Source organism: Malania oleifera, chromosome 7 (genome assembly GCF_029873635.1).
Source record: "Malania oleifera isolate guangnan ecotype guangnan chromosome 7, ASM2987363v1, whole genome shotgun sequence".
NCBI classification, from domain to species: Eukaryota; Viridiplantae; Streptophyta; class Magnoliopsida; order Santalales; family Ximeniaceae; genus Malania; species Malania oleifera.
The window spans coordinates 2398844-2543022 of NC_080423.1; the positions used below are offsets into that span (position 1 = coordinate 2398844).

General features: G+C 35.8%; 2 protein-coding genes across 6 annotated transcripts; both read right to left on the minus strand.

Moving 5' to 3' along the window:
• Window positions 1-7828: 7828 nt before the first annotated feature.
• On the minus strand, window positions 7829-92978 carry LOC131160190 (protein HESO1-like). 5 transcript variants are annotated; one of them, XM_058115591.1, is made up of 11 exons: window positions 92818-92953; window positions 91694-91722; window positions 91548-91588; window positions 66766-66954; window positions 50084-50257; window positions 43683-43867; window positions 32095-32190; window positions 16684-16729; window positions 9495-9601; window positions 9224-9325; window positions 7829-9134 (listed from the first exon to the last, which is right to left on the minus strand). In XM_058115591.1, the coding sequence occupies exons 3-11, from the start codon at window positions 91576-91578 to the stop codon at window positions 8319-8321; spliced, it is 1746 nt and encodes a 581-aa protein (XP_057971574.1). In that variant the 5' UTR covers window positions 91579-91588; window positions 91694-91722; window positions 92818-92953; the 3' UTR covers window positions 7829-8318. The 5 variants fall into 5 exon arrangements, with proteins under 5 accessions (XP_057971574.1, XP_057971575.1, XP_057971576.1 ...); XM_058115592.1 differs by lacking the exon at window positions 91548-91588 and having other exon boundaries at window positions 92818-92978; XM_058115593.1 differs by lacking the exon at window positions 91548-91588 and having other exon boundaries at window positions 91703-91722.
• Window positions 92979-122709: 29731 nt separating this feature from the next.
• On the minus strand, window positions 122710-123526 carry LOC131159712 (auxin-induced protein 15A-like). The gene has a single exon (XM_058114828.1). The coding sequence runs from the start codon at window positions 123376-123378 to the stop codon at window positions 123052-123054; it is 327 nt and encodes a 108-aa protein (XP_057970811.1). The 5' UTR covers window positions 123379-123526; the 3' UTR covers window positions 122710-123051.
• Window positions 123527-144179: the final 20653 nt, after the last annotated feature.

Consider the following 144179-nt stretch of genomic DNA (forward strand, 5'->3'; position numbering starts at 1 on the left):
AACTCTTTTTCAAAAACTTTATTTCTTATTTAAACAATTTGTACGAATAGGATTGAAAATGGAATCGAAAACGAGAGAAATTCAACAAAAATTACAAAAAAAAAAACTTTTTCCTCTCTCTCTTAGTGTCAATATAAATGTTATTTTCTTGTATTATATTGTTGTAATATCAATAATTTGTCATTTATAATAATATTAGTAATAATTATATTTCTTAAAATTATTACGCATCTTCTAAAATATTACCATGATTGTATAAAAAATTTATTGACATAATTAAATTGTAGATAATTAACTAAGAATATTTTTTAAATATCAACACATTTATTATGTTCTTTGACTACATCTAACAACATGAGTAGATGAATAACTTGATTTTGATTTGTTGAAATGCCCAAGCACATAAATAGAAATTGATAACACATGATTTTCTTATAGTACATGTGTAATATAGAGAAGGTTTGAGAGTTCATAATAATAACCACCCTTGAACCACCTCATAATAGGATAGTAATGGAGGATGCGCATTGGATAGGGAGAATTAGAAGAGGGAAGGAGGAAGAAAAAAGTCAGAGCAATCAAAGTCTTCTGCATCAATTGAACTTCTTGTAGAAATACCGTTTGTAATAATCCCAAAAAGGGTTATAGAAAATTAGTGGATAGATTAAAAAAAAAATTAATTAATTAATTGGATTTAAAAATAATAATAAATAAGAAAAAAAATAATTAAAATTTATTTTTATTTTTATTAATAAAATATATTATTATTAATATTAATTAGTTATTATATATATATATATATATATATATATATATATATATATATATATCCACCCAGCTTCATGAAGCTTCAGGTGCTTTCACGCCCCCCTGTTTTTTTTCTTTCTTCTTCTTTCTTTTCTTTTCTTCTCTTGCTGCAGCGCAGCTCTGAACACTCTCTCTCTCCTCTCATTCTCTCTCCCTCTCTCCTCGATTTGGTGATAGATTTTCGACCAATCAAAAATCTGAAAATACCACTGGACTCCATTCGCCGCTACCATTATTTCTATCGGAGCGGATCAGTGGTAGGAGCGGCGTAGGCGTATTCCCTAGGGTAAGCCATTTTCTCCTTTTTCTTTAATTTCTCTCAAAATACAAGTTCAATTAACAAACAGACACTACCACGAGAATCTAGGGATGATTCTCTACAAGTCTAGTGGGATGGAATTCTCGTGGAGGTATCGGGCCAAAACCCCAAATTTGGGGTGCGGCGATTATTAAGGGGCTTATTTTTAATTAGTTAGCATTAATTTAGAAATGCTAAAATATTAAGCATTTAGAACTGAAATAGAATTTCTGAAATTTAGGGCCCGAGTGAGCGCCGCGGGTGTAATTTTGAGACCCGCAGGCAAAATTCAGAAAATTAAGTGGGGGTTTTAAATAATAGTTTAAATATTAATTTGAGGTATATGGGGCCTAAGGAAGGCTAGATGGGTATTATTTTGGACAAATAGATTAATTAATTTGGGGAAAATACAAATTGCAGGAGTTAAATTTCGGGAGCCAAGGGCGTGAAATTTTGGATTCTAGCGAGACTCTCAGTAAGCCAGGTAAGGGGAATAAATTATAGTAGTGTTTTTAGAATTATTATTTGAATGAATATGTGAAATTGAGCATATGATATTTTGTCTGAAAATTATTATGATATAAATATCAGATAAATTGTGTGGCATTTGAGTAATTGTAAATTGTGATATTTTGGAGTGTAAATTATAATAATGTGTAAATTTTGAGAAAATATTGAAATGAAAATTACTGATTTGATTAGTGAAAAATAATGTAATATGATATTATTATATGAGTAGAAATGTTTTACCTAGAAAATGGGATTTTGTGAATTATTGATAGTGGAAAATAATGAAATATGGTATTTATTTGTGAGTGAAAATTATTTGCATGAGAAATGAGTATTTTGGGAAAATGTGAAAAATACATGAAATGTGATATATGATATTACGAGATGATGAAATGTGCACATAAAATGATAAGAATATTTATATTGAACTGAATTGTGATATACTGGCATATAATTGATGAAATGCCAATATCGCATAATGATTGCGGGTATGTGGTGGTAAACCTTGTTGGATGGTTATGATATTCAGCACGGTACCGTTGCGAGTGGTGTTAGTGCAACCACACGGATTCTTAGAGCATGTGGCGTGACAGTCGACTGTGCCATTGTGTAGGGTTGTTGGGCCTCCTGAGTCCGGATCAGGGTATTAGGCCGGCCAGTCATACTACAGACGCGATATGTGATATGATATTTGATCTAACCGGGTCAGCCAACCGCGATTAGATCCAGCCTTCAAGCCACACAACCTTGACCATGGGGGGAAGCATGACGTGTATAAAAAGATCCTTAGGGTGGCCATGAGTTACAGACGCGATGTTGGTATTTGATACTGAGGATACTTATGAGCCGGAAAGTAAAGTGGAAATGAAAAGTGAAAGAATGATTAAATTGGCTAAAATGAGGAATGAAAGAAAGAATGGAAATTGAGAAATAAAGAATGATAAAATTGAGAAATGGAATAGTGTGAGTTAATAATATAAATAATTAAGGCGAAGTGAAACTCTCCGCCTGAGGGCTTACTGAGTAAGGTGAGTGCCCTGACGGGTATGAGATGTGGCCATACCCGACTGCATAACATGTTAGGGCAGAGGGAAGCTACCTGTATGGGCGGGTAACCTTCCCTATTCTTAGGAACTTCACGGGTAAACATGTGTTGGAAATAATTGAATTTGATAAATGATTTTAAAGCTTATAAAAGCTTGTGTTGTATATCTATATGATTATGTGTATGTGAATATCAGTGTATTTTCTCAGATGAAATGGTGATTTGAAAAGTAAAGTTTATTATAATTATACTCATTTGGCTACACATTATAAATAATTTATTCATTCTTACTGAAATGTGTCTTACCCAATTTATCTAAATTTTTCAAGGAACAGAGACCGGTCGGGTGATAGAGCTCCGTGATAGTAGGGAGCTGAGACCCTGATACACAGGGTGAGTTTTTGGACTAGGGGAGATGTAATTCCCTTAGAGTTGAATAGTAATTTTTAGTATGGGAAGGTAGTGTGAATATTTGTATGTATGTTGATACTCTGGGTATTGTATTCTGACTGATATGTGTATATTGTCTTCGCTATTAGGTTGAATATAATAAAATACTTTTTACCCGGTACCCAATGCGGGTCGGGTTGTATGAATGGTATTAGGATTGTTGACGTGGCCGATTTGTGGATGTTGTGGATTTATGACGTGATTATTTATTTATTATAAAAAAAATTATACGAAAATCGTGGCGTCACACCGTTTGACTCCAGCATTGAATGGTTTCATAAAGCACCAAATTCACCCACGTTGGTGTTTTGTAGTTGAAAGGATTGCAAAAGGCATCTTGCAAGAGGTCAATTCAGAAACTACTTTAACAATTGACATTATTTATTTGAACTCGAGCGAATAGTCATTGTTTATTCATGTTCTTGTCAAAATAATAAAGGGAAAGTGGTTTGAGAAAATATCCATAAACACCGCTTAGTATGCTTCATCAAGGAGAGCCCTTGAGGTAAGAGAAATTTATGTCTTGAGTGGCCTCGCGACTTGTTCTTCTTTTGCAGGATCAATTCACTACTATGCAAGTGTAAAATGTGGTTGTCAACACAATATGTTCAAACATTGTTAGAGCACGACACTCCAAGTAGGGAGAAAGTAGCTTTAAGATAGAAAATCTCCAACACCAACATGAAGATAAGGTGGAGCCTAGGGAAGATTGGTCCCTATTTAATGTGATAAGGAGTAAAGTATAGACAATACATGCCTAATCCCACTTGAGAGAAACAAGGTGATGAAGATATAGTAGCAAGGGTCATCCGTGTAATCTTTGGAGGACCTAGTAGGGGAGATTCAACTTCAACTTAGAGTTTGTTATACCCCAACACAAATAAGAAGGCAAAGTTGGATCTTCACAAATCTAACCATTTATATCATTCTCAAATGAAGACTTTAAAGGATTATAATGACCGCGTGACGATCATTGATGGTCACCCTAACTATTACAAATTATAAAGTTAAGAGAGTGCTTGTTGATCATCAATACTATTTCAATAAGACAAACTAATCTCGTTCCATACTTATAGATTAAATACATTCACTAACAAAAACACATGCTTTGTGTTTTCATGCCTACATCTAGTACATCTCTTTAAAAAATAGCACTTTTTCGGAGAAACGACCAGTTTAGTATCATTTATGTTTTTGTTTCTATATAATGAAAATACACAACATTGAAACAAGTTTGTTTGCATTGCCAATTTTTTGTTTTTATTGATGGTTTTCAACTGTTTGTGAAGAAAAATAAAAATTAGATTTTATGATTTTCAATTATTTTAGCAACTTGTTGCCAATCTAGAATTAATGTTTTTTTTGGATTGAAACATTCATTTTATCCATATTTTTCAATTAAAATGAAAATAAAATGTGAACTTCAAATATAATTAAAATAAAAAATGCCCATAAAATTTCAAGAAATTTAATAATAATGAAAACGATATACAAAATATTTTTACTATATTTCAATTGCTATATACAATAAGATTGTTCTTGTAAAGTGGATTTTAGAATATAATAATTGAGAAAAATAATAAATATTATAGTAAATTTAATTTATATCATTTTGTACTTTTATAATTTTAATAATATTTATAATTATTTTTTAATTCAAGGACAAAGATAACCATTTCTTTAATCATGCTTTTAATTTGTTTTAATTAATTATAGAAATATCAACCAAACAGGTTGTTGATTTTCAATTTTTAGTTTTTGTTTTTGGTTTTTAGTATTTACTTCTAGTTTTTATTTTCATAATTTTTGACAGTGATATTAATTGAAATATTAACGAGTGTGGCTTTCTTATAAGGACTTCTTTACTTTAAGATGTGATGGTTATTTTATTTTATTTTATTTTTTTATGTGTATGCATACACTTATTTTTATGAACATATTTCCTATTCAAAGTAAGCTCTTTATCTAGGGCTACCGTCACACTATTCATACAAGCCATCCAAGCATCATGCATTTCGACATCATTTCAACATAGTAATAAAATACCAAATAATTACCAATTTCTAGCTTGACCAACTGCCACATAAGTAGAAAATACTCTTCTGAGGTTTACGACTTTTCACCAACGAAGACATAATCTTTCCTCGCTCAAATTTCACAATGTCACAAGTACAAACATAGTGTTACATCACATTCGACAATTTCACATAATAGGATTCAATAAATGCACACACACGCAAACAAACACACACAAGGTTATGTCATAGCAACAAACAAATCTCTTCCTTTGAAGATCAATACCTATAGCAAATAAATTTCCAATCATTAAAACAATATATAGCTATAAAAACCAAGAAGAAAACTCCATGTTCTTTGTATTTGACATGAATTTTTCTCATTTTATTTCATCCAAGCCCCTCCCACCACATAATTTTAAATTTGGATATCTATTAACTTAAAGAATCACACTAATCTCTACTTAATAGTACACAATACAATCAACATATGTTTGTTAAATACACACACAAAAAGAAATGCAAACATCTCTGCAATTATAATATTAACTTCAATTTTCCTTGTACTAAAGTGTTGGTTATCACACTTTTCTTTTTAGAATAAAAATTATGGTAGATCACCTAAAACTAGTAAGAACTTCGTTGTTAGGCTTTACTAGAAACACTGTTCTATTCCAAAGAATAATCACCTTGTTGGTTTCCCTTTGGATCAATCCATACACGTACTGTTAGAACAATGGCATATTTTTTGGTAGTTAAAGCCTCATCAGCCTATTAATGTGAACTTAGTATGCTCATGCTTAAACTAGCTGAAAGCCATAACTTCAACCTATGACTAATGGTGAAACCCCAACCTTGAATGGAAAAGGAGAACAAGGCAATAAGGTAGTAGTAGAGATGTTATTTTACTGTCGTGAAAGGAAAAGCAAATGTGGAGGGATGAAATTTCCACCCCGAGGATATGAAATTTAACTGCAGAGACTCTTAAAAATAATTTCATCGATAGAGTTGCCCCTAACATAAAAGACCCGATTGAGGTTAATTGTCAACATGAAAATGAAGCAACAACTTGTGATCAATTTCCTAAAAAACAATGTATATGTTTTTGCTTAAGCCTTCAAGGCATGTTAAGTATTGACCATGAGGTCATCTCACATCACTTTGGAATAGGCTCAACATCTGAATTGTTGTGGTAGAAAAAGAATATGTTTTGCCTCAAAGAGGAACAAAGTGATCAAAAAGGAAGTATAGAAGCTCTTGACTAGAACATTCATTTGAGAGGTAAGTTATCCAGACTGTTATGTTAGTTAAAAACGTGAAAAGGAAATGGTGTATATTTAGACTTCATTGACCTCAATAAAGCATATACTCAAAGGATAGCTTCTCACTCCGTAAATAATAGATCAATTAGTTAACATGACTTAAAGGCATGATTTGTTAGTTTTATGGATGCATTCTCTAGTTGCAATAAAATTTGAATGACCCTTGAAGATGAGGAAAAAAACTTCATTAAAAGTAAAAAAAAAGATACATGTTATTACTAAGTGGCGCCCTTTGAACAAAAGAATGTTAGAGAAATTTTTTGAAAGTTAGTAAATTAAATATTTAAAGACCAGATAGGTCAAAATGTGGAAACCTAGGTTGATAGAGTAGAAGGTTCAATCATAAAATGACATGATACCTCAAGAATACTTAAATGAGCAATTTTGTATTATGAGTGTCCATTTAAACTTAAGTTCAATCATATTAAGAATCAAAATGAACACATTCTAATTAAAGAATTGGCCATTATGCGACCTTAATTTTTTTTTCAAAAAAAAAAAATTTATAATTTAACTAATTGTATTGCAATCTGTATAAATTCAAGACTTGAAGTCTAAACAAAATGTTAGTCATTTTTATTGGGTTAGTTAGATTTTACTTATTTATTTTTAAAGTTTCAAATCTATCTAGTGTATGATATGTAACAAGTTGAATTATCACAACTACATATAACCTAAGATGAATTACATCTGTGAATTGTCTTATTCAATCTAGTTTAAACAAAAAACTGGTATTAAATAAACTATTTTAGTTCCACACATTTTGAACCAAAGTGTACCAAGATCACTCTTGGAACCGAATTGAATCGAACTAAATTGGTTTTAGTTCTGTTTGGTATTTAGGTGAACTAAAGTTTGCATTATATAGAATTATAGGCAAAAGTTTGACCAATGGAAAACTTATTTGATTTTAACCTTATAATCAATTTATTACAAAACTCAAAAACATTACATTTCCGATAAAAACAACGAAAGAGATGTTTGTTGCATCATTCATCAAGATTTAATTTGCTTTAGATCACATTTGTTTTGAAGGCTTGACTAGGTTAAACTAGTCCTGAGCACTATCTAACTTTAGTGCAACACAAGCATAGGACAAGACTGCTCAAGAGGAAGGGCCTTAACTCGTTTACATGGTATGACTGATCGGACCTTTCCAACTTTCAGTGACAGTTCACATGGCCAAAATGAAATTTATAGCTATGAGATGGTCCAATGGGTCTCTTAGCCAGGGAATAGTAATCAAATGAGACTTGTAATCGCACTAAAATTTTGAATCTTTCCAATCTATCATCAATTCAGTTTGTAGATGGGCTTTCCCAACTCATGCCCAGGTGGAAATCCCATAGAAAATGAAATCACCCTATATTTGCTCTGAATATTTTCAGCAACAGATATCCTTCAGAATCAATTCATTTAAGAATTCTGGGAAGAACTACAACAGAATATCATTACTTACAGACAAGCATCTCATGACACAAATGGTAGCAAAACGATAATATTTTATTTGCTTATACTAGTTGAACAAGCAGAAAATGAAAAAAATTAAAAATAAAAAATAAAAGTACATTTTAATGCTACCATCTGATTCAGATTCACGTTGGGCCTCTCCATAATTACAAAAAATGAATATTCCTATACAAAAGGAGTACGGAAGGGCAATTACATCCATTCTTGCACTTGAATCTTGAGCACGATCTTTTGAGCGAATGACTCCTAATCAGTGTCAATTGAACAAGAGCTCATGAAAGGATTTGAAGACTAGCTCATGTGCTCATCTAACAAAATTTTATCCATGAGAGGCTAAGAGGATCGAGGCAAAGGACCTAGCCAATTCGGTAGAGATGGGAAGGTTGCCTATGTCCTGGGTTTCAGTTGAACCTAAGCTGTGCACGGCCTGGGTCCTGGTTGAAACTATGCCATGCATGTTGCACATCCATTGGTCCTAAATAAGGCATTGGAATTTCTGGGTTTAGACTATTAGATCTTTGAAAACCTAGGGGGTTCTGGGGAGGAACAGAAGGTGGCTGTAGCAGAGATCCAAATGACCCTTCAAAACCAGTTTGGTTCCAGGTAGGAACAGGAGGAATTTTTGGAGGTGCATAAGAAACTCCATCGCCTATTAAGATAGAAGGAAACAGAGTGACATTGCTTGGTGTTTTATTATACAGATGCTGTTCTCCACCCCAACCTTCTATAGTTGAGTGGTTTGGTCTTCTATAATACACCTGCTGTTCTCCACCCCAACCTGCCGGAGTTAAATTGCTCGGTGTTTTAGCATATGCCTGCTGCTCTCCACCCCAACTTGCCGGAGTTAAATTGCTTGGTGTTGCATATGCTTGCTGTTCTCCACCCCAACCCGATGGAGTTAAATTGTTTGGTGTTTTAGCAGATGCCTGTTTTTCTCCACCCCAACCTTCTGTAAGCCGCATTTTCTTGGTCGGGACAGAATCAGGAGTAGGCTGATCTGATGATTGGTTAGCAGAACGTTTAATATCTTTGCTCTCAAGAGAAGGTACAGTGTCCAGACCAAATAAGCATTTCCTTAATTTGGGTCCTTGGATTTGGCCATCTCTGTAGGCCATAAGGTGACTAAGAGAGCCGTGGATGCACTTATAGATCTGCCTTACTCCAGCAGTTCCTACGGCCCTCGCAACATTTTGAGATCGATCTGTGAAATCTTCAATCTGCAACAAATGAATAACTGGCATGATAAATTCTGCATGCAGCAATCAAAGGCAGAAATTCAATTTTGAACAAGGTTAGAGTATTTTACGCTTATACATCCAACACGAGAATTCCATGTTTTATATATCCATGATCCTTCATATGTGCTGACACATAGACCTTTTGGCCAAAGTGTTTCAGCCGATGCCAACTGCAATAATAATAAGTGCCACCAGAATTTACATTTCACACCAAACTATTAAATGGGTGCTTGAAAGAGCATGTGCAGCCTTGTGATCTTTAATTAGTAAATTGACAGATTTTAGGATATAGATTCCATTCTAATCAGTTTACTACACCAAAAAACCTTTCAAAATTACCTTGTTTAGCAAACTAACCAAAAGCTCAGCCAAAGTTTCTGTGTTCTTCTGTCCATAGTTCAAAAACTTTTGAACCATCTTCATGACAGATGCAGGTTCAGTCCCATCTGAAAATGCCAACCACTTAAGCATAGAGAAAAGAGGCAACATGATCAAGTAGGTGAGCCAGTCTCACCAAGTAGCAACTCCAGAACCAGAAGATCAAGATATGACAACAGTAATAAAATTGTGGCAAAGGACTCATGAGAAAATGATAATTATATGTGCAGGTCCTTACCTAGGCTAACAGATGGGGTAATAGCAAAGTCTCCCAAATTTAAGAAAGAAAATTAGTGAACACACACAAAAAGACTCTACAAGAAGTGCATAATGTTCAATTCTCAACATTATATTCTGATTGTTTGCTTTCAGGTATTTCCCCATATGAGCATATAAAAAAGTGAAAAGAGGTCAAATTCCTTGTATTCTAATTTTGAAAGATCTTCATTTCTAAGCATTCCATGCAATGCTGTTTGCTCATGGCATTTGTAGCACTCAATTTCAAGTGTTATTAAGTGGAAATATCCTTAATGCAATTAAGTGCCATCTCATGATTATGCAACCACAATTTGTTACCTACTCTTCTAAGAAATCAAGTTGCCACTGGTTGTGGATCTTTTTTTGTTGAAGGGGCTAACACAATCTGTATTTATGTATCCTTGAACCTGAGTATGACCCTGATCCTAACACAAGAGTCCCCTTTCAAGTGCACCTATGAGATGTCTCAGGATACCAACAACATCATCCCAATAACTAGTTTGAAGAGTAGCAATGAAGTGACTCACAACACTTGTTGCAAAAGAAATATTTGCCTGAATGACTAAAATATTTAACTGCCCAACAAATCTCTAGTATCTTCTAAGATAGGTGATCATTTTAAACCCTATCGGGCATTAGTTTACTATTAGCATCCATGGGTGTATTAGCAGGTATGAATCTCAAAAACCCAGTCTCATCCTGTAGATCAAAAGCATATTTCCTTTTCAACAAGTAGGATAAATCAAGCCATGCTGAGTCGAGCTTTATCATGTAGACTCATTCAATAAATGAGCTTCAAAACCAAGCTTGAGATTCAACTTTGTTCATGTTTTGCTCATTTATTAAACAGGCTAGAAACAAATCCTGTTCAAATTTCCATCATTTATTAATGGACTTTAACTTGAAATTGCTGTTAGTGTAAAAAAAAACAAATGACTTTGTTCATTTGCAACCCTAGGTGTAGCATTTTTCATTGCATTATGTTATGAAAAGATTTTACAACGACAACAACAAGACCAAGCCTTAGTCCTACTAGGTGGGGTCGGATATATGAATCCTTTTCCGCCAAATTATGCGACCATGGACCATTTCTTTTGATAGATTCAAGGGTATTAAATCCTTACTCACTATCTCCTCCCAAGTTATTTTAGGTTTACCCCTACCCCTTCTACTGCCCCCCACAGTAACTAAGTCACTCTTCCTCACAGGTGCACTATGTGGCCTACGTTGCAAGTGTCCATACCATCTAAGCCATCCCTCCCTTATCTTATCTTTTATAGGAGCTACATCTAACTTACCACGAATATGTTCATTTCTTAATTTATTTTTCAATGGTATACCACTCATCCATCTAAGCATTCTCATTTCGGCAACTTTTACTTTTTGGATATTATGTTTCTTCGTCGCCCAACATTCCGATCCATATCGCATAGCTGGTCTTATAGCCGTCCTATAAAACTTCCCTTTCAATTTTAAAGGTATTCTAGGATCACAGAGCACACTTGAAGCACTTCTCCATTTTACCCAACCTGCTTTAACTCTATGCGTTACATCATCTTCAATTTCTCTTTCAGCTTGCATAATGGATCCAAGGTATCGAAATCTACAAGTGTTATTTATTTCTTCATCATCAAGTTTAACTTTGTCTCCAATATTCCTCCTATCATTACTAAAATTACATTTCATATATTCTGTCTTATTTCTACTTACCCTAAAGCCTCTAGATTCCAAAGTTTCTCTCTATAATTCTAACTTAGCCTCTACTCCGTCTCTAGTTTCGTCAATTAATACAATATCATCTGCAAACAACATGCACCATAGAACCTCCTTTTGAATACTCTTAGTTAATTGGTTCATCACTAAAGCAAAAAGATAAGGACTCAAATGGGCCTGTTGATGAGCCAACAAATGAGTCAAAATTTGAGCCTAGATATGCACAAATTTAAGAGCTTAATGAGTTAGGTCAGGCCTGTTAAACAAGCCTATTGTTGAGCATATAAATGAGCCAACGTGCAGGCTAGTTAAAAGAGTCAGCTTGCAAGCTGAGTATCATCCATCTCAAGCTTGGTTTGTTCAGTTTGCAAGCTTAAATCTAAGGCCATGCTTGGTTTGTTTGGTTTGCAAGCTTAAAAGTTAAGCGCACGCTTGGCTCATTTATGTTAGTGACTAAGCTTGAATGACTAATTATCAAGTTGAGCACCGAGTACCTTGTGAACAATTTGGCTCACTTGCAGCCCTAGTGACAAAACAGTCCTCGAATGAGATCTAGACACATCAATTCTCAAGAAAATACTTCAATCCCAAATCCATAGTGTGTAATTCGGTCCACAAAAACAACTTTAAATGTCGTAAATCCAATTTTCATCGCCTCATTCACCTGCAATAATATATCATGCACATAAACTGCAGTAGAATACAGAATGATCTACTGCACGTCTGAAGAAGAAAGTCAATTACACTGCTGCAATAAATCCACCAACCATGCACTGCAAGGCTGATTCAAGCCATACAAAGACATAATTAGACAATATATCAACTATGACTCCCTTAAGCAATAAACTAGGGAGGTTGCTCCATGTAAACCTCCTCCATCATGCAAGAAGAAATTCTTTACATCCATGATCTAACTGGCGTAAAAGCCAATGAGATTTGCTTTTAAAGAGATAAACAGGTGCATTAAAGTGAGTTTGGCCATAGGAGAGAACATGTCTCAATAATCCTTTTAAGTGAGCAACAAAATCATCTGGGTTTACATTCGCAGTACAGACCCAATGGTCAACCACCACAGACTTATCACCAGAAAATTTTATAAGCTCCCCATAATCCCTTTAGCTTGCAGCGCATGCATATCTTCATCCATTGTAGCTCTTCAGTTAGACCGGAACAAAGCTTTAGACACAAACTTGGGAATGTTGATGGATGAAAAGGAACTAAAACAGCAATTGGAAGATGGCAAAGACACAGGGCACAAAGTTAGAAATAGGATATTAAGTACTGTTAAAGCTTGATATAAATTGTTGGCTTGCAACCTAATAGCCTTAAGCTTTTAGGTAAAGTGGTAATCTAACATAGTATCAGAGCTAGTTACCAGAAGGTCCTTGGCTTTAGTCTTGTTGCTTATGTTTACTATGTTGCATTTAAAAATTATTATATTCTTTGTAATGGGCATGGTCTTAAATTTCCACGAAATTGTCGAAATTTCCGATTTCCGTCACCCTCGAAATCGAAATGGTAGTCGATTTCCGTCTTGCATAATTTCCATCGAAATCTCAATGAATCATCTGAAATTTATCGAAATCTCAAAATTTTAGCGAAACTTGTCGAAATATTAACTATACAATGAATTTTGTCAGAATTTAATGAGAAATTTAGGAGTGAAGTGAAATTTCTATCTTAATTTATTTTATCGAAACGAAAGATTATTACAAGTGCTTATGAAATTATATGAAAAAATAAACTTACAGTAACATTTTATTAAAATATTCATGTCTATATTATCATTATTTGTACAATAATAAATATTTAAATGATTTATGAATTTCATTTGTATTAACTGAATATATTTAATGTACATTATCTTACAAATATGTTTAATACACATACTATTTTACAACTTTTCCACCTCATACAAAACATAGATGTATTTAATTTGTAAAATATTAGTTCTAAAACTTATATTATTATGTTTGTTAACCATTTCTAAATTTTCACAAAGAATTCCATGTTTTATTACAAATTTCCGTTATTTTTTAAAATTGAAATTGAAATCGAAATTTCCGTCGAAATTTCCATACTTTTGGAGCTTCGAAATTTGAGTCGAAATCAAAATTTAAGACCTTGGTAATGGGTGTCATCTATCTGTGTATCTCTCCACGTGTTGTCGGGCTGCATGTGCCAGGGAGTGTAAAAGCTTGATATGCATTGGTGAACCACAACATAACAGCTTAAGGTTCTAGGTAAAGTGGTATTCAAATGAGTACATGTGTTTAGGTTTTTGAATGACAATGGGAAAATCAATGTCACGGGAAACAAGTTCAGTGGATAAAGGAGCCGAAAGTATAGTACTAGAATCTGGAAGGGTCTCACCTACGTCTAGGATGATTTAGATGACAAAGACTCAATGGAGATGAAGGCTTGGAGAATGCGGATTAGACAAAGACAATAACTCCAAATTAGGAAGGGAAAGAAGGACAGCTAATAGAGAGGAATCCTCAAAGATTCGTAGTAGTATAAAGTAGAGTCAAAGAAAGCGACATTGATGGAGAAAAAGTTCCAGAGACAATTATTCTGTATTAGTAAGGGAAAGAAGGGCAGGTAATAGAGAGGAATCCTCAAAGATTCATAGCAATAGGAAGTAGACTCAAAGAAAGTGACGGTGAAGGAGAAAAAGAAATGATGCGAGGTAGGACAATAAAACCAATGCCCTTTTTGAGAATAAAAGTATCCCAGATAAATCACACTTGAAAGCATAAGGATCCAATTAATCAATCCTAAGAGTTAATTGATGAATGAAGGACAAACGACCAAATATGCGATGAGGTAAAGAAAGGAAAGGATAATAAGGAAACATAATGGAGTATGGAATTTTACCTCCAAGGATAAACAATAGCATCCTATTGATAAGAGAGCAAGCACTAAGAACTACATGACTTCATAATATTTTAGGCACATTCATTTGGTCTAATAGGGCACAAGTAACTTAAAAAATATTTATATTTTTGAATTAAAGCAGCCTCATTTTGTTGAAAAATCTCAGCAACAAGAGGATTGGTGAATCATTCCTGAGGAAGTCATCATATATAGTGAATTGGGTTGTGAAGTATTCTTTAGCATTGCCACTATGAAGAAAGCAGCCCCATTTTTTTGAGTGTCAACAACAAGAGGATTGGTGAATCATTCTTGATGTTGTTACATATGGTGAATTGGGTGTTAAAGTATTCTTTAGCATTGTCACTACGAAGAATCCAAAGAGGAACATAAAATTGAGTTTTAGTCTCATAACAACAGGAAAGAAAAACAATAAACAACTCTGAATGATCTTTCATCAAATAAATCCAAGTCATCCTTGAGTAATCAACCAAGGTAACAAAATACCCACCAGAGAATTCAACTAGGACCTTGCACATATGAACGGAGTAACACAAAAGGACTTGATCAGTCATTTACTGAAATGGGAAGCGAAAATGACATCATAATGTTTTCCAAAAGCTTTTGGCTTGCCTCATCAGGGGTAAATGCCTTGCCTTATGCCTTCACTGTTTTAAAACATCACCAGAGAGAATTGAACCATAATAGACCAAATTGGGGCAAAACAAAGCCCATGTACACTCCTAGATCCCTTAAAGCGCAGGCGGTTTTTAAGGGCTACTGTTTTCAAGAGGCCAACCAAGATTGGGTGGCTTTATTAAGTGGTTGTTAATTTTCTTCTTTATATTTTCTTGCGGAAGGTATTCTTGTTCTCCTTACTGTACCTGATTCTCATCGCTACTTTTAATAAAGCTTCTTTTTAATCCAAAAAAAAAAAAAAAAGCAAACGGATTTAAAAATAATTTCTCTAGAATACAAACCTTATAGAGCTTTAACAACACCACACTTATGGTTCTATCACAAGAGAAACATGACTCACCTCAGATTTGAAATTCATGGGTGGTAACACAACCCCTGATATAGTGTGTTCTTGTAATAAAGTTACAATCTTGTCGTCTCTTCTACCTTTTTAAATTTCAAATTACACAGAAGGGCAAGGCTACCGGTAGAAAAAGCTATGTCTTTGCTCACATCACTTAAAATAGGCCAAAGTTACACCTATTTTAGGAATTATAAATCAAACAGACAAGATTTACATCTATATATATATATATATATATATTTGTAAATCTTTGATTAACAAATTAAAGGGATCTTCAGTTTACATATACCTGATTTTTTATTTTCACCATTGTGGACATTACTTATTTGGTCCTTAATTCACAATTGTGGATTTCCTAATTTTGTGATTTTTGCTGTTTTCCAATAGATTACTAAGATCCACTTCAGCCAACATATACCATTTGAAGCCCAAGTTTGTCTAGAGCCTCAATTCTATTTATAAACTCGTTGCCTCACCCGATCTATCCTCTTGAGGAGAACTTTGGTTTCAGAGCCCAGTTCGAAATCCAAGTCAGGTTCTTCTCGTACTCGTATTGAATAGAGCATGCTGAGCCAAATCTTCTTCATGTAAAACCTGCTTGATTTTCTTAGTTCCATTATTAATTCCGGGGTTTCCCTGAATTTGAAAGTTCTCATTTATTAGGTTTCCATACCAAGGCTCAATCCAATTAAGTCTGTAGCATCTACCAATTTTGCCATATCCCCCTTTTGCTTGTTTTGAGATTAGGATCTCATTGTTTTAAAAATATTTTCTCAAAGTTTCTTCCATAATCTTTTCCCTTCTCTCTAATATATATTCAGCCGCTTCCACCAATAAAGACTACAATGCTCTTTATTGGTGGTAACTTTTCCATACTTTGCCACCAAATGACATAAAGAACAACACTTGCTTAACAAGGACAGCAGCACATGTTGTTTTCTATGCATTAAGCAACAATCACAAGCTATTGATCCATTCAAAACATTTTTACTTGCAAATGCGGTCATAATTTCTGGTTGTTCTATTAACAGCCATTATAAAATCCACTGCCATCACATGGAATACACAATTTAACAGTCAGAACCCAAATCAAAATCTAAATGGTGAACTGTAAATGATCAAGCTATTACCCTAAGGTGTAAGAACAAGGTAAGGCTGAAGGAAACACTCTCACGAAACAATGTAAGTATTTTAAGAGCTGTACAAGAGTTGAAACATTAGAGTTTGAGAAGTTCCCTCATATCTAGCATCCAGGATTATTACCTTTAAATATGGCAGAAAATGGTGGTAATATGGGAGGATCTCTAGTCTGCACAGCCAAAAGATCATATTAGGGAAAAAACCAAAACAAAAAGGGAAGAAAATTGTCTTTCAAATATGTGCAATCTGTAAAACACACTTTCACAATCGTATCAGTTGGAAATTTGTTAATAGTTAAGCAACAGCCCTCTGGATGATTATTGACTTTCTGCATAACCTTAATTTATCCGGACAAAATCATATTCCAGAACCAAAGAAAAAAAAAATCAAAATTAGGTTCAATGTATGTATAACCAAAAGCAGACCACAGCTTTGGAAATTTGTTAATAGTTAAGCAATAGACCTCTGGATGATTATTGACTTTCTGCATTACCTTAATTTATCCGGACAAAATCATATTCCAGAACCAAAGAAAAAAAAAATCAAAATTAGGTTCAATGTATGTATAACCAAAAACAGACCACAGCTTAAATTGGGTCAAGTTCTAATTGTTCAAGTTAATTCTGTAGTAATAAGATTAGCTAAGCCCTATTTAGCCACTCCAGGAGCAACTGTTCATGGCCATTATGGGGAAACCCTTTACAAAGGAGATACATTAATTACATTTAAATATGAAAAATTGAGATCTGGTGATATAACACAAGGCCTTCATAATTCATTGGTTGATTGTATCATTAACCATTTTTTTCATTTTTTTGTGTGAGGAATTTATCATGAATCCACTGATTTCTGCTGCTTCTGTTATTGCTGCTGGATTGGCCGTAGGGCCTTCTTCTATTGGTCCTAGAGTTGGTCAAGGTACTGCTGCAGGACAAGCTGAAGAGGGTATTGCAAGACAGCCAAAGTATTAATACTAGAAGCAACATAGAGTATATAATATTGTAAAGAGTGAATGGCACTATAATAACTGCAAACTCAGTTCATTAAAAGAACAAAGTGGAAGATGCAATCATGATAAATGCCCCTTCTCCCTGATTATTTCTAGTGGTCTGCCCCTTCCCCGGACCCCGCATACGCAGGAGCTTTGTGCACTGGGCTGCCCTTCTAGTAGGGGGAAGAGAACTTGAAGGATTTTTCCATTTTTCTTCTATAAATATAAAGAGAGGAGAAGAAATACTATTTATTTTTCTCTCTTGAAATATTCTTCTACTTCAATTCTCTGTCCCATGTCCTGTGTTGATTGTAACATGTTATCAAAGACTGATTACTTTATTCATTTCTATCTCTTGAAACCCTAATTACTTTATTCATTTCTATCTTTTTCTTCCCGCTTTTCACTTTTGTTCTTGATCTTTTCTATCCAAATCTTTGCAAATTGCCAATGCATCTTCACTAATGGACCGATGATGGCGCAGTAGGAAGGACTGAACATTGGGACAGCTAGCTGAGGAATGTGGCATTGTTTGCTGGACAGTCTGATGCCCTTTAGAAGGCAGTAGGATGACAGTTCTGAAAGAATATTACTCTGAGATATGCAATACTTTCGGCCTTTCAGGCATAAGAACATGCATGTAGAATGTATTTCCTTTGATGTCTCAAAAATTACTAAATAATTAGATTGCTTTAATATTGCCAGATTTTTATGGACCTGAATGAGTTTGAGCCTGTGCATGCCTGGATTCCTAGGAGTCCATGGCAGAGCAATGTGACAAGTACAGGGGTATTATAAACTTCTCTCTAAATTAATAATAAATAAAGAAATTCTTCTTTCTTGTACCTGTCTCCCACTAAACTTTGGGGGTATCAGAGCAAGCCAGCAAGGTTTCATTCTTTAATCAATAAAAGGACCTGACAGTAGATCATCTGATAACAACCAAGATAACAAAAGGTCACTGACCAGCAGTATGGCTCACACCAGCATTGTCACTGCTGATGTCCACATCACTACTGATGTCCACATTGCATCAACTGTGCATACAGGTGAATCGCTGATTCCTGAAGGCGTAGTGACAGGCGTCCGGACTAGCTGATTATGCCTACTGTAATTTGTTTGTGGGTTTGTAGCTTCTTCATTATGAAAGTTTTGATCTTTCAAGCTGTGAATGTAAGGCAATACTTCAAACTCTTCTGCACCATATGAGTGCTATCTAGGGGGTGTTTGGCTCAGGTAATCCTAAATGCCTCTTGGAATCATAGTTGTCAAATCGAGATTTGAGTCTTGAATTGAAATTCCAATTTCAGGAATCCATAATTGGGAATTGAGAATCAAGAATCAAATCAAATCGTAAGATTCTGTACAAATTTCAAGATCAATTCCAAATGACGACATGCATATACAGATGTATGTTCAACAAATACAACAACAATGAACCAAGCCTTAAATCCACTAGGTGCTACATGAATCAATTTTTGTCAATTTCACATGACTGTAATTTGTAGGCAATTTTTTCCGATAATTTCAGGGTTATTAAATTCATACTCACTACCTCATTCCAAGTTATTTTAGGTCTATCCATATCCCTTCAACTGCCCCTAATAGTAACTAGCTCACTCCTCCTTACTAGGCATTATGCACTATTTGGTATGCATTACAAATACCCAAACCATTTGAGTCGCCCATCCCTTATCAGAACCTATGCCTAAATTACCATGAATATGTTCATTCTTTAATTTATTTTTTAACATTGTACCACTCATTCACTTTAGTGTTCTCTTTTCAAAAAGTTGCCCAACGTTTTGATCCATATACCATAGCTGGTCATATAGCCATGGAATGAAACTTTTCTTTTAATTTTAAAGGTATTCTACAATCACACAATATGCTTAAAGCACTTCTCCGTTTTTACCTAAATTGCTTTGACTTTACGTATTACATCTTCTTCAATTTCTCCTTCAGCTTGCATCCAAGATACTGAAATGTACTAGTGCTATTAATATCTTGACCATCAAGTTTAATCTTTTCCCTAATATTGCCCCTACTTCGACCAAAACTACATTTCATATATTTTTTCTTATTTCTACTTATCCTAAAACCTCTAGATTCTAAAGCTTCTCTCCATAATTCTACCTTGGATTCTACTACACCCCTAATTATATCAATAACACAATATCATGTACAAACATCATACACTGTGGAACCTCATTTTGGAAACTTCAAGTATGTTCATCCATCACTCGTGGAACCTCTTTTGTTCTTTGAAGTCTTCATGAATATCCTTTCTTTTTCCTTGAGCTTGATCATTCTTTGAGCTTCATTTGCTTTAAATATCTTAGTCTCCTTGAGCTTCCACTTGATCACTTCGTAAATGTAGTATGACTTTAAGCACTTGGTGATCTTTGGTCATTCTTTCTTGATTTTTTGAACTAGTCATTTTAGAGTTCCTGAAATCTCATCACTTGAACACGAATTAGTTAAACCATCATTTATTTGTTACCATCAAAACAAGATGTGAAAGCCTTGTTAGGCCAACAATATAAAAGAGGTACAAATATTTTAACCCTCTGATCAGAAAAATTCATATCAATATAGATGTTGTTTTTATTGAAAACCAGCCCTTTTTTGGCCATAACCATCTTCAGGGGGAGAAAAAGGAAACTGAAAATGAGTTCTGACAAACTTCCTCTTCCAAATGTTTTCCTTGACATTGACATCCACTCTTTAAAAGGTCAGGAAATTGATACTTTAACTGGCGAAAATAATGGAAATCCTAATCTACCTATACAAGGCATACCTGATTCACAAACAGGGGGAGAAGTACTATCAAATATTCCCTCATCTGAGCTTCGTGTTTATACCAGAAGAAGAAATCATCATAATAATAGAGCTCTTTCTTCAAATCCAGAGCAAGGCCAATCATCATCACCTACACAAGTTGGTCCTCCTTCACATACTCTAGGTACTTTTTCTTCTTTAGATCATTGTTTTGATAATTCTTCTAATCTTGACTTGCCCATTGCCCTTGGGAAAGGAGTTAGAACCTGTACCACACATCCTATTTCCAACCATCTATCCTATCATAGACTCTCTAATTCACATAAGGCCTTTACTTCAAATGTTTCTCATCTGTTTATTCCAAGAACCATTCAGGAAGCACTAGATCACCCGGAATGGAGATTGGCTGTTCAAGAAGATATACACTAATTGCTAACGACACTTGGGAAATTGGTGACCTACTAAAGGGGAAGAAGATTGTTCGCTGTAAATGGGTATTTACAGTAAAATTCAAGGTTGGTGGGAGTATAGAAAGATACAAAGCAAGACTTGTGGCGAATGGGTTCACTCAAACATATGGAATTGACTACCAAGAAACATTTGCTCCTGTAGCCAAGATGAACTCAATCCGTGCGTTGCTCTCTTTAGCAGCTCACTCTAACTGGCCCTTATATCAACTAGATGTGAAGAATGCCTTCTTAAATGGAGACGTAGAGGAGGAAGTATTTATGGATCTACTGCCTGGATTTGAAGGGAAAGGTGGCAAAGGCAAGGTATGCAGATTGAGGAAATCATTGTATGGACTCAAGCAATCTCCTATAGCTTGGTTTGAATGCTTTGGGAAGGTAGTAAAGAGTCATGGCTACAGCCAAGGTCAAGCCAATCACTATGTTCTATAGACACACGAGTGAAGGTAAAATGGCTATCCTTATTGTCTATGTAGATGATATAATTCTGACAGGTGATGATAGCAGTGAGCTAGAGAGGTTAAAAAAGATCCTTGCTCTGGAATTTGAGATCAAAGACTTAGGAAACTTGAAGTATTTTCTTGGTATGGAATTTGCAAGGTCAAAGATTACTAATTCACTACCAATGAAACTGTATTGTGACAATAAAACTGCAATAGCTATTGCTCACAATCCAATTCTTCATGACAAAGCCAAACATATGGAGGTAAACAAGTATTTTATCAAGGAGAAAAGATGAGGGAGTAATCTGTCTGCCATATATCTCGACAACTAAGCAAGTAGCAGACATACTAACAAAGGGATTGCTGAAGAAACAATTTGAAAACTTCATTAGCAAGCTAGCCATGGAAGATATCTTCAAGCCAGCTTGAGGGGGAGTGTTGGAAAGTTTCAAATCTGTTTAGTCAACTTTCCTATTTGTCTAAAAGAATCTCGGCTGTAAATGTGTAAATATCCTAGAATATTTAGTTTCCATAGAAATTAGCATTTTTGTTTCTTTCCTTCCTGGTTCTTTCCTTGTATTCTTCCGCTGTACATCTATTTATAAAGACCTAAACCAATGTTATGATTAATGAGAATTATTTCCACAAGAAGCTATCTCATTCTAGAATAAGCCTTCGCTAAGTCCCTCTTCTTTTTTCTGAACTTTTTCATTAATCTCCTTAAAAGACATACAACTTCGACAGTAGATCTATTAGCCATAAAACCAAATTGAGTTTCTAAGACCCTCATTTCTAACCTTAATATTTATTCAATCACCCTTTTCATTTTATGACTCGTAAGTTGGATTCCGCAATAGTTATTACAATTTTGAATATCTCTATTTTTGTATGTATGTGTTAAAATACCACTTTACCTAAAAGCTTAAACTGTTAGGTTGTGGGCCAGCAATGTATATCAATCTTTAACACTCCCCCCACACATGCAGTCCGACAGCATGTGGAGGGATAAACACATGATAGGTAACACCCATTACAGGGAATACAATAATTTTTTAAACACTACACAATAAATGCGGACAACAAGACTAGAACCTAGGACCTAGGACCTCTTGGTGACTAGCTCTGATACCAAGTTAGATTACCATTTTAGGTTGTGGTCTAACAATGTATATCAAGCTTTAACAATATGTATTAAAGTGTTTTTCCTCCATTCATCTAGCATTTTCTTAGTTTTTATAATTGTGTTCAATAAATTAGCTAAACCATATAATTCTGTTATCATCTAGGCATTTCTAAACTTAGGATGTCATCGAGTCTTATAGCTTTTCCATTTTTCATTTTTTAAAATACAAACTTAACTTCATAAACTCTAATTTTGTTAATAAATCTCATAGTTTTAGCCTTTTCCTCATTTGTCAATTCTAAGTTTAGGCCTTCTACTTGGTTTCCATTAAATAGCTTGTTAAAGTAACTTTGCCATATTTCTTTTATAACTTCTTCCTTAATCAAGAAAATATCATCCTCATTTTTTATACGTTTTACATTATCTAAGTGCTTACTTTTTCTTTCTCTAACTTTAGCAAGTTTAAATGTCTTTATCCCTTTTTACTATCTAATCTAGCACATAAATTACCATATGATCTGTGTTTAGCTTCGCTAACAACCTTTTTTTGCAACTTTTATAACCTCTTTATTCTTTTCAAAGTTTTCCATGTTTCTACATTTTTACCATGTTTTATGCCAAATTTTTTGTCCTTAAGGATTTTTGAACATCTTGATCTCACCACCAACTTTCTTCACTATCTAATAATCTTTCTCTAGATTCAACTAAAATCTCTTTTGGTATTTTTTAATAGAGCTAGCAATCCCACTCCAAAGAGTGTTTGAGTCAACACAATCCCCTAGTGATCATTTTATCTTTAAATTTTATTATAGTTTCTCCTTTTAGGCTCCACCATCTAATTCTCTTACACTGGTTTAAATTAGCCTTTTTGTTCCATACTTTAATACATATATCTCAACTGAAACTTCATGTCATGTACTTAAGCTTTCACTTGGGATAACTTTACAATCCTTAGATGATAAACAATCTACCTGCTAGTTAAGAAATTTATTAGAATTTTATTTTGTCCACTCTTGAAGCTTATTGTGTTCTTTTCTCCTCTTAAAGCAAGTGCTCAATGTAATAAGATCATATGACATGGCGAAGTCTAAGATCATATCCCTAGAATCATTTTTATCTCCATATCCCATCATGTATCTTATCATAACCTTTTGTTTATCCTTTCTAATGTGTTCATTCAAATCAGGTCCTATGAATATTTTCTCAGTCCCTAATATACCTTTTGTAATACTATCCATATTTTCCCGAAATTGTCTTTTAAGGTTTTCTACCAAGCCTATTTGAGGAGCATGAGCACTAATTACATATATTGCCTCTTACCTACAACCATTTTGACTTTTATGATTCCCCCCTGCTCTTTTAACATCTACAACGCTATCTTTTAAGTCTTTGTCTACCAAAATTCCTAAACTATACTTATGTTTTTCTTTTTGTACCAAAGTTTGAATCCTAATTTTTGTCAATTTCTTTACCTTTCTCCACTACCCACTTAGTTTCTTGAATAATTTTTCTCTATGCATGTATGCATGTGTCCTTATATTCCAAGTTGATAATCTAATCTTAGTATTCTTAACCAACTTCTTTATTGCCCACATAAAAAATGATGCATGAACCTTTGCATATTTAACACCGTACATGGGTGCTGACAAGGTATATTGCTTCAGGGCGACGACCAACCTCATCCATTTTTCACCACATCCAGGTGGTATAAGTGGAAAACTTTGCTTGTAAGGAAGGCCATTTCGAATAATTAGTAACGATTCATATCATAGATATTTGACAAGTTTTATGCTAGCTACCTAATGCAACCCTCCTCCCTTACTAGTCTTGGGACCAGCTATGTGAAAATATTTAGGACATTGAATGATTCACATGTGAAGTTAGATACAACAAAAAAATGGTAAAGTACATTTAAATTTTAACAATTAAAAAAATATTTCATGTGTATACTTTCTCTAAACAATAAAAAGTAAGGGAAGGAATCAAGAAAAAGTAATTAAAAAGTTAACCTTTATGTTGTTTAAGGGAAGTAATTAAGAAAAAAATATATATAAATTGAAGTTTTTTTCTATTTATCAACAATAAAAAGAAAATCATATTTCCTCCATATGCTTCTCAAATTAAAAAGAAACAAAGAAAAAAAATCATAGAAATTGTCAAATAATTGAACAAACTACTAAAACCAATCTCTAAATCTTAACACCATGGCGAAGGGCAAAACGTGAGTACCACCTTCGCCTTTGCTGACTAGTGTTTTGCTTTCCTTTCAATGGCAGTACACTGTACCACTCCAAGGGTGAAGAATGGTTTTGTGAGGCAACAAAAGACCTAAAATTTCGTTTTCTCTTATTTTCAACATAGAATTGACGTAGTGAAGGAATGGAAGGCAATCGTGTAAAATAAAAAACCGTAAAAGATAAAGGTATTATTAATGTTTTAAACCGCTAGATTTTACTGGATCTGATAGGTTCATAATTATGTGAACCGATAAATTCATTAGATTTTGGGTGTGAATCAATAAATCCAGCTATGGGGGATGTAGTTTTGATATTGTACTCAAGGGAAGGGAAAGGCAATGCAATCAAAGGGGATGATAGGTAGAGAGCTGAAGGTATTTTGACCAGTGGGGGTGAAGAGGAGGCATCTGATTATTCTAATATGGAAGTTGCCTCGAGTAGTTTTTGTGAAATTTGAGAAGGAATTGTTGGTGGATCAGTTGAGAGCAAATTTAGATTTGTAGGAAGATGATGCCATGGCACAACTTAGAAAGGAAAGCTCCAAAGGTGAGGGAGTGGAAATCCTTGGAGCAGTGCGATGACCTCCCACAAAGTATACAACTGTTTGGAAAAGAGTGTGTTCACTTGTTCTCTAAAACTATGCAAGGGGTTACAAATGACATTAAACACAATTTATACCAGATGAAAGAATTGATTGACCAAGGGGCTTTGTCCACTATCCCTAAACCTAACTCCGTGATGGTGGACTTTGTTGATATTCCTTTAGTACATTTTTTTAAAAGGGGGCGGAGGGGGTATTGATGTAGAGGCTACTATTCCTATGGTCAGTCTGAATTCTCCAAATCTAAAAAATATATTCTTCCCCTTCCAATTCAATCTATTCTTTCTTCGGACGCTTTATGCCATAAGGAGGGTTAATCTATGGGCAACACTTTTGGTATTGGCCTAGGGGGTAGTGAGAAAGACATACCATATCCAAATAAAATCCTTGAGGACCTAGGTTTGAAATTAGTTAGTCCAGTAGGGGTTGAGGTGAAATTGATATAAGCCTTGAGAGAAAAAATAGTAGGTTCAAACAGAACTTAAGGACATAGTTTTCTCTATCAATTAAAGAGGAGGGAAGGAAGTCGGGAAAGGAGGGAAACGAGCGAAATTATGAAACTAATCAATTGGAATGCTATAGGGTTAGGAGACCTTAGAAAGAGGGGGTTAATTAAAGAGGTCCTTCTTAGATATTCTCCTGATTTCATTTTGATTCAGGAGACTAAACTTAATAATATTGATTTCCCGGGGGGGGAGGGGGGGGTTGGGTTGTTAGAGGGATTTGGGAAGGATGTAATAAAGATTGGGCCTTTGTACCTTCTCGAGAGTCAACAGGCAGTATTTTGGTGCTTTGAGACACTCATTCTATCATTAAAATGGGTAGTCTAGTGGGCTTTTTATCTCTTCTGTCTTGGTAGTAGTGAAAGGCCATGGTCAATGGTGGTTATTGTTGGTGTATAGTCTTTCTAGACCAACCTTTATAAGCTCTTTTTGGAATAGCTTTGTTATGTGTTTGGCCTTTGTGCTCCTAATTGGACTGTGGGAGGTGATTTTAATGCAGTGAGGTTCCTTTGAGAAAAGAAGGGGGTGATAGAGTTGTTGCTACTATGCTAAGCATTAACTATTTTATTAGGAAGTGCGGTTTAAGAAATCTTACCCTTGATAAATCTAATTTTTATGTGGTCGGTGGGAGGTACTGGAGTGGCGGTAAGTAGGCTTGATAGATTCCCTTTATATACAGAGTGAGAGTATGAGTTCCCTATTCTTTCTCAATTTATTTTACCTAGACCCATTTCTAATCACTTTCCCATCATGTTGGACTTGGAATTGAGGAATGTTGCTTGGGGTCTTACTCCTTATAGGTTAGAAAACATAGGGTTTGGTCATGAATCCTTTCAACCCATTAGTAAGGAACTCTTGGAACATGGATGTGGACAGGGGGTGGGAAGGTTTTAGATTTAAGAAAAAACTAAAAGGTTAAAAAAGAAGTTGAAAGATTGCAATCGGGAGGTGTTAAGAGATTTAAGGTTTAGAAAGGCTAATATTTTTGGAGAGGTGGCTGAGTTAGGAAGGAAGAAGATAGTTATTCTCTCAAGAGAGGAAGAGATGAGAAGAGTATATTTCAAGAATGACTTAGAGGAGGTCATTTTCAAGGAAATAAAGTGTTGGAGGCAGAAGATGAAGTTTAAATGGATCAGAGAAGGTGATTGTAATTCTACATTTTTTCATAGGACATCTAATGGGAAATGAAGATGAATTTGATTAGGAAGTTGGAAGTAGATTTTTTTTTTTTTGGGGGGGGGGGGGGGGGGGGGGGTTCATTATCTCGGATCAAAGTCAAATTGCTTTTGAAATCACTAAGTTTTATTCTAATTTGTACTCCGAGGAGGATGATAGTAGACCAATGGTTGAAGCATTAGATTGGGACCCTTTGTCTGGTGAGGAGGTCGTTAGGATGGAGAGATCTTTTGAGGAAGAGGAAGTGAGGGCCACGGGTTTTGGGATGGAGAGGGATAAACCTACAGGACTTGATGGTTTTAACACGGATTTCTTTCCAAGATTGTTGGGAGGTGGTTAAGCTAATTTGCTTAAGGTTTTCAATGAATTTTATGGGAATGAGATTTTAAGCAAGAGTATCAATTCCACTTTCATAACTCTTTCCAAAGAAGAATAAATCCATCAAGATATCAAACTATAGACTTATTAGCTTAGTTTCTAGTGTATATGAAATTATCACAAATGTTTTAGCTAATAGGTTGAGTATGGTGTTTGATAGGACTGCCTCTAAGGCTCAAAGTGTGTTTTGGGTGGGGGTGGGGGTGGGGGGGGGGGGGTGGAGGTAGGCAAATTATAAATGTCATTTTGGTTGCCAATGAGATTGCTGAAGATATTTAGAGAAGGAAGAAGGGAATCTTCTTTAAGTTGGAATTTTGTGAGGAAGGGGTTTGGTGAGAGATGGCAATGTTGGATTAGAGGCTGTTTGTATAATGTAAGCTACTTAGCTTTAGAGAATGGTGACTCTAAATCTTGGTTTAAGTCTACAAGAGGGATTAGTAAGGTGACCCTCTTTCCCCAATTTTGTTTGTCATAGTGGCTGATATTTTGAATAAAATGGTGGATAGGGTGGTGGTTGAGGTTTAGTGAAAGGTTTGAAGGTGTGGAAAGAGGGGGTTAGATTTAGTTTGCCAATCTTCTTTTTAGAGGATCATAGACCCTCCTTTATGAATATTTTGGGTCTCTTACATGTTTTCAAGAAGGTTTCTGGACTTAAGATTAATATAGCGAAGAACGGTATTGCGGCTATTAATTTTCCTATCGAGAATGTTAGGGAGTTATCTGAAGAGGTGGGTTGTAGTGTTTTGGATTGGCCGCTGTCCTATATTGGGGTTCCGTTGGTGGTTAACCATATATCCTTTATATTTTGCGATTGTATTGCGGATAGGGTTCCAAGAGATTGGATGGGTGGAAAGGATCTCTTTTTTCTCTTGGTCGTAGAATAATGCTAATCCAAGCTTATCTTTATAGTATCCCTTTATATTTTCTTTTTATTTTCAAGATTCTGACAGGGGTTGCTAGTAAGATTAGGAAGATAAGGAGAGACTTCTTGTGGTCGGGGGTAGGGGGTTTTAGGGATCATTTCGTTAGTTGGGGAGTGATGGGGATGTAATAACAGGAGAGTGGTTTGGGTATTGGAAATTTGGTGTCCAAAAACACAGGTCTTTCGGCTAAATGTGCTCGGCGATTTCCGCTAGAGAATTCTTGCCATTGGCATTTAGTTGTTTAAAGTATGGATTAAACAAGAATGGGTGGGATACTAATTTGAGCTTCAGATGTTCTTCAGAGAGTCCATAGAAAGCTATCTCTCAGAGTTATCCCCTCTTCATTCCCCATATTAAAATCTTGGTGGGTAGAGGTAGTAATATCCGTTTTCAAAAAGATCCTTGGCTGGGGAATGCAGTTTTGTCCACCTCTTTTCCATGTCTTTTTGGCTTAAGATCAGGACAAGATGATTCCATTTCTTCTTTTGTTGTTGATGCAGGTGGTCCATTGCCTTCTTGGGATTTCCACTTTCATAGATCGTTAAATGATAGGGAGATGGTAAAGCTATCTTCTTTGCTAGTTCTCTTCAATAGCTGTCATTTTTCTTTAGAGGAGGATAGAAGATAGTCGGCCTTGGTCTATGGACCCTTCAGGGGTCTACTATAGCAAATCTTTTGTGATTTTCTGAATAGGTCTAATTTATCTTTTCCTCTCTATAGATCCATTTGGAAGGCCAAATCCCCTTTAAAATCAAGGCTTTTATCTGGTTGGTCTTGCTAGAATTAATACCAATAACTTGCTGCAGGTTAGGAGACCTATGAAGGTTATATCTTCAGACATCTGTGTTCTTTCTTTTAATTGTTCAGAATCTGCTTTGCATTTGTTCATTCATTATGATTATGCTTGGAGGGTACGGAATAAGCTATTTGATATTTTGGGCGAATGTTGGGTCAGTTCAGGGGCAGTGGAGGATTTTCTGGCTGTTCCTTTTGCTGGTTTCCGCGGGGAAAAGGAAAGGGCAGCAGTCTGGAAATGTGTTTCTTTTTTTCTTTTTTGCAGTCTTTTTGGGATTGTGGATGGAGCGTAATGTGGGTATTTTTCTAGGGAAGAAGTCCTCTCATTTGCATGGTTTGGGAAAAGATACATTATTTAGCTTCTTTGGTGTGTGGGGCAGGGGAATTTTAAGGGGGTAGCTTTTCTGCTATTTAGCATGATTGGCATTATGTGCAGGAGTGTTAGTTTGTGTTGGTTTTTCTCACTCATCTATTTTAGATTTCAGGTTGTTTCATTGTGTTCTTTATCTGGATTTTCCAGACCATGTTAAGGAGATGTCTTTTTTCTCTTGGTAGTATATTTTTATTCTATTAATGAAATTCTTCTTTTACTATCAAAAATAATAATAATAATAATAATAAAAAAATTCCGCAATGATTCCTTTTTCTTTTTTTGATAATAAAAGAAGGTTTATTAGATTGAGAAAGAGAAGTTACAACCTAAGGGGACAAGAGATCCACCTGAAAAAAATAAAAAAACAGAAAAAAAACAAAAAATAATAATAAAGATGAAAATTAAATATTAACAAATAAAAAATAACTGAAAAGTACTCCTATCCAAGAAAACTCCTTTCCAATCCCTTTCCGTCATAATTCACTGAGCACTTTAAATTTGCAAGCTCCCTCCGACTCTTCTTCACCTTGTGCTTACCCCCCTCAAAGCGCACTTCAATTCCACCAGCATCACACATTTTTAAGTCCAATTTATCCATTATATCTTCTAAGTCCTTCTAGAAATCACCTCCACTGGTGTAGGTAAAATTCCATCATTGCACTGTTGTATACTATACAAACCATCATACTCAAAAATAGGAACCCCCTCCAATCCTTCCACTGGGGCAGGATGAACATATGCTAGATCCCAAGAACATCACAAGAATCAGAAACATAACCATATTGTTCCTGAATCTCATCAAACAGCAAACCACCACCACAGTCAAACTCGCTGATGTCATCACAATCGTCATTTGAACAATCTCCCCATTTCTTAGCCTCCTTTCCTTTGCTAACTCCCATTTGCTATATCCTTCATCTTAGCAAGTGTATGTTCTACAATGCTCAACTCTCCTTCAGAATCTGTCCTTATAGTCTTTGGCTTTATCGCACTGGAATGCTCTCTTTCTACTTCATATAATTTCTTCATTTCGGCACCCATCATTGCAGCCTTTCAATGAGCGTACACTTTAGGACCCTTAGATTTTTCAGAATTAAAACCTGAAACACTAGATGTCCTACCCAATCCAGCTTCTTCTTTTTTATGTAGACACCAACCCCTAATCCCTCTTGATTTCCTACTTCCATTGCCTGCTCTTTGATGTTACTGGAACACCCCTCCTCATGCCCGCCAAGGATGTTGTTTGAAGAGGAGCGCAGCTTAGGATTATCATCCTGTATCTTGTTCGAAAATGACAGCTGATCATCTTGCTTCTGCTCTGAAAATCTCTGAACTCCCGCAGCCTCTCCAGATTTGAGCTGGATGACTTACGGACTGCTCTTGGGCCTCCATCAACAAGCCGAGTGAAGAGTTTAAAAGAAGCTTATTATTCTCTAACAGCTGGGCCATATCTATATTAACTGTCAGACCAGGCCCAGCCTACTCAATCTTCGTCAACCCATCACCCCTGCAGAAAATCCTGGCCGCCTCTGATCTCGGCAGCTCGGCTGGAAGCGATATCCTTTCCAGTGTCGATTGGTTATGCGAAGCTGACGAAGTCAACTTCTCACTCATTCTTCCCCCACAGCAAGTGCAGACCCCCTCATGCATGCTCTTAGGAAACAAGTGATCTCCATCGTCACTTGCGCTGCCTGAGACAATTTGACACCACGAACGATTATTGTTCCTCTTGTTATCTGTTTTATTAGATCCAGACCGACAAGAACTCTCCAAAGCAACAAACGCATCCCTGAATCGAGACCATCCATCCCATTTAGCCTTTTAGGAACAAAAATGGAATACCTTTTACCCCTCCATCCATGCCTTTCCATGAACTTCCCTGCCCTAATCACATGAATCCCCATCCAATAATCAACACAACCCACTCAGACTCTTCGAAAACCCTTGCACAACCTACCTTCATGAGATGGGAACCCCTAAGAAAACCATGAAGCCGCATCTGAAGAGAGACGTACCGACCAATTGCACTTACGGTTCTTCACAAGGATAAACAAAGCCCCAACCTTCCCTATCTTATCCAATCTCAGATTGAAGGACTTCCCTTCAATCTGTATTGAACAAACCCCCACCATCAGTTCGTACAATCCCCATCAGTTCATCCCAAATAGAATTTTTTGGTGTCACTTTTTTGCATTCCACAGTTTAGAGCATATTCTGTATAAACATTCCACAGTTTAGAGCATATTCTGTATTGCAATCCTGTTACTGTGCCCATTCCACGAACCAGAATGTTTGTAACATTGTTCCATATGGATGAGATGGGGGTATAGGCCAGGACACAGAATCATCTGATAGTTCTGTTTCAACTCATATTAGCTATTGTTTTCAATCAATAGTATGCACAAAACAGAGAAATTTATAAAATCTATCATCAACTTTTTGACATCTGCACTAGTGCCCAGCAAGCATTCACTATAACATGACCCTTTAGAAAACAAAAAGAAAGGAAGAATTAATTAAAAGCAAGAAACAAAGAATGAGCATAGCTTTGAAAATCTCATAGCAGGATAACAAAAAAGTAATAGGCACATTTATCATCTCCTTATTGCGTATCATATAGAATTGGATACTTTTGGCAAAACACAAAGATATTTGTGCCTTGACTGGTAAGGTCTATGAGACAAGAACACCTATTTAATGAACATAATACAAAGATGCCACGAAAAAGGGGTAAAAATGATACCTGTAAATGAAATGCAACCAAGGATATTATGGATAGAGAGTTCAGCGTTCTATCTTTTGAACTGTTAATTTTATGAGCTTTTGCCCAATCTTTCATCTGCAATGAATAAATGATCGTGAGGGTGCATGTGCCATGAGCCCATAAGGCAGAAGGTTTAATCAAGTAAATACATGAATGCATGTTCTTGGAAATACAAACAAATACATATAGAGACAAATAAAAAAAAAATGAATAAATTGAGCATGTATGTGTGCAATTTCATGCTGTCAAGTGCTTTATTAACTTTATTCCTTGTTGAAAGCGACCTTTAATAAAACATAAAAAACATTTAAACAAAATTCTTTCCAATCCACTCTTATCTCTGTTTCATTGAGATGTAGGACAAGAATATAATTTTTGAACAGAAGATAAAAAGAAAGATAGGCAGAAGTGGAAGGAGAAGGGATTGGGGGCAGAGGACAATTCTCAATCCAAATCAATGAAGTCTAATTCTGAACTATAGGGTGCAGTTATATAGCCACTTAAAAAGTTAGGAATTACTCAAATAGAAAAGAGAGATTATATCCAAAAGTTCAAACCTCTAAAGCAAAATCACTAAAAATTCCCAAATATAATTATTAAAGATTTGCACATATATTGAATCTCAAATTCGCATAAGCCAAATCCCTTTCTCAGTTGCATCATCGTCCACACCACCACCACACCCCCCCCCCCCGGCCCCCACCCCACCCCAGCTCAAGGAAACATGGGGTTTGAGTTTTGAAGTTCTGCAGTAAGAAAAAACCTCCTTCCCAATTCTTGAATGGTTTGGCCTGAGGTGTAAAACTTTTATTTGGCACCAGCTTCTCTCCTTGGTTGTGGCAGCAATGATGCAGTGCAATTTTGTCTTCTATTGTAGCATTGAATTTGTACAGAATGATTAAGTAGATGGCAGCTTGCCAGGCTGTTTTGTCCACACTGAGCTAGTTTATATCCTGAGCAATGAACCTGGGTTTCCACAACCCTATTTATCTGTATCTCATACTTTGCCAACTCTACTTTCCAATTTGATTAAGATTTAACCTCTTTAACCCCTCCAACAGTGCTCCCATCACTTTTTGCTGGCTGTATGTGTTAGCCCCACTTGTGATGTTGTTGGACTTGCATACAGTCGCTAATTGCTCCTCTTCGTGACAAGATTGTTGCGCTGCATCTCCTCTGATGGAATTCCTCTGTTGATTGAAGCTATAATCTCCCCTTTTTTTGATTGAAAAATACGAGGAAATTTAATTGAATGGAAGCGAAAATACAAAAATCTGAAAAAAATCCACCTTAGAAGAGAAAAAAAAAATGAAAAGAAAAACCACATCAAAGCAGTACTGCCATCCAATCACGCTGAATATAAGAAAAAGATGACCTTTTAAAACAACTAGGAACGAATGTCGACAGCGATGCCATGTAGTAAATCCTATCCCAGAGCATACAGCAAGACATCCTCTTCCCTGAGAAAATGCAAGCATTCTTCTCCAACTAAATACCCCACAAGACAGCAAAAGACCAGCATCTCCAGTGTGCAGAACCATCTCTAGTAATAGTTAACAAATTCTCAACAGGCTCCTGAAGGACCCAACACTCTCCAAATACTCCTTAATAATTTGATCCAGACAATCCAAGAAAATGAACAATGAAGAAACAGGTGAGAAGCAGTTCAGAGCTTTCAAAACATAAGGAACAAACTTTACGATATAAAGCCTTAAAAGGACTCCTACTCTGCAATAGATTGTTAGTGTTAACTCTATTAAGAACATGGGTATCGCCCAACAAAGACAAATATAGTTAGCATCGCTAAAAATAGAATGCCCAGCTGACAGAAACGATCTTAGTGTCCCCCTGGTTCTGTCAAGTTATTGCCAAAGCATCTCCCCAGTTTCTTCAAGACAACCTCGGTCTTTTGCAAAGCAGCCCAATAGTTAGCATTTAAAGCTGAATGCACAGTTGACAGCAACCAATAACCATCATAAATATAGCAACCCGGCAGCAGCACAAGATAGGATCGAAGATGTAATGGCATCTCCTCCATCATTTTCTTCTCTCACTTCTAACAAAATATGATTCAGAATTTTTTTCCTTTTTTTGGGTAGGTTTGGAGGGAATGTGGGTGGATCAGCAACACAGACAGTGAATTTCACCATTTCACACATAGCAGTTGACAGCCAAGATACTGGTGGGGAGCATATTTGGAAAAGTAAAACAAGTATAAAATTGAAACTGACATTGAATGATTGAAGGACCATGCTTTGCACTAGCACCAAACTGGTCTAGGTTGGGAAAGAGAAAGAAAAAGAGAGAGAGAGGGAGACAACAACAACAACAAAACCAAGCCTTAGTCCCACTAAGTGGGGTCGGCTATATGAATCCTTTTCCGCCAATTTATGCGATCATGGACCATTTCTTTTGATAGATTTAAGGATATTAAATCCTGACTTACTATCTCCTCCCAAGTTATTTTAGGTCTACCCCTACCCCTTCTACTGCCCCCCACAGTAACTAAGTCACTCTTCCTCATAGGTGCACTATAAGACCTATGTTGCAAGTGTCCATACCATCTGAGTCGTCCCTCCCTTATCTGATCTTTTATAGGAGCTTACACCTAACTTACCACGAATATGTTCATTCCTTAATTTATCTTTCAATGTTATACCACGCATCCATCTAAGCATTCTCATCTCAACAACTTTTACTTTTTGGATATTATGTTTCTTCGTCGCCCAACATTCCGATTCATATAGCATAGCTGGTCTTACAGCTGTCCTATAAAACTTCCCTTTCAATTTTAAGGGTATTCTACGATCACATAACACACTTGAAGCACTTCTCCATTTTAACAATCCTACTTTAACTCTATGCATTACATCATCTTCAATTTCTCCTTCAACTTGCATAACAGATCCAAGGTATCGAAATCTACAAGTGCTATTTATTTCTTTATCATCAAGTTTAACTTTGTCTCAAATATTTCTCCTATCATTACTAAAATTACATTTCATATATTCTGTTTTATTTCTACTTATCTTAAAACCTCTAGATTCCAAAGTTTCTCTCCATAATTCTAACTCAGCCTCTACTCCGTCCCTAGTTTCGTCAATTAATACAATATCATCTGTAGACAATATACACCATGGAACCTCCTTTTGAATACTCTTAGTCAATTGGTCCATCACTAAAGCAAAAAGATAATGACTCAAAGCAGATCCTTGATGTACACCTATGGCAATTGGAAATTCTCTAGTTTCTCCATCTATAGTCCTTACACTAGTCATTACTCCATAGTACATATCCTTAATGACATCGGTATACCTACAACATACACCCTCTTTTTCTAAAACCCATCATAGAACTTCCCTAGGTATCCTATCATATGCTTTCTCAAGGTCAATAAATATCATATGCAAGTCCCTATTCTTTTCCCTAAACTTTTCCATTAATCTTCTTAAAAGATAAATAGCTTCTGTGGTAGATCTCCCAGGCATAAAACCAAATTGATTTTCTGAGATCTTCCTTTCTAACCTGAATCTTTGTTCAACTACCCTTTCCTATAGTTTCATCATATGACTCATAAGTTTAACTCCACGATAGTTATTACAATTTTGAATATCTCCTTTATTTTTGTATATAGGTATTAAAGTGTTTTTCCTCCATTCATCTGGCATTTTCCTAGTTTTTACAATTGAATTAAATAAATTAGTTAACCATATAATTCCGTTATCACCCAAGCATTTCCAAACTTCAATTGGGATGTTATCTGATCCCATAGCTTTCCCATTTTTCATTTTTTTAATGCAAACTTAACTTCGTTAACTCTAATTTTGCGAATAAATCTCATATTTTTAGTCTTTTCCTCTTTTGACAATTCTAAGTTTAATCCTTCTATTTGGTTTTCGTTAAACAACTTACTAAAGTAACTTCGTCATCTTTCTTTAATATCTTCATCCTTAACCAAGACAATATCATCCTCACTTTTTATACATTTTACATTTCCTAACTTTAGCAAGTTTAAATATATCTCTTTCTCCTTCTTTTGTACCTAATCTATCATACAAACTATTCAATGATCTATATTTAGCTTCACTAACGGCCCTTTTTGCATCTTTTCTTGCCTCCTTAAATTTTTCAAAGTTATCTCAATTTCTACATTTTTGCCACGTTTTATACCAAATTCTTTTTGTCTTTATGATTTTTTGTACATCTTTATCCCACCACCAACTCTCTTTTCTATTCGAGAATCTTCCCTATAAAGACTCGAAAAATTAAAATGATTAAAATAATTAAAAATAATAATAAATAAATAAAATAACAGATAAATAAATAAAATGAATGGCGTAGGAAAAAGAAAAAATAATAATAAATAATAATAACATTATAATAAAATAAAGAAATTAAATTAAATTAAGATAAATTAAATAATTAGTTGTTAAATTAAATATTTTTACATTGGATTTTAAAAAATAAAACTAATTGAAATAAGATATGTATATAGGTAAGTTATTATAATATATAAATAAATATATATATATAAAGTAAAAGTTAAAGAAAAAAAAAGAAAGAAGAAAGAAGAAAGAAGAAAGAAGAAAGAAGAAGAAGTCAGAGAAGGAAGACACGCCCCCCCCCCTCTGCAAATCTCTGCTGCGGCCATGCTCGCTCTGTCTCCTTCTCTCAATTTCTCGACGAGTTTGCGACGGATCGGGAAATGGAAGGTGCTGTTGGAATCCTGGTTCCACTGCCAACATTTCTACTGGAGCATATTTTTCATGGGAACGGCTTAGGTACTGTTACTGCAGAAAGGTAATTTTTCCTCATTTTCTCAATTTCGCTGTTAATATGCATTTAAATCGACGATCGGACACCACCACGGGGTCCTAGTCATCATCGTCGTCATTTTGGCGTAGGTAATTTTCCAATTAAGGTTGTCTAGGCTCTAATCCAAAGCGAGAGTGGGATTTAGGAAATTTAGCAATTTGGGTATATTTGCAGGTATTATTATTTATTTAGGAATTATGACCCTAGAAAATATTTAAATAATATTTTATTCATGAATAATTTATTAGAACTAGGAATTTAATTTCAAGGTCCGGGTGAGCGCCGCAGGTATTTTTCGGAGTCCCTGTTGGCGTAGTTCAAGAAACCAGGTAAGGGGAAAAATATATATTAAATCAAAATTTTTATGAATTTAATGGAAAAATAAATTGTGTTATATATACATGTATATGTTTCGGTATGGGTAAAATGTCAACTGTTAAAATTATATTTTTTCGAGTTTAGGATTGTTTATTAGATATGTATATGCGAAAATGAACGGATGAAAGTGGAAAAATATTTTCAGTGTAATTATGTAAGGAATGAAATGTATTTTCAGTATATAAACGTTAAATGTTTGTTGGCTTGTTTTACAGGCAATGTATGAATTTTACTACTAAACTGTGTGGCATGAGATTATGTGCAAATATATGTTAAATGTACGAGATGCAGGTTAAGTAAGTAAAGCAATGAGAATAAAATGTGATATGGACAATGTTGCCTGTGTATGTTAAATGCAACCATGTAAATGTAAGACAACTGAAAGACAGCTATGTTAGTAGATCTAGCTCATTTCTATGTGGACTAACTGATGACAGCTAAAAGGAGCTGTGTTAGATTCTAGCGTATTTCTATGTGGACTAACTGATGATGGCTAAAGAGCAGCTGTAGTACAAATGAATGAAATGAAAATGTTATGAAATGAAATGACAAGGAATGACAATGCAATAAAATAAAATGTGAAATGTGAATAATACAAATGGGAAAGAGTCACTTAAAGTGAAACACAGGGAAATGTTAAGTTATGAACATGAAAGAATGTGAATGATTGAATAACAATAGAAAGAATGATGTATTATGATATTAGAAGTGTCTATGTTTGTATAACATGTTACGATTGGGCGAGGCATACTCTTCGCCTGAGGGCTTGCTGAGTAAGGCAAGTGCACTAGTAACTTCAGATGTGGTAGTAGCTGCATAACGCACTAGGGCAGAGGGAACCTATTTGTATGGACGGGTAGAATTCCTTATCCTTAGGGCCTTTACCGGTAAACTATTGTCGAACGGTGTGAGTACGAGATCAATCTAACACTTGAGGGGCTTACTGAGTAAGGTGAATGTCCTGGTATGCTTTATTAGTGACCTTAGGGTTGCCTAAATATAAAAGCAGAGGAGTGCTACTTGTATGGGCGGGTAATCACCCCTATCCTTGGGTAATCTCGTGGGTAAACATTTACATGTGATTGTTAGGTTCAAAAAATGACTTTCAGTATTATGTTAATGATTTGCAAATATTATAAAATGATATTTATAATCTCATGATGGCCACACGCTGAGTTTAATACATCGTTTCTTCCCTTACTGAGATGTGTCTCACCCGAATATAAATGTATTTCTTTTTCAAGATTTCCTCGAGATCGAGCTTTGAAAACTCGAGATTTTTATAGCATTATTAGGAAATAGAAAAAGAAAATGGTATATTTCTGTGTTGATTTTGGGGAATGTAAATATTTATGTTTTATGTTTTTATGTCTTAAGGCTATTGAGTAAGGAATGATTGTGAAAATACTGAATTATTTTGGGAGTTATGTAAATTTATGGAAATGCAGGTGATGGATGATTTAATATGGATTATAACTAGAATTAGTAAACTCTGGTATTATGTTATATGGAGATTATGGTTATGTTTTCCGCTGCGTATAAGATTTTATCAGGTATAACGCGCCGGACCGGGTTTAAGGATTCGGGGCGTTACATTCCCCTTGATTCACCTAAAGTCTCTTTTGCTATCTTTTTAATAGAGCTAGCTAATTTATTCCAAAGAGTATTTGTATCTATCCCATCCTCTAAGGTCCAATCCCCATCTTTAATCATTTTATCTTTAAATTTTATTATATTTTCTCCTTTTAGGTCCCACCATCTAGTTCTCCTACACTGGTTTATCTTATCCTTTTTCTTCCATTTTTTAGTACATATATCTAACACTAAGACTTTATGTTGTGTGGTTAGGCTTTCACCTGGAATAACTTTACAATCCTTGCATGATAAACAATCTACCCTCCAAGTTAAAAAAAAAAAAAAATCTATTTGAACCAATTCTAAATCATGAAAGCTCCCCTATGCAAACCTTGCGCCAAAAATATTAAATATTCAAAAGAAGCTAATCAAATCTCTAAAAATCCTCAATTATAATTGATGTAGGACTTCACATCCCCACACAAGGGGATAAACCCTTAAATTCATTTCATAATTCAACCCCAATTAAAACCTATTACAATCACACACACACACATATATATAGGACTAATATGCTTGAAAATCAAGCAAATAAAGTAAACCTAAATACAACTAGGATACTTCCTTCCTAATAAATGAAACCTTGGAATCCACTAGATAATTACATAGAGAATTTTGAATCATAATAGGTGCACACTAAGGTTTTACTTTAAGCCCCTATCTATTTGCTTCAGTGATAGCCGAAATTATCAAGAATATCCAAAATGACATCCCATACTATATGCTGTTTGCAGATGATACTGTTCTGATTGATGAAAGTAAGATGGGGTAGAATCTAAGTTAGAACTTCGGAGAACAACTTTAAAGTCTAGAGGTTTTAGTACAACTAGAAATAAGATAGAATATATGAAATGTAATTTCAGGCATGTATAGAAGAATATCAAAGACAAGATTAAACTTGATAATCAAGAAATTAGTAGCACTAATAGATATCGACATCTTGGATCCATTCTGCAAGAGGGAGAAATTGAAGAGCATGTACTACATAAAGTTAAAGCAGGTTGGGTAAAATGGAGGAGTGCATTATGTTGTGTGATCATAGAATATCACTAAAATTAAAAGGAAAGTTCTATAGGATGGCCACACAACCAGCTATGCTTTATGGATAGAATGTTGGGCAACAAAGAAACAACACATTCAAAAAGTAAGAAGTGACCAAAATGAGCATGCTAAGGTGGATGAGTGTTATAACATTAAAGGGTAAATTAAGGATTGAACATATTCACAATGAGTTAGGTATAGAACCATTAGAAGAGAAGATATGGGAGGGGCACCTTAGGTGGTTTGGATATCTAAAACATAAGCCAACTTGAGAACTAGTGAAGTAAAGCAAGCTAGGCATTATAAATGGTTCTACAAGAGGAAGGGGTAGACTTAATATAAGTTGGAGTGAGGTAGTGAGGAAGGATTTAATAGCTCTTGATTTAATTGGCAGAAAAGGATTCATATAATTGACTCCACATAGTGGGACTTAAGGCTTGTTATTGTTGTTGTTATTGTTGTATATTAAATGCTACAAAAATAGGGGGAAAAATATGGAAACATTAAATTACAAGATCGCTTAAAAACCTCTAATACAACAAACATGATGAATTTGCATCCTTGAAGCTCACATAGCATCATTTTCCCCAGTTGGTAGATATTCAACCTCAAGGAAGAATTGAAGAACAAAGTGCACTTCTTGTTGGATGATACAATCTGCAAGCTTAAAAAATGAGCAAGCAAGGATGAGAGTGGTGAGAATTGTTGAAGACAAACTTATTGGAAATGACAAATTCCACATATGCAACCTCATTTGTGTCTTCAGCTTTGGACTAAACATGTTTACCATGCATAGATGGCTTAATATTTATATTTCCACCTCCTGAGGTTCCATCGCAGATTCCTTGGGCTTAGATGTTAATTTTGGCATATCTTTCATGTCCTCAGCTCTTGTTGGTACCACAGCTCAAATTTTGATATAGGCTTACTTGACATCTCCATAGGCTACTTGACGTCTCCATAGGCTTCTCATCCTCTTCTCCAACATTGAGCTGGCTTCTATCAACCACATCATGAGCTTTAACAAAATCAATTTGGTGCTTGGCTTGATGAACGTTGGAGTAATCAAAATTATGGTCCAGCTGGTGGCACCATGTGTGCTCTCAAATTCTCTGCCCTTCTATCAATGCCACTAATCGGACTATTACTTTGGCCACTTCACTGCAGAGATCTCTCATATCCCTATGTAAGTCCGCAATTTCTCTATCTTATGGTTGTTGATCTTGAATGGAGTGTTTTACAAGGACACACACGTGATCCCTCCAACCCTTTGAGAGCACCAATTTTATTTTATTTTTACTAGACTTGACCTGAGAGTAATGTAAAGGTGCAAAAGTTGGGCTAGACTAGCTTAGACATCAGTAATATGGGCACGACTGGCAATGGGATTGAATTAGATAGATGTGGCCCAAAAAGAGGGAAAGTTTTTTGGCAGACTTATTTGGATATGGCTCTAAGTTTTGGGCTTGGAATTAGGCTTAGATAAAAAACAGTGTGTATGGTTAGGTTATGTGAACCTAAAATAGAAAAGGGATCCAAGCTAGGGCTTTAGGACAAATTAGGATGCAGAGGCCCTAGAGGAGGAGGGGTCAAAGAGAATTGTGCTGGTGATTGTGGAGATAGCTGGTGTTGGAGAGATGCGGGGTGGAAGGAAAGTGCTTGTAGTGCAATGACAAGGTCAAGGGTGGGTTGGTTATTGTAAAGTGAAAACCGGTAAGGGACACTGTTCTTCAATGAGGAAGAAGAGTGGAGTGGACCCTGCGAAAATCACTGGAGTTCTGACAAATAGCTGTCAAGGGTCGATGGAGCCCATCATTGGTGGGATATCTCATTCAGGCCAGCATCACATGAAGTACTCAGGCAATGCAAATCTACTCATGAACCCATCCGTGTTCTGATTCCAAAGATTTCAACATCTCCAACTTCCAGCATACAGCAATGACTATGGCAATTTTACAGTAGAAGGCTGATGGCATTGCTCCCTTGCAGTTGTGTACTAGATAGGGTTGGTGCTGTGATTCAGGGAAGATTGATGGTGGTGGGACGGGCCAGTAGAGCACTAGATTGGCTCCAATACCAAGTTCATGTAGGATACACGGTCTTAAACTTCCACGAAACTGTTGAAATTTCAATTGAAATTTTTGCTTCACACCACCCACGTCGAAATGGTAGATTGGTAGTCAATTTCCATTTTATAAAATTTCTCTCAATCACCCAAAATTTGTTGAAATCAAAAAATTTTAGTGAAATTTATCAAAATTTTAACTATAGAATGAAATCTCCTTGAAATTCAAATTTGAGATTCAAAATTGAAAATTTTCACTTAATTTATCCCTCTTTTTATTGAAATTAAAGAATATTACAAAAAGGACATGAGTAGCTTTCAAACTTCTGCATTTACAAGAAAAGTTCAACTTAGATATTAGCTAAAAGCATTTTATTTGACCATCTGCGTCTGAATTGTCCCTATTTGAAAAAAAAGGTGTCCCTGTGCCACAAGGCTCCCCACTTCGTGAGGATAGGGGGAATGTTGTCACAGTGTGCAGCCTTACTCCTACTTCTATGCAGAGAGACTATTTCCTTGGACTCAAACCCATGACGAACCAATCAAAAAATAGCAACCTTATCGTTGATACGAAGCTCACCTTCTAAATTATCTGTTAATTGAATATGTTTACTTAGATCATTACCTTAAAGTTCGGTACCTTATACACTACATACGTGCCCTTGATGTATTTTATTTATAATATTTTAGCTCTAAATCTTGCATTATTACATTTACAAATAGTTTCAAAAGTTTCATAATAGAATTCAACATTTTACTCCTAATTTCACCATTTTTCAAAAAAAATTGAATTCAAAATTGACATTGATATACAAATTTCCATCCATTTCCGTAATTTTGAAGCCTCAAATTGAAATCTGAAACCTTGGTAGGACCTCAAGTCCCCACACAAAAAATCAAATTCAATTCATAATTCAACTCCAATTTTAACCTATTATGATCACATATTTATAGGCCTAATATGCTTGGAAATCAAGCAAAACAAGGAAACCAAAATGCTAATAGATTGCTTGAAAATCTCTAAAATCCCAAACAATAAGAATATGCACCCTCAAAGCTTATTAATCCATATTTTGGATTTTGAAATTATAATATCCTAAATCACTATCTCGGCTGCATCAACACCTTGAAAAATATAATCAAAATTACACTAAGGTTATCCAGTATTCCACATTTTATATTGAACTCATTCCAGCTAAGGTCATTCATAAACGCACAAGATCATACTTTAGAGAGAATGGTCAACCTTATACAACTCATACAAATAGTAATCAATAAATCACCCAAAAAAACGGAACACATGTACTTGAAATCTACTTGAACCAAAAGGAAGCCCGTACAGAAGCGAAACCCAAAAAGGAACACCAGCAGGCACATTGTTGAATACAAAAGAGAAGAATATTTCTATGGAAATACCCCAAATTCAAAGCAAGATGTTGAAAATTTGGAAAATGTTAAATGCCATAATGAACTCAATCAATAAAACCTGGAAAGTCAACAAATTCTCATTACTCATGAAACGTTAAATGCCATGATGAACTCAATCAATAAAACCTGGAAAGTCAACAAATTCTCATTACTCATGAAAGACAATACGAAAGAATAAAATAATGGTAGAAAGATTGCTGATTACCAGAAAACTTAGCTTCTGAAATCTTTCATCAATTGTCGAAATGAAGCGGATAACCTGGGATTTTACAATGCCATCCCTGTTCTCCACTGATATATCACATTCGATTCCAGTTCCACGATCAGTAACTTTCACAATAGGCACTTTAGCACTCATGATCGGCTGAACCCTGGAAACATGCCCTCTTGCTGTCACAGGAACACAAAGAAGAATAACATTATAGATTTTAGCACATAGTACACATCCCGTTCAAACAACAAACTAAAAAAAATCACAATATAAGAATTTTTAGAAATCAAGAGTAGACCAACAATTTTCACATGGGCAGGGTAATCATTTCAGAGGAAGTTAAAGTTCCTCCCCTGTAAAATTTACCTTTTCACTTATTTATCATATCTATACTAATAAAATAGTAAAATACTAACAAATTGATTTTTCATGTTGCCTTTCTAATTCTCTCCCTCCCCAACACAGTCTAGGAGCATCATCTGCCTTATGATTATCTGGCCACCATAACCCAATTGTGCTCTTCCTCTCCTTTTGGCAATTCTTAGATACTTCAGCCTCTGCACTGCGCACCCCCCCCCCCCCCCCCCCCAGGGCACTTATAGAAGGGCGTACCAAAGTAAGTTCATAAAATCCAGTCTGCCATTGACTCTGCCAGTTCTGTCACTGATGTTTTTCAACATTAATCATTATGCCTTTTTGAGGATGGGGCTGGGTTTTTAAACAGGAATAGATCCACAGCGTGATTTTATAATTTCTTTTTTAACTACTAGTTTCTACGATTTCGTTTCTGTGGTATTACTTTTTTTAATTGCTTATTTTGCTTTAATTTTTCTTACTTGTCAAAAACAAATCAAACTTTGAAATTTTTTCTTTTCTGGGCTCTAAAAGAAAAAATATGTGTGAAAAAAAAATAACGGAGGAAGAAAAAGGAATGAATTTATTTTTTTGAAAGGAGATGCACACAGGAAAGTATCTGCATCTCACACAGCACCACACAAAGGGTAGATATGCAGCACATACTCGCAGCACATCTTACCATGCCTCACATCACATTATATAAAGGTAGGTTAAAATGGGATTCTATACCATGGAACATACACAAACATCTTAAAATAATGATCCAAATAAAATACCATTTGGTTTAATTAGATTTCTAACATTTTGGCTTGCCAACGGAATGGTAGACAGAACATTGTTTCTGTGAAAACCTTTCATGAACTATTTCTGGTGGAAGCTAACAGGACTCAATGTTTTGGCTCTTTTTGCAGATACTAGATTCAAATTTGAAATCTCACCTAAGGATTTTTTTATTTTTTTTGATTTTCAAGTAAATCAATTCTTATTTAAAGATCGTTTACCTTATTTTTTCAAACATAGATTATTTGTATTCACAAAATAATTTTTGTTAGTTGTGCTTTTTATACATAATATAGATATAAATATAGATGTGCTTGTGTGGTTTTAGAAAATTCCATTTGAAGAATCACTTAATACTATAATAGCCCAAATTGCCGAATTTTACATTTAATTTGATAAAATGCATTTTTCTCTAATGTCATTTAAATCATTAGAAAGGAAACCAACATAATTTTAGGAAGTTGGCATTTCGGACGCCCTTTACTTGAACAATATTTCAATGTTAACTTCAATAGCTCTTGGATTTATGGCAGCACTACATGGATTTATGGCAGCACTACACACATTTACCGATACAAGAATCCAAGGAAAGAGAGCATTGTCAGACTATCATTTTCAACCTTTTGGATGATAAGAGAATTTCATGAGTTTTCATAACATTTAAATAAGGTTCATGAACAACGGAAAGCAAGCACAAACATCACAATCACCTTGCAACCACCTCTTTTGCCTATCACTATTTTGACTTCTTGTTGTGGAGATCCATCTTGACTTGGGTTTGCCCATTGCTCACTGTAAAGGTACTCGAACAAGTACTCTTAATTGCTTATCCTATCGCTCATTATGTTCAAGAACTTCGCTTCCCTAGTCCTATGTGTTTTTTTGCCCAGTCTATTCCTCTATTTCTACCCTTCCTCACATGTTAAAGCAACTTGCTAACCCTAGGTAGAAGAATGCAATGGTTGTAGAAGTGGATGCCATGACCACTTGAGGGGCATGGTCTTGGTGAATCTTCCTCCTAGTAACGAGTTGGTAAGGTGATGCTAGGTATACACCATAAAATAAATTTACGCTTTATCGAACAACTTAAGGCTTAATTAGTTGGAAACGGGTACCCCAAACATATGGTATTGATTATTACGAGACATTTTCTCCTCTTGCTTGACTAAAATATATTCGTGTAGTGATTTTAGTCGATTAGATAGGTTTTTATTTTGCAGTGATTGGGAGGATGAGTTTGCTAATCTTTCTCAAACTTAATTGTCTAGAACTGCGTTTGACCATTTCCCTATTTTGTTGGAATTTTCTAAGGGTAAGTGGGGTCTCTCTCACTTTCAATTTGATAATATGTGGCTCGATCACGATTATTTTCCTTCTATTTCGAGGTGATGAGTTGGAGAGGGGTTGGGCAGGTTTCAGGATCATGAGAAAGCTTAAATGTCTCAAGGAGACCTTGGAGATCTAGAATAAGGAGATTTTTGGAGATATTATGATGAAGAAGGCTGTCATTTTGGGAGAGTTCGATTTTTTAGATAGAAAAAAGGAAGGTGTTTATTTATTGGATGGTGAGCACGCTAAATGGGTTTCTTTGAAGAATGAGTCGAAGGATTTGATTTTTAAAGAAGTAAGGAGTTGGAGACAAAAGACTAAATTTAAGTGGGCCAAAGAAGGTGATTGTAATACAAATTTTTTTCATTGGTTGGCTAATTTGGATAAGTTGGATCCTTATGCTATAAAATGTGCCTTTCTCGGCTACTCATATGCTCAAAAGGGATATCGTTGTTATAATCCTACTTTGAATTGCTTCTTTGTTTTCGCAGACATTACCTTCTTTGAGTCTACACCATACTACACTCAGTCCCTGAGTGCTTCTGATCACAATGAGTCTATTCCTTTGACTAATCTTCCAAATTCTAGTTTGTTGTCCACTTGTCCTTACCCAATCAACCACCTATGTCTCCATGTAGTTTGAGTACTTCTCATCGTCTTGATCGTACTAATTTGCAGGTGTAGCTCCAAGGAAGAGAGTCCCCTCTAGCTTTTAATACCAAGCCTTTGGTTTACTCATTTGATGATCATATTCCCCATGATATTGATCCTCCCATTGCTGTCTGGAAAGGTAAATGCACGTGTACACAACATCCAATCTCCAACAATGTTTTCTATGACTTCTTATCACCCTCCTGCTTTTGTTTTTTTACTACTCTATCATCTCCTACCTTTTCCTAAATCTATTTCAGAAGCCTTAGCCCACTCTGGGTGAAGGAATGCCATGATTGAAGAGATGAATACTCTACAAGACAATGACACTTGGGACTTGGTATCTCTTCCTCTTGACAAGTTTGTGGTTGGTTGTTGCTGGGTATACATTGTGAAAGTCAGCCCTAATGGTTCAGTGGCTTGTCTGAAGGCACAACTTGTTGCAAAGGGGTGTGTATGGTTTGGATAATTCTGACACTTTTTCCCTAGTTTCCAAACTTACATTAGTGTGTGTCTACTCATCTCCTTGGCCACCACCTATCACTGCCCTCTGCATCAATTAGATGTGAAGAATGCCTTCTTGCATGGTGATCTTGAGGAGAAGGTCCATATAGAGCAACCAACTGGGAGCATGGTTTGGATGATTCAGTGTTGTAGTACTTGAGTTTGGCCATTTACAATTTACAATGGATCACTTTGTAGTTTGTATTCTATCGTCATACTTCATCAGGTAGGATCCTTCTTATGTTGTATACAGATGATATTGTAATTGCAGGTGATAATGATCAACGTATTTAGAGCCTTAAACAATTTCTACAAATTAAGTTTCAAACCAAAGATTGGGACCATTGAAATACTTCTTGAATATAGAAGTATCTAGAGCTCATATGGGAACTATTTTGTCACAGAGGGAGTATGATCTTGATCTATTGGATGAGACTGGGTTGTTAGGATCCAAACGAATTAATACACCCATAAATCCTAACAGCAAGTTAGCGTCGGTTATGGTTGCCTGTTCCTGGACAATACCGCAGACTCATTGGAAAGTTGAATTATCTCACAATCACTCAATCAGACATATCTTCCACAATAAATGTTGTGAGTCAATTTTTGAATTCTCCAAGGACGACTCACTGGGATGTAGTAATATGCATCTCAAAGATGCACTTAGGAGAGGTCTCTTATATTGAGATCAAGATCACCCTAATATTCAGGGATATACAGATGCAAGTTAGGTAGGGTCGCCTTACGCCTGAAAATCTACAACCGAATATTGAATCTTGGTTGGTGGTAATTAGGTTTCTTCGAAGAGTAAGAAACAAACTATGGTGGCCAGGTCAAGTGCTAAGTTAGAGTATAGAGCTATGGCTCGCACTACATGTGAAGTTGTTTGGTTGAAGAACATGATGGAAGAATTGGGATTCCAACATTCTTAGTCTTTGGGGTTGATGTGTGATAATCAAGCTGCTCTTCGTATTGCCTCCAACCCAGTCTTCCATAGTGAACAAAACACATTGAAGTTGATTGCCATTTTGTTTGGAAGCAACTTGTGCAGAAGCTCATTACTACCACTTATATGAAGTTTGATATGCAGCTTGCTGATTTGTTTACCAAAGCTTTGAGTGGTGCTCGTGCTAAATTTATTGTAACAAGTTAGGAGCATATGATATCTACGCTCCATCTTGAAGGGGGAGTGTTAATGGTTATTTTAGTATTTTAGTATTATTATTAAGTGTCTTAGTGTGATATTAATTAGTGAGAGTTAGTAAGGGTATTATGGTCATTAGAATGCATTTAATTTGTATTATAAATAGAGGGAGAGACCCATTTTTGAGTTGGGTCATTCATTTAGTCAAATATCTCAACAATACCCTTCCATTTTTTCTCCTTCAAAATATGATTCACTCTTTATCTGCATCAACCTTTGAGCAATTTGGAGATTCCTTTTTAAAATTTGCCTCCTTCCTTGTTGATCTGCACTTGGACGCCTTCATGACCACATGTGTCTTACATTCATTTCCATTCTGTAAACTCCCAAAAATACGTACCTTTTGACACTTAAGACTCGCCTCAATCTGTTCCGCAACTAATTTGAAGGACAAGCCTCCCAGTCCTTAAACCTACTTGCCCAAAACAAAATCCACTCTCAAGTCTAGTTTCTTGAAGAAACACAAAATCAAAACTCGAGAACTTCTAACGAAAACCTCCCTTACCCACCCTCATCCCCTAAACTACCATTCCAGTTGACAATCTTCATCTTCATTTTTTGACTACTTTCCCCCTTACCACCTCCGACACCTTCCCCTCTCCCCAACCGATGGAACCCAAAAAAAAAAAAGGATACAGATGAAACTAATTCATTTTAACTCTTTTTGCACTCCCTACCTTTTTCTCCCATACGTCCTGCAAGGCACTAGGACTTTCAACTCTTGCCTTAACGGAGTTATTCACTTAAAACCTAGGCTACCCAACCATTTAAGGAGTTTCTATGGACCTTGTTTGTCTGTCTCACCTCCTAATGAGGTAATGGCTACTCCCTCATTACAACCTTTGGCACTAAAATCCTCCCTAGGGAAAAACGGAATCTCAATATCTTTGGACAAGTTAGGAGTGGGTGGAATGCCTTTTTGAGGGTCTGAGCCCCCTTGAACGTCCAAAGCAGGCTCAATCACAACATCCTCTCTTTATTACCCGAAACCTATCTTTATTACCTCAAACAAATTCAACGCATACATCGTTGGGACAACAACCAGTATAATGAACAATGGCCAAAGACCCCTCATCAATTGACTCTCCTGCTTGGTCATGTGAATTCTTCAAATGGCGAACACCAATTTGCACTTCTTCAGAGAAACTTCTAGGGGCATTCTTCCCCACTTCCATCAACCCAAACAAAAAACGATCCCCCATATGATGCTCTCATCCTTCACCCTGTTTTCTTCCATCTACTGATCAAATAATAGACCTTTCTCATACCCACATGAACAAACTATGTCATCTTCTAACTCTGAAATTTTTTTTATTGAATGTACTTTTATATTAATAATGATTAATGATTTTCATTTTTTTCATAAATACAATTCATTTAAAAAAAATTATGTTATTTATTTAACTTGTCATAAAAAAAATTAACATGGATAAGACAATGTGCTGAAATAAGGAAAGAATGTCGCAAGACTAAAATGCCTTATTCATCTCCCACACTTGAAGTCGGCTACTCTTTAGAAAAAATAATAAATAATAATAAATTCAAAAGATCATATACCATATGTTGTTACCTTGAAGATTGTATAACTTTTTTGCAAATTTTCGAAGAACTTGAATCTTCTTTTCTCGAGGGAATTCAGCTATATTTTTGCTAAAATTAATGGACAAATCTAGGTCACTTTTAGCACTGAACATATCCATTAAGAAAGAGCCAAATTCCTCTATGATAGGAAAATCATGATTTCCTGAAACAGAAAACAAATGGTAGCAATAACTAAGTTGTATACGCAGAGAAAAAATTACAGAAAGAAATTAATGAAATTGAATACTAAAGGACCACAAACATTTAATATATAACACAACAGAAGCTATTACAAACACAAAGGTCTATATGTAAAAATTGCAGTGTACATGAAGATGTTGAAAAGTTTGAACTTTGAAGTGTGCAAGCAAAAACAGAAAAACAGCAGAGCCCCAATTGGCAAACTAATATTTTGTGCGAGATAGAAATTAATAAAGGGTTCACAGAATGCATTTCAGCCAAGAATTAGGGATGTAAACTACCAAATCTGAATACAACTCCATCGCTACATTAGTCACAAATGTCAATACATAAATAAATACAAACCTGAACACTAGGTGCCATCATGTAGCAAACCGGCAATATACTGGCTAAATGAACTTGATTACATCATTAGGCTCAACTCGCAACAGCTCAGTGTTTTGAGAGAATTGATCAGTTGAACTTGGAATCAGAGCCAGGACTCCAGGAAGCCCTTTGCTCGAGTCATGTGATTTATATTTGTTAGCCATTATGCTTGATAGAGTGCACTTTGATCTGTTTGTGAGCCTAATAAAATCTGTTCACCTCTCCTCAAGTTAATAAATGATCTAAAACATTTTGAATGCATGCCCGATACTATTTTTCTTTTTTATCAAAAGAATGTACAATGCAAGGGAATAACAAATCCTCATTATAGGAACACAAAAAATTAAATTAAAAAATAGTTAATACAAAACAGCAAACCAGTCATGCTGAACATCCTCAAAACACATCCCTTGAAGCAACCAGCACTGTGGCCCATAATGAAGCCAAATATTAAAACTTATCCCATACCATAGACCAAGAAGTCTTCTCCCCCTCAAAGATATGAGTGTGGCTTTGCATGCACAACAACTAATAATTCAATAAGAAAATTTAACTTTTTCAGTAACTATCTTTTATAAAAGGAGAAATAGGAGTAGAATGAGTCAACCATAGGATTCCAGAAAAAAGAAAGAACTATAAAGGAATAACCCTGCAACCCTTTTGCATATCAGTTAAAAGAAAAGCCCCCAAAAGACCTAAAGTCCACGCAGAGCCACGGAAAACATCCCCAATCCCACAGTAGACGCCCTAACCTGGGCTGATCTTAAAAAATCATTTCATTTCTTCCCTTCCACATCACTCAAAGAATAGCAAATCATCCACACTGTGACAGAATCTTCCTCTGCTTTCCCATACCAAAACCAAAATTTTAATTCCCATAAAATCCCCTACAGCACGAGGATGTACCCACCTCTGCAAAAGAACAGAAAAATTATTCTGAAGTTCCCTCACCATGTGGCAATGGGTGACTAAGCTTGCAAGAATAGCACGTCATACAAAGAACTAGGATGCATATCTGAAGAGGCTGCTTCACCAGTAATAAACCATCAGTTTTTGTCCAGTCAAGAACCAAACTCCAAATGACTGCCTTGACCTTAGAGGCAAAATGAGCCGCCCAAATAGCCTAGTCTAAAGGAAATGGACAGCCATTATTATTTTAACAGTGGAAAATAATGACAAGCCAACAAGAAAATAATTAGAAAATAAAATATAAACAATAATTCTGTTTAAAAAAAATAAAATAAAACAATGAATGAAACCTGAGAGAACTATGTGCCAAACTTCCAATACTTCCTTTTTCGAGCTCCAACACCCATTATTAAAAACTTTATTAAGAACTTGAGGTGAGGTTGAAACTAGCAGCAGATGTACGGCTTTTTTTTTAAGGGGGGGGGGGTGTGCAAAATAGAGTCATTACATAATAAAAAAAATAGTCATTACATAAATACCTGAAAAAGTATTAAGGTTGAAAGTAGTTTTTTGGGGGCGATCAAAGCAAAATTATTCAAATTTTGAGGGGGTGATTTGATATTTTATTTTGTAAATACAAAAATAAAGCTAGGGGAGTAATGTAGATTGTCAAAATTGTTGCCACACAAGCCCCGCCCTCCCATCTGCCAAAGTTTGAAACCCACTATTGAAAGGTCCATTTTATCCAAAGTCATACTAAACTCAGTTCATTTACAAAAATATTGATACGCATACTATGTGGAGATCTCGAATCCCAACTAAAACCAACAAGCACCCAGGTGCTTTTGCACAAAGCTCCCAAGATAAAAAAAAGTGCAACAAGATGAGGAAGCTAACTTTGTACTTGTATAATTATGAGGGGTCTAAAAGAAACCCAGCAATACACATATACGCATGTCACATTATTCCTTTCTTTCTTTCTTTCTTTTTTTTCTTTTTTCCATGCACCATGAGTTCATCATTTTAATGTGTATACTATATGGCAAAGTAAATTTTGAGCAAAAGACAGTGAACATTGCTTTGAAATGAAATTTTAGGAACAGGCAGACCACAAAAAAACCTTGCTGTCATTATCTTGATAATGAATTCCAATTTTTTCAATTGTCATATCAACCTAGGAGGTCTTGAACACCAATTTTTTCCAGTGATCTCAAGAGTACGACACCCATAACCACCAGCCTCATAAACACCCTTGCATGGCCATCTAATGTGGAAAGTCCATGCTAAGTTGATAAAGATAGAGAGGCAGGAAGAAAAGACAAATTAGGACAAAAGCAGCACTAAATTACTTTTTTTATTAAAAAATTGAAAAAAAAAAATGATTTTATCAATAAGAAGAAGTAAACCATGAGAATAAGAAATCCTCCTTTAAAGATACAAGAACAAAGAAAAATAAAAAGCAAAATCAAATAAATCAAAACAGCACAGCCAACCAATCACACTGAAAATCAGAAAATGGAAACCCTTTGAACACCCAGCTGTAGACCTACAAGGAGACCAAATTCTGAATCCTATCCCAAAGCAAAACCGAAGACATCCCCTTCCCATAAAAATACAAGCATTCAATTCCACCCAAATCCCCCACAAAACTGCAAAAATTGCACACCTACGCCAAAGCATCCTTAACTCTTAGAAAACCTAGAAAATAGATAGCCAACAAATCTTCCACCGGCTCCAGACACACCCAATTCACTCCAAATAAGCCAAAAATATTATTCCACACCCTCCAAGAAAAGGGGCGACGAAGGAAAAGGTATGAAGCAGATTCTGAAAACGAAGAGAACAAACATCTGAAGAAAAAGCCTTAAAAGGCCTTCTACTGTGCAACACATTGTTGGTGTTAACTCTATTAAGAACAACCAACCAAAAAAATTCCTTAATCTTTTAGAGGGAACTTTAGCCTTCCAAATGGATCTAAGAAGTGCAAAAAGACAAGTTTTTATTGCTTAGATCCTCAAAAAAAAAAAAAAAGATTTACAAGAATACTCCCCAAAAGAAGTTTACTCAATTACTTAATCTCGGTGAAGGATTTGTTGGTTAATTCCTTTATGGGGTTTGGCAGGGAAGAAGATGGTTTGGAGTTGTGGAAGTGTGGGATTTTTTCCACTTTGTAGGGCATTTGGTTGGACCAAGAATGCTCGTAAAGGGAAAAATATTCATCTTTGCTTAGGGTAGGATTCAAATTTGGCTTTCCTTTTGCCTTTTGGAGATGGCTATTCTAAGGGCTGTATTTTTTTGATTTGCTATTTGGTTGGAAGGCTGTGTTAGTTTGATGGTAATTTTTCTCTTTTTTATTCTTTTTCTTTCTTAGGAGAATTTTTTATGCCCCTTTTTATGTACATTCTTTCTTCTTAAATGATATTTCTTCTTTATATATATATTTTTTTAAAAATCAAACCATGCAATAACTAATGAAAGCCCAAACACTACTCATTTTCAAAGTAGATCAAGATAATTAAAACTAGCTATGGCAAAGCACTACATGGGTGCTCCACAGCTCCAATTTTACTATTTTTTTAGTTTAAAATATAACTATATTGTTATTTTCCCATTATACCCCTTCACTTAGTAGGGAAGATGAGAATCCCATTTTAGAAATTTAAAAAATGTGACCAAAATTAACTGTCAATCTGGGGCATTCCCACAGCGCCAAATAATTGTATTATTTTTTTGTACTATTATACCTATTTTCTTACCCTATGTTTGGAGAGGCCTTAGATTTATAGTTGTATTGGATTTGGACAAGATGTAACATAAAATTGTATTGAAAATTTTCCAAATCCACCCAAATCCATATCCACGGTCCAAAAACCATGCTCCTAAACACAACATTAATAGAAAAGGTGAATTGTTATTAGGGTATTTCGGGATTTAAAATTTTTTTTTTTATCAGCAAAGGAGAATTTCAATAAAGGGCATCAAGAGAATGCCACCCATGGAGAACTCCCTCTATATCAGTAATAGATGCAAACTTTTGACTCCACCTCACCCGCCATGACAGGATCTTACTCTCATCATGAAGAATGATGGAACCTTCCTTCCTTATTTTAAACCTAAAAAAATATCAACTGCATCTTTAAAATTTTATTAGCTAAAAATAATTTATACAATCTAATCTTGCATCTTCTTAGGTTATGTTTGGGCCCCTTTTTTGGCAGGTTCTTATCCTTTCTAAAAGAAAAATCCAAGCTGAAGGCATCTCAGAAAATACTTCTCAACATCTTAAAGCTGACTTTTGGCCTTCCGGGATAGTTTTAAATCTAGGAATTAAAAGTCTCTAAAAGCAAGAGGCAAGCCTTCTCTTAATGCATTTTTGTACCATAGGTGTCCTTGGCTTTTAGCAAATACTACAAAGTTTCCTGTCAATATATTCTTACCAACTTAAAAAACTGTCCATTCTGGTCATTTCAGACAGTTATATTTGCCAAACACTCAACTTTCAACAGTTGCTTTACACAGAGGGGGCCACGGCCAGCTCTACAGCATGTGAATAAAATCCCTTCCATCAAAGAAAGCATTTCATACTGTTATGCACTTACGTGAAAATGTGGTCTTTTCTGCAAATGCGCTAGTACATGTTTTAAAACATTACATGTTAGGTTGTATTTTATAATTTTATTCTTTTTTTTTTTGTCAATATTATGCATAATTTACAACCCTAATATTTGACACTTCTACATCGCTATGCTTCGCTGCACACATTCTCACACCTGCTTCGCAGAATAATGCGAACCTATCAGCCTAACAATTCTTTGGCAATCTTGTCAATCTAACTGCAACATGTATCTAAAATTTAACTACTGATGCTACAGCAATATTTCCCTCTCGATAGCACTCAACCTTTCCATATGAAAAAGGGAGTCAGATAATCATCATTGATGAGAGTCATAACAATTCAACAAGTATGATCATTCCCAGGCCAAATAATATTGTTCTGCACCTTCCCCATCCTCTTCATCATTTGGAACTTCAATTCTCACGTTCAACATTGTGAATTTCATCACCACTTTTTTATTTACAATGGCCACAACATGATTGCAGCATTGCATGCTGTCCATATCCTTGATGCTTGAAACACTAAGCTACTGTAATGACCTTGAAACTTGAAACTAGGTGCTTTGAGCCTTTCAAGGTTTTAGACCTGCCTAGGTTCTTTATTTTCAAAAGCAATCCATCATCTTTACCAAGGAGCATTCTACTGTTTTTTCCAATCCAGAATGACTACAAGCCAGAGAGATGAATACAACCTTAGGAAAAAGATTCCTATGCATTTCTTCAATCAATTAAATAGCCTTAATTACATCATTGATGGCATAGAGACAACAAACGCCTGTTTGGAAAGAGTTGTTGCCTTCAACCCTTGCCACTATTCTACTCAATATTGGCCCTAGTAGCTAGATGGTTGAATATGTTTGTGTACACTAGAGTCATACCCTCCTGTTTCAAGTTGGAAAGCTGATGGCGGACAAAGTTTTTCATAACTTACTTCATTTTAGCACATTTTTAACTCCTCCAGAGTAAGTTCTCCCAGATAATTCCATTGTTCAATTGATCAAACTCTAGAATTTCCCTTCAATTTAAATTCAGGCCTTCAGCCAGGTACAATTTCCTGACTTCATTCATACATTTTTTTTGGGTAACCAACTTCATTGACACCATACCCCCAAACCATAATTTTCTAAGCCATTAGCTAGTCTTGAGATAGAACAGGGTGATTATATCCATTAGAATCAGTGAGAAGTGCCAGTTGTACCACTTTCTTAAACAGAAGGAGATTAAATTGGATGCATCATGAAACTACACCTGAAAATGACAGTTACCAAAGACACAAATCACATAAGGTAGTCTATATGTTGTAGCTGAGCCCTATCAAACACATCTAAACCTCAAGAGAGAAGTTGGTATTGATCACCATGTTTAGACGACAAAGATTTCCATAGAATCATAAAATTGATCTTTTGTGTTGCACCTTTTTTTTGTGTCTATTTCTATTGATATACCTTTTTTAGCTGTTTATGGTTTTTTTTTTTTCTCTCTATGTTCTTTATTTCTCTTATTTTTGTTCCCTTTTCACAACCATGGTACAAAATAATATGTAGAATAAGAAAACTACAAATGAGAAAAAAAAAAGAAACAAAGAAAAATGGAAATATGAATCTGCTCAGGTTGGCCTAGATCCAGAACAAATTCACCCACATTGCTCTTGACTACTCTTTGAATAGGCATCGAGCCAGCTATGGCTTGCTTGGATTGGGAATTGAAACTGGGTCGAGAGCAGCTTGCGTTTGGGAATGGATTGGCATAGTGGCTGGGCTTTTAGATGTGTTGAGGCTCATGCAGTGCAACAGTTAACAGCGACGTTTTAGGGTTAGGCCATTTGGCAGTGTATGATCGTAATCACAGTTTTGTAGGCAGTTGGGCAACAAACCTTGTTTTAAAAAAAAAAAAAAAAAAGGAATAAAACTATCAATAAAGAAGAATGTAGAAAGTAAGGATGGAAGAAGTCCTTCAAAAGAAAAGAAGAAACTGTGCAAGAATGGTTCCCCAGTCTCATTGCAAGTCACTGACAGATATATTATTAAGTAGAAGCGAAAAGCCAAGGATAAGTGTAGGATTGAGCACCAAAACACTAAGCAGATAGTGAGAGTGCAAGTCCCTTGTAGCACACAACAGCCTGACATTGTGGTTCAATTGCAATTTGATCCACATCATGGGCCTCCACCAAGCAGGCAAATTTTTGGGCACACAGGCCAATATAGCCCCTCAGCAAAACAGCTTTCCAGATATTGAATCTGGGACCTTAACTCTAATAAAAAATTGTTGATCCACATAGCAAGCCAAAAAGGGTTGAATTGGACCCAATGAAAATAAGTTCCAACTGAAATTCAATTGCAACCCAATTAACTAAGCAATTAATGACAACATAACAATCATAAATAAAAATACAAATAGAGATATGGAAGAGATATACAAAATGCTCACTTTCAGCAGTTTGGCACAACTCAAGTCTCCTACAAGTACTCCACTAGCAATCATCTTCACAAACCAAGAGCAAGCCTTTTGTATACAACTGGTAAAAATTGATGATCGCATGCAGATTGATGTGTTTTTAAAAGGCTGTTAAAGCTTGATATACATAGTTGGCCCACAACCTAACAGCTTAAGCTTTTAGGTAAAGTGGTAATTGGTAATCTAACAAAGGCTATATATTGGTTATTAAGCTTCATGTTTCAATGCATTCCAAAAAAAGGGAGAGATTAATAACTTTCTAAATGTTTTTGATAGGCAACTTTCTAAATTTACAGAATACTTAGTAATATGGATTGCAATAGTGATATTAAAAAATTGTCATTCAATTGTTTTACACGTCTTATGAATGGAACTGATAAAGCTAGTGCATGATTTGAGATGTATCAACTATCATCTCACCATACCACTCATGATATCCTTTGTTGCATTATTGACGATCTTTCCTTATGTCAATTTACTATATTATTCTTTCCAAAATAGAGAATCAATTAAAAGGAGAGAAAATAAGGAAAGAAAATGCAATGGTATTTAACAGCTATCATATGATGAATTTGTGTTTGCTTGATATTTATTGGAATAATGTACACCATTTTGATTATCACAAAAGAGAGGATAAAATAATAGATAAATTGAGGTAAAATAACTGTTTTTGTACATCCCTTTATATTCAAAGAACCTTAATATGTTTAACTTCGCTTTGAGAAAGGAAATTTTGTCATCATCCGAGAGGTGAAGAGAGTTAAAACTTTGAATTGGTATATATATATATATACCTTCTATTGTGTGATCTAACATGTATTTTAAGTGAGCAAGAGCTAAAGCATTTGAACTAGAAAATTCGAAGAATGAAGTTATGAATCGGTCCAGGTTGCTAATAGCCTAGAGTTGACTCTAGGCTCAAAATTGTAAAACAAAAGGGATAGGAATGAACCCATTCAAGCAGGACGCAGCTGAAAATTACTGGAAAGCCTAACAATGCAAGGCCACAAGTCAAACCATGTCTGTTTTAATCAACTCAGCTAGCAGAATTTCCAAGAATATCAATTAGATATTTTTCATATTCAATTTAGGTTATCAATCAAGTCCAAAAGGATCTCTTGAAGATTGTCTAAATTACAGAAAGTGATTGAGTCATAAGACTTTACCGAAGTTTGAGATATTGGACTTCAGCTTACATATATACTATGCATCTTTGAATATATGAAGATTTTCTTTACTGATCCAATTTTAATTGTGTTAAGGTATTCCAGAAGTTTAAATTCAATAATGTAACAAAATCTCAAAAGATGGAGATTCTTTAGAAGAAGATTTTAGATTACAGTTTCGTTTTGATGATGATAAGCTTCGGTTTTGAAAAGGAAAGCTCATAAATTCCTGAAAGACTTTTAGAGTACATCTTGAAGAGCCTACAACCCTCCAAGCTTTTTCCAATATAAGAATATCCTTGAAGATAAATAAGGACTGGATCTTGTCACAATTAAAGAAGTTAAATGGCTAGAAGCCCAGAACAATTAAAATTATCCAATGGACAAGCATTTCAATTTAAATTCTACCACAGCTATTTCAAAGGGAGTAAATTAGAAAGTATTTCTTCAAAAACAGCAAAGTGGGGAACAAGTAAACAACAAATCGGGCCAACTCATTGAGCACTAACTTTCTATTCTTTCTTTTGAGATAAACTTGTAGGACAAGCCTAATAATGGCATGATTGTTTGTCAGGGACTTTTAGTTCTTCAGCACTTTTGCAATCATTTTGAGAGCATTTGACTAGGGCCTATTCACCCCTGCAATGGACAAGAACTCTTCACCTTTGTGTGAAATATGCCGCTGTTTTGACAGGCTCCTCAGCCTCCTCTCCAAAATGAGCCTTTTTGTCTAATCATCATCTTGTTTTCATCTAACAGCACATCTCAAAGAATTCTAGCATTAATGCTCTTAGTCCAATCTAACTAACCATGATGGGCTAAATGAATTGGATAATTGACCAGATTCAAAGAATCCTTCATAACTAAAGCACAGCCCAAAGAGTTTATATGCCCAGCTAGACATTAAGGTAATTTAGATGGGTTGTGCAACTGGTAATAAGGTTGTACATGTAAAAACCCCCAAACAGTTACCCATGTCCAACATGAAACTCATACCACAGATCCTTTCCAACCAACTGTCACACCATAGGCTTCCCCAAAAACTGAAGTTGATACTCATCATGATGAAGGCCACTACTTTTCTTTTTCTACATCCTGTTCTTCCATATTTTCCTTTTTCATGATAATCAAACAGTCCAATTGCTGTGATTAGAGTATGAGGGAGAGAAATATCAACCAAACCATAGGCCATTGATTTGTTGATGGAAAGACTAGGTAAAGAGGAATTTGTCTGCTTGGTAGAGAAGAATCCAAGACCAAAGTGGAATTAGAATTCAAAACAAAAGGGTTATGCATGGGATTGACACAACAAAATCCTACATTTCACCCTATGGGTTTTGCTCAGTTGCTCGGGCCCCACATGGATTGAGGAACATGCCCATATTGGTTACACCTAATTTAGGAAAAAGAAATAATTGAGTTGTTTTTATTTCTTTTTTTTTTGTATTTTTTTTTATTTTTATTCTAAGGAATTATGAGATTCATTTCCTAGTTGATTCTTTGAAGGGGAGCTTAGGCACAACGGTAAGGTTGTTGTCGTGAGACTTGAAGGTCACGGATTCGAGGCATGGAAACAGCCTCTTGCAAAAATGCAAGGTAAGGTTGTGTACTATAGATCCATTGTGGTCCGCCCCTTCCCCGGACCCCGCATACGCGGGAGCTTTGTGCACCAAGCTGCCTTTTTTTTTTTCCTATTTCCTAGTTGATTCTTTATTTAGAGCCAAGTAGTGGTATTTATATGGTTACATAGTAACTGAATGATTAGTTTTGGAAATTTGAATTGACTTTTGTAGACATACCATATTTCACCACGAATTTGATTTTGAGCTTCAGTGTAGTTCGTGGAGGATTTTGGTTGTTTAAGAGGATCCTTAGGTCCTGTTTACGGTTAAAAGATGAATTTTTATTGGAATCTAGCTGGCAATCATTTATTGACCAAGATGTTACCAATGTTAGCTGCAATCTTTAATGCGGTGTTTTGGTCATGGCTTTCTCGTTACTTGGATTATTTGAGTGTAATAAAAGATATTAGAAAGGAAAAGTTCTTATAATAGGCATAGACACTTGAAATCACCTAAATGCACTGAGAAATTAAAAAATTAATTAAAAAAATAATAAGAATAATAGTTCAAAGTTAGGTCCTTTCCTAGATGCTGATGACTCTGGACCTTGCTCAGATGTTTGCTGATAATTTTACAATTTTTAGTATTTTTGCACAAGGTAATTTTTTTTTCAAAATAGCCTTATAGAGCTTTCCAATGAATCATGGATCACTCTGCTAGGTTCAAAAAAAAGAAAGTTATAAATTATCTAACTTAGAGGCATAATGCAGTTCAGATTTCCAAAGTTTCATGAATTTCTCATTATTTCATTACTTCCTGCCTTAAAAGTCCCACTTTAGATCAAATATCAACCAACAAGGTTTCCTTGGAATTAACCAACCATTGAATCATTTTTTTTCTTTTACGATTATCTCACATTAGATTCTCTAAAGTTATTTTTGGTAAATTACACTGACACTGCTTGAGGTTTGACATAATTGCACTAACACCCACTTAGATTTCAAAAGTTACACTAACAACCCTTTCTTCTAATTTGATCAATAACACTAATGGGTCAAACAAAAAAAGACCTCTTATAACCTAACTTTTTAAGTAAATTGCATATAATTAACAAACATTACTCTATTAATTTCATTTTGAGTGAAATAAAAACATTAAATAACTAGGACTTATATTATTATTAGGGCAATAAACATTAATGAAATTGATTTTCTTTTCTTTTCTTTTCTTTTTTACTATATGTGTGTCCACGCGCAAGTGTGTGCACACGTGCTGGTGTTTCAAAACATTCTTTCTAATATTGCTTAGAGCCATAATATGCATTTAAAGTGAAAGGGGGGAGGCTGTAAATGATTAAGGCAACACATAAATGTGATGATATAAATAATTCAGAAAATTATTAACGAGGGATAATTTAGCGAAAAATTATGAAGTTGACTATTACCAAATCATAGATTTTCCCAATGATTTTTTATCGTAAACAACAACAACAACAAACCAAGCCTTAAGTCCCACTACACTAGGTGCAGTCAGCCACATGAATCCTTTTCCACTCTTACACGATAATGGGCAATTTCTTAAAACAAATTCATGACTATTAAATCCTTACAATCTCATTCCAAATTATTTTAGATCTACCTCTACCTCTTCTACTGCCCCTCACAATAACTAGCTCACTCATCCTCTCTAGTGCACTATTTGGCTTACGTAGCAAATGCCCAAATGATCTAAGTCATCCCTCCCTTATCTTTTCTTCTATAGGAGTTACACCTAACTTAATGCAAATATGCTCATTTCTTCATTTAACTTTTAACGTTATACTACTCATCTACCTTAACATTCTTATCTGGGCAACTTCTACTTTTTCAATATGTTATTTCTTAGTTGCCCAACATTCTGATCATATAGAACTTCACTTTTAATTTTAAGGGTACTCTATAATCATGCAACACGCCCAAAGCACTTCTACGTTTTACCCAACCTGCTGTAATTCTATGCATTAAATCTTGTTCAATTTCTCCTTAGCTTGCATAATAGGTCAAACGTATCGAAATCTATTAGTGTTATTGATTTCTTGACCATCAAGTTTAATCTTCTCTAACATCCTACAACTATGACTAAAATTACATTTCATATATTCAGTCTTATTTCTACACATCCTAAAACCTCTAGATTCTAAATCTTCTCTCCATAATTATAACTTAGATTCTACTCCACCCTTAGTTTCATCAATTAAGATAATATCATCTACAAACAACAAGCACCATGGAACCTCCTTTTGGATAATTCTAGTAAGTTCATCCATCACTAGAGCAAAGAGATAAGGACTCCAAGCAGATCCTTGATGTACACCTCTTATGATTTGAAATTCCCTAGTCTCTCCACATGTAGCCCTAATGCTAATCATCACTCCATCATACATATCGTCAATGAAACCAGCATACCTACTAGATACTCCCTTTTTTTTTTCCCTTAAACCCACCATAGAACTTCTATATGTACATTATTTTACGCTTTTTAAAGTAGATAAAAACTATATGCAATCGCTTCCTCTTTTCCCTAAACTTTTCCATTAATCTTCTTAAAATATAGCTTCTATAGTAGATCTCCCAGGAATAAAAAACCAAATTTATTTCTAAGACCCTTGTTTAAAAACTTAAACTTTGTTCAATTTACCCTCAATTTCATTGTATGTCCCATAAGATAGTTATTTAAAATAGTAAGTTACATGGATAAAATATACCTAAAACAATAGCATTTTAAATGAATCTCGTATTCCCATTTCCTGCCATGTTTGTCCAAATTGTTTGCTCTTGTATATTAAGACAAATAAGGTAAAATGGACCTAAAAAATAGATATTCAATCAATTCCAATTTGAGACTTCTCAAAATATAATCATCTCAAGTACCTTAATATGAATTTATCAAATTAATAAAAATATTAAAAAAGAAATAATACCCTATTTTATCAAGATTTAGTGATGAATACACCACTCACAACGATGATACCCCTAGTCTAAGTAAAATGGGATAAAGTCCTAGGGCCGATTGAGTAATTGAACATAACATTAAGTTTCTCACAACAGAAGGGCTAAAATGGAATATCTTGATCAAAGTTAATAACCAATTATGTTATTTACTACACATTAATAGAACAGGTATTACAATAAATAAGCACTAAACCTCAAGAGGTGTCCTAGTGACTTTTGAAATATCATGGATTGACAATATAATTATGCCAAACCTCAAGGTGTATACATGTAACTTACCATTTACCTTTTAAAGCTCTCACTACATTCATCCCATGTCAGACTAGGGGCAGGGAGGAGCCCCAATTCTCTTTAAGCACTATAAATACTCCTCTTCATTAACTCTTAAACTGTGAACAGCAGAACAGCCATTCAAGACTTGTGAAACACTCCTTCTGTATTGAGCATCTCCTCTAGTGAAATATTTTGAGCTCCTTTCTCATTTTACCAAGGGATATTTCATCAATATCCTTAGATCAACCCTAAAATCTATCCCCTGGAAGATTTGTGAGAAGTAGAAGACTTGGTCCATCCCTTTGATATGACGCTGAGAGATTGAAGGCCTTAATAGAACACACACCCCCCCAAAGCTCATCCGAGGCATGTCAAAGCTTCAACCTTCCACCCCTCAAAGGAAAGTTGAACTTAAATTTGGGGAAATTTTAGTTAATTTGATTCTTGGTTAGGTGATGCATATCGTTTCTCACTGCTCCCTTTTAATTGTGCAGAAATGATTAGGGATATTTATGAAGAGACTATGTTTTCATAATTCCTTTAATTTTCAAAATTCTTTTTTAAAAGAAAGTTCATTTTTTTAATGAAAAATTTATTTTCTTGAAAATAATTAAGTTCTTTCTTGAAAAGCTCATCTCCATCAATCATCTCCAAAAAGCCCTTAGTAGTATCTTTCCTTTCCATAAGCATTAAAGTTTTTCCAAAATTTCTCTTAACGTTTGGCAAACAATGCCAGGGGATTTCACATATATAAATATAAATACAACTCATTGTCCTCTTCTCATTTTCACTAATTCTTCATAGAGAACAAAATAGGAGTCCAAATCCATAGCGAGATAAATTTGGGTGACATAAATGCCTAACCCTTTATCATCTTTTAACTAAGTCCTTGAGGTTACAAGAACTATTCCTCTTATCTGAGCAGAAAATAGATAGACTTCATTTTCCTAAAAAATGACTCTTCATAAAGATTTTTCTTCAATTTTTCTTTGTTTATTTAATTAAAATATATAAAATAAAATAAAAAGGCAACCCGATTAAGCCCCATCATTTTGAGAATCAAGGGTTGGCCCCTACCAGCCCTGGTTTCACACAATTTTGATTACAGTTAATCCCTTTCGTGTGAGGATGACTGGTCCTACATCAGTTGGCATCAGAGTAGGATTGCCTGTCACCTCCATTTAACCACCATTACCGTGCAATCACGCTGCTGGTCCTGGGATGCTTTTGTCATTGCTGCTGCGTATCAACTTTTGTGCTGCCTACTTCTTCAACCTTATATTCAATCAAGACCCAGCTTAAAACAACCTTACTGCAATTGACACCCAATCTGAACCTCTGTCCGCAAACCGAAGCCATGAGCATTCTATCAATCAACTAAACCAAGGCCAACAATTAATGGACAAGATGGGCTTGTGGATCTCTGATCCTGAATGGAGGGAGGTTTGATTGGATGGTGATAAAAATAAGGTAAGCGGGAATTAGTAAATTTGCAGTACTTATTAATTTGGATGAAAAGGGTTTTAAATGAACTTCCTTAATTAGATTTTATTAGGTTTTTTATTCTTTTTTTTTCTTTTCGTGATTTTTTTCCAGAGAGTTTCCAATCCTCTCTCAACATATCAACTGAACTGGAGCCCATAACATCAAAATCATACCTTTTCTTCGATGGAAAAGGTTTAAATGGAGCTTCCTCATATAAGTTTTTTGTGAGGTTTTCCCCACATTTCCCCCCCTGCGGTTTTCTCTTTTTTGAAGGTTCCGGTCCTTTTTTGTTTGCATATTTTTTATTTTCTTTCTTAAATCATTTCCTTTTTATCAAAAAAAAAAAAAATCAACCAAATCAAAGCCCCAAATTTTGAATCAAACCATATGTCATTCTGACCTTTCAGTGAACCCGAACCATCGCAAAATTTATCATCTAAAAACTCTAGCTCAACAAAAATTGATTCCTTATCCTCTGGCATATTCAGATTCCTTTGGTAACAAAATAAATAAATACTTCATTATTTGCATTCTGAACCAGCATCTCATTTGGTCTTACACAGTGATTTTGCTTGGAACATATGGAATAAATTATTTGGCATGTTGGAAGAAGCTTCGGTTTGTCCAGCGTCAGTGAAAGGAATGGTGGCAATTTGTTTTGAGGACTTTGGAAGAAGGAAGGATAGGGCTGTTCTTCGGAAATGTGGTATATTTGCAGTGCTGTGTGGTTTATGGTTGGGGCACAATGCATGAATTTTTCAGGGAAAAATTTGAACAGAGTGCTGGTCCGGGAAAACATTCATCTATTGGCCTCTTCATGGGACGTTGGCTTTGGATGCTCTAAGAGAGTGATCTTTCTGGAAATTCGGTGAGATTGGAGGAATTTTTTGCTTTGATAGTTCATAGTATTTTTGTGTTTTTAATTCCTTTTTCTTGATTTTCCAGAATTTTGATGGAATACATCTTATTCTCCTCTTTGTAAATTCTTCTTTTATTAATGAAATCTCTTCTTTTGCTATCAATAAATAAATAAACAAATAAAATACCATTTTTTATAATAAAATACCATATATATCCTAATAATTTGATTCCAACAAGATGAATCCACATTTGAGTAATAATGAAGCACTCATGGTTCCAACAAGACAAATCCATAAGTAATAATGAAGCATTCATATTGCTTAGGAATGGAAATGACTAAATTTGGATTCCTAATCTGGTTCATCCCCACTCCAAGTTCCAAACAAGTACCTAAAGCCACCTCCATGCCCATATCTCAAGACCATGGCTTCACCAAATGTTTTGCCCATTGAAAACATCACTAGATGGACTCGTTTGAACAATCCTACTTCATCTCCCTGCCATTGCCACCATTTCATTGCATATATGGTTTCCTATACTCTTATTCCAAGCATAAATCATGAATAATTACAAGCACTAAAAATGTAGAAATCAATAACTATTCTGATCTCAATACAACATGCCAAGTGGCTCCAATTATATGGGTAGTACGTGGAAACTTAAGAGATTTTCCATTAAATTAATAAATGTTTCAAATACATTAATAAAGTTCCATTTGCATGTGTATGTGTTTATGTTCTTGAGTGCATAATAAAAGAGAGAAGTAAGAAGTTAAGAATAAAAGTTCACCATAAATTTCCTTTGCCATCGCATTAAAGACACGAATCAAATCACTTCGAAGATAATAATCGCTTGGCTTTGGACAACGAATGACATAAATATGACGAAGTAGTTCTTCAAGTTCTTGTGCCTGCACTGGAGTTATTTTCTTCCTCTTCATTCCCTTCGACTCAAGCTTCATTGCTTTCCTAGGTAGGACTGAAATAAAAGTGAAACAAGTGAAAATACTGATAATTTACTATTTAAAGTATTTCATAAAAATCATGTGCTAGGCTCAGAAAAAGGTGGGTTTGCGCCAGAACAGCCCTTTATGGATCCATACACTAGAAAGAAAACTGACTGCATGGCTATCCCCAACAGCCAAACCATGCTAGGACGAGATGAGGCAGAACAAATTATGCAACTAGTATTCGCATGTATCTACAAATTTATCATTTGAATTTTATTTTTTTTTTAAATCGAAGTCCAATCTTTTAAAAGGCTTTACAAGGCTTGGCTCAAGGCAAGGCATGTCTAAGTGCCTTGGGCCTCAATCTAAAATAACAAATCCCAGAAAGGCTAACACATTACACATTGAGGCTTACGTATTTGTACAAAAGGCACATCTTTCGCCCTCTTTGATGGGGGCTTACACATTTCAAGCGTGTGATTCTCAAGTTAGATTCGGTTAGAAAATTTTAACTACATGTTTATGCAAAAGGAATGTCTTAACATGAGTTGATTGCCAAAACTCTTGAGCCTTAACCTTTTCAAAAAACAAAATTGGGTCATATCTTAGATCTTGAAAATAATTTGAACTTTGTAATGTTATAGCTATCTTTTGCCATGATCAAGGTCTTAAATTTCAATTTTGACTAAAATTCCGAAGCTCTGAAAGTAGGGAATTTTTTACGGAAATTTTGATTTCGTTGTCAATTTCGATCGGTTTGAAAAAGCAAGGAAATTAGAAGTAAAGCATGGAATTCTTTAATGAAACTTTGGAAATGGTCAATAGACATAATAATGTAAGTTTTAGGACAAATATATTGCAAAGTAAATACATCCATGGTCTTAAATTTCCACGAAATTGTCAAAATTTCCGATTTCCGTCACCCTCGAAATCAAAATGGCAGTCGATTTCCGTCTTGCATAATTTCCGTCAAAATCTCAACGAATCATCCGAAATTTATAGAAATCTCAAAATTTTAGCGAAACTTGTCAAAACTTTAACTATTCGATGAAATTTCATCAGAATTCAAATGAGAAATTTTGGAGTGAAGTGAAATTTCTATCTTAATTTATTTTATTTTATTGAAACAAAAGATTATTACAAGTGCTTTTGAAATTGTATGAAAAAATAAACTTACAGTAACATTCTATTTAACCATTCATGTCTATATTATCATTATTTGTACAATAAATAATATTTAAATGATTTATGAATTTCATTTGTATTAATTGAATATATTTAATGTACATTATCTTACAAATATGTTTGATACACATATTATTTTACAACTTTTCCACCTCATACAAAACATAGATATATTTAATTTGTAATATATTAGTCATAAAACTTATAATATTATGTTTCTTAACAATTTCTAAAGTTTCACAAAGAATTCCATGCTTTATTACAAATTTCCCTTATTTTTTCAAATCGAAATCGAAATCGAAATTTCTGTCGAAATTTCCGTATATTTGGAGCTTCAAAATTTAAGTCGAAATCGAAATTTAAGACCTTGAATACATCTATGTTGTGTCTAATGTGCAATAGTTGTAATATAATATGTGTATTAAATACATTCCTAATATAATGTGTATTAAAGATATTTAGATATTTGGTTAATATAAATAAAATTCATAAATCAATTAAATATTATTTATTGCACAAGTAAAGATAATTTAGACATGAATGGAAAAATAAAATGTTGTGATTTTAATTTTTCATATAATTTCAAAAACCCTTATTTTAATCTTTTGTTTCAATAAAAAAAAAGGTAAATTAAGAGAGAAATTTCACTTTATACCTAAATCTCACATTTGAATTGCAAGGAAATTTCATTCTATAGTTAAAATTTTGACAAGTTTCGCTAAAATTTCAAGATCTAAATAAATTTTGGATGCTCATTTGAAATTTTGATAGAAATTATGTAAGACAAAAATTGGGTCTGCCCAGTGTCAATGGAGACATTGTTTATTTCTTTTGAGGGTTTTGGTAGAAGAAAGGAGAGGGTTGCCCTGTGAAAATGAGATATTTTTGCAGTGTTGTGGGGATTATGGTTGGAGCGCAATGCATGGATTTTTTCAAGAAGAAAATTGAATTGGCAGCTGGTTTGGGAGAAGCTTCATTACCTGGCTTCTTTATGGTGTGTTGGTTTCAGTTGCTTTAAGGGAGTTAGTTTTTTGGATGTTCAGCGAGATTGGAGGAATCTTTTGGTCTGATTATTATGTTTTCTTTTTCCCAGCTTTTATATTTTTAGATTATTTTCTCTGGATTTTTCCAAAATTTGATGGGAAAAGTCCTTTTCTCCTTTTTGTAAATTCTCCTCTTATCAATGAAATCTCTTCTTTTGATATCACAAATAAAAAAACTATGTATGATGGAAATCAATGGCCATTTCAATTTCGATGATGTAGAAAAGTGGAAATTTTGACAATTTCATGGAAATCTAAGAACATGTCCATGATATACGTAATGAATTCAAGTAAGCAATTTTTGAATGGCCAACGAGTAGTTTTTAAAACTTATATTTGATTTCTTTTTTTACATTTTTTTTGTGATTTTATTAATTTTTCTTTTATAAAATAAAATATGTAATTTATTTACATATTTTGATCTAATAAAAATTCTCAAAAAGCTTATGCCTCAAGGCCTTACATCTTACATATTGCCCCTTAAGGGTTAAAACGCATCGCCTTATGCCTTCACCTTTTAAAGCACTAGATTGAACATATAAAAAACCCTATAGAGTTCTAGTTCTTATATGAGGCATGTAATAATAAATGATGCAACTAGAAGAAGAGGCATCCCTTCCCAAAAAGGAGCATATGGAACAAGAGCCAAGCCTTAAAGGGACCCCCATCCACTTTTTAATAACATAGACAAATCCCTACCTAAGAACAAATATAACATCATCTTCATGAACTTAAAATGCAAGAGCATTGAAGAAACAAATCAACCCTGTGGATCTATAACGGTGTACTCTAGATTTTGAGACGTCAAGTTATGACTAGAAGTCACTAGATCAATATTTAGAATAAATACAATCTATAATCATGAAAAAGGCTTTTAAAAAAAATAGATCCATTTGATAGAGAAAAGAGATATTACAGCCTAGGCAAGGATGGGAAGTCCTTCAAAAATTAAAAATTAAATAAAAAGAGAAACAAAAATAAAAAATAAAAAATAAAAATTCAAAAAAATTTATCCAAGAAAATCCCTCTTTAATCCCTTCCTATCATAGTTCACCAAGCACTCAAAATTAGCCAGTTCTCTCTAGCCCTTCTTCACCTCACTTTTACCAACCATCACCAACGTGTGTTTTCGGGGAGTTAATTTATATCCCTCCAAACCACCATGGACCTGATTGAAATTTATCTATTTCAAAATAAGTAAATATTTTAGTTGTTATAATAAGTTTCAATTACCTTTGAGACTGTTTACTTGCAAGGAGTGAACTTTGTTGACATGCCTCACATACTATAGATTTTTTTTTTCTTGATAGAAAAAGAAATTCATTAGATAAAGATAGAACTTACAAGCAGGAGAGAAAACATCTCTTTAGCAAAGTCTGATAAAATCCTCAGGAACACCAAAAAAAAATATTGCAAAAAAAAAAAAATGACAAAAGAAACTCAAGACGCCCTAAGAAGAGGCTTCCAATCGCGCTGAACATCAGAAACACACATTCCCTTGAAATTTCCAAAGCCCATACACTATAAAGAAGCCATAAAAGAATCTTTCCCACACCAACCAATATGGTAACTTCTTCCCTGCAAATATACGCGCATTATGTTCCTTCCACAAGCCCCAAAACACTGCAATTCCTTCCTTCTTCCTCCCAAACCCACAAAAGAAATAGCCAAGAACTCCTCTACTGTTCTAGTACAAACCTAGCTTTCTTCAAAGTAATTGAATTATTAAATAACTAGTTTCAAACCTTCCATGCAAAATCACAGTGCAGGAAAAGGTGTGAAACAGACTCTGAACAATTAAAGCAAAACACACAAATATCAGGTAGGAGAGCCTTTAAAGGTCTCCTCATTTGCACCAAGTCATTAGTATTTATCCGATTAAGCACAACCAACCAATGAAACGCTTTGATTTTAATGGGAATTTTGACCTTCCATATAACCTTGTAAAGAGGAAAAGAGAAATTTGTCCCAACCAAGACCTCAAAGAAAGATTTACAAGAATAGACTCCTGAAGAATCCAACAGCCAACATCAACTATCATTTCAGAAGATACCCTACAATTTTTATTCAGCATAATTAATAAAGAAGATAACTCAACAGTTTTCCTATCATTCAAGGCTCTCCTGAAGTGAAAATCCCAAGGGAGGGCCGCCCAAGTCTACTCTAAATGAAGAAAAGGGATCATTTTGCCCTAAGATCAATTGAAAAAGCGAGGAAAAGAGGTGGGCAAAACAACAATACCCATCCATAGGTCTTTCCAAAAACGGATATTACAGCCCTTACCCAAAACAAATTTAGTATGGGGAATAAACAGAGGGTAAATCTGAGATATAACTTTCTATGGACTTTCCGAAGAGCATCTAAAACCCAAATTAGTATCCCATCCATTCCCATCAAGTCCAAATTTACTTTTGAACTGTATGCCACAACGAAGAAACCTCTAGCGGGAACCGCCAAAGCCGCTTAGCCAGAACAGTCGTGTTCCTAACACCGATTTTCCAAGACCCAAACCACCTCCCAACTCACCAAATGATCCCTAGAACCTGCTATCCCTGACCAAAGAAAATCTCTCATAATTTGTCATCTAGGAGAATAGCTCACTAAAAGCTTTTGGAGAATGAAACACTCCAGTCGCTACCTTCTCCAGCTTCTCAAACCTCCATCCTTTATCCTCACAGCCATGGTCGTGATGGCAGTGATTCTTAAAACAGTGCCTCTCACAATATCTTTCTAATCAAATTCCTTTCTAGCAGTTCTGAGATGGTGGAAATAAAATGGGTGTTCTTTTTCTTTCTATAGCAAAATAAGAGATTTCATTAGAAAGAGATGAATTTACAAAGAGGAGAATAAGACGTCTATCATCAAAATTCTGGAATAATTCAGAAAAAAGAAACTATAAACACAAAAAAAAATACTTTCAAGTATCAAAATAAAAAATTCCTCCAATCTTGTTGAATTTCCGAAAAGCTCACTCCTTAAAGCATCCTAAACCAAGGCAGCATAAAGAGGACAAGTAATGATTTTTTTTCCAAAACCATCTGCTTATTCAATTTATTCCCTGAAAAAATCCGTGTATTGCTCTCCAACCATAAACCCCACACCACTGCAAAATTCCACATTTCCAAAGAGCAGCACTATCCTTCCTTCTTCCAAAACCCTCAAAAGAAATAGCCAACATTCCTTCCACCAACACTGGACAAACCCAAGCTGCTCCCAACACGCCAAATAATTTATCCCAGAATGTGCCAAGCAAATCACAATATAAGAACAAATGAGGTGCCAACTCAGAATTAAAACCACAAAGCACATAAACATCTGGAGATAAGGCCTTCAAAGGTCTCCTAATTTGCAACAGATTATTAGTATTGATTCTATTAAGCAAAGTCAGCCGAATGAAAGCCTTAATCTTTAGGCCCTTCCAAATACATCAGAATAAAGGAAAACAAGAGTTGGAATGGGTCAAAAATTCAAAAAACAGTTTATAAGAATAGACCCTAGAATGATCCAAAGCTCAAGACCAAGTATCCCAATTTGAATAAAGATGTCACCTTCCCAATTTCCTTACCCCATTGTCCACTCTGGAGATAAGGCCTTCCAAGGTCTCCTAATTTGCAACAGATTATTAGTAATGATTCTATTAAGCAAAGTCAGCCTAATGAAAGCCTTAATATTTAGGCCCTTCCAAATACATGAGAATAGGAAAACAAGAGTTCGAATGGGTCAAAAATTCAAAAAAAAAGTTCACAAGAATAGACCCCAAAATGATCCAAAGCTCAAGACCAAGTATCCCAATTTGAAGAAAGATGTCAATTGTTCAATAACAACAATAGGGAGGAGAGTTTTATCAATTCTCTATCATTCAAAGATCTTATGAAATGAAAGTTCCAGGTAACCAGAGGGCTAACCGAATCAACCACAAAGAAAGAAATCATACTACCTTGATGAGCTCAATCGAAAGAGACGAGGATAAGATGGGGGAATAGAACATCATTCCCCAACCACAAATCTCTCCAAAAATGAATTCAATAACCCCTCCCCACCACAAAATTAAAGAAATCCTTTTTGCCTTCTCACTCTCCAAAAGGTTAGTCTCCTCTTCCTTTTTGTCCAAAAAATCCAGCTACTTAAGATGCTGGCTTTTCTAATTTTCATATTCTCCTTCAAACACCCCTTTATTCCAAATTTTCATATTCTCCTTCAAACATTTCAACTTCCTCATAAACCTAAACCCTTCCCAACCCCTCCCTATGTCTTCATCCCACGAGTTCCTTAACAAGGGCGTAAAAGAAGCATGGTCCAGCACACATATTCTCAAACATGAAAGGAATGGTATACCTTATGAAACCTTACCTGATTCCAACATAATGGGGAAGTGATCAGAAGTAGTCTGTGGAATACAATTTGAGAAAAGTTAGGGAATTCATCCTCCCAATCACTACAAAACAAAAATATATCCAATCTACTAGCCACCTCTCTAGCCCCCTACTCCTAGGGACCAAGTAGAAGTAGCATTACTTACGGGAAGATCTCTCATACCACACATCCTAATAAGCAGAACAAACTGCTGCATACTATCATTAAGTATGCCCCCCCCCCCCCCCCTTCCTTTTCTTCTCCCCCACAAACCTAACCGCACTAAAATCCACTCCCACTATCAACCTAGGTGAGCAAAATCCAAAAATGTAAGAGAGCTCGTCCCAAAAAGAACTCCTAAGAGTTGGTATAAGAGGACCATACATAGAGGATTCCCACCAATGGCCCCTCCCTTCCACTTTGACGAGAATAGAAAAGGAAAAGAAGCCCAAAATCCCCTCCCACTATCCACCTAGGTGAGCAAAACCCAAAAATGCAATAAAGCTTGTCCCAGAAAGCACTCCAAAGAGTTGGTCAACGAGGACCATACATAGAGGATACCCACCATTCACCCCTCCCTTTCACATCGACAAGAATAGAAAAGGAAAAGAAGCCCACTAAATTATCCACTTTAGAGATAGATTGAGAATTCCACATAAAAATAACACCACTAGAGGCACCTTGATAAGGTAAGAAGTCCCATTCCTTACAACGACTGCCCCAAATGCTCCTAATAATCCCTTCATTGATCGTCTTCATTTTAGTTTCCTGAATCAAAACTATATCTACGGAATACTTAGACAGCACTTCCTTGATTAGGCTCATTTTCCTCTCACCCCTAGACTTCTCACATTCCAACTAATAATCTTCATATTTTAACCCGCTTTCCACCCTTCCCCCAGCCCCATCATTATCAATAAAGGAAACCACATTTCTTAGTTCTTTTCAAACTTTCTTCTTCCTTCTCTCATTGGTTCTAGGGCTCAAACCCTACCTCACCTCCATTCCTAAGTGGTCTACTAGTTTAAACCCAAGGCCTTCTAGGAGCTTGTGCAAGTCTATCAAGTCTTTCTCACCTCCCTCAGAGCTAAACTCATAGCTACCCCCCCCCCCCCCACCCCCCAAAAACAAACAAGAATCCTCCTCCTGGCATAAAATATTAGAGACAAAGTGAAGCTGATTAGGAAGGAGAAGGATACCATACTAGTTTGAGAGGAACTTGGATCCCCCCAAAGAAGCATCTATCTTCTCATCATTAACCGACCCATTGCCCGAGGAGAATACAAGCTATTGACACGAAGGAGATTAAGCTCAGTGTTAGAAGACAAAGACCCCCTTACATTCAAAGCATTCAATTGATCTAAAAATTGAAAAACAAAGTCCTCAACTGTCTGTATACAGATACGATCCCTATGTTAGCGATTATTCTCCATTTGTAGTCAGGTGTTACTAGTCAGTGCATTCTACCTCGAGACATATAGACCCTCATCTTCATTTGCTCCTCCAAATAATTGGAACAACCCGTTATCTTCAGCAAGTTCAAACTCAACTCTCAACAAAAGTACTGCTGAATTAAAATCCAATTCCAAATGAAGGCTAACTTTCTCCTAACACTAAGAACTCGCTACTAGAATACTAGCTTATCTAACCCATCCTCTTCAAGATCCCCACTAAAGCGTTCAAACATCTGAGCCTGCCCTTCCTCTTCAAAATCAGCTCTCATCTGATCCACCAAAAGCTCCTTCTCTGATTCACATATACTACCCATCTCTTCTTCTGATCATACATCAAGTCAACCCCCATTTCCCTTCTGATATCAAGAACATCCTCTCTAATGGAGCTGCGATTAGCAGTTTATCTTGGCTGCAAATATCATCCTGCTTCTTGCTGCTAGTAGAAGCCTCTTCAATATAACCCTTTGCCACTGATATTTTGGATCCATGCTACCTTCTGAACTCTGCCCACCCAAAATATCCAAGTTAACTTGATCTGGCTGTCCTTATCTACCTCTGCCACTGGCCTTGATTGCTACATCTCTGGGTTTGGACCCTTTTCAACAACTTCTGAATTTGGTCCCTTTCTTTTACCACACTGCCTTAGCTTTCTTCTGCCTGAATAAATTAGACCTCTGAAATGCCGCCCCAGCAGCACCCAAACCTATCGGCCCCACAAAAGACCCCCCAGCATGAATGAGTTCTTTCCTTGTGTCCCCACCCCCAACATGCCAAGGGAAAACTAGCCATTCAAGCAAGATATACCATGATCTAATCATTCCACCTCTAGCAACCCCAAGCAGAAAACCCCTAGCTCCGGCCACCACCCTGCCACTCTCCTCAGCCACAGACGTATATTGGTATAAAAGGAAAACTAGCCATTCAAGCAAGATATACCATGATCTAACCATTCCACCTCTATCAAGTATCAAGTTAAACTAGTTTCTATGAAACAATAACACTTGTTATGTGACTCAAAATTAAAGCACTAAGTCTAAGAGTTCAAGATACACTAAAAAGTAAGATAAGGACACATGGAAAATTTTAAAGAATTGAAAATTCATGTTTATGGTGTAAGTTTATATGTTTAACAATTAAAAACTCATGTGTATGCTTTCTTTAAAAACAATAAGGAGAGGAAACAAGAAAAAATTGATAAAAAATTGAGCTTTATGGTGTTTAAGAGAATGAATCAATGAAAAACAATAAAAGTTTGAACTTTATGGTGTTTAATAAGAAAAGTCATTTTTAATGCATGGGCTTGCTCTAATAACTAAAAAAAGAAGAGAAAAGTAAATAAAAAACACAAACAAAACTTACTAAAATATAGAAACTAATGAAAATCAAAACTTTAAATCTAGAAGAGTGGAAAGGGCAACGTGCCACTGCCAACCAAAAGCTCACCCACCTAGTTGACTTTGGTGTTCTTCTCAAGATAAGTTTCCTTCTCTAACTCTAGTTTTCTTCTAATCTAATCTAATGGCAGAAATGAGAGGTGTAAAATGAGAAGGCCAACAAACTTCTTTCTTCCCTCTTGAAGGATAAAACTCATGTAAATAGCAAATGGAAGGCCTCCATGAAAAAAGAAAAAATTTTAAAAATCTTCAGTTGGGTTTTAGAGGAGTTGCATCCAAATTTTACATTTCTTTTGATTTAATTTGATTCCCTGATTCACTAGGTGAATTGTACAATCCACCTCAATTCACTGCCTTCTACGAACCGGGTAGGATCAGTAGATACAAAGTTGACAAAGGATTGTACTGGTTTTGAACTCTAATAGAAGAATAATAGACAAGTGAACGAGAATTTTTCCAGCATCATTTTTCTTTTGCTGTATTTCTTGCTGGCTCACTTGTTATGAGTGGATTTCTCTTCCAAGGTTGATTTCTTTGATTTCTTCTTCTTTCCTTTTACCACCAAAAGTGTAGCATCGTAAATCCCCAGTCATCTTGCTGTCCAGAATTTCCTGCTTCCTGCTCCAGTCTTTCTTGGGATAAATCTCAATTAAATCTAGCTAGTTGAGTTCTAGGTCCTCCAACTTTCAACACTAATCACAAAGCGTAAAATCCATTATTTTTTGTACCGCCACCTAAGCCATGTAAGCAGATATTTCCCTAACATGTTCTGCATCAGTTTGGTATCAGAGCTGTGGTTGAAACCATGCCTACAAAGAGTGGAGAAACCTGCTTAGGGTGACTGACTAGTACACAGAGATAAGATCCTTCTCAAGCTTGGAAATAGACTAAGATTCAATTGACAAACAGTTTTGGTTGTCACCAGTGCAAAGTAATAATGGAATACTGAAAATGAAAAGGATAATGAAGAAAGCAATGGTGGAAACTAGGAGAGACAGCAAAAGGTGTAGCTGAGATTTAAGCTGCAGGGGAAAAGTTCCAAGATCATTTTAACAAAATCAAGCAATCTGTGAGAGTTTTATATACATTGCTGGCCTCACAACCTAATAGCTTAATTTTTAGGTAAAGTTGTATGCTGATAAAGGGGTGGTGGGACTTCCTTGCTGGCTTGTTGAAATTATCAGCACCATCTATAGATATTTCCAAACCTCACAGTGGTAGTTGGAGATGCTTTGACTGCGAGTCTTCGAACATTCAGAGAGTTGAGGAGAGGGGAAGGACTAGCGTGTTTTAGAAGATATCATCAAACTCCTATGCCGATGTGACCAGATGAGCTCCAGAAATGAGAATGGAGGCTGGAAAGGAAATAATACACGCCCAACGTGCCAACGGTCCCCTTATGGAATTCGTATGTCATAAAAGTTCTTGCTATTGGCCTTCTTCAAGCATAAGAACTTCCCCTACCATTTTCAAGAACCTTATCCAACCCACTACTTTCAGCCTTTCAGTATATAACTCCACCACGGCATGCTGCACCCCCACTTCATTGGCAGCACTTGACACCCCCATCAACTTCAATACCCACATGAGTTCGTCCTTTTGCAATACAATGAAGAAGACAAGGGTGTACATTCAAAAGTTAAGGTTGAGCAAAAGGTCATCAATGTGGATTGTCATGATTCTACAATGTTTTGGCTCTTCAAATAAGCAAGGAGGTTTGTTTCCTTTGGAAGGAAGAGGAGTTCCTATGGGTTTTGAGATCACTAGGGGTGATTTGTGAGGTGATTCGAAGGGTTAACGTGGAAAACTAAGAGGGGTTTGTTTTCTAAAATAACGAGGAGGTTGGGTCTGTTTGAGATTGCAACTAAATGGGAAGAGAAGATTTTTGTGCCTTGAAAAGGACTTTGTAGGAGGGCAATGCAAAGATATATGGATGCTTGAGGGTAATCAAAGCGCAAGTTGGTGAAATTTCCTTGAAGCTATCAATCGGATATGAACTAGGCATTGAATTCAAAAACCCTAGTTTGCATTGTGCAAGTTGTAGATTATTGAACATAATTCAACAAAAGAAGCAAGGGGATAAGCCCAGTGTGTTCAAAAGGCTCTCGGAAGACTTTCTTTCACTAACACTGTCAGAGCAGCTCTTGTGATGAGAGAAGGATCTCTAGGAGGAGTGAAAGCAGTGATTATAGGGAGATATTTCCTTTCCCACGCACTAGAATTTGCAAGCTGCTCATTACTGTTGCAAATTTTAAATCAGACCATGGGCTTCGAGAATCCGGTGAAGATGGGCTAGTTAGTCATTGGCTCCTTCATAATGGGCCAAGCATAGCGGTAAGTGAGACAAAAGGGCTAAGAAATCTCTTGGATCTACCCACTCCTAGAGGCTGACCAGAGTCCGTCTGAAGTGAATGAAGTGCATTTGAACTTACGAAAAGGCTTGGGCCCTTTTAATAAAGAAAAGTTGGGATGTTTTGGTGGTGAAGACATGGGGGAAGCTACTAAAAGGTCTATATATTAGAGATTAGAAGATGGCACGAAGGGAGATGGACAAGACGAATAGTGCCCAAAAAAGCTTTGCAGCTGAAGGCAGGTTGTTTCTCCACTGATGAAGCTCCTTTGAACAGTTGAGAAAACAATAACACTCCAACCAGCAACTCTCATTCCCCTCTAATTTCTGATTTTTTGGAAGGAACAAAGGGATGTGGAAATTGGAAGCAAAGGGCACTTTAAACAGAAGTGATTATATGCACAGCCTTTTTTGTGATTCTGAGAAGTTTCGATTGAGAGCCAAATTAGATTTGACAAGGAGGATGGCTTGCCTCATCCATCAGAGGGTGGTTTTGAAGAAGAAGCAAAGAATAATTGGGACCAAGCAGAACGAAGATTCCTCAAAAGAAATACAGCAAAGTAGGAGAGAGTGTCCTCATTTGATCTCTTACACTATGTAAGGCAGGGTGTGCAACAGTGAATTCCGTGAATTAACCGGGTTTATTGAAAAATTTCGATTAACCATATCCACTAACTGAACCAAACCAAATTAAAGGGTATGCCTAAACCCTAACCCGACCGAATTTTAGTTCAGTAAATTCAAACCGAAATTATGATACATTTCCAATTTACATATATTTTATATATAATATAAATAAATATATTATATTTATACATAATATAAGTAAATATATCATATTTATATACAATATAAATATATAAATATTTATAACATATATTTACTTGTTTACAAATATATATTTATAACTTATATATTAATGTTTATATATTCCGTGGGTTAACAGAAAAAAATTTTCTTTAACCAAACCGATCACCGAACACAAAAATTTTAAAAAAATTAAACCGACCTAACCAAAATTAAAATTTTAACCAACCTAATCTAACCGAACTTTGGTTCGGTCGGTAACTCAGTTTTCACCAAATACTATTCAACCATAGTGCAAGGGGGTGAAGATGATATTAAGCACAATTCAATATGAGAGTGTTGATTGATAAGGGGTATTTGTCCCCTATGCCTGAGCCTATTCCTAATCTAGTGGACATCTTGATATTTCTTCCGTTGTCAAGAGGGAAACAATGAAAAGATAGATGTGCTAGTGGACTATTGGAGGATCCAAATACTTCTTAAACCTGAAAAAGGTATTTTTCCCTTTCTTGTTCAATCCATTATTTTTTTCGATGCTCAATGCCAAAGGGTGGGCCCTAGTTGGGGTAGCACTTTTGGATTTAACTTGGAAGACGGTGAGAGTGACTACAGAGACCCTCAAAAGATCCTAGATGACCTAGGCTTGAGACTAGTGAGTCCCACAGCTGTTGAGGTGAGGGTGGCTTGACTCTACAATATGAAAGGAAAAAGAAGGTACAAAAAAAGTAAAAAAAAAATCTTGTTTCTTCTATTAATTATAGGGGTGGAAGGGAATCGGTAAGGGATTAAAACATGTTAATAGTATAAAGATTGTTAGCTGGAATGCAAGAGGTTTAGGGGATTATAGGAGGAGCTTGATTAGGGAAGTTTTTCTCCGACACTCGCCCGTAGTCCCCCCCCCCCCTTTTGTCTTGGTAGAAGTGAGAGGTCAGGGTTAGAGTGGATTTCTTTAGGTATGATCTTATAAACCAACTCTTAGGCATAATTGGTTAGTACGAACATTAGGTAATAGTATCAGTGACTTCTGAGAACCTTACGTAACAGTATCAATGGGGCAATATCTTGGAGGTATTCCGATTCACAATCATTACGGCCATTATGGACTGTTACCGGCTGTTAGAGGCCTTGCACTGCCATATCGGCTGAATGACTAAAATAAGTTTTTGTTTGCATTTTCCCCTCTTTTCCCTTTACTGAAATTTAGAAACTCAATTTTAAGTTGGTTTATTTAGTTAATGATTTTTTTTATATTAAAAAAATCATTTTTGGGTTTATTTTCCTTGACATATAGTATGAATTTTTGAAGTAACTACCATTCAAACAAATCCAACTTCTTCTCTCGTTAAATTACATATGTTTGCATTCTAAATTCTTTCCATTTTATTTTCTTTTTTCTTTTTTTCTTACACCTATTTTGGATGCTTAAATGCATTCTATTGTATGCATTTTTTCTTGTTTAACAAATGAACATTCTATATTATATTTTTTCGATAAAAAAAGTTCCATTGAAGACTAAAATAGGTAAAAATATGGCATTCTATATTTTATATTTATGATTTCTTAGTTAGAATTACACTTATAATCAATATACTGAAAAGTAGTAAATACATGCTTCTTCTCACCAATAGCAACTAAAGCAACCAAGATGACATCCAATACTTGTAGCATATGTTATATTTAAAGAGATTAAATTTACTAAAAATCATTTAAAGCATTAGTATATAGGACTCAAGAATCAAAACATGTGAATCTATATGCTCTTAAGTAGTTTGATCATGCTAAAAATGAATTCACAAACATGGTGTATGTTACCCATTACGTAATGTGCATGACGACCACAACCGTACTCTGCAACCCACCGTTACGCAGACCATTACTATTATTTAAAATTGTTGAAGCTTTTGGCCCACAAGCTAATAGCTTAAGCTTTTAGGTAAAGTGGTAATCTAAGGTATCAAAGCTAGCTACAAAGTGGTCCTTGGTTCTAGTCTCGTTGACCACATTTAAATGAAAAATTATTGTCTACCCTAAAATGGTGTTATCTATCATGTGTTTATCTCTCCATATATTATCGAACTGCACGCGTGAGGGAGTCTTAAAGCTTGAAATACATTGTTGGCCCTCAACCTAATAGCTTAAGCTTTGACACAAAGTGATAATCTAACAAAAGTCATGCTCTTAGGAGTTCTTCTTAGGATGAGCTTTATTTTGTTTTTGGTTTTTGCACCCCTTTGTGGATCATGGGTAGTGATTCTTAATGTTGTTAGGTTTTTAGGGGAGAAAAAAGGGATGGGAGGGTTACAGCTAGTGTCTAACATTTTGACATGCTTATAAAGGAATGTGATTTGAGAGATCTCCCCTTAGGTAATGCTAATTTTTCTTGGTTTGCGAGTCAAGACTCAACCTAGGGAAATTGCCACAAGGCTTGATGGGCTTTTGTTTTTTTGTGATTGGGAGGATGAATTTCCCAATCTCAGCCAACTGTGCTCCCTAAACCCACATTTGATCACTTTCTAATCTCGTTGGAATCAAGCAAGATTTCTTGGGGTCCTACTCCCTTTAGGTTCCATAATATATGGCCGGATCATAATTATTTTCTGCCTTCGGCTAGGAATTCTTGGAAAGAGGACATGGAGAGGGGTTGGGAAATGTTTAGGTTCATGAGGAAGCTAAAAGAGAAATCAGAAAGAATTGAATAGGGAGGCTTATGGAGATATAAGATTTAGAAAGGCCAGTATTTTAGGTGAGTTGGATTTATTAGATATAAAGGAAGAAGATGTTAATCTCTTGGAGAGTGAGGAAGTGAAAAGGATATCATTGAAATTTTCAAGGAAATAAGAAGTTGGAGACAAAAAACTAAGTTTAAATGAGGTTAAAGTTGGCAATTATAACTCTAGATTTTTCCATTGCATAGTAAATGAGAAAATTAGAAAGAATTTGACGAGAGAATTGGATGTAGGAAAATGAGAAAGAATTGTATTTCTATAATAAATAATACTTAATGAATTTATTAATTTCATTTTTAAATATTGAGTATGTCTAATGTGATTATTGTATTACATTTATTGCAAATAATACACCACATTCTTGTCATTGATGCATTTTATTTCTAATAATCTAATCCTAAATCTTGCATTATCATTTCTATTAATAGTTTTTCAAATTTCATTCAAGAATTTGATGCTTCGCTACTAATTTCCATCATTTTCAAAATTGAAATTTCCATCAAAAATTTTAATAATTTTGAAGCTTCAAGATTTTCATTTAAATTGATACTTAAGACCTTAGCTGGGTGTATGGCATCCTAATGGCTCTTGGCTCACCAGAAGGCCCATCTAACTACCAAAAAATATACTCAGGTGTATGGGCCAAAGTATTTTAACACATTCTTCCCAGTCACCAAACTTAAATCAGTTTGAGCCTATACCTCTTTAGCCACCACTTGTCATTGGACATTGCATCACTTGGATATGAAAAATGCCTTCCTACATGGTGACCACTTTTTGCTCACAAGGAATGAGCATTAGTGTGTCAACTCAAGAAATTCTTATATCGTCTAAAGGAGTCTCCAAAAACAACATTTGGTCAATTGACTGTCATAATACTTGATTTTGGTCTTTAGCGGTTTTCAATAGATTACTTTATATTCCTTCATCATACTATTGTTGGTAGGATCCTAATTGTTGTGTATGTGGATGATATTCTAATTACTGGTGATGATAATAAAGGTATCCAAAGCTTGAATCATTTTTACAAACTACATTTCATATCAAAGATTTAGGGTTGTTGAAATACTTCTTGAGTATAAATGTGTCCATATTTTGGGGATTTTTTTTGCCACTGAGGAAGTATGTTCTAGAACTTTTAGATAACATTGAGCTACTAGATCCAAACTTGAGACACACATAGATCCTCGCAACAAATTAGCGCCAATTGTGGGTGATTTGTACTAGAGATTGATTGAAAAACTACAATTACCGCTATACCAGTCACATAACTAGATTTATCTTTGACAACAAGTGTTGTGAACTAATTTCTTGATTCCCTCAAAACAACTTAGCATTATTTTTTTGTGTTACTAATTTTCTAGTAGACATGAGTTAGTAAGGGTGTGATGATCATTGTAGCGTACATGGCACACATTATAAATAAAAAGGGAGTCCGATTCATTTTTCTATGTTTGCCAGTTTACTAAACATTCTCAATAGTTATATAATGAATTTTTGGTCCCAAAGATAGCAATCTCCACGTAACAGCCTTTTTAGCCCATTACGAGATTGCTATGGCCACCATAGAATTGTCAATAGCAAGGATTTAAAAGGCGATCCATAAGGTGTGCCTCAAGGCGTTTTGGGCATAAAATGCCTAAGGCAAAAGCATGTTTTTTACACCTCAAAAGCAAAGGCATTTGCCTTTTGGGAGCAGGATCAACTTAATTTAATAATATAAAAAAGTATTCAAAAAATTGAAAAAAAAAAAAAAAAAAACATGCTAGGGCTAAAAAAGCAAACATGTTACCCCCCCTCCCCCAATGAATAAAGACCCTCTCCTCTTTTTGACGAGTTGCAACAGAGCTCCTCTGTTGGATATGTGGCTCATATTAAGTGGAACGCATGCATCGGGAAAGCATGGTGTAGCAAAGAACAAGGAAGTAGGCAGCAGGAAGAAACTGTCGACTGTTTGGTCAACGGTATGATCGACAATTTACCCTCAGGAGATAAACCTCGACAGTTTGCTGAAACTGTCAACAATTTCGTTTAGCACTAAACACGGATTTTGAATTGGGAAGATCAGTAGAGTAGGAGATTTGGAGGATTTTCCTCTGGGACTTACTATAGGAGTATTTTACATAGTTTCTAAGCCTCCTGTACGCATAGGGTTAGCATTTAAACATTATTTTGTAACCCTTGATGTAAGCTTTGACATTTTGATAGTGAAAAAAACAGTCACGTGCTCCCGTGGACGTAGACACATTACCGAACCACGTAAATTCTTGAGTCATGTGATTTTATTGTTTTCCTTTGTTCTCTTTGTGATTAATTGTTTACGTATTGTTCATCGTTGGTTGCTACATTGCAAATTTCGATTTGATTTGTGGTCTCCACTGCACATTGGCATTCAGCACATTGCACAACAAATTGATATCAGAGCTATTGGTTGCAATGGCTAGAATTTCTTCGGCGAAGTTCGATGTTGTTAAGTTCGATGAAATGGAAAATTTCAAACTTTGGCAAAGGAGGGTTAAGGATTTGTTGGTGTAGCAAGGTATGGTGAAAGCATTATACGGAAAAGAGTCGAAAGGCATTGACGACATGAGTTGGAAGGAGTTGGAAGTGAAGGTTGTGGCTACTATTAGGCTTTGTCTGGCCGATGACGTGATATATCACGACATGGACGAGGAATCACCGGCGGCAATTTGACTGAAACTAGAGAGTCAGTACATTTCCAAGTCATTGACAAACAAGTTGTATCTTAAGCAGAAACTTTACGAGCTTAAAATGGCAGAGGGTTCGGATCTGAATGAGTGATCTGAAGCAAGTTGATGTGAAGTTCGAGGAAGAAGACAAGGCGTTAATGCTGCTGAATTCCCTACCTACGTCTCCTACGTATGATGATCTGGTTACGACTCTAACATGGGGAAAAGAAACCTTGGAGTTGGAGGATATCACAAGTGCATTGTTGGGGTTCCATTAGAGGAAGAAGACCAGCGATGAGAGTTCACAAGGTGTAGGGCTTGTAGTGAAAAGTAATCAAATCATGGGAGAAGCAAGTTCCAAAGCGGATTGAGTGGTAATAAATCTCGGTTGCAGTCTGGGAAGAAGAAGGACATAAGGTGATTTAAGTGCAGAAAAAATGGGCACATAAAACTGGAGTGTCCAAAGTAGAAGAAGGGGAAAGCAGAAAATCAAAAGGGTCCGTCAAAATCTGCGAATGTAGTGAAAGAAGGAGACTCGGGAAGCAATGATGGTGACATGCTATCTGTTTCATCGGGTTCAAAACACCTCACGGATTCTTGGATCCTAGATTCAAGATGTTCTTATCACATGACGCCCAACAAAGGCTGGTTCACCACTTACAGGTTGGTAAATTTTGGTTCTGTTCTGATGGGGAATGATACTTCATGCAAAATTGTCGGAATGGGGAATATTAGAATCATGATATATGACGGTGTGGTAAGGACGTCATGTAATGTAAGGCATGTACCGAATCTATGGAAGAATGTGATTTCATTGGGCCCTTTAGATTGTAACGAGTATAGTTACGAGTCTGAAAGTGGGATAATGAATGTGTGTGAAGGCATCTTGATGGTAATGAAGGGATAGAAGTTAGCGAGAAATATCTAAACACTAGTGGGTACCACAGTTGTAGGTGGAGCTGCAGTTGTAGATTCTAAGTCAGATAATAATGTTTTGTGTAAAACAGCCACACACAAGAAGGCAGGTATTCTTAACTACATTTATTCAGATGTTTGGAGACCAATGAGGGTAGCATCACAGGTTGGACATATGTACTTCGTGAGTTTATCACGAAAGGTCTTGGTGTACTTCATGTGACACAAGTCAAAGATGTTTGTCAGGTTTAACTTATAACTGAGGTGAAAAATCAGACCGGGAGAAAGATCCTCAGGTCAGATATTGGAACTAAGTACACTCAAGGAGTTTTGCAAGCAGCATCTCAAGTTGTATGCAAGGCTTGCAAGAAACTTCTTGGTAAAGTCAGTGAGTATGGTATGTTTCTTGATTAGTCGATCGCCAAGGGTATCACTAAATGACAAAGTTGCATGAGAGGTTTGGACAGGTTATGCAGTAGACTACTCTGGTCTGAGAGTGTTTGGAGGTCCAGTCCTGCATGTTTCTAGTGAGGTGAGATCTAAGCTCATTGTAAAGTCTATCCGATACATCTTTCTGGGGTATCAGAAAGGTGGGTTCAAGTTGTGGGATCCAAAGGCAAACAAGGTGGCGATCAGCGGAGACATGCTTTTTGATGATAAAGTCGTTGTACAATGTACTCAGGTAGATGAAGAGAAACAAGTGTCAGAAAAGTGCAGCAGCAATGAGCATGTGATGCAAGTGGAGTTGGAGACTCAAGGCGGAGATGACGTTGTACATAATGTAGAGAGCTCTAACTCAGGAGATTAGCAGTGTCACAATATAAACTACAGCAGAAAGGAAATTGTGATGCAGGTGGAGTTACACATTCAGGGCAGAGATGACATTGTTCATATTGCAGGAAGTTCTAACTCGGGAGATCAGCAGGATCACAATAGGGTTAGCATTTAAACATTATTTTGTAACCCTTGATGTAAGCTTTGACATTTTGATAGTGAAAAAACAGCCCCTTTGATGTAGGACGAGAGAGGGTGACCTAGTCCTACTGATTCAACCCTCGCAAGCAAGTATATACACTCAAACACTTTAAATTAAGAATTCAATTAATCAACATAAACACAATAAGCCAGAGGACATCTCATATGTTTTGGGATTTTGAAAGGATGTATGATGTTGTTCTGAAATAAGTCCCAAGAGTTCTTTCACAAAGGTATTAAGTTAAAATGCGGAAAGATGCTACTTCAATATTTCAAGAATAAAGTCCTATGATTAACACAACAATATTCCCATGGTTGATTTAAAGCTAGCAAGTTACAACATTGCAATCTCTAAATTTAAAGGGCTTATCAAATCTGGACTTTCAGGTTCTCAAGCAATGGCTTACAATATAAAATAATGGTTCATACGAATACTGAGTTTACTAATGAATATGATGGATTACTTGAGATTATCCAACACAATACGGTTAGCATTTAAACATTATTTTGTAACCCTTGATGCAAGCTTTGACATTTTGATAGTGAAAAAACAGCCCCTTGCTCCCGTGGAGGTAGGCACATTGCCGAACCACGTAAATTCTTGTGTCGTGTGATTTTAATGCTTTCTTTTATTCTCTTCTTGATTGATTGTTTACGTATTGTTCATCGTTGGTTGCTGCATTGCATGTTCCGATTCAATTTGTGGTTTCCGCTGCGCATTGGCATTCAGCACTTTGCACAACATCCTCTACCCTCTAGTATCTCTTTGATAACTAGCACTATCATGTAGTTGTTCTCTCACTCACGACTTCCTTTAGATCTTCAACATCACTGCAGATAGTAGCCTTAGACCAACCTCAAATCTTCCCCACATCTACACCTATTCCGAGGCAACCTCTTTCCCTCAACTCTCTCTCTACGCAAGCAACTTCTCTCACTTCAACAAGCCACAATGATTAAGAGATTATGTCCCTATTTATTTCCATTCGCGAGATATTTGAGAGAGAGAACGAGCAAGCGAGCGAAAAAGGAGGGAATGAGAGATCTATACACACAACTTCTCACTTCGACAAGCCACAAGGACTAAGAGATTATCTCTCTTCATTTCCATTCAGGAGCTATATGGAGGAGGGGGAGAGAGAGAGAGAGAGAGAGAGAGAGAGAGAGAGAGGAGAGAGAGAGAGAGAGAGAGAGAGAGAGAGAGAGAGAGAGAGAAAGAGAGAGAGCACAATGAGTCAAAATGAGGTGAATCGAGAGTAAAATGTTTGAGCTCTGATGGGCATGTTGCAGTGGCCTTGTAATTCATGGGTAAGTACTCCCACAACTAGACTCTCTAAGCTATTTTTTGGGTAAAGTTTAAACAACATATACTATTTTAACTAATAAAATTCATACCTAGCAAAAAAAAAAATCTAATAAAATTCATTATATTTTTATTATATATAATTTACGTATATATTTTTTAAATAAAAAATTAAATTCCCAAAAGGCTTACGCCTCAACACCTTGAGGCAATGGTTAAATGCCTCACTTTACACCTTCGCTTTTTAACACAATGGTTAAATGCAACACCCACTCCCTAAAGCATAAAGCTCCCACGCCATCAAGGGCATGGGAAAGGCATGATGCATGCAATCTTACCTCCACACCTACAGAGACTACGTACCTTGATAACTTTTATGGCACAAAATTATTTTTTATTTTCCTAGTTTTTACTATCATTTTCTCTTATTTTCCCTTTCGCAAATCAATCCCAATTAGCTATGTGAAGAGAAGGGGTAGGAGAACACTATAATAAGGGTAACAACAATGTTTTAAAAGATGAAGGCATTAGACAAGGCATTTTAACCAATAATAGGTGATGTGTAAACCCTAAGGCATTGGGCATGTAAGCCTTTGAGAATTTTATTTTTAATAAAAATATGTTTATAAATTTCTTATATTTTAAAAAATAATGAAAAAATTAAGAATTGTTAAATGCAACACCCACTATTGTGCATAAACCACACCATCAGTGGTATGGGAAATGCATGATATATGCACTTACCTCCAACCTTGGAAAGACTATGCCAATGATTAACTTCTGCAACACAATTCTAATTTTTATTACAAATAATTTTCTAAAAAAATAAAATATAATTTATAAACTGCTAGTTGGCATTTTTTTTTTTTTTAAATAATAATAACTTGAACTCATTAAGTAAACCATGCTAAGAGACAACTACAACATCATCAAGTTCAATCATCTCATATTACAACATTCCTTTCATATAAACATGTAATTTTCTAGCCAAATCTAACTTGAGATTCGAACTCCCCAATGTGTAAGCCTCAAGTAAAATGGAGCACAAGGTCAGCCTTCGAACAAATACACAAGCCTTAGTGTGTAATGTGTCAGCCTTTTTCAAAGCCTTAAGGCATTTTAGGCATGCCTTGTCTTGTAGTGAGCCTCAAGGCAAACCACATTGGATACTTTTCATTTTTTTTTTTTCGTATTCACGTTGAGTCCTTATCTTTTTGCTTTAGTGATGGACCAATTGACTAAGAGTATTCAAAAAGAGGTTCCATGGTGTATGTTGTTTGCAGATGATATTGTATTAATTGACGAAACTAGGGATGGAGTAGAGGCTGAGTTAGAATTATGGAGAGAAGCTTTGGAATCTAGAGGCTTTAGAATACGTAGAAATAAAACAGAATATATGAAATGTAACTTTAGTAATGATAGGAGGAATATTGGAGACAAAGTTAAACTTGATGATGAAGAAATAAATAGCACTTGTAGATTTCGATACCTTGGATCTATTATGCAAGCTGAAGGAGAAATTGAAGATGATGTAATGCATAGAGTTAAAGTAGGTTAGGTAAAATGGAGAAGTGCTTCAAGTGTGCTATGTGATCGTAGAATACCCTTAAAATTGAAAGGGAAGTTTTATAGGACAGCTATAAGACCAGCTATGCTATATGGATTGGAATGTTGGGTGACGAAGAAGCATAATATCTAAAAAGTAAAAGTTGCCGAGATGAGGATGCTTAGATGGATGAGTGGTATAATATTGAAAGATAAATCAAGGAATGAACATATTCGTGGTAAGTTAGGTGTAGCTCCTATAGAAGATAAGATAAGGGAGGGATGACTCAGATGGTATGGACACTTGCAACGTAGGCCTTATAGTGCACGTGTGAGGAAGAGTGACTTAAGGGGGCAGTAGAAGGAGTAGGGGTAGACCTAAAATAATTTGGAAGGAGATAGTGAGTAAGGATTTAATATCCTTGAATCTATCAAAAGAAATGGTCCATGGTCGCATAAATTGGCGGAAAAGGATTCATATAGCCGACCCCACTTAGTGGGACTAAGACTTGGTTTTGTTGTTGTTGTTTACGAGAGGCGCAATAATTGACAATTTATTATCAAAATCGTTTGTCAAAAATTTTATTTTATTTTGTTAATATAAGTAATTTCGTATTTATTTTCTATATTGTTCAACTTCAACCTTCTTTTCTTTTCTAATTTTTATCTTGTTCAAGTTGTTAGTAATTTATTTCATAACACTAAATTTTATGATTATCACACTATAATTTTATTGTTTGGTTATAAAACTTTCAAGTATAAATTTGTTAAATTTTTAAAATTGTTAACTAATAAAACAATGGAACTTATTTATAGAACGGTGGCTCACACCACTTGTAAATTGATGTGGTTTAAGGAACTTAGTTTTCCCCCACTTCTTCTAACAAAGCTATATTGCGACAACAAAGGTACAATCCATATAGCTTCAACTCCAAGGCTTCATAAGCAGAAGAAGTAGCATATTAAAGCTGATTGTCATTCTATGCGAGAGAAACCTATTAATGGAGATACTTGCACTCCACACATCTCACTTGAGATGCAACCTACAGACTTATTTATCAAGGGGTTAGTTTCTAGCCGTATTTGGTTTTATATGACAAGCTTGAACTAGTTCATAATTGATATTTTACGGTCCAGCTTGAAGGAGAGTGATATGAATAAGAGATTAAGCAATAAGGGATTATTTTTTTGGTAATTTTCATGATTTATTTAAAAAAAATGTATGCGTGAGAAAAAGAATATACATGCACATATATATATATATATATATATATATATATTGTTCTCTTCGTTTCTCTCTCTCTACCAATACCTACAACAAGAACAAAAAAAAAAAAAAAAAACCAAGGTCGAAGCCAAAATTTCCAGTTATCTAACATAAAGCCTGGATAAAAATTAGAAAATAGACGACTAGGGGAATAATTGGAATGCATGATAGTAACCAACTTATTAAATATGTGTAGGTGCCCAACTATTCAAAAAATATTCACCAAATACAATCAAATCTAGCAAGGTGGCAGTGGCAGCAGCAGCAACTTAAGACCATGGAGTGCATGCAAGACAAAATGCAATTTAAGAATAAGTTAAACAGGAATCTAGATGTTTTTATATACATGCTAGTTCCTATTCTTTGCCGACACTTAAATAATTAGCATCCCCTTGTAAAGATAAGTTTGCATATAAAAATAGCAAGCATCACTGAACAGAAGGTCATTGTAGTGTATAATATCCTTGAATGCTCTTAAATATCCAGCAGCTTACTGCACAACTCCAAGTTATCAGTTCTTAAACCTACAATTCTCCAAAGTAATAATAAAATGTGCATTGAACATTTTGATGAAGAGCAGCAATACAAAATTATACAGTTCTGTCTGCAAATTACTTATATGACTGGTTAAGTTTGGGGTTGTCATTGGTTAACGTCTGAAAAGATAGAAAAATTGTTGTAGGGTTTAGGAGCAGCATGAAATTCAATAAACTAAGCATTACACCACTAATTAGTAAAATAAGATATTTTGAATGACTTACCTGCCTCACCTAATGCCATACTTTGTATCCTACAAAATTCACAAAAAAGTGAAAAAGTCAAGCCCAAGGACAAACAATGCATTGTCCAACCATATATACAAACAGAATATTTTAACAATGTGGAATTAATGTACCCCTATTACCGGTTTTCAGTTCAACTCAGCAAATGCATAATAACAAGATCAGTCAATACTATATTACTATCATGTGTATTTTTCCATGAGCAACATGAATTTGAGAACAAACACATAGATTCATCAAAAGTCATATCCTAATGACAAATTACAACTTTAAAAAGGGCATCATTTATACATATCTAATTCCAAAACCAGTTCCATGATGAAAATCCAAAAACTTAGCACTGTCCAAATGACATTAATCAATAAAAGTAACTCGAAAGGGGAAAAAACAGTAAATTTGAGCTTTGTTAAGAAGTTATGGTTAAAATAGAAAGTATTGAACGTTGATTCTTAAGAAAGGAAACTATGAATAACCCTTCAATTTAACACTGTAGAACCAACTCAAGCAAAAATTCCAAATATAACAAATATAGCTAGTTTGATCGTTTCTAGCAAGCAGCTCAAAAAACAAAACAAAACAAACATTAATCAGCTGCTTTGGAAGAGTAAATTTTAAACATGAAAACGATAATCTGACCCTACATTAGTTGATAAATGTAAATCTAAACTCCAAACAAATCGCCCACACTAGATCAAAGCAACCATCCAGAGCCCCCACGGCTCCAACCACCATCAACTGGGCCACAACAAAAGTCGTGCACTTGCACACTTCGTTAACAATGACATTAATTTATCACTGCTAAAAAAAACTTGCGTCTTGCTCCTTTTCAAATTTTTTTTCTCTTTTTGAGTTTTCTTGCAGTCTTAGGGACCATTTTAAGTCATTTTAATTCAAAAGGCTGCATCAATCTACCGCTCTTCCATTTATCAACATGCAAAGTCTCAAATTACAGGAACGCGATCCACATTTCAGTTCAAAATTCAGATTTTGATGATCTTCGAAACGAGAAGGAGACGTCAGTATTTTCGAAATTTCAGATTGCACCAACACCAATTTTAGCTATTCGAATGGAACTCAGAGAGAGAGAGAGAGAAAGAGTTTACCTTCTAATTTCGACTCTGCTTCTTCTTCCTCTTCTTCAACCCTCGAGGATTGATTTTCTTCTTCCTCCACCATATGAAGGATGTCCTGATGCGCGCATGCGCGCGTTTAACAATGTTGGGTCCTTTTGAAGACTCATTGTGAGCCCCACGTGCGTCCTGCCAAATCTTGAATCATTCCCCATTTTATTTATTTAAAGATTTTAAACATAATTTATATCAGTAAATAAGCCTTTGACATTTTTGTAATTTACATTTATTAAGCTATACTAATAATTTTAACATAGTTTAGTTATTTATAGTCATATATTGTTAACATATATTATTTAATAACAATATTTATATCTATATAGGGTATTAAATTTATTAGTAAAATTTAAACATTTAATATTCAAAAGGGTTGTTTTAATAGGTACAAGATATAAATTTATAACAATTTATATGTTAATTTTATTTTATAGCAATAATATTATGCCAATAGGATGGAGAGAGAGAGAGAGAAGATGAAAAATAGATGGCAAAAAAAAGAATAGGAAGAGGTCACAGTGACATATGGTTACCTACTAGGTTCCTTCACGTGAAGAGTTCGGTAATGCACTTATGTAGAGAGAGAGAGAGAGAGAGATGCGTAGACAAACAAAGAAACAGGGAAAAGAGAGTGTCACGTCATGTGAATGCAAAAAGAGGGTGTCACGTCACATGAATGCCCAACAAGGCTCACTCACCTAAGGTGGAAGGGTTTGGACTTCACATAAAGAGAAAAAATACAATTGATGCAAAAAGAAATAAAGAAAGGAAAAGGACAAAAGAATCCACTTGCCTACCGTCCCTCTTCCCAGAATGTCCTTATCCTCCTCCAAATTTATAAATTTCAATTATCATGAAAGAGATAGCTAAAGTTGTTTAGGACTCATATATCATAGCAAACAAGCTCGTGTTCGTGTCAAGACAACTTAAATATAAAATTAATTTAGAAAAAATAAAATGCAAATATACATTGTACTAATATCCAATCATAATTTTAAATATAATATCTAGAATAAAATTAATTCTACACATTATAAAATACCGCAATAATATATATTATGATTGATTTATATGTAATTAAAACTATTTGTATTCAACATACAACTTTTCTTGTAATAAATTAAATTTTTTATTTTAGAATCATGTCACAATGGATTAAAAGGTTATATTTTAAAAATGATGCTCACAGTGATTTAATGGTTATTAAATTATATTAATAATTTTAATATAATTCAACTATGTAATTCATCTATTTTTAATAATATATTGTCAACATATATTATTTTAATAACAATAGCAATATCTAATCTTTAAAAAGGTAAATATATAATTTTATAATAACACAAATTGCATTTATTTTAATAAACTAGGTAGATAACTTCAACACTTTATATTCAAAAAATGTTGTTAAGATATAAGTTATAACAATCCCAAAAATAATATACATATAAGTGTAAAAAATAAAAATAAAATAAAATAAAATAATTAATTAATTAATTATTATTATTTAAATAATATAATATAATATAATAATAATAATAATATTATTATTATTGTTATTATTATTATATGTACTCAAGAAGTCTCAAGAGACTTCCTGAGATTTCAATTCAATTGAAATCAATTCCCCCCCCCCCTCTCTCTCTCTCCCCGTCCTCTCTCTCTCTCTCTCAGCCTCTCTCTCACTCTCTCTATCTATCTCTTAATTTTTCTTGCATTTCTCGGCCAAATTGAAGAACAGACATCATTTTCGGGTCCTAGTATGCTCTTCAATGATTTAACTGGAGAAATTTCATCATCCGCACGTCGTAGGCACCACTGTAACACCCCGAACCTAGAACTCCAGGGTCTAGAGCGTTATTTGAAATATATCTTTGATACCATCTCGCGACGCCCCGAACCCACCAAGTGGGGCCTGAGGGCCACGTATTCTGTTGGCCCGATTGAGCGTCTCGAGGGGGGTGAATAGACTTTTTTCTCGGATGTTGAAATTTTCTACAAACACAAAAATCTTGCCAAGAACAAGTGTATTATATCATAGTATAAAAGTGAAGCAAATGACAATGAATGAGCAAAATAAAGGAGAGAAGAGAGAAGAGAAGCTTAACACGGCGATTTTAACGTGGTTCAGCACCCCACCTACTTCCACGCCTTGAGACCAACTCAAGGATTCCCAAAATCCACTATACGATCCACTACACACAGCTGCTCACAAAGAGCTTTTACAAGGTACTCACTTAGAGATACCCTATAGTGGCTCACAAAGGGCCTTTCTATACAAGTAGTTCATGAAGGGTAGATACAATATTAAGTGCTCCTCTTGAGCTGAGTATCACAACCAAATCCTCACACACTATCCTCTTTTTTAATGGAGTAAAACAAGAGCAAGGGCAAGAGCAAGAGGAAGAGGGCAAGTGAGTTGCCCAAAGAAACCCTAAAGTGAATGCACAATAAATTATTTCAATTACTAAATGAGCTTTCTCTTTTTTTGACGTAAATGCAAAACCCTTATTTGAAAACCAAATTGGCGAGCTGGGCGCTGGAGAGCCGTTAGGCATTTATTGATGCAAGACAAGAGCAAAACTAGTCGTTCTACTGCATTTAATGAAGCTTGCAGCCTGACATTCGTCGACGAGGTCTCGCCTTCGTCGACGAGCTCTTCAGTGCATTCTTCGATGAAGCCTTGTGTTCGTCGATGAGTTGTTGGTTTTGAATTCATACAAGTCTTGGTTTATTTTCATCAACGAGAACCCTGTGTTCGTCAACGAAGTTTGCACATACCTCGTCGCTGAGTCCCCTATATTCGTCGACGAGGGGTGCTTTGAACTTTTAGACACTCTCGGTATATTCTCGTCGATGAGAACCCTATGTTCGTCGACAAGGGTATATGTTGTACTCGTCGACGAAGTCTTGTGTTCGCCAACAAGGTTCTTCTTACTACTTTAGAAAAAATCTTTTTTAAGTTCGAAGTAGGAAGGTCCTTTGTTTATTTATAAGGAATGATCCCTGATTTACTATAAGATGTCTTAAATTTAGTAAAACATGTTTTTGAAGGTTTTTAGACATCTAAAGTAGTTTTACTCGTCTTTGTGTGTGTGTGGGACTGTGCCTGTTGTTCAAGTGGTGTGTGTGTGTGATATGTCCATTTCTTGCTTTTTATTGAGTCACTCCATATACAAGGAATTTACAAAGATAATTTCTCTTACTCTCACACTTAATCTTTAGAACGCTTGCATACTAAGTAGAGTCCATGAGTGCTTTGGTTTGAGTGGCTGAGCTTTGGTCATGTCACGAGTTGCTTTTGGCTGATTTGAAACTTGCTTGCTTTGGTGTCGTTCTGTGCAACTGAACAGAACTAGAGAAAAATGTTAGTAGCCCTAAAGAACTACTAATGGGTTGTTGTGATCAAAACATAGTTGGAATGAAAGACCCTTAACCACTTGGTCTAACATTCTCCCCCTTTTTGATGATGGCAATCCATTAGTGTTCTTTTTGAAAAAATTATGCTCCCCCTTACTAAATGAATATGTTTAGATTTTAAATAAATCCTCCCCCTTAATGTTTGCATTATTTGAATGGAAATTTTATTTAAATTTTTGGTAGCATGCCGTCTATAAGTAAGACATTTTCTAAGTTGTGTAATCCTACATAAAACAAATATGTAATGGTCTAGTATATCAATTATTGTAGTATTCAAGCATGTCGGTACAACGTTAGTTCATTCATGTTCAACAATTACAATACCTGCCAAGTACAATAATTTCAATGAAATACTAAACTACTACATTAATCGTAGTGACTACAAAGCTACTACACCAACTGATTACATCCGAATAAAAATCCTATCAGTTATCTCTCCCTCTTTGCCATTATCAAAATTGGGGGAAAGTAGCAACGGAGGACTACTCTCGTGGGCGATTAAGGTGGTCGAAGAGGGCAGCAAAGGAAGCATCAAGGTTATCAAAATGAGCTCGGTTGGTGTTTTCCTGACGGGCAAGGGATGCATCAAGAGAATCAAAACGAGCGCGGTGACACATTTCGGACTGCGTCATGGCATGCAGAAGGCCGTCCAGGCGCTCCAAGATATGGCCATAGGAGGCATCCTCGTCCGCTTCTTCTTCTTCTTCTTCCTCCATAGCGGCTTCAACTTCATCAACCTGAGCATGGCCCTACTCGTGGGCTTTAACCCACATGTTGGTTGCATCGTCCTTTTCAAAATGCATGCGACGAAGGGTCGCCTCAGTGTATGTATCCTTGGGTGCAGGATGAATGCAGGACATGCCAGAGCTGATGAGCTCGAAATGATCGAAAAAGGTCGTGAGGAGACGACCATAGGGAAGGCAACCCCGCTGCCGTTTGAGGCTCTCTTCCATATTCTAAACAATGATAGAGGGCAAGTAAATGCCACGCCCAACCCAAAAGCAATACATACTGAATATATCGCCCAATGTCACCCAATCCCATCCACCAGTGCGGAGACAAAGATTATATATGATCATGTGGTGGAGGACCCTAAATTCAACCATGAGGTCCTTGGATTTGGGGCGGGCAATGGAGAGAATGCGAGGGTTACCAATAATGAGCTTTAGAGTGGCATGCGAGTCAAACCACTTAAACAGTGTGGGCCAAGAGGCCTTAGGGAGGCATCAGAGTGGATAGGTGTTGCAACCAAGCACGGCAAAGAATGTGTCCTCAGAGAGTCGAATGATGGTCTCTCGAACTGTGGAGTAGGTGGCAATGCTGTGATGTGAGGGAACAAAATTAGCATAGAATTCAAGAACCAAGTCTTTATAAACAAGATCTCCTAGGTCGAAGAGAGCATCCCAACCGAGAGCTTTAATATTGGAAAGGAGAGTGGGAAAATGGAGCTGAAGAAAGTCGGAGGGCACAATCTTCCCAAGAACGATGTGTCGTTTTAGAATGTCATTCTGATAGCAATAGGCGGCCTTTGGAGAGATGAAATGGGGGTCAGAGTGTGCGGGGGTTGTCGGAGGAGGAATAGCGGTGGGACGATGAGAGGAGCCTTCACCGGCCTCGGTTTGAAGATTATGGCGCTTAGGTCTGGGAGCCATGGAAGGTTGAAGGGGGTAGAGAGAGCTGGGAGATGGGAGAGATGGCAGCCACAATGACGAGTGGAGAGAGTGTGCGTTGGTGAGGGAGAAGGAGGTGGAGAGAGGTAGAGGGTCGAGAGGGTGCTTGGGACAAGGTGGGTTGAGAGAAGGAGGTGAGAGAGAGAGGCAGAGGGTCGAAAGGAAGGAGAGGGACCAAGATAGGACGGCTAGGGTTTGCAAAAAGAAGGGGTTATGCGAGCGAAAATATGAATTATCTCGACATACTTCGTTGACGAGACCCTATGTTCGTTGACGAAATTAAGACAAATTCGATGATGAGCTCCCTGTGTTCGTCGACGAATATTACAGATTTCTCGGTGATGAATACCCTGTATTCGTCGATGAGGGTAGGAATAAAAATTAAGTTAAGCTGAGGATGAGTTAAAGATTGGAGGAAGAACCAATATGAATTCCGATCCACTATTCACGAAGAGAATCTCGCCTTGATCTACGCGGTAACGTCGGATTTACGAATCAGGCGACGAACGGTGAAGAAACCTAAAAAGAGAGAGTTCTTCAAGTTCTAAAGAGAGGGGGAGAGAATATTCTTAAGATAACTTAGTGATTAAGCAAAAGAAAGTAATATTTATAGCCCTTGACTTGGCCGCCCTCATCAATGAGATGGCGCCCTCGTCAACGAGCCACTAAAGACGTCTCGTCAACGAGACGGTGACCTCGTCGATGAGCCTGAGATTCCCGATTTCTCGAAATCTCTTGGCTTCTCCTCGTCGACGAACCCTGGCCTTGTCAACGAACCCTGGCTCGTCGACGAACTCTACTCAATTGACCAATTTACCCTTCTTTTACATAATTAATCCATATATCATGGTTCGGGTTCTTACAAGTACGTTGGTTGATTAATACTTTGTGGAAACTTCAAAGGGAGTACGTTGATTGGTTAACACCCAAAGACAAATTAACTAAGAGTTTATTTAAATTCTAAGTTATTGGGAATTTGAATTGTGGTTTGCATTGAAGAAAAAATTTCATTCTCTACAGGGCTTGCATAAACTTTCATATACACAGAGCTGTTAACAAAAGTTGAAAGCTAAACATTAAATTTTGTGGATTGGACACTTTGATTGTTGAATGGTTGGTTGATTGTTTAAGTTTTATTTACTTGTGTTGTATTGGTTACTTTGTTGGTATATGGTTGTGGATTAAATATTATTTTAAGTATTTTTTGTGTATTGGATAAATAAACAAGAAGTCAAGAATTCATTAAAAGAATTAAAAGAGGTTAAGGATTCTTAAAAAGAATTCAAAGAAAATTTTTAAACCCAATTCACTCCCCCTCTTGAGGCTACACCTTAGTTTTCAGTATTCTTATTTTTTTATCATCAAAACGAGATTAAGCCTTGTTGAGCCAACAATATCTACACCCAAAAAACAAAAACACAATTTGCAATTAGTGTTTTGGGCTTGATCTTAAGTGAATACGTCAATTGGAAATAGTGGCCCATTCAGATCCTTAGTCCAATTCAAAGCCATATGTTGAGTTTGGACCATAGACACCAATCCAAATCAACTACCCCTAGCCTAACCCACTTAACCCAAGCCCCAAAACTTGACCTAATATCCTAAGCCCATTTAACTCCATAAGGCAACCCATATCTTGAATCATACCTAAGGCCCAAGGAAGCATCCCAACCCCATTGACCATACATACGAGTACATGCACAATGCATACCCTTGAGCTCCTCTCACCATAACCAAAAATACCCCAAAAGACTCCATGAAAGCAACTCCCTTAGCATATTCCTTTTAACCTAACTAAGATAGGTGGCAATCATTCAATTTTCTAGGGATTTAAGATTAACTAAAATTAAAATTGGAAATCCCCCCTAATTGACCGCACAATAGGCAATGTGTTAGAGAAACTGGCTTATAAATAAAAGAGAGTCATGAGAATTGTAGGGAGAGGAGCCATTTGGGTAATCTTAGAAAGCAAAGGTAGAGAAAAAGTTGAGATTAGAGAGAGAGAGAGAGAGAGAGAGAGAGAGAGTCTTGAGGTGTAAGGTTATAAAGAGAAGGGGTCATTTTCAAGCAATTGAACAGAGAGGAGTTCTATAAGGAGAGGAGATCAAAGAATAAAGCAAAAAGGAAAAAAGCAAAGAGAGGTTAAAAGAAAAAGAGCAAGTGAAGAGAAGAAGGAAGCATCACTCAGAGTGGCATTGTGCTTAGTTTAACAGGTAAAATGTTCTCTATCTCCATCGCTTTCTTTCTTATTTGGTGAGATCAGGCTAGGTTTGTGTGGTGATCACCAGTCATTAGAATTGTGTCTAGTATTATTGCATAGTTGGATATGCCAATTTGGATATGAGACTATACTGTGGAACTATTTTTTGATTGAATCATCATTTTAAAAAATGATTGACATCACCATATGCATTAAAAGTTATTATATCAGATGAATATGCATAATGTACTAAAATCATGATGTGATTTGCATGAGTTTTGAACACACATTTTGTCTGATTTCATCTTCATCTAGTTAAGTGCGCAAAAACCCCATAGGACTAAGCATGTTTAATCGAAGTTAGGATGTTGAATCGTGACATTTTGGGTAGTGGGATTGAATAATCTTCGAGTTATGCATTTGATGATGTGATTAAATGACTCAATTTTTACCACTAATCATAACTGAACATATGTGTCTTGAGTTTCCTATCCCCGAGACAATTTGAATTTAGATCCACTTTAGGATCCTAATTGAATTAGCCTAGTAAAACTTAAACTTAGACCTAACTCTCCTTTTGTGCCAACTCATACCTAAATCTAGTTTTCTAATCGAGTCAACACACCCAAACCAAGTCAAGCCTACCCAAACTCTATCAACCTAAACATAAAAACCCAAGTCAAAACTACCTAAAGAGCTGGCCAAACATGCCCAAATGCCTGGTCAATAAACTTGAAGACATGATCAACCCAGACTCGAATACCCGACCGAAGATACAGTAAACCCAGACCCAAAGGCTCAATCAAACCTACCAGAAGACCTAGATAAACCCAAATCAAGACCTAAGCCCAAACCTTGGTCAAACCTTAATCCAATTTTGGTCAAATCCCAACCTAAGCAAGAGCCCTAACCTTGGTTAAACTTTGGCTCCAACCTAACTCAAACTAAACCAAAGTCAAGGTGAACTCTAGTTAAATCCTCCCAAGCTTAAGTTTTGTTTGTTAAGATAGAATTTGATAGAAAAGAAAGGAAAAGAAAATAGAGGGAAAGGCAGAGATCCAAATAAGGGGTTTGGGGTCTATTTGGATGTAAAGAAAAGAAAAGATAAGATAATGGGGTTCGGGTTTTTCTTGGGGAAAACAGAGAAAAAAGAACAGAGTAGAAAAGATATGGGGCCTTGGGTTTGTTTGGTTTAACAAAAAAGAAAAGAAAATGAACATAAAAGAAAAGAAAATGAAAAAAAAAAGGAAAGAAAATGAAAAAAGATGAAGAAGAAGAAGATGAAGAAGAAGAAGAAGAAAAGAAGAAAGAAGAATGAGAGAGTAGGGAAAAGGCTAACGAGAGTTGTACCTAGGCAAGGGTTTGGTTGAAATAGCTCTAGCGCCCGGAGAAGGGACTTGAAGGTGGCAACGACCATGGCTAGAGGTTGTGGAATACAAAGAACCCTAGGGTTTTCTGTTGGTTGTTTAAATTAAAAGGGAGAGAGAATAGAAGATTGAAATTAGAGAAACAAAGAAATAATAAGGATTCCAAAGGTAATTCTTTTTGGCTATCCATGATGGGCCCCATGTCACCATCAATGGTGACATTTGAGCAAAATCCTAGCCATTGATTTTATGTTTCTTTAAGCGGCCTAGGTCATGGCCATGTATCACGATATGAGTTTTGCTGCAATAACAAATTCCATAAAAAATATTTAAAAATTTCTAAAAGATCCAAAAAAAATATTCTAGGAAAATTTTAGGAGCTTTTATAATAAAAATGTGCAAAATAATTAGAAATTTTAAAATCACAAAAAAAGGAAATTTTGGAATAATTTATTAAAAATCGTAAAAAAATTATTAGAAAATAAGGGAAAATTCAAAGAAGATTCCAAAAACTTCGTTACCTGTTTTGATCACTTTTTGGCATGTTTTGATGTTTGGGTGATATTTGAATGCATGATCTTACTTTATGTTTGATTGCATTCTTGTTTCTTTTTATGCATGTATGTGCTCATATGCCAATGTGTGTGTATGTGTGTGCATACTCCTATAAGGAGAAAATAAAATAAGGTTATGTAATCTTCAATCATTTCTTTCAAGCAGAAATATAATAAAATCACTTTGAATCTACTCGATGGTTATTGCATTAAACTCTTTTATTTTTGTGTGCACCTTGAAAGTATGTCTTATATGTATGTTTTAATGTATGTTGGTATACATTTTCTCCTATATGTTTTGCATGTTTATTTTGCATGTGTGTTGCATGGATTGTTTACTTGCATGTCTCTTTTGTTTTTTCATGTATTGGTATGCTATTTTGATATGAATAAATCAACTTTAATAATGAACCTTCCTCTAGCCTCGAGGGTTACATCTTCGCATGCCTTTAAGAAACTGGAGGTTAGGGAGTTTTTTATCTTTCACAAGGCCTCCCAATATTTAAAGGTTAGGTAAATAAAACATTTAAACTAGAGAAAACACAAATAACAATTAATCCTCATAGGGATCGTTAGGGTTTGTGTCTTCGCACGCCTTTGGGGATCCTGTGGTGAGGTTAGTTTTTGTCTCTAGCAGGGCTATCCTATACTTGATGGTTTGGTAATTGAATAAAATGGGAGAATCTAAGTCTTTATCAGTTGATTTTAAAGGTAATTTTAGGTCAATTAGGTATTGCTCGTCGGATGGGTGTGAAGGGGTATTAGTACCTTTCCTTTGCATAACTGTGCTCTCAAATCAAACTTGGTGATGCAGATCATTGACTACTAGTTTTCTTGGACCTAGGTGTAGATTAGAGATCAATGAACTGGAAGAATTTTAAATAGGTTTTCTAGCCTCACTTAGAGTAAAAATATGTTAATGGCGACTGCATTAGACTATATTTTGACCTATTTCTCACCCTTATATATTAACCCCTGATATGATTTTGAGTTTTCCATTTGGTCAAGGCAATTCGGAGATTCACCCCTCCTATTGGAAGTGGTTTTTCAGGACATAGCAACACATCTAAAGTATGATCAATTCTTGACCAGTACCCTATTGACCCGTTTTATGAGGCCATCCACACCTTTCATGTATGACACGAATATAGATTCCTAATATGTGGATGCACAGTTGATTCTTCTCTAAGGCTGACCTACATCACTACCCCATGCATTTCCTTTGTCCTTCCATATTAGCAAGGAGGCTTTAGTTGAGTGCATATGATACAAATAAGCATCCTTTAGTGTGGGCCCTTATAGATGTGTTGAGCGTTGAGGATGACGACATAAACAACAGAGGTAGAGAAGTCATTGAGCCATGGGGAGTGAGGATAAGAAGATGTGAGTGGCGATGGAGGATGATGCATAGCAAGGACGTAAACAAGTGCCTATACAATAAAGGAGGCAACCACTATGCTAGACAATTCTATTATTTGAATTTTCCTTTGCACTTGATTTTACTTCTAATCATAGTTCTTAAGATGAAAATATTGATGGTGAAGGAGAATGACATGATTCAATAAGTTACTCAATTTGATTTCTACTATACATGTGTTATGTTCTTCGAAACTCATGGTTATCTCTTGTTTGTACATATTTATTTGTTCCTTGTACATATTTATATGGAATTATGGAATTGTAAATAATTTCATTGTGGAATTATTATTATTATTATTATTATTATTATTATTATTATTATAGGCAAATTGAAAGTATTCTCAGATTTAAGGGATGACTAATAGTCCGTTGGAGGGACGTGCTATTATGTCAGAATAACTGGCCGAGTTAGGCTTGACTGACAACCCTTTAGCAACCTTGAGAATAATAAATCAATTGTAAAATAGTTGTTTTTCTGATGCACAAGATCGAACAAAGTCGCAAGTGCAGAGCATACTTATAAAAACTTTAAATACAGAGATAAATAAAACAACTACTTTATTGAAAGCTTGATTAAATATTTTACATAGAGAAAGGACTTACAGAAGAGAGGGAGAGAGGAGGGGAAGAGAGAAGTTGAGTGGAGCTCGAAGACTCAGGCTTTCCCTAGTGGAAATTAAACTCTCAACTTGGTGTGAGAAACAAATGAAACAGACTTCCTATTTATAGATGGACTGGCTCGGATTAGAAACGATTTGGAATCCGGGGAAATTTGTGCGAGTGCTCAATGGGCCTCATCGTCCACTAAAGTCTTCACGGGTTCCTTACAAGACACGCAAGCCAATACAAAAGACAAAGAAAAAGTAAGGGTTACTGCAGATGGACGGCAGCATTTCTGAGGCAAAACCACAACCCATACTTTAAAGGACTGACACAAAATAATAAATAAATACAACCCTGGCCGAAAGGTGGACAGGTGTAAAAGAAAATACAAGCTGGGCCAAATGGCTGACAGCTATAAAAGGCTTTTGTCTTGATAAGTTTTGAGAAGATAATGACCTGTCAATTTTGAGTAATCAAAGCCGCAACTTTTGATAAATTTACTTCATCTTTATGTCTTCTTCGAGGAAATTTCCTCTGGATGATGAATAAACTTGTACCAGGCGTCAATATCTGAACCCAGTAGGTTGAATTTTGGAGCGGCTGGTGAGTCAGGCTCGGATTTAGAGTCATCCGAGTTGAGTTGAGCAATTATTTTGAGTAATTTTGACTTTATTGAAGATTTTGACTTTCTTGATGATACTGTTGACATAGTATCATCGTCTTCAAGAGCTTTCTTCTTTTCTTTCTGAAATTGGCAAGGAGCATCTCGGCTGAGGGACTGTGCCAGCCATGCACAAACTTTTCCTTCAGGCATAGAGAATTTATCCCACCAGCGAACTTTAAAAATTCTTCATAATGTCTTTGAATGTCCAAAAGAATTTTCTAAAGGAGGAACTAGAACATAGTCCCAACAAGAGATCCAGATAATCATAAAAATTGAACAAAAGAAAAGAAGGCTTGCTGAGTCTTTCAAATCTTTTGAATAATCAGATGGGAGTTTGAAATTTCTTTTGAATAAATCAAAATCATTTTGAATTTCTTTTGGAAAGATTTTGACATCTGGACCAAAGAAATTAAACCATGTAAGAAACCATTTTGGAAAATGTTTGATAATTTTCTGGTCAAAATGAATAAACCATGAGTGGGTAAAATTTCTTACAAATAAAGCAAAAAACCATGTTTTTTGATAATCTTGATAATCATAGGTTTGGAGAACATAAATTCCTTTAAATTCTTTTGAAGTGCGGGGATGTTGTCCCCATTAAGAAGGAGAGATTACTTTCAAAATTTTTATTTTTGAAAAATTGATTTTCGTGGCATCTTGTAAATCATAAGTATGATCAATAGCAACTGAGTAAGTCTCAATAAGAATTAATTCGTAAAATCGTCTGTCTTTAAGAATGTCAGGAGTATCAAAATGACATCCTCTGAAAAAGCATTTTTTGATAATTTCAAAAGGTTGGGAAGAATCCCATTTAGGTTCAACTGGGAATAAATCTTCATAAAGATTTTTAGTAAAGTAACCTTTCTGCTAGTTTTTTGAGGGAGAAGGATGTGGAGAGGAAACTTGTCCTTCCATAATTTCTTTAAAGCTAGGGATTTGAGGTCTTGATGGTCGTGTAAGGGGAGAAAACTTGTTCGAAACAAGAATTCCTTCTGAAGGTTTTGAAGAAGAGACTTTTGAATAAAAATCACTGGTTGTCTGTCTTCTTGCCATGGTTTCCCTGTAAGAATTCTCTTGTTAAAAAATCTGGAATTGAGTTTGATGTTCCTTTGATAAATTCAATTTGAAAATCAAAAATTGAGAGAATTGCTTGTCATCTTGCAAAAATATGTTTTGAAACAAGGTTTTTAACATCCTTTTCAATAATATCTTTTGCACTTGCACAATCAATTCGAAGTAAAAAATCTTTATTGATTAAATCATCTTGAAATTTTTGAATGCATAAAACAATTGAAAGTATTTCTTTTTGAATGGTTGAGTAATTAACTTGAGGTCCAGACCAGACACCTGAATGAAACCTGACCAAAGTTTCTTTTGAATCAATTCTTTGTTTAAGAATACCTCCAAATCCAGCATCAGAGGCGTCTGTTTCGACAATCATAAAGGCTTTAGGATCTGGAAGACTAAGGCAAGGGAGAGTTTTAACTAAGGATTTAATTTTGACAACAATTTGAGTACATTCATCATTCCATGTTGGAGGATTCTTTCTAAGTCTTTTGAATAAAGGTTTAATTAAAATTCTGACATTTGGAATAAAGTCTGCAACATAATTGAGACATCCTAAAAATCTTTACAATTGATTTTTATTGGTAATTTCATCTCAGAATTTGTCAGCAAATTCCAAAGATCTTTGTATTGGGGTAATCTTGTTTTGATAAATTTGATGACCTAAGAATCTGATATTAGTTTGGAATAATTTTATCTTTGGTTTAGAAACAACCAATCCATTTCTTTTTACAATATTGTAGAAAGTATTGAGGTGTTTGAAATGTTGACTTATTAATTCAGAGTATACAAGGACATTGTCAATGTATACAATGGTGAAATTTGTATAATTGTTGAAAATTTCATTCATAATGTTTTGAAATTCCGAAGGGGCATTTTTGAGTCCAAAAGACATTACATTCCATTCGTAGTGGCCGAATGGTACTGTGAATGTAGTTTTGTATTTATCTTCTTCAGGAATTTGAATTTGCCAAAACCCTGATTTCATATCAAATTTTGAATATATTGAAGCAGTATTGAGTCTATTGAGAAAATTTCTTTTATTAGGTATTGGATACCTAATCCATTGTAGAGCTTTGTTTAATGGTTTGTAATTGATAACAAGTCTCGAGGCACCTCTTTCTATTTCAGCTTGATTTTGAACATAGAAAGCAGGACAACTCCAAGGAGATTTACTTTTCCTAATGAGGTTTTTATTGAGTAACTCTTGAATTTCCTTTTTGCAATACTCAAGTAATTATTTATTCATTTGTATTGGTCTTACTTTTGTAGGTATTTTTTCTTCATCAAAATTTTTTGTATAAGGTAATTTGATGAAATGCTTTTTTCTATCCCAAAAAGCATTTGGGAGATCTGAACAAACTTCTTTTTCAAGTTTTTCTTTGAATGAGTTAATTTGTATCTTGATTTCTAGAGATTGAATTTGTTCTTCTATTTTTTTATGATAAATTTCTCTTGATAAAGATTTAACATGTTTTTGTTTATTTTGAATAAGATTAATTTACTTATTCCTAAACCTTTGAGCATATTAATTTCTTTTTCTTGCATTTTATCAATAAATTCGAACGTAATGTCTTGACTACCAATTGAAGTATGAATACCACTTTCATTAACTGTGAAAGGGTAGATCATCGTAAAGAACGATGTTCCAAGTATGATTTCTTGTTGCATATTTTTAACAAGTACAAAAGTAGTTTTGAGATAGATATCTTATTTAAAAATATGACAATTTGAAATCTTGTATTATATTTTGAGCGTAGAATTTGTTGCACTGAATAACTGAACCTTGGTTTTTTCATTATAACAGGAAGGTATAAGACCTTCTTGAATACAATTTAAATCTGCTCCTGTATCAAGAAGGGCACAGACTTTAAGAACAAAGTTTTTATTAATGACAATTTTGATTTTTGAATACCATTTATGAATATTGACTTTGGATAAGTAATTAAGGAATCCTTGAAAATCATCTTCACAATCAGAATTGATTTTTTCTTTTCCCTTATAATTAATTTTGTCAATTCCTGAATTTAATTGAAGCATTTCTTGCTTAAATTCTTCACTTTGTTCTTTTAATCTTTTTGTCTCTTCTTTAGTTTGATTAACTTCTCTTTGTAAATCTTGAATACTTAACTCTTCCTTGGGTAATGTTTCTTTTTCTTTGAATCTATTAAAAATTTCTTCAAAATTATATCCTTCATTGATTTTGGGAAAATTTTCTTTTTCTATATTCTTTTTTAATTTTTGTAAATATTTGTTCTTGATTTCTGGGTCTTGAATATGTTCGATCATTTCAAAAATAATTTCATTTTCTTTTGAAATAACATTGATCGTTTTTGAACATTTATTACAAGAACAAAATCCTAAATCTTCTTGACAAGATTCTTCTGAAGAAATTTTTCTGAAGAAATTGTTTGATTTAAAGATTCAAAACTTGAATTAATTTCATTGACAAATTCTTTATCAAAGGATGATGATAAGCTTGAATTAGTGGTTTCAGATTCTTCAGATTCGTCATTTATGATTAAATTAAGCATTTGCTTTTTTAATTTCTTTCCAATATTGAGTTCTTTGATTTCTTGCTTAACTCTGCAATCTCTTGCATAATGTCCTTTCTTTCCACATTTGAAACAAGTTTTTTGATTCTTGTTCTTATAAGTTTTATCTTTTCTTTGAGGTTTTGAAATTTCTTCAGGTTTCCTTTTCTTTTTCTTATAATATTTTTTGTCATATTTTTTGTAGTAACCTTTTGAAGGTTTGTATTTTTTATGGACTTTCTTTTGATGTTTTCTTGAAGGTGCTTGAATTTTTTCATAACCATATTGAGCACAAAAATCACCAAGCTCGCCTTTGTTTCTTTTGAACTCAGTTTTCATTTGAGATTGGATTTTAAGTTCATTACGTAATTTAAGTCCTTCATGATTAATTGTACAAACAATTTGTCCATATGTGATAGATTCGTAATTTGTTCCTAAAGTTTCTTTGACACGATCTCTGACTTTTTGAGCAAAGAGTTTTGGTAATCCACTAATAAATTTTTCTTTCCAAAAGCCCGATCTTCCATCTGGTCTGCCCATTACTTTTGCAATAAAGATATCTTTGTATCATTGAAAATCTGATAATTTTGGACAAGTAAGATTAAGTAGAATAAAACTATTTTTCTCATGTTGACTACTTTGTTCTCTAATAAATTGTCTAAAGATTGACCAAATTAGTGCTGCAACCGCATCACTTTCTTGAGTATGAATTCCATTTTCTTCTTTAACTTTTTTAGATTCAATCTGCTCTCTTTCTTCTTGATTATATTTTTTGAAAAATAGCTTTCTATTTTTTTCATTGAGTTCATGATAATAGTCCCTTTTGATCATTTCCATATTTGGTTCAAATTCCTTATTAATAACCATAATGTTTTTCCTTTGATCGTCTTCATGAAGAATTTCCCCTTGTTCTTCTGTTAAAATTTGTGATTCTGTTGGAGAGTTTGATTTAGGGATTTCTTGATAATATCCTTGAGGTATTTCAAGACCAAAATCAACTCCTTTGAGTTTAAGATTTTTACTTGGTTCAACGTAAGTATAAAGACTTGAAATACTTTTTCTTCCTAAATCAATTGATTGTTTTGAAGATTGTCCTAAGCTGTGACTTCTTGTGAATAAAGATTGAAAATTAATTTTAACATTTCCTTCTTAATCTTGAATAACTTTTGTAGCAACTGTTTTTTGTGTTTCAGGAATAATTTGGTGATCTGTTTCATTTAGATTCGTAAATTCCCAATCTCCCCCAGCTTGAATCTCATGCCATAGAAGTTTCTTGGGATGAGAGACAAAAGACTTTCTATTAAAATTAGCTTGTAATAGGATTATTTCCTTTAACAAACCAGTTTGTGTTGTTCTTCGTGATGCCAGACATCATGAATTCAATGATTCACTTCTCGGCATGTTAGAATCAAACATTGCAGAAGGACCAATATATTTCGAATGTTATCCAAACATTAGAGTAAATCTTCAAGATGAATCATTCTACAAGCTTTTAACTCTTGACATACAAATCAAAGGTTATAAAATGGATTTTTGAGCCATGGGGAGTGAGGATAAGAAGATGTGAGGGGCGATGGAGGATGAAGCAAAGCAGGGACGTAAACAAGTGCCTATACAATAAAGGAGGCAACCACTATGCAGGACAATTCCATTATTTGACTTTTCCTTTGCACTTGATTTTACTTCATCATAGTTCTTAAGATGAAAATATTGATGGTGAAGGAGAATGACATGATTCAATAAGTTACTCAATTTGATTTCTACTATACATGTGTTATGTTCTTCCAAACTCATGGTTATCTCTTGTTTGTACATATTTATCTGTTCCTTGTACATATTTATATGGAATTATGGAATTGTAAATAATTTCATTATGGAATTATAAATATCATTACTATTTACGTACATTATGATTGGAGAAGTAATTCTGATGAGATTATCCTTTGATGATATTATGTTTTGTGATTCTGATGATATTTTAACGAATGTTGTCCCACAGTTTAATAGGTAAATAATTGGGCACGTCTAATTTTTGAATAGATTCTGCCAAAATTTTTCATAGTATAAATGTATATTTTGTAGGTATGAATGTTACAAAATAGAATTTTGTTCCTAATTGTTTTACTAAGGAATGTTCTACGTTTAACAAGTGCAAATAGGCATATCTAGTTTTCAAAGGAGACTTTGCCAAAATTTTTGCGAACTCCACTCATTTATAAACGAATTCATCTTCAAAGGATACGTCTTTATGTACACCGATTATACTTGTTATACTGAGAATGACAAATGTTCAAAATGTATTTAGGAGCTTAAGCTTGAAAATCATATTTTATATTAAAATTTTTATGAATTTGGAGAAGAATGCAGGACAAAACTTGCAAGACTAGCCTGTAAGATTTTCCTAGAACTCACAAGATGGTTCTATAAGTTACGAGCATCCCACATCTACAAATCAACCTTCCCATTCAAAATTCCCATCATCATCATGCAATCCATTTTTAGTAAAATCGCATACGATGATCCTACAAATTTGGAAGGAAAAAAATGGGATGGTCCAAATATTTTAAAATATTTTTGACTAAAAAAATATTATTTTTAAAAAAACACTCAAATAATCATTGCATGCATGAACATATACACCTTATCACTATCTCCTAAGAGTAGTACTTTTGCACTGTGTTCATCATTCCAGACGTTAAGCTCTCCTCTTTTCCACAGCCAAGCCAAGGCAACCCAACCCAAAGTACTTATTATTTAGTGGTTGAAAAACTATATTATAAATTTATGCTCATGTCCATTTGGCTGTGGAGAGAAGACATATAAATAAATATATCCCAGTTGTGGCCTTGTGAGGGACATGCTCCACAAGTTCAAATTTATTATTTTTTAAATAATAAAGCACTGAGATGATATGGCATCTTATGGGTAAATTTAAAAAAAAAAAAAAATTTATTAATTTAATCATTAAACAAAATTTTAACTTTAATTTTAAATTTGTAAAAAAAGAATGATACTTTTAAGAATAATGAACTGCATATAATTCAAATTATGGATCATCACACATGCATGATTTTAGTTAGGATTAAAAGTAAAACTGGTGTTGATTAGTGACATATATATAAAGAAGCTAGCTCATTGATATGAAGAAGCTAGTAGTATACTGTTTTAACTAATTAACAAGAGTGGAAGGACAAAGCACAAGCCAGAGGGTGGTGGTGGTGGCCATGGTGGTGGTGCTGGTCGCTGTCCTGGTGGTTACTCATCTCCTTCTCGACCTGCCACTGTAGGTGGAGAAAATTGTCAATGGAGCACGGCAGCCGCAGGGGGCCTGCTGCGTGGTACCCGTAAACCTCTTGAGCTTTTCCCAAGAGTTGCAAGAAAAGAGGGTGGTGGAGGTAGGTGGAGGTAGGAAATGGGCATCACAAATCTGTGAAACCCTCCATAGATTTCCTCCAACCCTACTTCCACTGCCAGCCATCCTTTCTTCACCTTCATCTTCTTCTCATCCTGCATCTTTGATTTCTTTCTCTCTTTAAATTTCTGCCCAATTGGATTATATATGTAGTTAGCTAGCAAGCTTGAATATTCTACTTGGAGTTCTTAGTAGTACTGCAGCAGCATAGGAGTGAAGGGTGTACATTTATAGTGATGACTGATGAGGAGGAGGAGTTAGGTTTTGCCTTGTGTTTTTTAGTACAATTAAATGTGTTGTTTGTTTGTAGTCAATTCAGAATCATACCATGGGTGGCTTGTGGCCTTTTTTTTTTAATAATTTAAATGAAGATCAAAAAGCCATACTCAGTGTTGTGGGACTACATGTGGTAGTTGTCCATTTAGTACCTATGGTTCATTTCCTTTGAGGTCCCTTCACTAAATATTTTCCACTCATTTTTTGTGCTTGTTATTTTCTCATCTTATTTTATTGATTTTTAATTAGGGCAAAGCGTGATTCGTGGGTATGATGTTAATTTGTGATCTTATTAAAAATTCTATTTATGAGTTTGTCTTATTTTAGAAAATTAAGTCAATAATGAGTAGTTATAAGGCAAAAAAATAAAAATAAAAATGAAGAATTTGTATAGACTTCAAGCACATTAATTACTTAAAGCCTATCCAAAAATCTCCACGTGGCATTGCTCCGTCAAACTTTTATCCATTGCAAAAAATTCCTCACTGCTGCCCCCCATAGGAGTCGGGGGATGTAACCTTAAGCCATGAGTTACTTATATTTATGGATGTATGAAGGTGCAACCAAATCAGATAATATTTCTTAGATAAAAAAAATATGTCTTTTATCATAGATTATGGAAATTTTCAGTGAGGAGATGATGTTTGGCCTCTTTGTAACTTTTGAAAAGGAACTTTTAAAAAGACACTAATGACCAGAGTTGATTAAGGTAGTTTCAAAAATTGTTTTGTCGTTTCATGTGAAAAAGGTGATGTTAGAAAGAAAAAGCTGCTCTCGACCATCTAAAAAAGAAGTTGTAAGGTACTTAAAAATATTTAAGAAAATCAAAATGAATGTCTTCTTTAAGAAATATAATCAATGTTTGGACAATTTTATAATATATATTTAGCAAAAAAAATTTGGGTGACTATAGAATATAGCAATTTGTGGAGAAAAAAAAAAGTTCACTTTTAGCTTCTAAAAGTTTCAAAACCTCTACTTAGTTTTAAAAATTCCACTAATAAAAATTAGCTTTTCAAAGCTAAAGGAACAGGTTAGGCACGTTATACCAAAATTTAATTTTTGAAAAAGAGAAGCATCAAAATAAACTTCATCAATTTGCGGAAGTGTGCGTTTAAAGAACCGAAAAGGCACATTATATTATGTACATGAAGAAATTTAACAACCTTACTAAATGTGTACTCTATGAAATGGCATTATGCAGTTTTTGTTTAGTAAATGTATATCCACACACACACACACACACACACACACACGTATTCTCTAAAATCTCTAGTCCTAGCCTCATCAAATTTGTTCGTTTTTAATCTTATAATTAATAACTAAAATACTATAAGAAAAATCCCTTGTCCATAAACAACTATGAGCCTCCAAATTGATATTCTTTCTTATTTCTCATAGGAGTAGTCATTATCCAGTGAGTAAGTTGAGTTTTGATGGTATGAACATAAGTTATTGTCACTAGCTAGTTTCTTAACTTTTTTCATAGCTTGTGGAGATTCCTAGTTACTTAACTTCAATCATTTGCAATCAGTGGCACACTTGTCTATTGCTTGCAGTTGAACAAGCTAGCTAGTACATAGGAAAGGACCAATTGATTTCTTTATCCAAAACAAAAAGTATTGATTAAGTAAAATATAAAAGAGTGTAAGTTGGGTTTTGGGTCAAGTATAAAATCGAAAGTTTAACATGATATCTAGGCTAGCTGGTTAGAGCCATGTGTCACTTGTAATTATAGCAAGTAAGAGTATGTGGTATAATAGTAAATTTTCATTAAATAGTTTAAGTTTTTCTAAATTTATAAAAGAGTCTAAATCAAACCATTCATGCAAATGTTTTTTTTTTCTTTATTATTGTACATCAATGCTAAACTCAATTCAACCATCAACTTCTCCAATAATGACTTGGAATAAAGTAGAAAGAGTTTGAGAGAACCCTATGAACATAGAAGACTTTTCGGATGCTAGAGTTAGAACATAGTTTGGTTAAGAATGAAAGTTTGTTCTTTAAGTTAATTACAGACACATCTTCTCGTCAATTAAGAAGAATGTGATACATCCAAAATCAGTATGCATATATTTACAAATATTCCTATAGAGGCAGGCAACTGTAAGGTTGGCTTTGGGTATTGTTGGGTGTACGTTTCGTGTAACTCCCACTAAACTATTAATAATTCTTAGTGCTGTTACGAAAGTAGCAATTGATGGTTTACATAACCGCCCGCAAGTTACTCGCAATTCATAAGTTGCTCGTAACCTCATAGGGATAATGGTACCTCATGAATGCCAAGTTGGGAAAAGGCTAGCCTTCATTACTATAAAAAGGGGTCAACAGGGACAGGTAAATCTCATTCTCACTCATTCACATTTACTGTTGCAACCTAGAACCTCCTACAGTTCTTAACTTAGGCATCATAGTGATCCCCCAGAGTACACCCAGTGTCTTTCAAGCCATACTCATTTGACTCCTTTCAAGTGGTCACGGTCAAAGGACAATCCACAAAAGCCGCTCGATTTTTGCAGCAATAGTTGGCGTTGTTTGTGGGAACCCTTGTGAGGTTTTCTATCCTTGACCATGACCACAAGAAGGAGTCGGACCGATCTAAAAAGGAAAAATCTGAGGGACCTAGATGAAGCGCCCAAGGAAGGGAAGGAAGCAACCTATAGACTCATAGTGCTTGTGTAATGATCTGCCTATTTTATCATATATATTTTTTTATAAATAAATACTCATAGTAACTCTAACACCTACTAAATTGAAGCAGTCATGATCAACCTGGACCCATGAGTATCAGGGATAAACCTATCATTTAACTCTGATACCTAAGCAGTAGGAAACGTAATTCACAAACATGTCATCCAACCAACCACAATACCAGAGTCCTACTAAATCTGTCATATATACAATCATCCACCAAAAGACCAATAAGCAACCTAGGGTCACTTTCCAGAAATAAATCTAACCCTAACTCATCAACTCACCCTTTTGACAGGGCAGGTCAGTCGGACTCTACTGTCGCGGAACTCTATTTGCTCCTCTACCTGGATTTCCTGAAATGTTTGAAATGTTGGGGTGAGACACCTCTCAGTAAGGGAAATAAACTAACATCAGTGTGTGACATCATGAGTACTTTCGTGTTATACATATAAACAATATAATAAACATATTTGGTAAAATCTATCCGTAGCAAAACTAAGTAAAACATGATTTGTCATATCATAATAAGGCATACTAGATTTCTGTACATGAAAATTATCTTATATAACTGTACAATATTAAAATAACACTCAGAATGGATAGCTAATTGATGTCATGTCTTACCCCCACATGATTAGGTTGTGTAGCCTGAAGGCGGGATCTAGTAGTGGCTGGCCAACCATGTTAGATTAAATATAAGTCTGTAAGTACAATGGGTCTGCCCCACCTGGTCCCAGACTGTCAGGGGAACAACTCTACTCTACACTGAAGCCACATTGACTGCTATCTCCCACACTACTAGTCGTGTGGTAGCACTATCATAATTCTGAACATATAGCTATGGTACCGTGCTCTTGAAAACTAAACTAAACCATACCATCCGGGATCTGATAACATATAATATGTTTCATATACTGAACATAATTGTTTTGTATTTCATAATATTATTTGACATGATAATATTTCATGAATTTTGTCTTATCATACATGATTATGACATCTATACCAACATGAATCATGACATCTGCGTCGGCATATCATAATATACTGAACATGATTTCTCTATACTGTTAAACATTATATTCATAAAATCATGGTTTATGTACTGTTTTATAATTGCCTTGTAAACAATCATATCGTGCTTGTTCTGAAAAAAAACATATTATTCTAGTGTACATAATTACATGGAAATTTCAACTCATGTCACACAGAAGTGGGTAACACTCTGAATATAAAATCTGTTCTAAAATCATAATTTTCTGATAAAACATGTTTAAATCATATCCCTGTTCATAGACATATTTCCCAAACATAATTCTAAAATTAAATACTATAGAATAAAAATAATTTCATCAAAAATTCTAACTTAATTTATCCCTTTACCTGGTTTACTAAAAAGCTCACAAAACACCCAATACTACACTTACAGTGTTCCCAGCACAACATCCTGAAATTAACATTTTCCCCTAATCAACTTCAGTATTATCTTACCTAACATATTCTCCTCAGTCCAGGAACACCAGATACTTAATAAAACTGAGATTAACTAACTTACCCAAATTTTGGAATGGTTCCCAAACTTCCTATATCAAATTTCTGCTCCGATTATGTTGTTGAGAATCTCCCCAAGATCACCATGGTAGCTTCTAATTGTCGAACCGAGGAAAATCGGAGCCGAAAACTTATAGAAAAAGTGAGAAACGGTGTAGAGAGAGAGAGAGAGAGAGAGAGAGAGAGAGAGAGAGAGAGAGGAATTGATAAAATGAATTTTTCCTCCGCTGAAATCGATTTTAGGTTATATATAGAGTGCTGTCCACGTGGCCTCGTCGACGAGCCATGTCTCCTCGTCAATGAGTCCAAGCAATAGTGTTGTCGACAAACGCCTACTCCTCGTCGACGAGATTCAGGCCCTGAAAACGTCCCTCTCTGTAACTTCTCATCGATGAGATACACGTCCTCGTTGACAAGCCCAAGGTCCTGCTCGTCGAAGAGACACGTGTCCCTGTTGATGAGCCCAAGGTCTTGCTTGTTGATGAGCACTTCTACCCTCGTCGACAAGACCCTGCTGAAACCCCTTTTTAAAAAAATTCCTTTTCTCTCATTCCTTTTATTATTTAATTACTATAATTCTTCAGGTCTTTACAGCTTGAACCCCAGTGGCGTGAACCCCAATAGCGCGAATCCTAGTAACACAAATCCCAACCGTGCGAATCCCAACGGTGTGGACCAACATACCTAGACCAGCAATGCCCCATCTAGTGAGCACCACTCATGAGACCCTAAAAACATGCCTACTTGATAAGCATAGCTCATAAGACACAAAAGAGTGAGCACGATTCACCCAGAATGACCCATATGATAAGCATAACTCATGAGGCCCTAAAAACTTGTCCATTTGATGAGCACAGCTCACGAGGCACACAGAAGTGAGCATGACTCACCCGTAATGGCCCATCTGATTAGCACAGCTCATGAGGCAACAAATGATCACGACTCACCAGTAATGGTCCATCTAATGAGCACCACTCATGAGACCCGAAAAACTGGCCCAATTGATGAGCATAACTTATGAGGTCCAAAGACCAACCCAACCGATGAGCACAGATCATGAGGCAAACAAGTGAGCACTGCTCACCGAATTGGCCTAACTAATGGGCACAACTCATGAGGTTGAAGACAAGCCCGAACTGATGAGCACAACTTATGAGGTAGATTAAATTTAATCTAAAAAATCGCAAAGCATCCTACTTGAATCAAGCAAAGGTATAGAATAGGTAAGGTAAAAACACTGATCAACTCGGATTGAGCCAACTATCAAATAAATCTCGGCTACAAGGCCTACTTGCCCAGATAGGGCCATAATTAATTAATTGGAACTGACCTTTATTGGTTATTTAAGGATCTAGTTCGAATTGTTACTCTCGAAAAATCGCTTCGAATATTTGAGAGTATTCCCGCCAAAGGGTGGGGGGGGGGGGGGGGAGGACAACTGATACATCTAAAATCAGTATTCCCATATTTACAAATATGCCCATGGAGGTAGGCAACCGTAAGGTTAGCTTTGGGTAACGTTGGGTGTCTCGCGTAACTCTCACTAAACTATTAATAATCCCCAGTGTGGTTATGAAAGCAGCAATTGATGACTTACATAACAGCCTGCAAGTTACTTGCAACCCATACCTCTAGGCATAATGGTACCTCATGAATGCCAAGTTGGGAAAAGGCTAGCCTTTACTATTATAAAAAGGGGGTCATAAGGAGAGGTAAATCTCATTCTCACTCATTCATGTTTATTGTTGCAACCTAAAGCCTCCCACAATTCCTAACTTAAGCATCAGAGTAATCCCCAAGAGTACACCCCAGGTCCTCCAAGCCATTCTCATTTGATTCCTTTCAGATGGTCACGGTTGAAGGACAATCCATAAAAGCCACTCGATTTTTGGCAGCAACAGAAGGTAAATCATCGTTTGTGACTATTTGGAACTCGTGAATCATAAAGGTAGTAGGGTAGACTACTTAACCGCCTCATATATTAGACCATCAAACAAATCCTTAACTATAATTGCATGTCCTAAAATATCTCTAAACCAAATAATTAATTTGATTAATGGTTCAACTTGTGATGTGATTAATTACATAACTAGGCAACTTATCAAATCTAATAATTTTACTTTTTGAATGTGGCAGACCCTGACAACCTTAGATGTCCTCTACGCACCACACTCGAGTTATAAAATCCTATGAGTAAGAATGAAGAAGTTAAGGTTGAGAACCCTAAATAGGAAGATGGTCCGAATTGCAACAGGCTAATTAGAGTCTTACCCTGAAATAATTATATCTAATAAATTGAAGGTCATTCGTTGTAATATGATTGGAGAACTTATCATATTCTCTCAAAAATTAGTTATCATTTAAAATTTAAATAATTAATTTCAGTAGATAAAATAAAAAAATTTATTTATTTAAAAAATAGAAATACAAAAACACATGAATCATATAAATAATATTTTTATATTATATATAGGTAGGTCGGCTATGTTAATTCAATTACAATTTACAAGTTGGGAGGAAGAGACAACGAATGGGCAACTAGAGCTTCCTCTTTTGGCAGGTGGCCCTCCTGTTTATGATGGAAGGGGTCGTTCATGGTGTGCAAGCCAAGCTACCTTTTTATTTTTATTTTTTTATTTTTTGTGGTCCTTCCAATATCTCATGCCAACTTCTATTTTTATTAATTTTTTTTGTATTATTTTATTTAAAAAATAATAAAAATACTAACATTCCATCTAGATATTTTGAACGAGCCTTCAAAATTCTAAGGACTAATGTTTTAAAATTTTTACTAATTTCTCTTGAAATTTGTAAAAAAAAAAAAACAATTATATATATATATATATATATACTATTTGGTTGAAAGACAAGTATAAAGAAGGATATAAACTCATTTATTTTTAACAAATCTCTAAGGAGATCATTATATTTCTTTGTTTTTTTTTCCATATGTGCATGCCCTCATGTTATTTATGTTCTATATATGTGTTGTCAAATAGATTAATTTATTAAAAGGGGGACGGATAAAAAGCTGCATAGGTAGAATGTCATGTTCTTATTTTTTTGTTAATTTTTTGCATTGATGATTGTGCAATACTGCAATATATTATTATTACTACTACTACTAGATAAACACTTAGTTAATCCAAACGATGAAATAATAGCTTCGTTATGAATTTTCTTGAGATTGTATCTTGTATTCTTGAAAGGACATTCAAATAGATACAAGAGGAATTAATACTGAAATAATTTGTAATTTAACATATTATTAAAAGTTGATTGAGAGTCCTTCCATCGATTTAAGATAATTAATTAGGTATCGCTCATGGAATAGGTGTATAGGAGAGGCTACTATCTTCCTTTCATGTAGTTAAGTTAAAAAAAATCGTTCTATTAGGAGTAAAGCAAAACTATTGGTTCTTTATCCTTAAAAGTTAGTTTAGAAATCAATTAATTGGTAATAATTAATTAGGTAATCTAATCATATTTAAATAAATAACTAGTTATAGTAATGACACTATCAGACTTATAATGGTGTCAATTTTTCTCTATCACCATCCAGAGTGGGTGTAGGCATCTTCTACTTTGCTTCTTTGTCGAGGTCCCATGTATTATGATAACTTGAAACTTCAATTTGAACAAACACTTCGAACCCTTACAACCAGAGTTAAAACACAATGTAATCTACGAAAAATAATAACTTCTACCATATTATTTAAAAGGTATTTTTCGGATGGATAGGTAGGGTCTCATTTTCGTTCGACATTAGTTCATCTTTAGAGTTTCGGTTGGTGAATTTTGATTTGTTTTTAGTTGTATTTATGTTTTTATCTTCTTTGTTAGTTCTATTTAATTTTGTTGTCCTACTTTGGTTGGTTGCTGGTGTTGGTTTTTAGGAGGGTTTTTCTGTACTCTCCCTTTTGTTTTATCTTGTAACCACGGTATTCTTCCGTTACAAGTGAGGGTATATTAATAAATAAATGGAGATGCCACCCTTTTTTAGTAAATATATATATATATATATATATATATATATATAAAGATAATTAATCTATGGCAATGGTTTAGTACTCAATGTCGCTGTTACCATTGTACATGTTGGCTATAGTCTACTTCCTAATTATGCTATCCAAGTTGGAGTCTAGATCTTATCTTAAAAGAGAGAGATATGAAATGGGATAGTATATAAGATGATTAAAGTGGTTTAGTCATCATAAAGGTTAATAGCCCTAAAAAAGTGAGACAATAATTATTTATTTTAGTTACAACGAGATTTGAAAAGAAAAAAAAAAAACCCTTTTACTTGGGATCTATTTAACATTGTTTTCTTTATGGACTTCTAATTTTCATAATAAAATATTTTTTGTTCGAATAATTTTTTTAAAAAAAATGGTCACACTAATGTTTTTATCTGTTTGCTCTGTTATAAAAACACACATTCACATATATATATATATATATATATATATATATATATATATATATATCACAATTTGATTGTAGATGCATGCCATTTCAAGAGAAATTATTCGGTGCACCTCTCCTTTCACGTGTCCGTATACCTCTGTTTTAAATGTTAGACATGTGGCGAATTGGTCTTATATTTATTAATATCACACATGTAAAGAGGGGATTCCATTTTCAACATATCTATAATTTAGGAAACAAACACATGAACACGTGGAGGGAAAAATTCCTCGTATTATTTTCTCCATTTTAGAGTAATATTTTTATGAGCAAATGCTATATATTGTTCGTACACAAGTTTGTAATCATCAATGACCCATGGATGCGCCAACGACATACTGGGTAAAATAAGTAGCTAGGCCCCACCTTATTTCATTTAGTTGTTGTTGTCGTCAGATAAGTCTGTAATGAGAGCGTGTGATCCTAAAGTGCAATTGAGAGCATGAATATCGAATTTTAAATTTTAATTTGAGTAGATTTAAAAAAAAAATTAATACGATTTTATATTACATTTTGTTATCCAAATTTATATAAATTCAAATTCAAAATTTATGAAAATATATATAAAATTAAATATTTTATTAATTATTATTTTTCTTGCAAACCAAACACGTGGATTCTACTTTAAGAGCTACAGATAAGTCCAATAAAAAAAATGAGAGAAAAAGGGGCTTAAGGAAGTAGGAAAAGGTTGACATAAAGTACTAGCCGGTAGTGATTCCTATCCCTATCCCTATAGAGAAGAAAATCAGCTAGCCGTGCCAAGTGGTGGTGGTTATGAGGAATATGTATAAAGGAATAATAATGGGCTTAAGAAAGGTATTCTCTCTCTCTCTCTCTCTCCTGTTTCATGAAGTCAAATCTACTTAGTCGGTGAAAAAATTATGCCAACGATCTCTACTTAGTCGGTGAAAAAATTATACCAACAATCTCTCTTTAAGTTGTAAGATATACTTGCGGATAAGGAGGTCCCTTGTATAATATTCTGGATCCCAATAAGAGTCTTAATTGGCAGTTTAAACTAAAAAAAGGAAAAAATTATTATGCTTAGACTGCCTGTCAGACCCGATCAAATATATGGTAATTAAGTTTTTGAGAAGTTATAGATCAATTATTAATTGCAGTCTAATTTAATAATTGAGGAGAGAGAGAGAAAGAGAGTGGTCGACCTTGGTACGTGCAGGTACAATTAACATATATTAAAGTAATGGTACATGCCCAAATTAAAACAGATGCATGCTGATATTGGCACCGAGCAAGCTAGCTGATTCAAAGAGACCTTAACCATATGAAGAATAAGATGCTTTCTAGTTTCCATATCCATATGATATCATTATGTGTGTGGTACTCAATTAATTAAAAGTTAATTCTTATATATTGAGAAATGATAATATTTTCAAACGTGTGTACCGTCTACGGTCTGCGTCAATTCGGGATTAACTTTTTAAGAAGACTAATTCACCTTTTTATATGCATTTGATTGGTTCACTAGAGATCGACTTATTAAACCCATCTTCTATTTTGTACTATTTTACGGTCCACTTAAAGTTCCAATCCGAGACATATCTCAAATACAAGTTGTCAAATTCTAACTATTATAATATTGTTTATAAGACATAGAACTAGCTAGCTGAAGAAGTTAGGCAATCATTCCTCTTAAATTATGATTATATAAATAGTTGGCGTCGGAGTTGGATTTAGAAGTTGGATTTTAAATGTTAAATATGTGACAAATTGATTTTGCATTCATTAATCGCAGATATATAAAATGTGAGATTCGCTTTTGATATATTTAAAATTTAATAAACAAGTATACGGACATGTGAAGATGACACTTCTGATCAATTGTAATCTCTCTTGCATGTCAGTTTTTGTATATGGCTACATGTTCGTGTAAAAATTTATTCATAAAATTAACTTAAATTAACTTTCCCTAACCATAGTAAATTAAATTAACTACTAATTGAAATGCTAAATCAAAATTTTTTTTCTTATTATATATAAACCAGAAACTTTATATTACATTAACAATTAAAGATCCATTAAAAATACATCATGGTTGAAGGCTACCATTAACTTTCCCTTTCCTGCTGACATATCTCCCAAGAAAAAGAAGAAGATGACCCAAAGAAAGGGGGAAAAAAAAGTGAAAGGCAGAATCATATAATTAATATATGATCAAATTAAGGATTAAGAGTAAGTTGGTGTAAGCTAGCGGCCACATATATAGATGATATCTCACCAGTCACCACCATCTATATGCATCCATGGGGGCAAGCTGGCTCATTGATGAAGTAGTACACTTAATTAATTAACAAGACTGAAAGGACAAAGAACCAGCTAGAGGGTGGAGATGGTGGTGGTGGTGGCGGCGGCGGCTGCTCTGATGGTCACTCTTCTCCTTCTCGATCTGCCACCGTAGGCAGAGGAAATCATTGACGGAGCACGGCAGCCGCAGGGGGCCGGCCGCGTGGTACCCGTAAACCTCCTGAGCTTTTTCCAAGAGCTGCCGGAAAAGAGGGTGGTGGAGGTAGGAGATGGGCATCACAAATCTCTGAAACCCTCCATCTTCTTCCTCCAACCCTACTTCCACTGCCAGCCATCCTTTCTTCACCTTCATCTTCTTCTCATCCTGCATCTTTGATTTCTTTCTCTCTTTAAATTTCTGCCAATTGGACTCTGGCTAGCTAGCAAGCTTGAATATTCTACTTGAGAGTTCTTAGTTGTACTGCTGCAGCATAGGAATGAAGGGTGTATGTATATATAGTGATAAGGAGGAGTTAGGTTTTGCCTTTTTTTTTTTTTCTTTTTCTTTAGTATAATGAAATAAAGTTGGGTACCCTTTGTTGTTTGTAGTCAAAATGGAATCATGCATATGGTGGGTCTTTGTTATGAAAGCCAAAACCATATTCAGTGCTGAGGGACAAGTAGCTTGTTGTCCTTTTATTACATATGGTCCTGGTTCATTTCTGTGAGGTCCCTTTACTAAATCTTTTCCACTTATTTTTTTAGACTCGTTATTTTCTTTATCGATCTTATTTTTTTTGATTTTTCGGAAAGAACAATTTGCGTAACCATCATATTTAATTGGGATAGATGTGCATACCCTTTTAAAGATTAGTTGGAGTGTGATAAGGGGAAGACTAAGGTGGTGTTTGATTGTAGAATCTAATACACTTCCTTTATAATAACATTTTCATGGAAGTGTAAATGTACAAATGTTGAGAATTCCACTTATGAGTTTGTCTCACATAGGAAAATTAGAGTGGATGATAGGTGCTTATATACATGGTTGGGTCCAAAACCCAATAGGCTTAAACTTTGGGGTCAGGTTGGTGTTTAACCATGTGTATCAAGCCCACTCATGGGCTCCTTTAGTCCTGAAAAGTGGTATCAGAACCGACGATTCGTAAGTCTGGGTAAGCGACATCGTAAAAAGTCGAAACGTGAAACTAATTCTCCTGACGTGCTAATAGTTGGAGGACCAAGTGTGTGGTTGAGGCTAATAAGGATCATCTAGGTTGCGGATGGATCCGAATAGGGTCAAGACGTGAGAGGTAGGATTGGTTCGGAGGCACGTGGAATGCAATCCGATGCATGTAAGGCACCAGTGGTATGGTCCACTTGAGCAATTGTTGGAGAATTAGGCTTACTCCCAGAAGGGAGACGATTTCCATTCAAGGGGGAGCAGTTAAAACTCACAAGTGAGGAGGAGATTGTTGAGAATTCCACTTGTGAGCTTGTCCTACATTGAAAAATTAGAGTGGATGATGGGTGCTTAATTATACACATGGTTGGGCTCAAAACCCAATAAGCTTAAACTTTTGGGTCAAATTGGTGTTTACCCATGTGTATCAAGCCCATCCATGGGCTCCTCTGGTCCTAATATAAAATGCTTATCTCATAAGAAACTTTTTAGAAGTTAAACATTTCAAAGTACATAAAAATATTTTCTAGTCCATTATGAGGTAGATCTAGTGGTTTTAAAGCTTGAGATTTCATGTTAGAAATCTTTGATCCAAATATCTAGAGGACTGGGATAGGACATGGGGGAGCTTGATGAGATAGGCTATCTCCTGTTACATAGTTTAGATAATGAGTGTAGCTAGGTTTTCAATTAGGAAAAAAAAAAGATATAGAAAGAAAGAAACACATCGATTTATAATGGCTCATCATATGGTATATGAAGGATATATAATAATGGATAGTAGTAGTTCTACAAAAGTTTGTTATTCTTGCTACCGTGTATCTTACGACACATGGAGATCAACAAATTAAGAGAAGTTGAGAAATGTCGAAACTTTGCTTACATTGTTTACTGGAGAGATTGTACAATTACGCGGGTTAATATCGGTATGGTCAATGATAGACAAACCATGTGGTCAATGGTAGATTTTATGATTGTAAAAGGAAAATTGGCATACATTGAACAAGCTTACGCCATTGAGGGCTATAACTTCTACCACCACATCAACCGAAATGAAGTTCACAATATAAGAAGGAATGATGTAGGGTAAGTAAATGACTATGAGTCAATAACTTGATAGTGTTGAGTGAGAACAAAGGGATAAGTTAATTAATTAGGACTATCTATATAGAAAATCTGAACGCTTAGAGGAGCGATTTGAAAAGAAAGTTATGCTAATTAAGGAGCTAACAACTATAGAATTAATTAGTACCTAGAAAGATAGGCTAGATCGTTCAAATTAATAATTGGTATTGAGCTGAGAGCCATTCAAGTTATCCACCCATTCAGAGGTCATCCGTTCACTAGATGAGGTGAACAATTAATAGTTAACCCATATGACAAAGGTTACCTAGTCATCACACAAGATCACTTAGTTATTGGTGATAGGATAAGCAATCCTTAGGCATGAAAGTAAACTATAATAATTAAGGACTTTAATGCTTTGAATTTTTTTAACTTGTATCCATAGCTATGTTTTGGGTACAATTTGGAGTAAATTGTAACTCCAAGTTTGACTTGAGGAAGATATAAATATGTGATTAGTTCCAGTTGTAATAGACCTTCAACACATTAATTTAACTCAATTTACTCAATGTGACAAAAAAAAAAACTATCACTTTGATCTTTGCGCTATTTTATCGATCCATCTATTTCTATATTTTATAGCTTCTACTTTCCTAACTATATCCCTTTCTTTCTCCCTCTTCTTATCTCTTCTAATCTAGTTCTGGTCACCTCCCACATTTTCTTTCTCATTTCTACGATCTCTACGACTTATACGATTCTCTTATATATTATCCTTATATATCTTTACACCTTTGGTGGGGCATGACATAATGAGTCCATTCACAACTAATTCGCTATCTCCCCATCCCAATCACATCGTCACTTCAAAAGCTGTTTGATTTTTTATCAAACAAGAATATGTATAGATTTCAATGATCAATTAAAATAATTAAGGCCTGCCCAAAATGGATGCAACCTCGAGTGACGAGTTGCTCACATTTATGGATGTGTGGCATTAATTCAAGGTGCAAACGGACTATGCCTTTTATAACATATTAGGGAATTTACTACGAGTTGATAATATTTTGCCTATCTATGCCTTTTGAAAGAACTTTTAAAAAAGCAACCAATAAAATGGAGCTAATTAAGGTAGTTGCAAAAATAGTTTGATCTACTGTGAAAAATGAAATGTTGGAAAGAAAAAGTTAATCTTAAGTGTCTGATACAAAAAAAAATTATAAGATGCCTAAAAAAGTATAAAAAAACAATATGCTTGCATAATTTTGTAATATGTGAAAAAAAAAATTATGATAACCAAGGAGTATATAATAATTTATCGTAAAATATTGACTTTTAGCTTCTAAAAGTTCCAAATCCACAACTTTTAAAAATTCAACATAAGAGCTAAAAGTTAGTTTTTTAAAAGATGAAGCATTTATTCACCAAACACGTCCTATTAAAATTTACTTTTTAAAAATAGAGTCATCAAGTTAATTAAGCTCATCATGAGTCTAAGCAGTCACGCATTCAAAGGGCGAAAAGGACCCATTATCTTATGCGAGAAAACTTCACAACCTAATTGAAGGGACACTCTCTAAAATGATACTGCATAACACAATATATATATAAATCTCTAAAACCCTTAACCCAAATGAGCTTTCCATTCATTATTAATATCTATATATCAAAAGGATAAAAGGACCTCAAGTTCACTAGTTGCCCCCTCAACTTTATTTGTTTTTTCTACTCCCATAATTAATCCTATTGACTTAAGTGCACGAAAAGTTTCTCGTCCATGGACAATTGTGTGTCGCTCAAGTTGATATTCTTTGTTATTTCTCATAGGAGTCCGTATCGATCGATCTATTTACCACGCCAAGTTTTGATAAGGGTGGCAACACAAATCATTATTATCTCTAACTAGCTTCAATCTATATAACTTTTGCAAATGGTATACTTGTTTATTGCGTGCGGGTCAATAAGTACATATGAAAAGATCAATCTCCATGCGTAGAAAAAAAATTGTTCAGTAAAATTTGAAAGAGAGTGAGTGGGGTTGGGTTAATTATAAAATGGATACTTTGACGGAGTCTCTAGGCTAGCCAGCTAGGGTCATTGTCCCACTTGTAATTATCAATTGAAAATAATTAACATTATATATATATATATATATATATATAATATAATTGTAATTTTTCATAAGAAATATGTGTATAACAGTTTAAAGTTTTCTAAATTCAGATAAGTTTTGTCAAATAATTCATGTGCACAATCGAGTTTTACTATGAAATATTGATGCTAAATTCATTAGCTCTACTTAACATTTTCTTCAATATTTTCTTGCAATTAGAAAGAGAGTTTGAGAGACCATTATGACCACACCAGATACTAAAGCTACAACATAATTAGGATAGCTCCCACGGGCATGACGTGGTGGAAAGACATTAGCACGTAAGAAGGAGTATCGGAGGTTCAATATAAGGTAGATACATTCACGGAGCCAGCAGTACCTGTGGATGGTGAGAATTTACTCTGTGAGTTAGCGGGGATCGTGAATAGTGAGAATTCGCTCTGTGAGCTAGTGGGAATCGTAGATGGTGAGAGTTTTCTATGAGCCAGCGGAGACCGTGGATGGTAATGGAGATGTGTCCCAGGGGTCGGGTTGGCCGAAAGTCCAACTGATGCACGGAAGCCGTGTCCGCATTCCGAACTTTACCTTATTAGCGAGACCTAAGGGGAGGACACTGATCCGTAGGTTTGGTGTCGCACCAGGGGGTCCGAATTGTTTATTGGTGACTGAAGTTCATATGTAATAATAATAAAAAAACATAGTTAGAATAACAATTAGGATACGTTTTTGGTTGATTAGAAACATATTTTTTCCTCGTGTCATGAAGAAGATCAGTATATATAAATATTTAGGGTCTGTTTGGATTAAAGATTTTACTTGAAAAAAAAAATGAAAAAAATTTATTTTTCCTTGTATTTATTTTTTCTTTATTAAATACTATTAGAAATTATAAGTTTATAATATTTTTCGAGAGCAAAACCGAACCTTAAAATTTCAAAAATTATTAGATTAAATTATCTAACTATGTCAAAAAATAAATAATCAATCAAATCTTCTAGTCAAATTATCACACAAATCTTCCTCAAATTATATATATATATATATATATGTAGAGAGAGAGAGAGAGAGAGAGAGAGAGAGAGAGAGTTGGGATTTGGGAATGGAAGAGATAAGGAGGGGCCACTAGAGCTTAACATTTTCTTCAATATTTTCTTGCAATTAGAAAGAGAGTTTGAGAGACCATTATGACCACACCAAATACTAAAGCTACAACATAGTTAGAATAGCTCCCACGGGCATGGCATGGTGGAAAGACATTAGCACGTAAGAAGGAGTATCGGGGTTTAATTTCAGGTAGATACACTCACGGAGCCAACAGTACCTGTGGATGATGAGAATTTACTCTGTGAGCCAGCGGGACCGTGGATGGTGAGAGTTTGCTTTGTGAGCCAGTGGGGATCGTGGATGGTGAGAGTTTTCTATGAGCCAGCAGGGACCGTGGATGGTAATGGAGATGTATCATAGGGGTCGGATTGGCAGAACGTCAAACTGATGTACAGAAACCGTGTCCACATTCTGGACTTTACCTTATCAGCGAGACCTAGGGGGAGGACACTGATCCGTAAGTTTGGTACTGCATCAGGGGGTTCGAAGGGTTTGTTGGTGGTTGGAGTTCCTATGTAATAAAAAAAAAAACATAATTAGAATAACAATTAGGATACGTTATTGGTTGATTAGAAACATATTTTTTCCTCGTGTCATGAAGAAGATCAGTATATATAAATATTTAGGGTTTGTTTGGGTTAAAGATTTTATTTGAAAAAAAATAAAAAAAAAATATCTTTCCTTGTATTTTTCTTTTTTATTAAATACTATTAAAAATTATAAACTTATAATTTTTTTCAAGTGTAAAACCAAACCTTAAAATTTCAAAAATTATTAGATTAAATTATCTAACTATGTCAAAAAATAAATAATCAATCAAATCTTCTAGTCAAATTATCAAACAAATCTTCCTCAAATTATATATATATATATATATATATATAGAGAGAGAGAGAGAGAGAGAGAGATAGAGAGAGAGAGAGTTGGGATTTGGGAATGGAAGAGATAAGGAGGGGCCCCTAGAGCTTCCTGTTTGGCAAGTGGGGTGGGCTAGCTTGCCCTTTTAAAATTAATCTTCTAATATATACATTCATCAACTTGGTCTTTGATTTAATGTGTGTATTGCTATGATTAAAAAATATATAAAAATTATATTAATTATATGTGCCTGCTAGCTATAAAAAAATGTTCATTCCTTAATTGAAGGAGATAAATCCTATGTCTTTTCGTACATATTAATTAAATTGAAAGATAGCACCTCCGTACAAAACATGTTTTTGCTTTTTTGTCTTTATCAGTACGGATGCTCGTGCTAATCCTCTTCCTCTTTATCATTATTACGAAAATAAAAGATATCATTCTCTCTTAAGATGAAATTTTAAGGATCTACTTGAAATGTGTAAATATATATATATATATATATATATATATTTTCTTAAGGAAGGTGAGTGTTTTTTTGTCCTTATTATTATTGTTGTTTTTGTTGTTGTTGTTATATATATTGAAACTATCTTAAAATAAGCTATTTTTATTCATTCGACTAATCTATTGAAATAGTGACTTCTTCATCTATTTTTCTATACTTAAATATTGAAGTATTATCTCAAAATAAAAAGTCAAAACTCCAAATACTCAAACCCTAACATTTTAACTAGCTAGGAAAAGCCCAACATATTGTAGCTGTAATAGTAGTTGTTCTTGTTATTATTATTATTATTATTATTATTATTATTATTATTATTATTATTATTATTATTATTATTATGAGTAACAGTGTGTTTAGAATAATCAATTTTGAGTTTCGAATTTGAATTTATATAATTTGAACAAAATTCAATATAATTTTACACTCTACTTTTTTAAAAAATATATATTTATTATCCTAACACAAATTCCTGAACACAATTTACGCATTGTTTTTTTTTTTTTTTGGAGAAGGTAATGATTTTGTTAAAACAAAGAAACTAACATGAACTTAAAAGCTCAAGGTAGAAGCTTGAGAAAATAAAATGTAATGCCCCGACCCTCTAAGTGGGTCCAGAGTGCTACTATACATACATAACATACATATCTCTGATACCATGCATATCTCTGATACCATACATATACTACCCGCCTAAATAAGGGAAAAAAGGGTGTTTCATACTAAATGGTATAAACATACATAGCGGAAATACAACATCATCTAATACTTACCAAAGTTTCTAACTATTTCTCATATATATCCATACATAATTAAAACACAATCTGCTACTACAATCCCCAAAAGATAAACACTGACTAACATCTCACCAATTCTGACAAGGATTGTCTGTTATCTAACTCAACCCAGAAGAAAGCTAGGTTCGATCCCTCGGAGGACCTGAAATACATTTGTATACTAAGGTGAGACACATCTTAGTAAGACAAATTACATTATTATTAGTGTATGGTTAACATGAGATTTTGTGTTCACATTGTAAGTACCCGACCCAAGAAATATGGATTAAATAAATAAGAAAAGGGGAAGGAACTTGAAAAGCTGAAAATAGTAGAACTCGTCGACGAGGCTCCTTCTCTCGTCGACGAAGTCTCTTCTGTGGCTTATTGGTGAAATTCAGAGGCTCGTTGACGAGATGATACCGAGAGATTTTTGGAATTTTGGAATCTCAGATTCGTCGACGAGGCCAACTCCATCGTCAACGAACTGCCTTCTTTTACTCGTCGACGAGAGTTCCAATTCGTCGATGAGGCTGGCCGGGTCAAAGGTCTATAAGTCCAATTTTTGTTACTTAATGGTCAAAGGTCTATAACTTATTATTAGTTATGAATTTGTAATTCGTCACTAATACCCTACTATTAGTGATGAATTTGAATCATTTACTAATACCCTACTGTTAGTGACGAATTTGAGCTGAGCCGATGTAGAATTTATAGTGACAGTATTAATGTTTTAGTGATGGTTATAATTCGTCACAAATACTCCATTATTAGTGACAAATTTAGAATTCGTCACTAATAGTTAGTAGTAACACATATAGCAACTATTTTAAAACTATCACTAATACTATTAGTGACAAATTTATAAGTATTAGTGACAGATTTTGTAATTACCTGAATTAAAAATGGAATTTAAATGATAAAAGAAAGGGGAATGGAAACAAAAATAAAGAAGGAAGCTACCAAGCTTCGTTGACAAACACAGGGTTTCGTCAACGAAGGCTTTAAGGATTTCGTCAACGAACACATGGCCTCATCGACGAGAAAATACCGAGAGGGGGGTTTTGAGCTGACTGAATTTCGTCGACAAAGACTGGATTTCGTCGATAAAATTTGTGAAGAACACGTCGACGAAGGTCGGGCTCATCGACGAATTCTGCTGTCTATAAATACTAAAAATCCAATTTTTATTTCATTTGAAGCTTCCTCTCCTCTCTCTCTCTCTCTCTCTCTCTCTCTCTCTCCTCTTCGGCCCTCTCACTCTCTCTCTTCGATTTTGGGCTAGTTTCACACCGGATAGAAAATTTAAGGCTACCACGATGCTCCTGGCAGAGTTCTCTACGAGGTTGCCGGAGCGGATCGTTGGGAAGACGAAGTTGGAAATCATCGTTAGGTTGAGGTAAGGCTTTTTAAGCCAAATTAAACTTTATCGTAGTTATAGAAATTGATGTACGCATGAAAATACTGATGATTAATACTGAGAGTTTTGAGTTTCAGGGTATTGATCAGGAAATCATACGGGGGTTAGCCTAGGATTTTTGGGGGCTTTCTCAGTAGTTAGGTAAAGGAATAAACTAAAACAGTTATTTTCCATGCAAGTTATTATTAATTATGAGCATATTTATTTTCAGAAAAATCTATGCTTTATTTGTTTATCACGTATGAAATGTATGTTTGGAAAATACTGCTATTATAATTAAAATGTATATGTATGTACGAGATGCCAGAAATGATGATTTTAGAATATGAAGCATGACTTTAAACGACATATGTGTGGCGTGAACATTATTTTATGTGAAGTGAATCATGATATGAATGATTTTACGAGTAAAGCATATTTTCAGGTATTTTGAAAAACGAGTTATGTTATACTAAGTTTGACGAATATATGATAAAAGAGTTATTTTCAGAGTGTAAATACCTGAAACATATCTAGCACGAGACCATGTATTTATGTTATCGGCATGAGGCTGTATTTACGATTTTGGCGCGAGACCATGTATTTATATTATCAACATGAGGTCATATTTACGATTTTGGCGCGAGGCCATGTATTTACGATTTCGGCACGAGGCCGTATCTATGTTTTCGGCATGAGGCCGTGATGATGTTATGTATGTTCATGTATTATATGTTATTACAACCCGGATATTAGTTTAGTTCAGTTCAGGAGCTCGGTACCGTAGCTATATGTGTAGATTAGATATCTACGTCAGATTAGTGCTAACCATCCCATGAGGGGATGGGAGATTGATAGTTGATGTGGCTTTCAGTAGAGTGTGGACGTCCACCTGGCAGTCCAGACCAGGGTGTGGCTGGCCCATCGTACTTACAGACATATTTGATTCGGCAGTGGTCTGCTAGCCATTGTCGGGTCCCACCTTCGGGCTGCACAACCCGTTATGAGGGGTAATACATGACATTAGCCAGCTATTCATCCTGTGTATGTTTTCAATATTTTTAGTATTACAGTTATAACAGATGCTTATGTATGTTATGATTTATTAACAAATATGAAAGTACATGATTATCCAGTATGATATTATTGTAACGACCCAGAAAAATATTGATATTCAAATATTAAAGAGAGAGGAAAATAGGTACGGAAATAGAAGGAGGCCGTAGACTTCATTGACGACATTGCATTTTGGAGATAATATTAAATAAAAATAATTTCAGAAAAATTGCCAAGCTTTGTCAACGAACACAGGATCTCGTCAACGAAGGTCTTCAGAATTTCGTCGACAAACACAGGGCTTCGTCGACGAGAAAATACCGAGAGGGGTTCTGAGGCAGCCTGAATTTCGTCGACAAATACAGGGCCTCGTCGACGAAATTTGTGAAGGACTCGTCGACGAACACAAGGTCTCGTCGACGAAATCCCCTGGTTTATATATATGCGGAATCCGGGAAATATTTCATTTTAAGAAGTCTCTCTCTCTCTCTCTCTCCCCTCTCTCTCCCTACGACTCTCTCTCCCTTCTCTCTTCGTTTTCGGCCCCACCGGTCATCGGATCGATGATCCAATGCTACCACGATACTCCTGGTGGAATTCCCTACAAATTTGCCAGAGCGGATCGTCGAGAAAACGAAGTTGGATTTCATCCCAAATTCTGGGTAAGGTCTTTTATTGAATTTTTGGTTTTATGGTAGTTACAAGAAATGACGTAGGCGAAAAAATAATAATGTTTTGTTCTGGGACATTGTGTTTTCAGGATGTTGGATTAGGAATCCTGTGGGTATCGAGCCAGATTTTTATAGGGGCTTTTCAAAGTTGAGGTAAGGGAAATATGCTATGTTAGGAGTTTTAAAAGAGTTAATAGAGATTTTATAAGCATATTCTCATGTCAGTCTATTATACAGTTTTTATAGAAAATAAGCATAAATGTTTGAGTGGCCTAAGTAGACTTTCATGTGAAGAATGAATTTATATAGTTGTTATGAAACATCATACTATACTAAATACAGAGATATAGATAGTATATACATTTGATATGGCTTTCCAGCATATGAGATTATATAGAGATAGATTTATATTTGCAGAGAAATGTACATGCATATACAATTTTTATATGAATAGTTCAGGAAACAGATATATATATACATATATACAAATACATGTATACAATATTATTCAGATAAGTATTTATACCACAGCTTTATACAGAATTTGTTATGCCATGTTTCCTATTACCGTAATATAGAGACAGAAATACAGAGGTAGGATCAAGATGCTATAGATGCAGTATACAGTTTTACAGTATATATATATAGTACATAAAGACAGCGTTACGGTAATTTTGGAAACATGATGAAAACAGTAAAAGAGTATATATGTATATATGTATATAGTAGCAGATCCCTGAGAAAAGGTACACAGACAGATATAGATTACAGAGCACGGTACCATTGCTATATACAGATAGAGTGCAACCACATATCTCAGATAGTATGTGGGTACCGTCAGCCGTGCTCGGAGAGTATGCAGCTCCCCAGTACACTAGGTTGAGGGGGCCGGTTTGACGAGGTAGTAACCAGTCCCGAGCTTAGGAGAGGATGCAGTTTGGTCGGGCTGAGGTAGTGTAGAGTATGATGACTTATCTAGAGGGCCGACTAGATAGAGTCTCGCTTATAGGCCGCACAACCTTTTCATGAGGGGTCAAATCATGACGTACAGAGTCCTAGGGATAAAAGCACAGTTATATATATAAATTTACAATTTTACAGTATATGATGAGTATAGTATGATATTACCAGTATGAAAAGTAGAAAAATAGACAATACAATATGTTTTAAATTGTGAAAGAAAGACATCTTTTATAGGTGATTTATTTCATTGTAGTTCAGTCATTATTTTAAAAGTATTCTTAACTTAGTTGCCACACATTAGTGATAGCATATTTCCATTTACTGAGCGTTGACTCACCCTATTACTCTAACATTTTTCAGGTGAGCCAGATAAACGAGCAGATCAGGCTCGAGGATAGAGAGAGTGTTTGGTCACCCTGGTTATAGGGTGAATTTTTGGTAGAGTTGTGTATGTTTTGAGATAGATGATATTGGAGTGGCATTTTTGTATGATCTGTATATTCTAGAATCTGGTATTGTACAGTTTTTGTATAAATGGTTTATGATTTATATTTCCGCTGCGTAGGAATGTTTATTGTGTATATATAAAAAAAATGTATGAATTTTGAGGTCGTTACAATTATGATTATTTCCAGAGTTATGAAATGTACTGTATATGTATAAGCACTTTAATTGTTCATGTTGCCACACAGCTGTATTTAGTTTATTTTTCCTTACTGAGAAGTGTGTCACCCCCAACATTAACACATTTTTCAGGAAACCCAAAGAAACCGGTGGGTCAAGGCCGCCATTGAGTGAGTGGAGCTTCCCTAATAGAAGGGTAAGCTATGTATTAGGATCAGTAGATTTTTGTTATAAGGTCCTAGTGTCATTTTGGTATTTTGAGGGTTGTATATATGTACAGTATTAGGAGATGTAGTAAACTCTGGTATTATGTTTCTAGTATTATGGTTTATGGATGGATGTTTGGATTTTATGTTTACTGCTGCGTAGATTTTCGCTGTATTTGACAGGTGTCCCCGTTACCCATGGGTTCGGGTTGACTTTCGATTTATTATGTTATATTTTATTGAGGGTTGCTACAGATTTGATCCTTCACTAATACCCTGATTTTTTGTAGTGGAAAACTCAAATTCTCTCTCTCTCTCTCTCTCTCTCTCTCTCTCTAGACTCAAACCAGACTCTCTCTCTTTAAGATCTCAGGCTGCCTGTTACCCGAATCAATAATCCGACGTTATTACGTGGATTAGGGGGAGAATCTCTACGATAGCAGATCAGATCTTTGTTTTGAGGATTTCTAGGTTTCACCCCAAAATTGAGGTAAGAGTCTAAATCTATTTTCGGTTCTGTAGATCTGTGGTAAATGGGATTGTATTGAAGTTGTATTCTTCGGTTTTTAGGTTTTGGGGATCCCATGTCGTTGTTTTGGATCGTTTAGGTTCGTGTTTCGATTTTCGGGAAAAGGTAAGGGCAATTTGTTTATATAAGTTATTTTTGAAATTTGAATCGGTAAAACTGTGGCCTCAATGATATGTACGTTTTGAAAACTTATTTGGAAAATTCTACCGAGTGAAATTATGGGATTTTTGGGTTTACAGTTTTTGGGAAAATTGAGTTTTCAGGTATCATCTCAGTTTCTATTGGAAAATCATATATTTGAATGAATTATAGTATATAGATGATCGTACCTTCATTTATGTTAAACTGTATCCTTGGATAAAATGTTATGTGATTATTTATGTACCCAAATAAGTGTGGCCTGAGCTGGTATATTTGAAATGATTTGAGTTGTGAAATGTTGAAATGAGATATAGGAACTGTGGTTCCAAATTGTTTTAAAGGTATATAAAATAGTATATTATTATAATATAAGATTATATGTGATACGCCCAAAATAATCTAACCAATGAGGGCAGGTCAATGCCCATCTCGCACCTTCTCCGGGTTTCACATCCTGATGAGTAATCAGCTCCAACCCAATAAAGAGGAGGAGAGATCCACGCCAGCGGCTTTAATAACCGAGTAATAGGTGCACGCACTTATGGCTGGAGAACGATTCACGCTCCCGCGCAATAAATTCGAGCCAACCTACGGTCAACTCGAGCCCCTATAAGAAGAGATTCGGAGAAAAGGCCAAGGTAAGTCATTCAACACAATTATACTGTTGCATTCAGCCTCTCTAAAAACATTCCTTTTACTTAGGCATCGGAGTGATCCCCCGGAGTACACCCCGGGTCCTCCAAAGCCTTCCTTTTCTTCCTCTTTTAGGTCAATGGGAGTTGAAGGAGCATCCCTGCTATTTTTACCCTGCAACAGTTGGCGCCGTTTGTGGGAACCAGCTTTTAAGAGGCAATCATATCTTGCTCTCGACTTTCGACCTTCCAACAATGCCGACTTCACATAGTTCTACCTCCATCCTTGCTGCAAAAGAATCGTCCCAATCCATTCATTCCGCGCCTGCTGAGTCACCTGGTGTCAGTAGGGAGGAGTTCCTCGCTTTCCAAAAGGAAATGAAGGACATGCTCAACCGACTCTTACAACAAAAGAGTCAAGAAGGACACATCCTCCACCAATCGCAAAAGAACCCCAGCGCAGACAAACAGGCTAACAAACCAGTGGAGAACGAGGAGAAAACCTACCTTAATAAGAAGGTAGAAGATGCAAACAATGTGGACGTCAACCAACAAAGATCTACGGAACTCGAAGAAAGAATCAAAAAGATAGATCGTATAGAGAAGATGATGAAAGAGGGCAGAACCAAACCCTACTACGGGGAAGCATCCCTGAGGTCTTCGGAGCCGCCATTCAATAATGAAATCATGGAGGCTCCATTGCCAAGTAGATTTAAGATGCCCACCTTTGACAGGTACGAAGGTTTATCTGACCTAATTGATCACCTGGATAATTTTAAAATGTTGATGCAGTTGCAAGGGGCTCCAGAAGCAATCATGTGTCAAGCTTTTGCGACCACCCTTAAGGGTACTGCTAGAGATTGGTACCAAACACTGTGACCCGGATCCATCGGTTCCTTCTCAGACATGGAACAACTCTTCACCGGCCACTTCCTTAGCAGCAAGGGAGCTGCTAAAACAACTGGCCATCTCATGAGTATGGCGCAAGGAGAGCAGGAGACTCTAAAAGATTTTATGCATCGCTTCAACACGGCAACCCTAGAAATCCGCAACTTAGACATGGGGGTAGCCTTAGCAGCCCTAACAACGACTCTCGAGCCTGGAAGTTTCTTATACTTACTGGGAAAAAAGTCGCCGGTAGACATGGGGGAGCTAATGGTCCAAGCGCATAAGTACATCAATCTGGAGGAGATGATAGATACGAGAGGAAGTCGCATAGAGCTGAAAAAGAAAAATAGTAGTAGGGAAACAGGAGATCCCTATAGAACCGCAAAAAGACACGAGACTAGTGCGCTGCACGTGGGTCAAAAGATGAGAGGACAGCACAACAAATTCTCCACCTACACACCCCTGAACATACCGCGCTTGGAATTACTGATGCAAATCAGAAAGAAGGATTACATCTCGTGGCCTGATCCCATGCGAACACCTCTTCATAAGCGGGGCATGTCCAAGTTATGCGCATTCCATAGGGATCATGGCCACAACACAGAAGAATGCATTCAATTAAAGAAAGAAATCGAAGTCCTAATAAGAAGAGGACACCTGTCAAAGTTTGTGAAGAGAGAAGATCCCGTGCGGGAACCTCTCAAACAGAGGAGGCATGGCGTAAAAGAAAAAGAGGAGCAGGTCATAGGCGAGATTGCGGTGATCTTCGGAGGATCCGCTAGTGGAGGAGATAGCGGGAGTGCCCGCAGAAGATATGCTAAACAGGTGCTATCAATGGAGAAGGGGGAAACTAGTAGCAAACGAAACAAAAAAGATGACATCATAACTTTTGACAGCGGAGATGAAGAAGGGGTGCAGCAGCCACATGATGACGCCCTGGTGCTCTCCCTATTTGTGGCCAATTACATGATTAGACGCATATTGATAGACAATGGGAGCTCAGCTAATATCATATTCTGGTTGGTCCTAGTCGGGATGAATATTGGTAAGGAACGACTCAAACTGATCTCGACCCCCCTGGTAGGATTCGGAGGAGACATTGTTCACCCCTTGGGAACAATCACGTTACCGGTGACAATAGGGACGAACCCGCAGCAAGTCACGACACTGACGGAATTCCTTGTTGTCGACTGACCTTCGGTGTACAATGTCATCTTGGGTCGCCCTTTCCTCAACATAGTTTGCGCTATAACGTCAACATACCACCTTAAAATCAAATTCCATACACCACAAGGGATAGGATTTGCCAAGGGAGATCAGGCCGCTGCTTGGAGCTGCTATGTAATGGCCCTGAAAGGGAAGATGGAGGCTAGAGAAACTCTAATGATGAAAGATCTAGAATTAAGGGGAGAATATCCCCAAATTAGTATAGTAGATGAAGACATCGGGCATATACCCCTGAAGGACTACCAGGAGAGAAGTGTGCAGATCGGAAGTCACCTGCCCGACACCTTGAGAGTGGAGCTGAGCGAACTGTTGGATGAATTTGCCGATTTGTTCGCTTGGTCGACCGCAGATATGCTTGGCATTGATCGTATAGTCATAGAGCACAGGCTGTAGGTCGACCCCAATCATCGACCTGTGAAACAAAAAAAAAGGAGCTTCGTGATGGAGCGGATCAAAATAATCGATGAGGAAGTGACGAAGCTGGTGCAGGCCAACTTCATCCGGGAGGTAGACTACTCGGAGTGGCTGAGCAACGTGGTTCTAGTAAGGAAGCCGAACAAAAAATGGCGCACTTGCATAGACTTCACGGACCTAAATAAGGAGTGCCCGAAGGACAGCTTCCCTCTTCCTAGAATCGATCAGCTAATGGACTCGACCTCGGGGCATAAGCTCCTCAGTTTCATGGATGCCTACTCAGGATACAACCAAATCCCTATGAGTCGAGCTGACGAGTAAAAAACTTCTTTCATCACCGAAAGGGGCTTATATTGTTACCGGGTGATGCCCTTCAGCTCCAAAAATGCAGGGGCCACATATTAGAGGTTGGTGAACAAAATCTTTAAAGATCAGCTCAGAAAAACAATGGAGGCGTACGTAGACGATATGTTGGTAAAAAGCATGGAAGCAGGGCAACATTGTAAAGACTTGAGGGAAACGTTCGAGCTTCTTCGTCGGTACCACATGAAACTGAACCCATCGAAGTGTGTATTCAGCATTTCTACAGGAAAGTTCCTGGGCTTTATGATGACTCATAGAGGTATAGAAGCAAACCCGGATAAAATACGAGCGCTATTGGAAATGGAAGCTTCAATGACTAAAAAGGAGATCCAAGTTTTGACTGGGAGGATAGCCTCCCTTAGCAAGTTTGTCTCCTACTCAGGGGACAAAGGCTTACCTTTCTTCAGAACACTACGGAAGAAGGGAGGATTCGAATGGGGGGAGGAGTAGGCCAAAGCCTTCGAACAGCTTAAGCAATACCTCGGATCCCCTCCTCTTTTGACAAAGGCAAAGAATAGGGAAGACCTCTATCTATATATAGCATCCACGGAAAATGCCGTAAGCTCAATCCTGGTTCGGCAAGAAGGCAGGAAGCATTAGCCCATATATTACACTAGTAAGGTGTTGAGTGGAGCCGAGAAGAACTATTGCATGGATAAAAAAGCCGCCTTCTCCATCATCTGTGCGGCACGAAAATTAAGGCCCTATTTTCAAGCCCACAAGGTAGTTGTGTTAACAAACCTACCAATGAGACAAATTCTGCAGCGGCCGGAGTGTTCGGGAAGGATGACGAAGTGGTCAATCGAATTAAGTGAGTTTGACATACAGTATCAACTAAGGCCCGCTGTCAAGGCCCAGGGTCTCACTGATTTTACAGTAGAAAGGCTCCCCGATTCATCCACTAAGTCAGACATAGGGACACTGCATGTTGATAGGTCCTCTAACGCTACTGGAGGGGGAGCTAGATTCATCCTTTCAGCCCCGGACGGCAGTGAAACTCTTTTCACACTAAATCTGGAGTTCACAGCAACTAGCAATGATGCGGAGTATGAAGCTTTCTTAGCAGGCCTACGCCTGGCAGAAGCATTAGGGGTGGCACAGATCAAGGTATTAAGTGATTCCCAGCTGGTGGTAGAGCAGCTGAAAGGAGAATTTGAGGTTAGGGATCAAAGAATGAAGAAATATCTCTTTACAGCCCGAGAATACACAAAAGCATTCGTTCAGTTCGACATAGAACACATACCAAGGGCAGAGAACAAAAAAGCTGACGCACTCGCAAAATTGGCCTCAGCAACCAATTCGGAATGGAAAGACGCTATTTATCTTGAACGAATAGGGAAACCCTCATACGAGGAGGACAAAATTAACTCAGTAGAGCCCAAAATCAGCGAGGACGAGTGGAGAGCGTCTTTATTCCTATACCTTCAAGATGGATCCCTACCAGAGGACAATAAGGAAGCTCTAAAGCTGAGGAGGAAAGCTGCAAGATATACACTGATGGGCCGGGAGCTCTACAGGCTATCCCTAAAACTGCCCTACCTTCGGTGTCTAAGCAACGAGGAAGGGGAGTACATACTACGAGAAATCCACGAAGGAGTGTGTGGAAACCACCTTGCCAGTAGGGCTTTGGCTCACAAGGCCATGCGGCAGGAATTTTACTAGCCCAAAATGAAGAAGGACGCGGTCGAGCTCGTCAAAAGATGCGATATATGTCAAAGATGCGCAGTAGTACCACATGTACCCTCTAATCTACTCTCCCCTCTAACCAGTCCCTGCCCTTTCGCGCAATGGGGGATAGACATCCTCAGACCTCTGCCACAGACGACTGGCCAAAAAAAGTTTTTGTTGGTAGCAATAGATTATTTTACTAAGTGGGTAGAGGTCGAACCTCTAGCCACCATAACAGAGCGGAACATTACGCGCTTTGTGTGGACAGCAGTGGTTTGCCGATTCAGAATCCCTTGGGTATAATTACAGACCATGGGAGGCAGTTCGACAACAAACGCTTCAAAAAGTTCTGTTCGGACCTATCTATTAAGCTCGTCTTTGCATCAGTAGTGCACCCCCAGAGCAATGGACAGGTAGAGAACATGAACCGGACGATACTGCACAGGTTGAGGATGTGACTCGAGTCTATGCAAGGTAGATGGGTAGAGGAATTCTCTTCACTGATATAGGCATACCACACCACCAATAGGGCGGCAACAGGGGAAACTCCTTTTATGCTCGCCTTCGGCACAGAAGCGGTCATCCAAGCAGAGGTAGGGATACCCTCCTGGCGAAGGCAGTACTTCAGCGAGCAGACCAACAATGAAGATCTCAGATCAGAAATAGACCTACTGGAAGAGAGAAAGGATCAGGCGAGTCTAAAAGTTGTAGCATACTAGCAGAAAGTAGCTAGGTACTACAACAAACACGTCAAAGTACAAAATTTCCAGCCGAGAGACTTAGTCCTAAGGAAGGTGCGGAACAACCCGTCCGAGTCAGGGTCGCACAAGTTAAAGCCCAACTGGGAGGGCCCATACAGAGTCACAACCGAGATAAAGCCAGGGACATACAAGTTGGAAGATGTAGGGGGGAAAGAGATTAAGAACACATGGAACTCAGAAATGTTAAAAAAATACTATTCTTAAAAAGCGCTTCTTGCAGTGCTGTAATGAAAGTATTAATTACAATAGTTGTACTACGTCAATAAAGTTTGAAAAATTACAAGTTCAGTTCCTACAGACTAGTTTGCTTTACTTCCCTTTCCAGCTTCCTCCTCCTCTCCCTCCTCATCCTCGTCCAGATCTTCGGCGGATTCCAGACTCTTATTGCTATAACCATGTGAGCTCACATTGTCCAGCGCAAGCTCAGGGTGTTTGGTTTTGACTTGGTCCCGACACCTCCTGAATCCCACTCGATATGCTTTGGAAGTATCAATGACGAACTGGTTGTAGTCCTTGTACTCCTTTACTGCAGTTTAGGAGGCAGTAGTAGCAGCGGCAACTTCCCAGGCAGGTAATTCCTTCCTACGAAGGCGCTCAATCTCGACTTGCAGAGCCCGCTCACGGACCTCGGCCTCGCGCAGTTCGTTCTGAGCAACAACGTAATTCTCCCTGCTGTCCAAGGTCTGCCCGTACATCTCGGCAACCTTCTCCTCCTAGGCTAGAGCCATCATTGCTAGCTGAGGGAGAACACAAAAACACAGAACAGTCAACAAAACTATGTATGAGGGGAGAATAATGAAGCCAGTTGAATAATATACACCTGGTATGAGGTGTGGCGGATCTTCACGGAAAGAGCGTCAAGAAGAGTACACTGGGCCTGCACAAAATCCTCAGCGTGCACCGCCCAACGGTGAGCAAAGGCAGAACGGGTCGACTCGTGAAAAATCGCTTCAGTAAGAGGCCGAGGGATCGGAGGAGGAGCAGCGTTGATCTATTCTTGATGGACACCTGAATCACCTATAGCGGGTGCATCCCTTTGGGAAGATTCCCCCTTAATCTCCCTTCTCTTCTTCCTACTCTTGCTCACCCTTTGCTTTTTGGCTTCCCCCATGAGAGATTCATATCCGGTGAAGTCCATATCTGCAAGGGTAGAGAGAAAAAAAGTTAACACTAACAATAGAGATAATATCTGAATACATACATATAGAAATTAGAGGCGAAGAGAGACTTAAGGAAACGGGGCTGATCCCCCACTGAACGAGGACACGCTCTCGGAGCAGCTCCTCATGAGGGACAATACCCTGCTCGCCAAGGGCTCGAAACTCTTTCAGGATGGCCTACTCGTCGGGTGAAAGCCTTGGAAGAAGGTGGCGCACCCGAACTACAAAGGAAAAGGGATGAAAGGAAAAAGTTGAGTCAGCGGATAACCTACTGGTAGCCTTGCAGAAGAAGGTGGAGAAGGGAGAGACCACGTTACCATCAAGAGGAGAAGACTAGACCAAAGAGCCCTTGTAGTTCAACTCCCCCGAAGCAAAGAAGTAACGAGACTTCTAGTTATGTATGGAAGAGTTGCCCAGCGAAAAAAGTTTATAGCCTGGTAGAAAGCTGAAATAGTACAACTCCTTCTCTATAGAATGCGTTCGCATCTGGAAACAACTCCTAAAGAGAGGAACTGTTGGCTGGTGGCCGAGGTGGAGCAGAAGGACGGCAAAACAGGTGAGCGAGAGATAGGAGTTTGGAACAAGTTGGGAAGGCGTTATCTGGTAGAAACGTAATACACTAGAGACAAAGGGGGGAAAAGGAAGCCTGAGACCCAAATCTAAATAATCTGTATAGAGGCAGAGCTCTCTGGAACCTGGATCAAAGGCTGACTTGGAAACAGAGGGTAACCTAACAGTAATACCCTGTGGTATAGCAAATAAGTAATGAACATTCAATAAGTCGGAAGGGGTGAGGCCACAACGGGCGTTCCTCATCGTAGTAAGAACCCTCAAAGGCTGTGAAGAAGACTCCATGAGGGGAAACAAAGGGTGAAGACTCCAACAGATC

Bases quoted from the DNA above. Each gene is read 5' to 3' on its own strand.
- LOC131160190 (XM_058115591.1), bottom strand. From the start codon at position 91,578: ATGACAACCCCAAACTTAACCAGTCATATAA. The intron at 43,868-50,083 runs GTAACAACATAT...TTCCTGTGACAG, and splicing joins AAAGTTATACAATCTTCAAG to CAAGAGGGCATGTTTCCAGG. The intron at 9,602-16,683 runs GTAATAATCCTG...TGGCATTTTCAG, and splicing joins ATTTTCTGCCATATTTAAAG to ATGGGACTGAACCTGCATCT.
- LOC131159712 (XM_058114828.1), bottom strand. From the start codon at position 123,378: ATGCAGGATGAGAAGAAGATGAAGGTGAAGAAAGGATGGCTGGCAGTG.